Source organism: Excalfactoria chinensis, chromosome 5 (genome assembly GCF_039878825.1).
Source record: "Excalfactoria chinensis isolate bCotChi1 chromosome 5, bCotChi1.hap2, whole genome shotgun sequence".
NCBI classification, from domain to species: Eukaryota; Metazoa; Chordata; class Aves; order Galliformes; family Phasianidae; genus Excalfactoria; species Excalfactoria chinensis.
This window is the reverse complement of record NC_092829.1, coordinates 7,253,436-7,397,614: the sequence shown is the minus strand read 5'-3', so window position 1 is coordinate 7,397,614 and position 144,179 is coordinate 7,253,436. Positions and strand designations below refer to the sequence as shown.

At 44.3% G+C, this 144,179-nt stretch overlaps 1 protein-coding gene across 1 annotated transcript; it reads right to left on the bottom strand.

Moving 5' to 3' along the window:
• Positions 1-51,702: 51,702 nt before the first annotated feature.
• JAG2 (jagged canonical Notch ligand 2) lies at positions 51,703-111,875 on the bottom strand. The gene is made up of 26 exons (XM_072338902.1): positions 111,472-111,875; positions 111,033-111,356; positions 88,891-88,945; positions 83,037-83,291; positions 81,890-81,950; positions 73,165-73,295; positions 72,664-72,783; positions 71,300-71,413; positions 70,350-70,463; positions 69,708-69,821; positions 69,174-69,220; positions 68,720-68,893; positions 67,603-67,753; positions 67,201-67,365; positions 66,524-66,637; positions 65,308-65,421; positions 64,854-64,967; positions 64,063-64,179; positions 63,222-63,249; positions 62,166-62,251; positions 59,979-60,092; positions 59,692-59,807; positions 58,185-58,430; positions 57,619-57,750; positions 56,471-56,627; positions 51,703-54,098 (listed from the first exon to the last, which is right to left on the bottom strand). Exons 1-26 carry the CDS (start codon positions 111,748-111,750, stop codon positions 53,626-53,628), a joined length of 3,915 nt encoding a protein of 1,304 aa, XP_072195003.1. The 5' UTR covers positions 111,751-111,875; the 3' UTR covers positions 51,703-53,625.
• Between the last annotated feature and the right edge of the window lie 32,304 nt (positions 111,876-144,179).

Below are 144,179 nucleotides of genomic sequence, written 5' to 3'. Positions count from 1 at the left end.
TGTTCCAAAATTTCCTCTTATGATAGTTTGAAAATTTGGGTTTTCAATCCCACTGAGAACAAAGGAAAACCCTGGAATACTTTCTGAGACATAACATCAGCATAACATCAGCATTAGGTAGGACCTTCTAAGATTTCTTTTGCTGACTCGGCTTCATTACCTGGAGGCACAGTGTTACTGTAACAGATATGGAGTACCCATTATTAGTGCATACAAATCTATACTGGGGAGCTCTGCCAACGCAGCCATTCCAGCAGAGCCTCTGCAGGAGTAGCTTGCCCTATGCCTGTGCAGCCAGGTCCTGGTTAGCTTCATATCTCTATGCTGTCACAAAAACATGCATCAATCTAAAATTAAACTTGTGCTTTGGAGTTTACTTGGCTCGTGAAATTTGGTACTGTCCATTTTCATTCTGTTCAGGTTTTACACACATGTCTATATATGAGCATTTGCTATATACATACACATACAACACCACATACTGAACACAGGCCTTTTCTAATGTTTTCCAGGTGGTTTTCAGGCCCAACAGCTGAGGTTTATTCTGTCTAAAGTTCTAAGCAGATAAATACTGCTGTTTCAAAAATAAACTTCCTCAAAATTGTCCTTTCTGCTCTGAAAGATCGTCTTGTTCTTTGGGTGATTTATGAAATCAAACTGTAACTACCTGCGCATTGTTCAGAGTGTTCAGTAAACAAGACGTGAGTGTTTGAAATATTTCAAGGCAGGAAGACGTACAAAACATTTAAAAAAGTCTCTTCTAGCACAGACACTTGAAACTCAATGTCTTCTTTCCCATTAATGCATCTTATGGTGTCATTACCTCTGCATCTCAGCATAAACGAGCATTGACAGACACAAAGCATTTGAGGTGCAGATACCGAAAGCAATTTGAGTACTTCCTTCACTATTGTAAGTGATGGGCCAAGCTTGTTACATGTTTACTTGATGCCCAGCCAAAATATCTGCCAGATCTTTCTTGATTTCCCTCACTAAGGCTGACAATGTGGGGACTCCATCCAGTTAAAACGTGTGATTATTATTCAGAAACGGATGCCCCACAACTGTGGAAAACCACCATTTGGTGACAGGGTTGGGCCAACTCCAGTTAAACCTTGGGGGATCCCATGGATCTGTGCCCAAGGAAAGCACCCAGACAGCATTTCTGTTTCAAGGAGCTGGGGCTGGAAACTCTCCAAAGAGAAGAGCAGAAGAAATCAGCAGTAAGAATCATGAGGCTTGAGAGTATCGTGGGAGTCCTGAAGGCACAGTCTGAGTGGGGATAGGCAAGAGTGTAAACGTATTCTCCTGCAAGACCTGCCAAGCAGGGAGATAGTGAGCCAGATCAGGAGAAGGAAGAGAGTGAGAAGAAAAAGGAAGAGCTGGTAACCAGGAGAGGAAATCTCACACAAGATCTGAACACGGATCATGGAGCTGAGCACTGAGGCCAAGCTGTGGGTTGAGGCCAGGATGGAAAAGGGACATGCAGGAAGGTGGTGGTAGACTCAACGAGATGAGAATGCAGCGGTCCAGGGAGCTGTGATTGATGGGTGACATGGGGATGTTGTATTTCAACAAGGGATCCCCTTGGTCACCTTGAAAACAGAGGATGGAGAAGGAATTATTCAAGGGTCTTGTGTAAAAGGTCTTACACGAAACAGGCATTAAGCAGTGAAAAGAAATAAAACACATTTGCTCACAAGGACAGTACACAACTAGCAGCCCTCTGCTGAGGACAAAGAGGCTTTGGGACCATGCTCCCCACACTTGCTGTGCACAATACTGCTGTGCCCATGGCATGGGATTCCCGTAAGCAGCAGGAAGCACCTCAGGAGCAAGTTGCAGCAGAAGCAAAGTATTTGCTGTGAGCCAGTGCCAGCATCCTGCCGTGTATGTCCTGTGCACGCCCTGTGCATGCCTGCCATTCCCCTGCCACTCCTGATTGAAGCAGTTCTCACTGCTGTGTTGTCCTGCTGGGCATCACAAAAGGTCTTGGGGAGACAAAGGGTGGGCGCCTGACTGGGAACCTGGAAAATCCTCCTGGCTAAATTAGTGCCATCTACTCCATGGACTGACTTGAAGAGGTTCTACACAACCAAGTAATGGTGCTCCTGCTGCTCTGTGTTTTTCCATGCAGTCTGACTACTTTCTGCAGCCTGATTTCTTTATGGTCCTATGGTCTATAGAATTAAGGGAAAATTTTGGGCTGGGAGGCACCTCTGGAGACCACTCAGTCCAACACAATGTAGGTCTATTCAGATCAGCTTGCTCAGAGATTTTTCCAGCCCAATCTTGAGTACCTCCAAGGACTGGAAATCCCACAGGCTCTTTGGGCAACATGTTCTGTATTTTCACCCTCATACTAAACATATTTTGTTTTATATCTAACTGGAATTTCCCATGTTCCAGCTTGAGACATCAGAGGTCACATACCTGCTTGCTCCATTTGTTTATGAGTTTGTCTAATCCTCATTGGCCCTGCTGACACTCTCTGCCTCCACAGCCTTCTGAAACAGCAACCTCCTCCCTCTGCCAGCTGTGCAGGCAAGGTCCTGCCTCACAGGTTAATGCTGGTGGTCTAGGACAAGGACAGCCTTGGGGAGTGGTGGCAGAGAAATGGGCAAAACATATTCTCTCTGTACACACTTTCATGCTCCATTAAAACCCATTTTTCCATAATAACCTATTTTCCAGCTCGGGGCCCCAGGACTAACTGTTCTACAAGCATTTGATTTGCCTGAAGAATACTGTAAAGCTTATTAATTTCACTAGTGACTGATTTCCATAAATTTGTTCAGCCAGCACTACAATAGCTCTTTCTGGCCAAGACTTAATAAGCTGCACACCTAGTATTATATATCTCACATGTATATATATTATATATCTACCTGCACACGTACATGCACATGCATTCATCATTGTGATACATCCTTTCATGTCAGGTATATGAATTATTTTGTTTATAAGAAACAGAGTTCCCTCCCTGTGCCAGGATTGAGAAGATCTGTGTTCCTGGCTCTCTCTGGGATCCCATGTGATTCGACCAAGTCGTTTCATGTCTCTGTGCCTGTACCTCCTGTCCAGGAGGCAGGAGCAGCAGCAGAAGCAGCATGGCTTGCTTTCGTTGGAGCCCAGAGATGCCAAGTGGGAAGCAGGAGGATGTGTCACTGTTAGCAGAACAATGGCAGTTCTGACATTTGTAACGCCATGGTGATGTCAATATCCAACACAGTAGGGCTTTGTTAGAGATCCTGATTAATTGGTGATTAATATCACTGTCATTTCCTGCAAGCTTAGAATAACCTGTTCTCTGTTCTTATCTTAAGAGAAGGGAAAAACTAAGGGGAAAAAAGTCATACTTGAATGTGCTGGTGGATGTACTTCAATCGTATCTGTAAACAAAGACAGGAGGCTCGTTTATGAAAAAACAGGGGTTCCCAAACTGCTCTTATTCCTGTGACATTTACGCTGCTCAGGTTCGTGTACTTCACACTCCTCTCCGGTGACCCTCCCTGGTTCTCAAGTGGTGCTTGTGTAAAGTGTCAAAGCAGCCAGGCTCACGGATGACAGTGACACACCGCAGCTATTTTCATCTTCCTCTTGTGAACATACTGTGCCCCTCAGCCTGGCGAAACCCTCCCCTGGACCACAGAGCGCGTGGGAGATCTATACTGTGTCACGATATCTGTCACTGACTACTTCAACAAGAACACCTTTTTGAAGGACATGTGGCTTATAGTAGAAAAACAAATTATTAAACATGATGGTTGCATTGCTTCTGTTTCTCTGGAACATCTGAAGCTAGCTTTATCATCAAAGCTAACACATCTCATAATTACACCCAAGCCGCTGGCCATGGTACATCTCCAGCACCTCTTCTGCCCTCATTGTGTGGCCCAGACAGAGGAATTTTGCCCTCAAATTCTTGTTGTGCACACATATAACACATATTTTCTTATTTAACAAAGCCTCGTTGTGTACCATTGCTCTGCAATGAATTTGATCTCTAGGATTTAACTACAAAGGCCCATTTAGACACAACATATAGACCCCAAAGGACAAATTCTACACTTTCATCAAGGCAAAACACTGAAACTATTTAATTACAACAAAATATGGGCAAGGACGCTAGCAACATTTCTTCAGAAGAGGTCCAGACAGATAGACACATTCATCTCAATCAAAGAGCTAAGAAAAAAATCCAGACCAGTATCCACAATAATCAAATGGAAGAAAGAGCTGGGGGGCAAATTTCCTTCATACCTAAGGTCTGTATGTTAAGTTGCATGTGAAGATGTATGTTTCTAAGAGGACACTTAAGCAAAGATAAGCAGTTAAGTATTCACAGCTTTGCTTGTGTCAATGTTATCAGTAGACATTCTTTTTCCATAACACTTGGAGTGATTTTTTAATGTACAGATAATACATCCCCTAAATGGAGCCTGTCTACATGCACTGTGAGTGACTATACCGCTAATAATGAAATTTTGTGCGCTTAAATAAAATGGTCGTCCTTTGCAGGACTCTTCTCTCTGCTTTTGTTTTAGGAAGCCTCTTTAAACACGTTAAACAGAGCAGCTCAGCAATAGCTGCCTCCACCACATTTACACTCGACTGCTGAGAAGGGGACAGCTCTCTTTTGGTAGCAGGGAAGCAAGTTTTCTGCCAGAACACTTGCAGTTCTTAAAAAGGGCAGGGATGGGTTCTATAAAGGGGAAACATATATATATATATACACACACACACATATATATGTATATGTATACATATATATATAAATTTTAAACAAATTTTGTGTCCCTATTAAAATAACTAGATCTCTCTGGGTTCTCCAGGCCAGCAAGGTCCTCAGGGAGGGAAATTCTCATGTCCTCGTTGCTCATGGTTTTCTTCATGAGGACTCGCTGTCAGATATGGCCAAAGTTAAACACTGTTTTCACTCCTACTCCATTTTTTTTCCATCTTCCTCCTTGGCAAAGTCTCCATCTCTCCAGCCTTAGAGCTCCACTTACGTTTCCTTTCCCATTTTACTTAAGATCCTAACTGCGCTGCTTTTGGGGGGCGGGGGGGGAAATTCATCCTTCAAGCCCATCCCTGCCTCAGGAAAGCACAGCAAATTCCCCAAATCAATTTAAAAAGTATTGCCAACTCCTCCCTGATGCCCTTTTGGCTTCCTCCATTCAAAGGTGATATAGGACTGGTTGGGGGCAGAGCGAGAAGGCAAGGAGAGGACAGAAACAGCACTCATGGGGTTTGATAGCAGTGGAACTGGGGTTTATTGAGACATAAGGGGTTGACTGCACCATGGCCAGGAAGTGGGGAACTCCATGTTTCTGGGCTCTGGATGCAGCTCTGCGCACTTGTTAGTGCATGGCTGCATCAGGGTGTGCAGCTTGTAACAGGCATGGTCCGACAGTCTTCCTCTTTAGCATGCACCTCCTGTTCCAAGTATGAAATCTCATTTACAGGGGATTTGAGCTACTCTTCACCCATCTCAGTAGTGTCTCCTATGTGCATCCAAGCATTGGTTCAAATTCTGCTTTTTTTCTCTGATGCTATCTGAACACTTCTTGCAAAATGGAGCCAAGCAAATACATATCAAATAATGTCAGATATTCTTCTGAGTAAACCTACAACAGATTACTTTTTTTTTTAATTTAATCATATCTCTTCTAGCATCTCAAGACTCAAGCATGATCTTCAGCAAGCCTTTGATGCATACTGAGAGGGATGTTCGGCAGTCCAAAGAGTAGAAGAAAGGAAATACATTCTGCAATGATAGGAAATTGAGAAGTGAGAGAAATGATGGCACTTATCACTGTCCCTCGGAGAGATTATGGAGTAAGGTGCAGGCTGCAGAATGCATAGGCACCAAGCAATCATCCAGCTTTCTAAAATAAGCATGGAGTAGACAGGCTTGTGCAAAATCCACAAATAAGGCAGAGCAAATGGGAAGTCGTTACCCTGGGGTAGCATGTCAGGCTGCAGAACCTGAGTTTGAGGGGTTCTTCCCTAGGGGTAGAAATTTGTAGATATTGCCAAATACTAATTTTAAAATAGTCTGTTTTACAGTGCTTGGGAAAAGTAAGAAATCCTATTCTCAGCCTTAAGCATTGCAGCAAATTCAGTCCAATGGAGTTAAACTGGCAATGCTTGCAATCCAGGATTTATATGTCAGTGCTTTATCAGATTTCCAGAGACATATAATGTCTCTTTCTGCTGCCAGCAAAACCAGATGCTGAAGTATCTTTGTGTGTTTGTTTAGCACAAGGCTGTTAATGCCTGGGAGTAGCATACACTGGGGTGTGGCCTCCATGTCTTGCACACAGAAATCAGCGCTCAGAGACCAGAATTAAAACAGAGCAAAGCAGGAGCACAGCAGGCTGACCTTGGAGCCATCAGGGTGGAAATAGAGCTAATGAAAACCTAGATGTGACAGCAAGGGCAGGGATCATTTCTGCCCCTGGAAATTGAAAAGTGCTTGATATTAGGTGCAGCTCCAGCCTTGCTGAGAGCTGAAGCTGGGGCTAAGGCCATGCTATATCACTGTAAGGTGAGAACAAGAGGGTCTCTGCTCCACAGAAGGCCCAAGTGCAGCTGTCTCATTAAAGGCAATTCTGGAAAAAACTGGAAAAACCAAAGCTTCATTGTGAAGAAAATGCCCATGTCCAATAAGTCAACATTCATAACCAACCTGAAGTCAAGCTGAAATCAAAAATTCCCACTCTGCCTCTGAAGAAGCAGCAGCAACCCTTGATAAGTGGGAAAGGAGGGAGGGTACGTTCCATCCACATGGCTCCTTGGCAAGCCCCAGCAGTGTTTGATTAACCAGGAGCAAGATTTATGTGCTATAAAGTGCTCTGGGGGAGTTGCTGATGCCAAAGCTCTGCACCTGGGTTTTGAAAGCATCTCTAAAGGGATGAGAATACACAGGAAAAGAAATCCCCCCTAAAACCAAAAAATGACTACTGCTTTTTGGCAGGAGGATGGGAGAGTGCAGTTTCACCTAGGAGGGAGATATGCAAAAATACCAAATGCCCCACAGAAAATGGTTGTGAGTTAGCATTTCAGGACTCCGCACCGCTGGGGAGATGTGACCCTTCACTCCTGATTAGTTTGGATTCTTCCAAACAAGGAAGATTAAAGAAATATCCCATTAAATCATTTCAAGATTGTTATTGTGTTTTCTTTTCTTTTTCTTTTTTTTTCTCTTTTTTCTTTTTTTGAATCTTAAATTATTCTGCTCAGTATAATCCCATGGAAACTTGCTTCAGGAGACAAAGGAACTCAGTGTCTCTTAATAGTTCTCGGAGTCACATTCTTGTGCGACATCTGCCTCTAATATGATTACTTGAAAATGAGCACACCAGCGGGACTAACAACGTAACCAGGAATGTTATCAGCCTCTCAGCAGACTTGGAAATTAATTTTCACCACGTATTGTTTGAAATTGTATTGTGCTGAGCGTTGAAATTGGCCTGTGTTACAAATAATTATGCTGCACTGATGAGGTTTTCAGTCCCTTCTAGAAGCCATCAGCAGCCTTCAGAATCTGGGCGTTGCGCATCCTTTGTCTGGAAGGCGTACAGTCTGCACAACTTCTGCTCTAACCAAAAGGAAGCTATTCACGGGGATGTGTTAGGACCATCTCAAGGGTGGTAAGGCCCTGGCACTGCTGCCCTGAGAGCTGTGGGTGCCCCATCCCTGGAGGTGCCCAAGGTCAGGTTGGATGGGGCCCTGGGCAGCCTGAGCTGGTGGGGGGTAACAAGCCCATGACAGGGATTGGGGCTGGATGGGCTTTAAGGTCCCTTCTAGCCTAAGTCTTTCTATGACTCCAGGCATTCCTACCCAGAGACTTTTCCTTCAGAAATGTGCTGCTATCAGCCACCAATTAATGCCACATTTGGTCAGAATCCCCATTCAATATGATTTATGTTTCATGAGTTGCACTGCCCACACTCAGCTGTGCTCTGGAAGAGCTGTGGTGACATCAGACCATAGATGAGTGGGATGGAAAAGGATAAGAAATGTCTATACTTCAGTGAATGGCAGAGAACCGCAGGATGAAAAGAGTTTTGATGAGAAAAGCTGAGACAACCTGGATACCCTGGCTCACCTCATCTTCCATCACTAAGACCAAGACTTGAACAGCTCCTGGAGGCCAGTGGCCTTGCATGGGAAAATGGAGGGGATGATGATCATAATTTTGATAGAAAAGATACAGAACATGTGGCTCACAGAATCAGGACAGGGCTCACAGCACAGTCCTCACTCTGGTAGTGAGGTTGGTGACCACTGTGTGGCAGAGTACTGGGAGAGGAAGAGAGACTGTGGTGTGAAAAGATGTCTTGGAAGGAGCTAAGAGCGTTTGTGATGGAAAACAAAACTTATTTTTCAAAATTATTTGTGGCAAGGTACTGCCATTGTGGGCTTTTGACCTCCTGGACAGAGACAGACTTTCCCTATGAACACTTAACTCTTCCAATTATTCAGTGTGGTTAAAATCAAGAGAATATTTAAGGAAAAGAGAAGCTATGATTATGTCTGCAAGCTGAAGAGATCCTCAATTCAAGTGATATTCAACTCTGACAAAGTCAGCATGAGAATATGACTGGTCTGAAACCCCTGCAGCGCTTCCCTTGTTTCTGGGTGTCCAGGCTCCTGGGGACTCAATGTTCGTGTGAACAATGAATACACGAATTCTTCAAATGCCAGGCACTTCCTGGCACCTGCATGTACTGGATGACTTGTACTCATTGCTCCCTGTGCAGACCTCCCTGCTTGATGATGCTTATGCCTTTGGCAATGTTGGCAGCCATTTCCAGCCTATTATCTGAAGGCTTCACGGTCATCTCACCTGCCATCTGCAAGATTAACCCAGAAAAGTGGGTCACCAGTGAATCTATTGAGGTGCTGTAGGTAAACCTCAGGACCATTCTGACAGATAATTCCGTCTCGTTTTGAATGCAAAATAGGTAAATGTACATGCAGAAAGACTATTTATATTGATATCTAATCAGCTGCTAAGTCAGAGTGATCTAGTCCCCCAGCACCGTCCCAAGAGACAGCGAGGGGTTAAATATGCTATGCTAAGATATGGCAGATCTGGAGAAGAGATGTTTCTGGTGGTGAGTTGGTGAAGCCCAAAAGTTTGCCAGTCTGATACTCCTGTCAATGTTGGCCTTTTATAGATCTGTATCTACACCCATACACTTCCTTACAAATACATATATAAATTAATCTCCTAATTGGTCTGTAAATTAGATGTTGGATCTATCTAAAAATAAGGCAGTGGAGTACAGGGATTTTATCTAGAAACTTATTTCTAGAATGCTAACATTTAATCTAAGTTCCTTTCTTGTTTTTCTTAAGGTGTATCTTCCGCTCGAGGCACATTGTAGCGGTTCTGCTGATTGCACTGGAGCTCCAACAGCACAGATCAGCTGAGGATCCAAGCCGTGAAAAACAATATGAACAACAACCCCTCTTTTTTTTCTTGTATCTGTGTGAATGCTGGTGTGATTCCTCCCTCTGAGAAGTGGCAAAGCCATCTTCCTGGGCACCAGCTGGTGTGGTGTAAGTAAGGCTGCACTATGTGCTCCCTTGACGGTACTGCATGAAACTTTCATAAGACCATGTTTAAATTGTGCTGGAGTATTTGATTTCTTGAAACTCAACTCAGACCTCTGTGCACGCAGAATATGGAGGCTATAAATGCCTGTAGCGTTTTACAAACTATTCTTAGTAGCAAATATCATGTGCTAACTTTATTGGAATTGGTACACGCACCTAAAGAAAACAAATGAACTGCTGCTGAATTAATTTGCAGCTCATCCAGAAACTTTTTTGCACTTTGTCTGGAAAGCTTCCAGGCAATGGAGCAGCTGGCATGCAAAAAGTGGGTGGCTTCCTAGAAAAGGGGGTTGGTGGTTTTTTTCTTCTTCATAATTTGTTTACAAAAATATCTACCTATGGTCAGATTTAGCTCTGCCAACCCGCCTGGAGTAACCCATTTTAGAGGGAACATGTTGAGTCAGACCCATCTTTGTCTGTCGCTGGTGGATGAGCCTCCAAAGAGAAGCAGGACTTCATTCTCAGTACAATCCATTAGGGTCTGATACACTCCTGGAGGAGGCTACTTCTCTCCTCTTTGCCACAGACAGGGCCTAAGCAGCTCCTTTATCTAAGCACTTACAGTGGTCCCTGGGAGAGCAGGAAGGGAGCACTGCCCATGGCTGAAGGCCAAGTTGGACTCAGTGTGTCCCTTTCCAGTGGGTTAGCAAGTTACAAGTATCTACTATGCTTATGGTCATTTCTGACATAAATGGGTAGAATGTGCCTGATGATGGTGAGAAAAACATGCGAAGACATGAGAGAAACAAGAAAAGGGTTTTCTAAAACACTCCTTCCCAAAAACACAGCTGTTCCTGCTATACAAGTTTGTTTCCTTCCTCTAGCCCAGGCCAGGCCCCCCACCATGCATGTTGCCCCTGAGCCCTTCTTCCATGGCCTTGAGCTGCTGCTGCTCCGGTGCTGTAACAACACTGCTAATAAGGATAATGACTGTAAGAGTAAGCACTGTAAGAGTATATCTGTTCCTTTCCCTGGTGATGTAACTTCTCTTGATATGGAGATACCACTCAAAACCCTTTAGCTATACTTTTTATTACACTTCACTTTCTTTCATCTTCCGTTCTTTTTTCTTTAAATACACTTCTGATTCTGGTATAAAACATATAGACAAGTTTGTACAAGCCATTAAAATTTTGGAGGCAGAAACTAGTGTCCTATCAGTGACATTTCTTTTGAGGAAGTTAGGAAACCCAGTGGGAAATAAACTGTTCTTACATTTCAAACAACAGCAACAAAAAGTTTGAAGTCATTTCCTAGGAAAGAAAACAATTAAAAGCCAAATCATGACAGTAAGTACAATGTAAATCCTTCATCAGCAATAAAAATCAATCAAAAATATCTAGAAAACCCCGGGAGGCTAAACAGAGCTGTGCAGGGACGAAGATGACACATGAAGGAAGGTGCACTTGCCGTGCGTCATCTTCTCACAGTACTGAGGTGCACTGAGGCTGCCCAGAAACAAGCTGATCTAAACTGCAGTCTCAGCTGCACTGGCATAGAGCTGGAGCAGCTCTGCTAACTGATGTTCCTCCAAAATTTCTCGTGCGTTGGGGATGGTGAGAGTTTGATGTGTTATTTATGATGGCACAACCAAGTCATCAAGTCCTCAACAACCAAGTGTTTATATGATGTGCAACTCTATATGAAATACAGAAATGGACCACCAATGGAAGTTAATGGGTTGATGGTTGGACTAGATGATCTTGGTGGTCTTTTCCAACCTTAGTGATTCTATGATTCTATGAGGTGTGACACAGAGCACAATTCTTTCCCACTCAGTGCCAAAGTGGTGACTGGTGCTAGCAGTGTGACTCTACGTTGTCCTGGGATGAAGCAGAGTTAGCGCAGCACCACAGCTTGCATTGAGACAGCCACTAAGAAATCCTCTGAAGGAAGGACTGCCCCACATCCCTTTGGAGGGGGGACCGTGAACAGCTTTGAACGATGCTGGGCTGATTCACAAGACTCAGTGCTTCATTTGTTCCTCCACCAGCAGGAGTCAGGCCTTGGGATGTTGGTGTGCGCCTGGTCCCTGCCAGCACCATGGTGCCCCTTCCTGGCACCCAGAAAGCCTTTCCTTGCCAGTGCCAAGAGCAAATACCAGAGGCATGAATCCTGCCCTAACATCTCCATGTTTGCAGAGCTTAATTAAAATGATAAAACAGCTGCAAGGCCAGGCAGGCCCACTGGCATGCGGCTGGAAGCAGCGGCGGGGCCACGGGCTCAGCTGATCAGTGGGCTCGCTGCTGATGGGGATCCTGTGTGAAGCAGAGGGGGCTTCAACTGGCGCTCAGGTCCCCAGAAAGCCCAGATCTTGGGTAAACAACTATGGCACGTTTCTCCTCATGTCTGTGCCTGGTTATTTGCTAAGGCACGGGGACGCCTCCTGAGGAGATCCACTGAGGTCTGCACTGAGGGACTCCGCTGATGATTTCTTTTCACCCAAGGGGTGGCCAGTAGTTGATGTTGCAGGTTCAGGCCTCTGTTGTGGAGGCACTTGAGACAGGAGCTGCCTTCCAGGGAAAACATGAAGTGACAAGGCCCCTCCTTGCCCAGCCTGAGGCACTGAGGAAGTTAATTTGTTCAAGCAGAGGAATTCAGAGGAGTGAGATTAAGCTTTTTTGCTCCTGCACTGCTTTCCCTCCACCTCACAACAGATAGCCACCTCCAGCTGCCTTGGTCTTTGAAGGATTCAATCCATCTCTCCTTGGTTTAGAAAAGACTCAGGATCCACTGCTTGCTTTCAACTGAACCCACCTGCTAACTACACAGAGGTCCTACCTGATACACTGTGCCTCCTATCCCTGGGATAGATCCAATTTCCATCCATGGCCTCCTGAGTCAGGAGCAGCTCCTCTCTGGAGTTTGATGGCTCTCTTAAATTCCCAACTGGCCGCATGCACAAATGCTTATTCATCTTGTGTCTGGACCCTTTGCGGTGACTAAAACTTGTCTATCTTTCTAACATCTAGATAATTATTTTAATGTCAAAAGGACCACTAAAGCCTAAGACACTTTTTTCCCCTCAGTGGCTATTGGAATGCCCTCAGCTATTCTCAGTGCTTTTCCTCCTCAGGGACATAGCTGAACTGTTCAAGGACAAATATTCCAATTATAGCTAAAACAGAGAGCTCTTGAAGGCAGGTGTTAAATTCTAGCTTATAGCTCCAGTGTTTTCAGTGCCTCTTTCAAGGTTTCTAGGCAGCAGATGTAATCCTCTCCTCTTCACTTTCGGTCCACATTTCTCACAGTGCCCTGTGAGCACGGAGTATGGTTGTCTCCTGGTAAAATGGGAAACACAGAACATGAGAAACCTCTGCAACATGAGAATAGGAATGGAGATATGACACGTTCACAGGACGTCATGAGTGTGCCCCCCGAAATCAGGCACTGGTTGAACTAAGAATAGTTTTGCAAAGCTGGGGGCTAGGGAGAGCAGCTGGGGTTTGTTCTTCACCCCTTCTGCTGTTAGAGGCTGTGGTCTCGTGCCCATGGGACAGCTCTGGCCTATGAGTGACAGATCAGGGGTATCCATGGCCTCAGCATCCCAACATACACTGCAGAGTGAGAAACACACTCTCATCACCTGGAGATCAGTGACATGTATGTAATGTTACACCCAGCATGCTAAAACTGATCTCTTTTACTGAGCTGTTTAGTACCCAGCTTAGATAATTTTGACACTAAACACAGAAAACTTGCCTGGAAAATAGGATACTGAAGTGCAAAGGGTGGGGTATTTTCTTGAATGATGATCCCCTACCCAAGAGAATGCACAACAATATTAACATGGTAGTACCTCCAGAAACAGCAGCTGTTCAAGTTATCTTTTTTCATGTTTCAGTCTATGCTGACTTCTGATGCCCAGTCATCATCTCGCTTTAAATCCATCATGCCAACACAGTAGGATCTACCTTGAGAACTGTCACAATGAATCTCTTCTCTTATGCAGGTAAACTGTCATTTCTTGATAGAAGAAGAAATGAAGATGGGATCAAAGACTACTAACCTGTTTTCTTGGAGTAGAGAACTGTGAGAATTGTTGACTCTAAAATAACTATTCCTGTAAATAGATACCAAGTACAAGCCTCCAACATTTGTTTTTTAGTGTGACCTTTTCCATGGCTAGGGATAAGAGAGAATCTGAACTGAGTAGCCAGAGATAGGGAATGGGACATCAGGAGGGCCAGCCTCAGTTTTAATGCTATGACCCTGGGCAAATTACCTCTCTGCCCTTGTTGATCACACCACACACTTTGTCTTGTCTGTCCAGACTCCAATGGCTTTGGGACAGACACCATCTCTCAAAATGTGTTAGTAATTCTCCTTGGAGGGCACTGGAGAACAAAATGAGTGCTTAGTATAACATCAAAATATTTAGTAAATAATAGACAATTGTGAGTCACTGCCCTGTAACTCCGTGTCTGGCTCTTGGTAAGTATTTTTATACACAGCTATGAGACGTGAGTACTTACACCTCATCTTCAAAAGTAGGAACCCCTTGACTCATATGGAGTTAAAAACACAATGCCTGAGACAGGCAGATGTCCTGTTCAGCTTCCTCTGCAACGGTGCCTCACAAGGATGGGGAGCATGAAGAGGACAGCTGGCAGCCATCATTGACTTCAGCTGTCCCATTATGTAGTGACAGTCATAAGTCATTTATGTCCCAATATCTCAAGTCTTTGAATGCGTTCTGAAAACACAGCTTCAGTTCTTGGCACTGAAGAATTTCGTGGTCTCTTGATATTAAAAAGTATTCATCTTGTTGTGTTTGTTTTGCCTGTGTTATTCACTGGTCTCTGAGCTGGACTTTGTCTTCTTTACAATCTTTTAAAAAGGTTTGTTGAAGAACAGCTATGAATCAGCTTTGGTCTGCAGGGCACTTGGAAAGTACCCAGCATGCAGACAGCTTCGTCTGTGAATGCCTCATAAGAGATGTGCCCAATTGCTCTTTTCTTTCTTCATGTGTTTCTCAACTTGTCTTCATTCATTCAACTTCGTTCTCTTTAGTTTTTTACAGGATAATCTGGTTCTGCGATACCACAGAGGAGTTTTGGCTGATACGATGACACCAGGCTCAGCGCTCCTGCGCCACACAAAGAAGAGTTCATTTTGCTGAGGGTGGCCCCTCTCTTCTTCCCGGTCCTTCCACCCCTGCACCTTTGGCTGATGGATGATGCTGTTGGCAACCCAGTGAAAATTCTTGTGCAATCCTGACAAATGAACACCACAAGAAGCTGGATCTGGAAAGACCATGTATGTACAACTCAGCTATGAGTTTGATGTGGCCAAGTGTTTTTTTCCATACTCGATGATGTTGGCCGGTCTCTTTTCTATTGGCTGGCTTGGGATTGCAACTCAAATTGCTGTCAGGTGAGATGGCAGGAGGTGATGTAGAGAAGTGAGGTTGGTGCCCTTTGGTGAACACAACTATCTGGTGAGATAACAGCAGTGGCCAGATCAGCCAGATTGCTAATGAGGTTCAGGGGATCCTTTGTAGAGATGAGATGAGGAATCAGCGTGTTTATTCTCTCTTCAAAGAACCCTTCATGTACCCCACCAATAAGAAGGCAATTTTAACCTGCAACCCTTTTGCCTGAGCAGTTAAATCAGCCCTCAGCTTTCTGTGCCCTCCACTAGGGGCTGCACTGAAACGAGGATGTTCATGCAGCCAGTGTGGGGGAGAAGTCAGCCCTGCTTCTTAGAATTGCATAGAAACATACAATGCGCAGAAATCATCCGATGCAGGCAATATTCAGAAGGGAGCTGGATCCAGCAGAAAGCAAGCTCTTCCCAGATCAGACCCATTCTTTGCCCTCCAGATGTCAGTGCTACTGGGACTTTGAACCAGACCGGCTTCTAAAGGCAAATTTAAAAGAGAGAAGATTCCCTTGTTGGCATTATCACAGCCTTTGCAGACAAAACCATAGCTGCAGAACTGCCAGGTACATTTTGTTATGTTAGAAATGATAGAGCTGCTCATCCTCATTCCCCATGCATTCCTGCTCCCACTTCTCCTTAAAAGGCATCACCCACCTGGCCCAGCCATGAGCATGAACTGAGCAGCCTCTCACTCACCCTTGCATAGCAACTGTGGGCTAGCGACAGATTTTAAGGGAATTGAAGGTTATCTGATACACAGTCGAGCATATTCAAGGCTATGATTGAGCCTTGCTCTTTCTTTTCTTTGCCACAAGCCCACCTGCTGACTGCAGCTCTTTCCATCAGGTTGTCCACTAAAAGAAAAAAAAGAGAGAAGAAAAAAAAAAAGAAAAGAGGATTAATCTGGCAGTGAAGTTCAAATTACACAGGAGTTATTTGAGAGAATAATATCTGTGCACTGAGCTAAAGAGCCAGCCTGGGAGTTAAAAACACGCAGGGCTGCTTTCCTCACATTTAAACACTAGAGGCTGGACTCAGCTGGTGACATGGTGTAACAGATGACACAGAGGGCAGATCTGTGGGTTTTATTCTCATTTTCAAGGGGCTCTGTCATGCTGTGATGTGTGCTGCAGGCTGATGTCAGTTTATCTTAAACTGCTCCTTTTGGGTGGATTTAAGAGCTAAAATATTGCTTGTTATTCCAGCTGTAGGCAAATTGTATTGCACTGGGTCTGAAATTGAAAAATAAAATCACACTAGTGCAAGTAAATGGTGCATCAATGATGTTGTAGATTATTTTTGTCTTGAGAAGTACATAAGGATGAAAGCATACATCATTTATGAGCGGTTCAATATGGTGGCGAAGACCTGAAAGGGTGTCATTGGCCATGTCCTAAAGCTATGTTTGGAAATGTTGCTTAAGTTGTTCTTTCTACAGAGATAAATCATTGCTTTCTTTCCTCCATTTGCTGTTTTTCTGACCTTGGTGTATGATCATATTCTGCACTTTTGCAGCAGTCCTCGTGGGTTTAGGAACATCTGTGAATTTAGCACAGAGGCACTTTGAGACAGAAATCAGCTCAGAGGTGAGGAAACCTGCTTGATTTACCAGCCTACAGGCTACAGGTGAGGAAAAGGACCTGAGGTTGATAGGAGGGAGGGAAAAGGTGATTGGATGCAGCTGAGAATCCCAACAAAGTCAAGGAGGATCTGATCCAGCACACTTTGCCTAATTGCCACCTGGTCTGCTGGCCACCTGCATGCAATCCTCAGCTTTGTCATCAGCACGAAGGGAGTCCCACTGCAGGAGAAAGGATCACGAAGTGTGGTTTGTGAGTGATAATTACTGTTTTACTGTTAGTTCTGGCAAACTCTGATGTCAGAGCAGCACAACCAAGGGAAAATCCCCGCTGGCAGACTTTGACTTGGGTCACAGTCTGAGTTTCGTCATCGTGCTGCCACTTTGTGACTCAGTTCCCATCTGCAGAACCCCAGTAACAGAGTTCCTTCTCTCAGGCTAAATCTGAGCATCTCTATTAATGCTCACAGGGGGAAATGAGCCTGCAATAATCGTGCCAAACGTGCTTCCCAGGCTAGTGCTTTTAGAAGAAAGAAATGCTTCCTTTCCACGACCTTACCAACAAATCACTGACAAAAAGATGATGCTGGAGAAAAAGAGAATTAAAGTTTCAGGAGGAAAAACAATGGGAAGACCATGTTTGATCTCTTAATTGAGGCAAAGAGGTAGAAATGAAGAGATACTAAATGATGGTGTGGGACTGATGAGGAGGTGAAAATAGGGGCACTTTAATCACATGGTGAATTATACAGATTTGCTTTTCTTTGAAAAAGGAACTCACTGGGATATCCTCCAAGTGTGTGTAATTCAAGTTTAATACCTTAACTGGTTTGGTTTTTCTTACAGCCAGTGCACTGGGCTTCTAGATAAAATATGTTTTGATCCGTGTATCACATTCCCCTGCTGTCATTGCAGCCATTGCAGCTTATGGCAGTTTCTTCCTTGCTATAGTACATGACTGCTTTGTGGCCTGTGACAAATTCACTCTTAATTGAATTTTATTGAGAGGTTTTTGCACTCATTGGCAGGTTGATCTTACTTCAAACTTCTCATAAAGCATCCAGCTGCATCTTGAGGAGTCTTAGAAAAATATTATCTAGAATTGTACCTAATCTATCTTTTTTTTTGCTTAAAATGCTCTTTGTCCCCTAAACTCAGAACTTCAGGTAAAATGTTGAGTATTTCCAAGTACAGCATCTCTCGAAAAAACCCTCCTTTATTTTGGCAGAAATTTGGTTTCATTTTTGTTTCTTTGGAATCACGGCATGATTTTGTTTTTTTCTTCCATTTCCCTTTTCAAGTCCGGTAAGAGGCTGTTATTGAAAGTCACAGATGACAGCACTCGTCACCCTCTTTCTATGCTGCCTTAGCATTGATGTCTAGTGAAAGCTAAGCTCAGTTTCTTGCCTCTTCCTAGAGAGCATGGGATAAATCGCCAGCTGGGTCTCTCTCTGCCCACTGTAAAATGAGCACAGAAGACCAGCGAGAGTAAGTAGATAACTCTCAGATGGCTGAAATTGCGTCAGAGATTTGCACCCATAGCGACCAGAAGAAAAAAAAACAAGTCAGGTGAACAGAGGATTGTAAGAAAGGAAAAAAGAAAGCACAGCCTTGGCTATCATAAAATCAATGTGACATTGAGTGACAGGTGAGGAAGAAAGTGACTTGAAGTGATGAGTAAAAGGGAAAAAATAAGGAAGAAAACAATGTTTCAAACATTTTAATTTCAATATTAATATTTGACAAAGTTGGTTTTTTTTTTACAATACAAATTCAGTATTTCTCATGCACTTATCTTCATCATATTGAGGTTCATTTTTACTTCTATCACTCTATAAATGTTCTATCATCCTACAAATGTCTGACATTTGTTGCCAAAGAAATACAACACCTGTATCCAGCAGAACAGTTTCTGCTAGCACAAGTGTCTTCCTCTGCCTTTTTCTGCTTCTGTTTTCCAGCATCAGCTGTTATCGCCTGCTTTCACACACTCTGAGGCCAGATGGCTGGAGAGAAGGCATTCAGCCACCAGTCGGTGGGCACCACAGGACCCATCAATCCAGAGAAAGTCAGTTTTTCCCTTTCTGGTATCATTCAGACTGCTGTGTGATGGGAGGCTCAAGGGTAACCAACAGCTAATCCTTGGAGTGGGCAGTATTCATAGCTGGAGGGAGGACACCAAAGACATTATGATGAAAACTCCCTCTGATTGCAAAGGGCCAAAGTAGGTAGGGAGAGGTTACTTCTTATTTTTGGGTAGTTTCTTGAGATAGTCCAGGTGTGCTCCATCATGTCTGATATGGCCCATCAAGCGAACAAATAGCCTTTCAAGAGGAACCTTTGTCCTCCAAGGTAGCAAATAGATTTTCACTCTTCCATTATTTCCCATTGGTGGGTTTATGTATGGTTGCTGTAGATCTTCAGGGAGTTACACTATTTGAAAGGGTATTGTATCAAAGGTTTGACATGTAGACCCATATTCAAGCCTGTAAGACTAAGAAAGCAGACTCATTGGTACATGTGGCAAATATAAGTGAGGTGGACATGATTTAACACCATGCCAATAAAAAGGAAAGCTCCCCATCAGCATTGTGACTTGCCATCTTTCATAATGCAATGAATCTGGAAACTGGAAGATAAATAGGGAAGCTGGAAACCTCTAATAGCTTTTAAAGGAAGTGGTATAGCTGCAGTCAAACAAACGTGCCCTGGTTTTGATGTTCTAATGTATTTTGTCATTTTTTTTTCTGGAAGAGAAAAGAGAAAGCAATGAAAATTAGGGTTTGTCTTCTATTGTTTGTCCCAGCTCCAGCAGTATCTGCAGAAGATTGGGTACATTGGGGTAGCCCTTGAATGAAAGTATGTTGAAAAGCTATTTCTGTGCCACGGTCAGCACCCAAGGGGGGTAAAAGGTGGGCAGAGATTAAGAAGAAAAGCATCTAGTTTGGAGTCAGGAAATATAAAGAAATGAAAATAAAATCCAGGACTAAATGCAGTTGATCAGTTTGCCTCTTCTCTCACATTCATGCTGTAAGCCTGTCTGCCAGAAGGATCCTTATTTACCTCTCTTTGAAATGGATAGAAAACCAAATACCAATTTACCCCTGCAAAGGATCTTATGCTGTCTTTACTGGCTTGGTAGCTTCTTCTGACATACCAACAAAAGCATCTCACGGCTTATCTGACTTGGTGCTAGCAGTCAGTGTTGCCATGACTCTTCATTTTGCAACCCCTTTTCTTCTTTTCCCAAAGTCAAATATGGAAAAGATGTGACAGCAGCATGAGCTAAAGGATATTGGAAATAATCCTCTTCATTCAGCCCGCATGCAAGATTTAGTGGTGCAGGAGCATTGCAAGGATGATTTCCATGCATCTGATAACACTGTGACACCCTATAATAAAACGTATACCTTCTGTTTCATTTTATCCATTTAAGCCCTTTGAGCAACCAGCAGTTGTTGAGTTCCCCACTGCTGCTATTAATAGCCGGGGCAGACCATGTCTGCCTACTTAGATTTATTACATTTTAACTAATCTTGATTGAAGTCTTCCTATGTATAGGCTCCAGAGTTGTCAGTCACCAGGGTTACACACAACACACACCCATACATGCGCATGCACACATGCATACAATTTTTCATGAGGTTAGCTCAGTAGATCTGAAGTAAAAAATATTTAATGTGAATATATATGTATATATATTGATTTCTTATGAAACCTGGAGAACTAAATACAAGAACGACGGCTTTCACCTGACAAAACTTGGAATTTCACACACACAAAAGTCCCTTTGAAATCCATGGGGAGATTCCCTTGAATACAGAAACTTGTTCAAACCCACACATCTTGTCTTCACTGAGCAGCCATTCTGCAAAAGAGTTCACATGCAGGAAGGCATAGAATTTCTCCCTCAGACGGGTAGGTTTTAGCTGAATGTTTTCAGTAACAGACTTTGTGTTGAGGGACTTGTCAGTGGTGTAAAAATCCACCTGGGGAAAAATCACGATGCAGTTGCTCAGTATGGGCTCTCCCATGTCCCATATACTCATCGTGCAGGGATGATGTAAGGGGCAGTGCTGTCTTTGTGGCTGAGAGAAGAGGGTTCAGAGGTGGCCGTGTGCCTGTGTCTCTGCTGCTTCCCCTAAGAATGCATGAGAACTGGGTGAGCAGCTGAAGCAGGACTTCTGAAAAGCCACAGAATGCTTTGCTTCAAATGCAAAGAATAGACTCATCATTCCAAGAAGAAGTGATGCCATTCTTGAATTCAACCCACCATGAGTGATTCTAGGGAGTAAGTTTGATAGTGGATGATCTATCAGTAGTACACTCAAACTGCTGACATCACTCCAGAGAAGCTGTGCAACCTCAGGAGACTTGCCCTGGGAGAAAAGGCTGTCACCCACTAATAATCCTGAAACTATGGTTTCTAGAAGCTGATTTGCCTTGTATGCCTACTACAGCTGTTGCTGGGAATAGGTTAGATGCCACAGAGAGCAGGGAGGCAGTGCCCACGCCCATAGAGATACCCTGAAGACACTTTCTATCTCCCAGACCATGAAAAACTCAATCCAGCACTGCTTCTGGCTGCAGATCTTCAAGGTTTCCCAAGGAAACATTCTCATTTAGGAGTGTCATGAAGTACTAAAGCACAGATGGGCCTCAGCTGCCATTTGAGATACCCTTGCATGAGAGTACACATGAGATACAGATCCATTATTTCTGGAAACCCTGGGAAGAAACCTGGCTATGTCCATTACCCTGCATTTGAGGAGGGGCAGAGAAAGACTGATAAGAACTATTTTCTTACCTGTTCAGCAAATATCCCAGGCAGAACAATAAGCAAGGAGGGGCAGTTTGGTAAGGGGATATGGCTCAGCAAGGACACTTCCACTTCTTAATACCCCTCCTACTGTCTGGGCTCGGGACAGAGGAGACAACTAGTTTCCTCTTCCTTCCTTCCTCCCTCTTGAGAACAAAGTGAAAAGGAGGTGATGGAGATGGCACCAGGTTTGGAAAGGTGATGCAGATACTGCTCAGACACTTGCAAGGGTCTTTTACAGAGAGCAACCGGCTGATTCAGCGATTTAGATCAGGAGTAGCACAGTGATTGGCATGTGACAATGGCCACATGCAGCTAAAGGACATCTGCAAACCCACTTGAATCGTAAACACATCAGCTGCAAGGGATTTGCATCTAAAGTCTTTCTTGGCACAAGCAAGACAACTAAGCTGACTGCCCCCTGTCTGCTTCTGCTATAAGGCATAATGCTGGAGATCAACAAATCATCACCATTGAGGAACTCTAAAAAATTCTGTGAGTAATTACATAGAAAGATGTTCTCTGAGCCCACACGGGGCAGAAGCTGAAACTGGAGATACAACACAGGGGAGTGCTAACCATCACCAGCACCGTAGCTGGGAAATTTTAGGTCTTTTTCTGCCTCAAACACCAATTGAAAAACTGTATCTTATCAGTTCCTCAAAACAGAGTCCAGATTTCCTCTGTAAATCATTTTTTTTAATTTGCTGCCATAGCTTTGTAAGTGTTAACGACATTATTCACAAGATATCGTTACAGTCACCAGGGCTTCCATAAATATGTATATATCACTGTGAAAAAAATAACTGAGCAGCAGCAAACAGAAGCGTGGAGATTAAAATGCCATTTCAAGAATACTGAGGCCCAAGTCTGGCTGAAAGAAAGAGAGAAATCCTCAGCAATTGCTTTGGATTGTCCTGTGGCCAGGGAGGTGGTAGAGTCACTGTCCCTGGAGGCGTTCAAGAACTGTGGAGATGTGGTAGTGAGGGATATGGACAGTGGGCAATATTGGTGGGAGGTGGATGGTTGGACTAGATGATCTTAGCGATCTTTTCCAACCTTACTGATACTATATTTCTCTAGTTTTGGATATCCAGGAAACCCTCCCCATTTCTTCAAGCATGGAACTTCCTGAAGCAGCTCTCTCATGCCAACAGCCTGTCCCCAGGAGGCTGCATGGGGGGTGAGAGCCTGGATACAGTGTAGCAAAGACACTGCAGCCCTCCCATCCCCCAGATGGGCTGCCCAAGATTGAGACCCCTTGGGACTTGTCATCGGCACTGAGTCTAGCAGTGAGGGCAAGAAGCTTCCATGCAGGTGCATTCCCAGGCTGACCTTGCTGCAAACACAGGAGAGGAGAAGTGATGTAATCTGGAAGAAAGTGAATCCAGAGCTGGCAGGAGGGTTTGCTCAAGCCATGCTTCTACCACAGCCAAAATAACTAACTGAAAAAAATATGTCATTTAAAAGAATCATAGAATCACAGAATCATTAAGGTTGGAAAAGACAACTAAGATCATCTAGTCAAACTCCAACCCACCCCCACCATACCCACTGACCACGTCCCTCAGTGCCACATCGCCACAGTTCTTGAACACCTCCAGGGATGGTGACACCCCCATCTCCCTGGGCATCTCCACTCTTTCCAAGAAGCAATTCTTCCTAATATCCAACCTGAACCTCCCCTGGTGCAACTTAGGGCCATTCCTTCTCATCCTATTGCTCTCACCTGGGTGAAGAGTCTGACCCCTACCCCTCCACAACCTCCTTTCACGGAGCTGTAGACAGAGATGCCGTCTCTCCTGAGGCTCCTCTTCTCCAGACTGAATAATCTCAGTTCTCTCAACTGCCCCCCATAAACACATGCTCCAGATCCTTCATAGCTTCGTTGTCCTTCTCTGGACATGCTCCAGGGCATCGATGTCTTTCTTGTAGTGACGGGCCCCAAACTGAACACAGTACTTGAGGTGTGACCAAATAATGGTTTTAGCAGCACATATCTATTTGTTAATAACAGACTGAAACTCTCCACTCTCTGCTGGCTACCGGTGCTTCACAAAATTGTAAGCAATTATTTAGTGCATTGTGCTTTCCCCAGCAGGAAGACAACTGGGAGCTGCAGCCTGGAAGAAGCCAGTCTAAATGGAAGCAATGACCCTCTTGCTAAAACCGAGGAAGGGGAGAGCTTCCCTCCTGGGAACCATTCTGGGAGAAGCCTTCATCACAAAGCTGCAGCCTGGGCTCGTTCCTTTCAAACGTCACCCCTCTCCCCAGGCTTTGCAGAAGGATCGGGTGGGCTCAGTCGAGCCTGGAATTTCTTTAAAATATGCTCTGCATTCCTGCCTTGAGCCTTCTCACTCTGTTCCCAGAGAGGAGAGGGCTCTGTGAGGCTGCCGTGGTCAAGGCAGCCATGAAGCAGCTCCACAGGCGTGATTGATGGGTGCTCCGGTGGTGGGAGCGCCGAAAATAATCCCAACAAATGTTTCCCAGTAGCACCTGGCAGCCAACCAGAGGAGAGCACAAGCATTTCCTAAATACTGAAAAAATGACTGTCACCGCAGATGCCTCACTAAATATAACCCCAGTGAGGTGGCAGCCTCTGAGAGGCTGCAGAGGGGCAGCTACACCACAGCATACGTACCGCACCGCTCCCATGGAGCCCTGGTGATCATCCCCAGGCTGTGCTCTCCAAGACTTTGCTGCACAGGCTTCCAAATGTCTCTCAAGGAGTAAGTGCCAGTAAAATAATGCAAATTGAAAACTATCCAAACAGAACAGATTCTTTCCATCTATATGGGTATGACTTGGGATGTCCCTCCATCTCTGGAGCATCCTGGGATGAAGTTTGCCTTGTTTGGGACCATGAGGCGTGTGGTTCTCCAAGGTGCAACCCTATGTCAGTGCAGAGGAACACAGAGTTTAATTTTTAAAGGAGATAGGGCTGTTCTTTGCAGAGAGCCCCTCTCCCCTTTGCATGAGGTCTCACCCTCTGGATTAGTTTTCCAGCAGAGCCTGGTGGTTCCTCTGGTGACGGCACTGCAAAGCATCCATCCTAAGAGTAGCGCTGTATTGAGTTACGGGGCGAGTCAAGGGGTATCGCTGCCACTGTTTGCTTTAGCAGCTTGCTGGGCCACCATATGCATGCAGATGTGTGATTTTGATGCTGATACACAAGTATCATTTTCCCAAGGTGGTTCTTATAGGGGAGTAGGGCTTGTGTCACTACTGAAATAAGGACTCTGGTACAAGCACCTATCAAAATGCCTTATGTTTTTGAGATGCAGCTGTATGCAGCCAAAATATTAAGTGAGGTGCATAAATTTGTTCTTCTAAGGCAGATTATTCTGTTTACAGAGGTGGCATTTGCTCTTCAGCCTGCTAGCAGCTGCCTGCATAAAGTGTGCAAGGTCAGTCCTGTACATGGCTGCTCATTTGCAAGCAAGATTAAAGGCGATGCATCATGAATCCTACCAGGGATGAGCCAAAAAAACCAGAAAGTGGAATTTTAGACAATTGGTGTATTTCTTTGACACTTACACCTGCCATGGGACTCACAAGTAATGGAATGGCAAGCAAGAAGATGGAGGGGAGCTTCAGATCCCCACTGGAAATCTGGTTTCCTGTATTTGATAAAGCTGGTGTCATGGCACCCTTGCTGGGGATGCAGTAGCAGTGTGCTAACATGCAGCAGCCATACTTCATTCTGCTGCATGGAAAGACTCACAGCTAAGGCAGAACACTTTAACACATTAAAATAACTTTTTCTGATTTGGAACAGGAGGAGGTTATGGGAATGTCTCTTCAGGAAGGAATAGGAACAACCTTGCTGAATATGAAGACAATTTCTAGCAAATTTCTCTGCCAGCTGGAGATGGGTGAAGCAGTACTTTCCAGTCACAGTGCTGCTATCCAAGCGGTGACCATGGTGTAGCCCCCTGGTATTTGTGTGTTAGCCAAAGTTACACTAGCATCAGGTCCCACTGCTGGTGCAGCAATCTTTCACAATGTCTGCCAAAATTTGAACTTCATATTGGACCCCAGCTTCATTTCACCAATGCAGAAAAAGCATCCAAGTCAGAGATTTATTTTTGTGGATTTGAACCTGCCCCTTGATTCTGAGTTGTGAGAAGCTGAAAGCAACATTTTCCTGACTCTTACTCGTGAACAGTCAAGAAAATCATAGAATGGTTTGGGTTGGAAGGGACCTCTAAGATCATCCAGTTCCAACCTCCTGTTATAGGCAGGGACACCTCCCTCTAGACCAGGTTGCTCACATCCAGCCTGGTCTTGAATGCTTCCAGGGAGGGGGTATCCACAGCCTCACTGTGCAACCTGTTCCAGTGTCTCACCACCCTCACAGTAAAGAATTTCTTCCTAATATCTAGCCTAAATCTACCCTCTTCCAGTTTAAAGCCATTTCCCCTCATCCTGTTTCTACATGCCCTTATAAAATGTAGAATGAAAACAGCCTGTGATGATACTGGTCTGCCTCCTGTCTTTTTTGTACAGTACCTGATGCATCAAGCCCAGGGGTCCTACCAACTTCCCATCAGACTGGCAAGTAACAAAGTCTGCAGCTGCAGACTTTCATTTCAAATCCGTTGCACTGCAGACTTGCAGACAGGGGAAATTTGGAAGTTGCTATCCCAAGCTGCCATCTTCTAGATGCAGCTCCCCATGGGCTGCACTAACTGCTCTCTGGAGGCTTTTGCTTGTCCTTTTTATAAATGAGTAAGATCTCGGCCCATCAAGATGAGCAATTGAGCTCTGAACCCAGGAGCGCAGGGTTTCAGGCGTGCAGGTGTGCTCTCCAACAGGAGCTGTCATAGGAACGGTTCCTACAGCAGAGTAGGTAAACAAACGGATATAGAACACAGTCCTCCGTGGGACAGCTGGCAAGAAAAGCTGTAAGGGCAAAAGTGTCATTTAAACAAAAATATCTGATTTGGGATCTCCTGTATGGGACAGAAGTCCTTATGAGTTACCAGTGTTTATCCACACCAGAATCAGTGGTTAGAACTGATCCATTTTTGCCCACAGAGTTTCTTTCACAATACATGGAGCATGTACATTTTTTAATGCAAGACTTTGGAAGAGAAGAGTTGTACAGCTCCATCAGTGCTGCATGCATTTCTTGGTTTCCTTTTTTGCTGTGTGCTTCCCTCCAGCCTGGCTGTCTGTGTCCACCTGTCACCCCTGCTCTTATGTTTCAATTGTAAGTGCTGTGGGATAGGAAGGGATATCTTCACAGGGGGCACTTGTGCAGGGCCCGAGCTGTTGGCCTTAGTGCTGTGATGTGATGTGCAGGGGGCTTTTATGGTGCTGGTTATCTGGGGCTTAGCTAGGCATCCCTCCCTGGGGCACAGCGTGGTGTCCCCGCATAGGATCTCAAAGTGCTGGCAGCATATGGCAACAGAGGGATGTGGTGTCTGGGGTCAGCAAATCCCTGTCCAGAGGGCAGTGGAGGAGTCTGGGGAGCTGAGCACCCAACTGAGGCATGAATGATGAAAATCAGTCCCGTTCCCAGAGCATTGTAGGGTAAATTACCCACTCAGGAGCTCATTCCCACCCTTCCATTTGTGTCTTCTCATCTTTCATCTCACCTTTTTTCAGTGTCTAACCTGCAAAGTTTGGATTTGTTTCACTTTTATGGCATGAAGTGGAGCAATGAGGAGAAGGAAGAGTCCTTCAGCCCACCTTCCTGGTCCCTCGTGTGTCAGCACTGTGAAGATACACTCAAGTGGTTTTGGAAGCCCATAAGCTCTGTACCTACCCCTCCTGCAGCTCCACAGCAGGATGATGGCTTTTGAGAGGCTTTAGAGGCAAGTAAAATCAGCTTATCAGAGACTCCCTAAATCCTTATGTTTATCTCCTTTTGGAAAACCCATTGCATATTTTCCAGTCCATTCAGGTATTAGCAGAGTGAACAGGCACCTTAGGAGCCATTAGGATTTTAATATTCATACAGTTTCCTAATTGTTCACTTCCCAGAGACTTTTCTTACTGCCAGGAGACGATAATGTTTCTTGCCTAGAGCTAGATTCCTCCAGCTCCCTGACTAATTTTCCTACAAGCTTTGCAGCAAAAGCAGTTGGCTGGTAAACCTACTCAACACCTGAATGGCACCTAGGGTGAAATTCATCTCCCTAGCTCCAGACACCCCCATCTACCCGGTTGCCGTTTAGCATGCTGCTGTCTATTTTGTGTCAGTGGCTTCAAACAGAATTAATCTCACGGGAAAAAAAAATAGATGCCTAAAGCCAATTAGATGCATCCTTCTATAAAATGTGCCACACGTCTATGAAGCTGTTACACAGCAGCCATGTGGAAGTCTAAAGCACGGTGAGATGAATCCTATTCTTGCGCTCAGAGCATTGTTCTCCAGTCTTTAGAAGTGGTTAAAAAGAAGAATGGAACTATGAAAAATCTGCACCAGAAAGTCATCTACAAACCTTAACTTCTTTCTAACTGTTCCAAATGAATAGTTGCTATTAGCAGGACTTTGGCACGCACCAAAAGGCAGCCACCTGGTGAACTTCCCAGCTGGGCGAGGAGATGCAGAATGCTGGGGACATTTGAAAGGAGCATTGCAATTCTTTCTAGGTCTAGAATAAGGTTGTACATGTGGTTGTTCAATGAACTGGAGACTGTGAGTCTGGAGATACACACACGCATGCACACAACTGGTTTGCAAACTATCAATTACTGCAATTAAGAAAAGCTCGATATCTGCTGATACACCCAGCTGAAGAGGAAAAAAAAAAAGAGTAATAACAGCAGAGAGTTGGCAAAGGAACTATCCAGAGGTAATAAGTGAAGCTTTTAAGCTCAGTTTGAAGACTAGCTGCAACTTGCTGCACAGGAAAAAACAGTAGACAAAAGCACTATTATGCTTTCTTAAAGATGTGAGAGTACAGCACACACATTCCCTGACAAGGTCGTTAAACATCAGTTCAGAGACCCGTGGCAACAGATGCCCAGGACCTGGTACAATGGATGTTTACTCTTTGATTCAGCGAGATGCTGGTATGCACTGGGGCTGCTGTCACCTGAGAGCTCCGATTTGGGCCCAGTGCAGATCGTTACCGCTTGGTTTTGTCGGTGCACAGAAATGCGGCTAAACTCACCCCTTTGGATACCTAATTTGTTTGGAATGACAGGCATGTCCTGACTAAAAATTAAATCTGCCAGGTGATCCAACTTGTTTGAATTTGCAGGAATTTGCCATTTGGAAAAAGAAAAAGAAAAAGAAAAAAAAAAAAAAGAAAGAAAGAAAAAAGAAAAAACATTTAATTAGAGATGGAGCTAAAGCAGATAATTTGATCTTCCAATGGAAAAAAAGAATTACAGATTAAAAATTATGCGCTCTGGGTGAAGAATGCTCCCTCCTTTCAGGTATGCTTTGATGAGGCTTCTTCCTTTGTCTAGCAATGCAGTGCACATTTCTCTTGAAGTAACAGCAGCACTAGCTTGATCTCATTGTTGTCCTCCCACCTCTGTCCACAGTGACCCAGTCATGGTGGGGACTCACTGGAGGAGATCAGTTGTGCTGTTAGGCTCTTTGTACCTTATCCATCAGGTGGGAGATCCAAAGCTGGCTGCTGTGGACAAGCTTTGGAGAGCAGCCCTGTATCTCCAAGGCTTTCTATCCCAGGAAGTGGAGCACAGACACCCTGTCCTCTTTTCTGGAGCACAGCAATCTCTTTCACCCTCATTGTCTTATTCCCCCAAGATTCCTTGGTACTGCCCTGGCAGCAGGGAGCTGGGGTCTGGGTGGGCATGGTGTCGCTGTGCTCCTGACTGGCCAAAACATGGACACAAGAGTGCTGCCCAGGGCTCTGCTGTGCCCCAGGGCAGTCCTGCAGGAACAACCAACTTTAGCGTGTCCCCAGAGCCGCCACGGCTGCCTTGCAGATAAAATCATAACATTGTAGAATCATGGGATCATTAAAATTGATTGAAAAGACCACTAACATCATCTAGTCCAACAGCCAACCCATCCCCATCATACCGACTAATGTCCCTAAAGGTTTGACCTCACATCTGTGAGAAACCTGGGCAAACTTCCCACCACCTCCAGCAGCTCAGGTTCTTCACAGCACCAGGGATGTGTCCCAGACATGATGGCTTCTGGGCTTCCTCTTCCTGAGGGATGTGCACCAGGGCCGGGTGGGACACGCTTTGGGATTGCCGCAGGGCTCACATCAGAGCAACCTGAAGGTAGACAGATTCGGAGTCACCCTGCAGCTACAAGCAGATGATCTAGACCACTGAAACCACACTTTCTGGAAGTAGGCTTCCCAGAGGGAGTCACTTCCTGACAGAGATCTTTGTTTTTTATCAGGAGGAGAGTAATCTGAAAAGGCTAATTATTTACTGGAGGGTTGGACTGTTATTGAGAAAAAAAAGAAAAGCAAAACAACAATCTTTTCCCTTTTCTTATTAGTGTCCTTCCAGTTTATTATTCACCTATGGCTTTTTTACAAGCTGTCTTTCAGGGGAGGCGCAGTGAAGTGGTGTTACATTCCATGCATGTAGGGACTTAGCTGCAGTTTCATTGTGTATTCAACCCTATAATTAAGACTTAGGTGGAAGACTTTATGCCTTTAAAGCAAAGAAATTCTAGGTTTCTTGGCAAAACATTTGGCTGAGTACATAGAGAGCACCTTAAGTACTTAAATGGTCTCTACGTGAGGAAACCTGATGCCAGAAATGATGTACCTTAAAGGCAGGCTGTTGGGAAAAAGCAAATAAAGCCAAGCTAAAACGCTTGATGTCTCAAGGTGCGCTCTTCCTGTGCATTATTTTTTTCTTGGATGATGCTCTGTGAGAGGGACTGTATTCTCAAAAATGTTTCGTTGCTGGCACTCGATGGTTATTAATGTGAGCCGCATAAGGAGTGGGAGTCAGCAGAAACCACACGGCTGGCTTTCAATAAATGATGAGCGACTCAGCCATTCATTTAAGCAAATCAATACCGCTCTGCTGCAGAGGGGAAAATGCAACGGGAGGAAGGTGGAGTCATTCTTAGGGCTGGACGAACGTCTTCAGAGAGTGGGTCAGCAGAACCTCCCCATGGCCCATGGGGAGCAAAGATTGGCCGTGCTTTGTTTTTCATCTTCTGCTGGAGCTGGGAGTGGCAAATACAACGTGTTCAAATACCAGCATGGCACAACACGAGTCAACAATGTTAATGGCCACCACAGTGGGAATAAAAAGCAAAAAGAGTATTAATGCTAGCAATAATGATATACTGTTCAGGCAGCTCTTTTCCCACCTGTCAATCTCAAAACACTCCAAAAAGGATCAATAACACTTTATATAGATGAAGAACTGTGGCACGGAGCCGTGACCTTGTCACTGCCATCCAGCTGGCTGGTGGTGGAGCCAGCAGCAGAATTAAATTCACGACACGTGTTTTAATCAGCCTAAAATAAACTCAGCTTTGCCGTTTTGGCTTTTCACAACGCCATTCTAAAACCTGGCAAAGGAAGGCACATCTATCCTCCACTCACCTCCCCAGGGTTTGGGGCCTATCGCATGTAAATGCAACAGCAGAACGAGAGCAATAAAGATTTCTATCAACGGGGGACCTCCCACTGCACAAGGAACGTATTTAGTTTGACCTTCAGAAGCAAGCAATTTGCCAAATGGCAGCCCAAGATTTTTAGGGGGTATCTGTGTTTCTTTTGAGGCGATGGTCTGTGTATCAGATGAGCCAGGATCCTTTGGGATGTGAAAATTACAACAGCATCTTTTTTCTTTCTTTTTTCTTGTTATTAGACATGAGAGTAAATAAGCACAAGCTCTACATGGAGCATCTTGTTGGGGCATACACTGTATGTGCTCCAGGGCGCAAATATTTTACACACCCTCCCCTTTGATTTTTTTTTTTTTAATGGAATATGCAAATCATGCGTGTTTCAGCTGGGATCGTCTGCCTTTGATCTGACTGCACTCCAACCTGGAATTTCTTGCAGTGGGGAGACTGAACTCAGGCGTTCAGCGAAAGGGAATTTCACCCTGCACTTTCCCTAAACCCACTGGGGGCCCAGCAACCTCCCTGCAAGGGCTTTGGCTGATGGCAGAAGCTTTGGAATAAAGTCTCTAGAAAGGAAGAGTTGGTGATTGCCTGCCTGGGGCATGCAGAGTATAGGCAGGCAAGGATTCACCTATGATGGCATTGATTAGCAAAAGAAAGCAAATAATTCCCCGAACCGTGGTTCTCATTCTCAATGTTGGAGGACTGGTAGCCACAATGGATGTACCCTTGCATGCAGCAGGATCCCCAGCCTTGCCCAACACCCCTTGGCCATACAGGATTTTCACAAAACCTGAGTACAAACTGGACATGGGGAGCATCTTTGGAGCCCCTTGGCCATCCTGCTAAGGACAGGAGATGCTCCATCTCCAATTGGAAAATAGCTTTAAAGAAATCAATGCCCTGCGGGGAAGGTGGCAATAAGAACAGCAGCCAGCGGGGCTGGGGCAGGGTAGAGGAAGAGGTCAGCTGGAACAACAAGCAGTGCCTAGGCTACGCTGCCAAAACAGCTCACGCCAGGACTTGAATTACTGCCTTTGTGCAAGCAGCAAGTGTGGCTGCCACGCTCAGCTCCCTGTTTTTGATGAAGCAGATAGGGACAAGAGGAGGACGGGGAGAGAAGGCAGCATAGGGTGATATGCTTGGGTTTGCAGCATGGAACAGGCTCCTGCTCCCACTGCAGCCCTGGGCTTTAGTGACAGCAAAAGCTGAGCACAGAGGACCTGAGGAGCTTTTTGGCACACAGGGAAATGAGCTGTCTGTCAAGCATGTATCGATGGGCAGGGAACACAGCACGTGTGCCAAGCGGTGCTGCAGCAAACCAGGCACGGCCGGGAGTTGGCATATTCAGGGAACTATTTGAGCTTCCTGGAGAAACTCATACTAATGCCGGGGAAAAGATCGTGCCCTTGCTGAGTTTGAAAAGTATTCCCGTTTGTTTCTGCTTATGTCTAGGGCAGAGGGCAGCAAAATGTATCATCCCAGCCTCACAAAGGGCTCATAAATGCCTGTCGGTTTGTCCTTTTCTGTCTGTGTGCTTCTGCATCTCCAGAAGCACAAGTAGAAGGAAAGGAAGAGCAAGGACTGACCCTTGGCCCTTTGATCAGTGATGAAGTTGCTTGCCTGCAGCGATGAATGTGGTCCATCCACCACTGATGAAATCATATGTACGTGGAGCCCTGGCCTGAAGCAGAGCACGCTGTGCTCCCGGGTTCCTCTCCCTGCACATTCACCTCTGGGGCAAGCCCAGGACACTGCCAGGGGTCAGCTGGGGGGGAGCCAAGTGTTTGGCCGGCAGATTCACGGAGCTTATCAATGGGCTCTTGTTCGGATCGAGATTCCTGAGCTCCTGAGTCACATCTTTGCAGGTAACTATAAATCACCCTGCAAAGCCTTCTGCAGAGCCCGGGGTTTTGCAATGCTTGGCCCTTTGCAATTTTGCCTCTTCTGCAAATAACAGGAGAGCCCATTTCTGCTCTTCCTGGGCCAGGCTTTCAGGTTACAGGCTCTCAGTTCACGTGGGGTTTGTTAGTCGCACCAGACTGCTGCTTTTTTTTGCCAAAATTATGCTACTCTATTAAAATCAGCTGGAAATACATTAAGTTCCTCCATACTCTTGCTTTTACATGTGAAGGAGAGTTGTTGCCTTGCTGGAATATTAGCAGAAAGCATCCCTGGATGTGGGGCACAGGGTGGTCTGAGCTGATTGATGGCTTAGGAGTGTTATGCCTGTGGTGGCTGGTCCCACTTGGGAAGGGGTTTGGCTGTGGGGAGGGTCACACAACGGCAAAGTATTCCTACTCCCTTAGCCCTGAGCTAATCAACAGTATGACAGGATGGTTAAGGTTAGACGGGTCCTCTGGGTCCATCTGGTCCAATCCCTGCTCACCAAGAGCAGGGTGCCCTGGACTGCCAGATGACTTTGGAAGGTCCCCAAGGAGGGAACCTCTCTGGGCAATTTGTGCCACTGCTCAGCCGCTCACACAGCACAGCAGTGCTTCCTGATGTTAAAGAGGAACCTCCTGTGCTCCAGTTTGTGCCCATTGTCTCCAGTTCTGGCACTGGGCATCACTGGAAAAGAGCGTGGTGGGGTTTTTTTGCATCCTTCCTTCAGGTACTTATCAATATCATTAAGATTTCCCTTGAGTCTTTGCACTGCAAACTTTAACGTTTACCACCTCATTTTTGGCACAGGATCATTCCCTTTTTAGGAAATTGCTAGAATTATGGAAGCTCCCCTCATGCAGACATTGCTGCGCTAAGCCATCAGCATTGCTGTGAAGTCTCCTGTCCGATCTGCTCTGCCCACAAAACCTGAAGCTGCTCAGGGTTGGATTTTTGCCTTTTCCATTTTTCAGTCTCACTCTCCTCTCTCTGGTTCCTTTCCCTCTGAGCTCACTTAATAATACATGACAAGGAGCACGGCTGCTGGCTCTGCCACCCCGGCTGTAAGGCAGCTCCTCCATGGGCTGAGCTCAGGTTACTGCCACCCGGGAATTCGACAGATGGGAGCGCTGGGATTCTTTCCATGGCCCCCTGCCTCCTCGGGCTCTCAGGATAGCAGAAGATTATCAGGGGCACATCCCAGTGCAGCCACCAGCATGGGAGAGCAGGACCTGCGGTGAGGGTGGGGGGATGGTGGTAGATGTCACTATTTTGATAAAGCTATTGGTGATGAGAAGATGGAAACAGCATTTGTAATAGGTTTGGTTTTGCTTTTTAAACTGATTTCATTTTTACCCATGTAATTACAGAGAAAGAGAGCAGTTTCTCATGAAGTATTCTCCAGTGCTATTAAGGGAAATGCAGCAAGAGTTGTCAGAATTGTGGTCCCCTCACCCCATGTGATGCTGGTGTTTCCTTTTTTGTGCACTGAGACAGAAATATTCTGCTTTTAGGGTGTCAGGAGATGCCCAGACACTGGGGCTGTCCAGACCCCCGCAATCCAATGGGGACAGAGGAGGTTTAGATTAGATGTGAGGAGGAAGTTTTTCACCCAGAAGGTGGTGACACACTGGAACAGGTTGCCCAGGGAGGTTGTGGATGCCCCATCCCTGGAGGCATTCAAGGCCAGGCTGGATGTGGCTCTGGGCAGCCTGGGCTGGTGGTTGGCGGTTGGCTACCCTGCAAATAGCAGGGGGTTGAAAGTAAATGATCGTTGTGGTCCTTTTCAACCCAGACCATTCTATGATTCTATGACAGAGATGTGGGGACAGAGCACCCTCCTCATGTGCAGCTGGGTCCGCATGCAAACACACAAGCACTCTTACAAAGAGAATTTTGCAAGCCAGTCTTGAAGATAAAGGAGAAGTAAGCCAGATGTGTTAGGTGTATGTCTGAGTTCTCTATGCAACTGTCTGTGAGGGCTGACTTCTTCAGATGACAGAAGATGCACTGAAATCCACACCCAGCCCCCAGCCCTGGGGCTACCATATCTCTCATTCAGCAGTGTTGTGATGCGAGGACAGGAACCCACAGGGGACAGAGGAGCACAGGGCCCTGGGACAGACCAGCCATGTGGTCTTCTTGTAGGGTGCACTAAGCCTCACAGTTTCAGAACCAGAGCTGTCGGTGGGAGTGGGTGGTGGGTGATGATCTCTGAGTTTGGCCCCAGTGAAGCCTGGGCTTCTTAACTCCCAGGATTTATCTATTCTTCTGAAAAACAGACCACGTGTCTTCCAGATTTCACTCCAGATCAAACAGGTGCTTGTTTCAGCAGAAGCCATCTGGAGCAAAAGCACTCATTTTTCATAATTTTACAGGATGAAGCCTTGCAGAAGCCAAAGCTGGCGACGCTTTGCAGTTACAGTGGAGCAGGTTGGATGAGCCTTGCAAAAAAAATGCCATTGTTGTCAGAAGTGATTGCCTAGAACGTGAAAATGTAGGTCTGGTGGATATTGTGGAGTTCTGGGGACCACTCACATGTCTCTAAAGTTGCTTCCTATGGAGAAAACACGAAATAGGAATCCATTAGTTAATAACACATCATATCATCAGGGCCATCGCCACAGCACCAAGCTCTGTGAAGGAGTGATGAGGTGCAGCTGAGCATTGGGCAGGTGCTGTATGTGACTTCACCCCTCGGTGAGGCTGCTCTGCCAGCTGTGTCAGTGCCAGATGACAAGGTGCAGAGATGGAAGCTAGCATTTGCTCCCTGTCTCGGTTTGCCTGCTCCACGAGAATAGTGAAGGAGACATACTTTGTCCCTGCTTGGCTAATGCAGTCCAGGAAAGAGACAAGGGGACTTAGCTCACACAACAAAATGTCATTAGGCTTGTCTTTAAACCTTGCCTTCAGGCTTCCCAGCTTAAAAATAACATCCACGGGTTGGATTGGCAGCAGTGGTGCAACAGCAGATGCATGAATGGGATTCCAGTGTGCTGTGTCCCATCCGGGTGGGAAGGAGGGCACTGTTCTGCAGGGCGAGCTTCTCGGGAGCGAAGTAAGACCTTTGAGCCAAGCGAGGACTCCAACAAAACATGGGTGGCATCCAGCTCTGCTTCACAGGCAGCAAAACACGCTGACTGCAGCACTGTGATTTCTGAAGGTCAGATCCAGCTGCCAGGCTGGAAGGTTTCAGTGGAGTAAAGTGGCATGAAGTGGCCAGCAAGTTGCTGAACGAGGTCTTAAATCACCTTGTTAAGTACCTTGGCCATTGTAAGCAACTTCTGGTCTCTGTGATGTGCAACTCAGGGTCTGGGGAGGTGTCACTGCCTAGGATATTTCAAAGCATTTCCTGAGCTCATTGGTACAACTACTTCTTGTTTTAGAATTGAGCAGCTTTTTGGCCAAGTAAAAATTCAAGGATGGAGGGGAAGACAGAAATAAATCATAGAATCATTAAAGTTGGAAAAGACCCCTCAGATCATCTAGTCCAACCATCAAACTGGAAGTCTGACTGAAAGAGGCCTGGAATTAGCATCCACAAACAGCTGATAGGTCTGAGAGCTTATCTTAACTGCTGAGAGCAAACCCGAGCTGTAATATTTGCATCACAGTGTAATTTTGGACAGGCAGAAAGCCTCAAATCTTCATATCTCAGGGAATGAATGATTGATGGAGCAGGGCCTCAGAGCAAGCCTGCTACACCTGGAGGCTACCTAACAGATACAGGGGGACAAGTCTTGTTCAGTAGGAATTTCCTTATCAGGGTCAGTGATGTTGAATGGAGTGTTGGCTGCTGGCTGGGTGCTGCTGAGTATTTGCCCCCTGCCCTGCTGCAGGAGAATCCAGACAGACAGACAGAGGGATTCAGATGCAAGCACTGCCAGCCTCTGGTCTGGGCACTTCAGGATGTGATTCAGAGTTGCTGGGCTTCCCCAGAGCTGAGGAAGTGGTTCCAGACCAGATAATGCAACGCCTCCCATCCGTCACAACACCTCGGGATGTCTGAGTGCTGCCTGACAGAGGCTGCAGGAATGACCATGACTTTCCTTCTCAGAGACCCTCCATCTTTCCCATTGCCTCTGGGTCTCATTGAGACAGGTGTTTTTTTCCAAAGCTGCTTCAGCCTTCTATGATCTTTAGAGCAATTTGTTAAGCACAGAGCATAGCACAGCGCATCAGGAGCAGTGGTCCTTAAAATGTGCTTGTCAGAGTAGGAACGCTGGCAAAGGTGAACATGAGGTGAGAAGAACTTTCAGCTCAGATGTGAAATACCTGACGGATAAAGTGCTTGGTGGTGAAACAGAAGTTGGCAAATGCTCTTGTGATGGCTGGTTTGAGAGGCTGAACACTGCCTTTGGTCTAGCTGTAAAACTGCAGAGGCACCTAGAGATACATTGGGCTGCTGGAAGAGCAAAGCGGGCGATCATTCATACCAACCTAGTAGAAACCTGAACCAAAGTAGCAGAGGAAAAGAGAGTCCAAAACAGAAATGTAGGGACCAACCTGTAGATACTCATTGTCTTGTGTGGGCAAAAATATTTCTTTGTGAAATCTGTAGCCAAGTGGAAGTGCGTAATGGAGAAGAAATTGTTGGCTGTCATCATTAGTGATAATATATTAGCACTGGGAGTCCTGATGAGGGACCTCTGCGGTCAGGTAAACATGTCTGCAAGGCTTCGTTTCAGAGAGCACGTGATTACATTTAGACCTATTGCATCTTCAGTCATGGCATGTCATCATTGCTATTCATCTGGCACTAGAGCTGTCCATCTGCTGGGCAGTGGGGAGGATCAGGAGACATGGGAGAAGATTCCCTTGTGAAACAGAAATCAGTAGCAGTTCTGGAGTGTATCAGTAGTGGGTTCACAGGATCACAGAACTGTAGGGGTTGGAAGGGACCTCTGAGCTGGCCAAATGACACACAGTAATTTCCTTCCTTCTGAGCTCCCAGCCCACAGCCACACTGCAGCTCCCATTGTGCAAAATGCCAGGTGATGATCTACCACAGCCACTAACTGAAAGGAGGGGACTCACCCAGCAGGCCTTCAGAGGACCGTGAAAGAGGCTTTATCCATCCATTGCACCTCAGGACCACAGCAGAGGGAATGACCAGGGCAATTCCTCTACTGCTGGTGGGGAGGGCATGGATTGCCCTTTGTGTCAGAATCCAGCCTTATAGCATGACCTCCTGGTGATCCCGTTTGGTTTATGCAAATTATTTCTTAATTGGATGAAAAAAGAACCATTGTTTTCTGGTGTCCTCTCTGAGTAGCAGCTACATTCCCAGCCAGCAGTGCCTATTACACCTTTGGGAGCTGTTGGGCTAGCACTGTTCAGGCAGGCTGAGAAGTGTTTGGAGAAGTGAGCTGGTTCTCTCAATGCAAATGAGCCCTCTGAGATAGCTGGAAAGCTCTTTCTTGTGGGCTTTGCTAAATACCGTGGTTGAACAGGCCGTTATGTGCTCCTTGGTGCTGACTGTACATGCTGCATGCACACCCTGGCATGACGTTACGCTGTTTGTCCAGACTGTAGGGTTAAGCACTAAAATTAAATGAGCACAGGCACACACAAGAGGTTCAAAAGCCACTGTCAGCTTCACACCAAAGCACGCAGGCACGAGCCTTGCTTTGGTTCATTTGCACCCTTTTTTCCACTGGTGTAGCCAATATAAACAGAGGAAGGAATCATACAGTGTCCATGTTGTTGGACTTGGATCAGTACAATGCATAAATGGGCTGGTTTGAAACTGAGCAGGCTTCCTAAAGAGATGATTGGTGCCCCGCGCCTGCCACTATCCAAGGGACATTTGGAAGATACCCTCAATAACATTTACCTTTTGGTTAGCCCCAAAGTGGTCAGGCAGTTGGACTCAATGATTGACCCCTTCCAACCGAACTATAAAGAGTTTCCTATGGAAATGACCCTGCTTGAGTCCCTGAGCCAGGCCCTTGCAGGGGATGAGGGCACACGGCGATGTTTGTTTCCCCAGGGCAGCAGCGCTTGCGGTGTGGTTTGCTCCTGCTTGTCCGTGCATTCCTGCCAGGGATAAGAGTATTGTCTCAAGGAGCGGCGGGCAGGATCAGGAAACTTGTTTGGTCATGTTGTGATCACAGCCAGAGTTCTTATCTGCCCTTATCATACAGTGCTGCAGCACAGCTTCCCCACCACAGCTGTACCCCCAGACCAAACAGCAGCAGCTTCCTCAGTGCTCCCACGTGGCTGGGGTTGGACACAACCCTCCTCCAAAGGGTTTTCTTCAATATGGGGGAGCTTTGAAATGCTGTGCCCCATTCCTCTCTGCTGCCCAAGTCTGTTAATCTGGTGACCCCAAAATATAGTGGTGAGAAAGCGATGGCAAACCTTGAAAGGAAAAGACAACTAACACCATCTAATCCAACCCCAGCCCACTCTTTTTTGCCAGTGCAAGGAGCATTAGCAGCTAAGCAACATCTCACTGGCTTGACCCATTTGTGGAGCAGTGCCAGCAGCTACAGGCCCTTCTTGTATGTGGTTTTGCACCTCAGAGTGCATCTCACACCTATGGAAACACTCTGTTTGTTCTTGGATTCAGGGGGAGGCAAGCCAGTGGCTGGGGGGGCTGCAACTGAATATATTTGCACATTCCCTGCCCATGTGGGATTGAACCCATGTCAGCCCAGTGATGGATGCACTGCTGAGCTAGTGTATCTGATCACTGCAATCATTAACCAAATTGCTTGAGGGTCAGGGGTCAGGGAGGCAAACACCATTTCTGCTCCCAGTTTTACAAAGTTCCTTTGTCACACTGTGTGCAAGCATCAGTCAGTTGTGCAGAGATGGTGACCACAGAGCCCTGCCAGCACAAGCAAGCTGGGAGATGCAGTGAGCGAATGGCAAACATGGGGATGCGGAGAAAAAGAAGTGTATGAATGTGAGCCCTTTTTCCATGCAGATATCTCAGAGTTAAAAAATAATCAGCTGCAAGCTGGGAAGCTCCTGTTCATTGTAGAGGGCAAACTGCAGTGGAAAGAAAGGGATGTGTTCCATGCTCTGGCTGTCCCAGAGGTTCTGCTACAAGGCTGCTGAACCAGGTTTGGTGCACCACACTTTGTGAACGCAACTTGGAAATGGCTTTAAAGTCAAAGTGAGAAAAAATGGGTTAGATATCATGAAGGAATGATTTACTCAGAGGGTGGTGAGGCCCTGGCACTGCTACACAGAGAGCTGTGGGTGCCCCATTCCTGAAGGTGCCCAAGGCCAGGCTGGATGGGGCCCTGGGCAGCCTGAGCTGGTGGGGGGCAGCCAGCCCACAGCAGGGATTGGAAGCAAGATGATCTTTAAGGTCCATTCCAACCCAAACCATTCTGTCATTCTGCTGCAACTGCAGCAGATAGGTCTGAGATGGGGAGTAAAAGCTCCAGTGTGAAAGTCACAAGCACTGATGTGCACTGCCCAGCACCTTCTGAAAGATGCTGGAGGACGTGTAGAGGGAAAATGTGCGACAGAAGTACAGTCATTTCAATGACCAAAAATACTTCTGCTCATTCTTCAGTGTCCCTAGGAGACATTTTTAACATAGCTTATTTAGACAGCTGCTTGCAAATATTCAGGTTGAGCCCTTTCCTGTTGGAAAATGGACATGAAAAAGAAAGTGCTAATTCTTAAAAAAAAAACCTCTCTATGGGAACACAGCGCTTTCAGCCAAATATCACTTTGCAGAGGTTACACTGGCATTTTCCTGCCAAGGGCAAGATATTCTCTTGGCCCTTTCCAAGAGCCTCTATACCTTGTTTGTTGGTTTGGTTTTTATTCTGCAAAATAACTTTTCATGAATTTTTAATGCATATCTATTACAAAGGGCAGCGCAGTTTAGAAGAGGCCGGAATGAGGAGCATTGATTTTACTGATGAAGAAGATTCTTCTGCCTTCTAACCTTCCAATTGTTCCTTTGGAAGGAAGATGTCAAACTTCTAAACTTTGCTTTGAAAACGGTATTTCAAAATCAGAGAAGTTTCAGAATCCCGTAAGCCTGGTTATGTCTCGTGCCAGGGGCTGGTCCCACAGCAGATGAGCTCATGGTTGGACATGATCATGGGGCCCTGGGCAACCTGATCTAGTAAATGTGTATGTTTGGTGGCCCTGCTAGGCAGGGGGGTTGGAACTACGTGATCCTTGAGGTCCCTTCCAACCCGGGTCATTCTGTATTCTGTGTGATTCTGTGATCTGCAGTCAAAGGTAGGTTGGGCATCCCTCCTTGTGGCTGGTTCCAGCCAAAAACACAACTCAGACCTAAGGAGTAAGGTTGGGAACAACCCAACAGGTGCTCTCAGAAATCTTGTCGACTCTCCATCTCATCTGGGTGCAACCCAGAGAAAGAAGCTATGCTAAAGAATGGCCCCATACTGTTGATATTTTGTGCATTTTCCTTCCTTTCAGGTGAGATCCTGCACAAAGGACCCTTTGGGTTGGTTTACTTGATAGATTTACAGCTGGATAATGTCCCAGTCTCATTGCAGATGCGTGGGCTCCAGACACTCTGCAGTGAACTCCCCATTAAGGAAACTACCTTGAGGTCACTTGGGCAATTTGGCATCTCAAAAAGGGAGCTGACTCAGAGTCGTGCAGAGGCTCCTGCGATGAACTTGGTTTGTGAGACAACCACATACATCATCTCCGACACAGAAGCTGATTAATGCCATCTAGGCCATTAGTGGAGCCTTTGCTGAATCACTGCACTTTCTGCCTGGGATGGCTCTTTTTTTATTAATTATTGATCCTAAGGAAGACAAGTTTCTCCCATTTGTGAGCCGCGGACTGCTCTGTTATTCCTTTAGCCTTGAAGGAGAAGGCTGCATCGCTTGGCGTCCTGTCCAGATCCAGAGCAACAAATACCAAATATTCCTTCTTCTGAGGACTGAATGATTTACAGAAGGGCAGTAGAAAGATGTGGATAGGTGAATGAGATGGTAAACCGCTCATCTCTGCGGTCAGCCAGCTGTGGGCAAATGATTCTTAAATTATCAGAGTTGCAAAACTGTTCACAGGGCAAGAAAACACTCACTTCCAGCTGAGCTAATGATTCCCAACAAGGAATTCGCTTGGTGAAAGTGAGCAAGGTCTTCATGAGTGGCTTGTGAATTCCTTGGGATTACTGACTATGGCCTTTGGTTTTTTGGTCTTTGGTTTCTCTTAGCAGGTTGTTAATGAGGAGTTTTTTAAGGGTGAGGAGGTTCATCTTGAGACTAGAATTTCAGGTGAATTTTGATGGGAAATGCATGATGTGGCACTTGTTTCTGTCCCCTGCCAAACAGAATAAACCTCTTCGTTTAGAGAGGACTTTCTGGAACAGAATGAATAATTCAGGAAAGATCAGTAATTGTGCCCAGGGGATAGAAATGGGTTAGAAACTGAGCTTCTTGGAGCCCATGCAGAAGAATAAAATGAGTGAAAAATAAGGATATAAATAAAACAGTGGGCATAACTTCTCAGATAGCTCTGCATATTTGTGTGGAGTCACTGCCAAGTGCCAAAGCTGACAAGCAGTGAGTTTCATCTAATTCACAGTTTTCTGCCAAATACAACCATTGCTCAAGTGGGGATTTGGTTTTTCCTTCTGGCTCCAGGATATTGGCACATCGTTACTCCAGGACACTGACTGACATGTTATTCCACAGGCAGATGAGCATGGCATTGCTGTAGGACATTGGCATGTCCCCACTACTGCTGACAGTCACTCTCAAGTCCAAGGAAACATGGAGATGTGCCATTGGATTCCTTGGAGATAAAGGAAAAAGCAAACCTAATGAGCACAATAGGCTCTTGAACACCACAAAGAGCACAGAGCCCACCAGGCTAATTTCAAGTAAAGATGGGTCTGAGCACTCCTCCACATGCTTTGGGATCAAAAAAGCATTGTCAATACGCAGCATGAATACTCCGTATTTCAGATGCTGTTCCATTTTTCCACTAATATTTGGGTACTGTGGGTGTTTTTCTCCTTTTCAAAGGGCATTTGAAAAGTCCCTGTGCTAATGAACTGAGACACAACCTGATTATGCCGTATACATTGTACCAATAGGATCATGAACGTTAACAAAGGCATAAGCAGTCTGAGAGTTTGGGTTGGGTCTACATGAACCAGAGGAAAGCATAAATCTGAACAACGGTGGCATCTGATTATCTGGGCAAAGAGAAGCAGCTACTCATCTCCCTGCCTGCAGTGCAATTTGAGCCCTAGTGAAAAGTCACTGAGCTCGAGTAATTGAGATGAGTGATCCAATATCTGGGCTAATCCAGATTTAGTAATTCCTTCTGGCCACAACAGCTATGACACTCCTGGTTCTCACAGTCTGTCAGTGGGAAAGGGCTGAATTTGGTAAACTCAGACAAGAATGTGGCATGCTATATTTATACGAATCAGCAGTGTTTGCCTTGTAGGGAGCAGCCCTGTCCTGTGGGGCATCATTCACTCACTGAGGGGCAGCAGCAGGCCTGAGACAGGCTGGAAGCCATCACACAGCCATCTCAGGCCAGAACCACGTCATTGTGACCTGCTCTGATGATGGTCTGCTTCATCACACCTTCGTGCAAATACAGCTTTCTGAATGCCCAGAGACCTGTGAGCTTTACCAGTCAGTCTCACTGAGCTTGGGCACTCGCTTCGCTATGAAAAGATCCTGCCATAACACAGGGAGAGCAGCACTATTGCTGTGGCAGTGGGGATAAGGAGCAGACCCCCACACTGCAGCTGATGAGTGAAATGTTTTCTGGTCCTTTCAATGCCTTGAAGTGTTTTTTTCTTCTCTTCTTAACTCAGATTAGAAGTAATGTGACTTAAAAACAATTAATGTCCCCCTTTGGAACAACAATAAAAACCACAGCGATTTTTCCTTCTATTTTTAAGCCTCGCTTCACCACAATAGCTCCAGTATTTCACTCCCGACTCAAAGGAGAAGGCAGAGTGAGCAGGATATGCTGAAGGGTATCTCTCTTGCCACACCATTTGTGTTATTCCTCAGTTCCTCTCGGCCGGGTTGATCTTGGCAGCAGATCACAGCGTCGGCGCAGCGCAGTGTAAACTGCAGCCATTGTTGCTCCATCTCGCGCTCCTCGTCTCTGCAACAACATTTCCCCAAACGCCTCCCAGTGAATTGTTGCTGTGAACCGTCCCGTTTCCCACCCGTCCCCCCTCCCTTCCCCCAGATCCATTAGGCTGCTGCAGTGAAGCTATTCATCGAGCCTCCTCGGAGGCACCGAAATACAGCAGTTTCCCCGCTGTCGGCTGACATTGCACAGAGAGCTCTGACAAATGGTCTTGGTGACAGCGGTGAGTGACCGTGCTGTGGGGCAGCTGAGTGCTGTGTGTCACATGAACCAAAAAGAGGCAGAAAGGGATGGTGTGGAAACGGGGCGATCAGGGGGCTTCAAGCTGCCTTGTCCCCCCTCCTGTCACCCAGAGGGCACCAGGGAGGTGAGGCCATTACTTGTGCTGTCTGATGAGTGCACCACAGGTTTGGAAAAGTCCAGGGGGGCTTTTGCTGTCAGCGCTGTTTTAGGGATGGGGCTGGGTACCACCAGATACCATTCACTGGCATCAGATGCTTTCTGCTGCGGCTTTTGCTTAGAGATTGGTGGTAGACAAAGCCCCGGTATCCATAAATGCAATGCATACATATGTAGATGGGCTGACTCCTTCGACAGCACAGAGCACCTCAGTCAGCTCCCTTCCCATGTGCAGCTTCTACCCGGTCCAGCAGAACAACGCTTTGCCATGTGCTGGCACAGACTTATTTGGGCCAGGCCAGGGGCAGAGCCAGCCCCATGCCCATAGAGGTCTCCTTAAGCATGTTCTACCCATGCTCATAGAGTCACAGAATATCCCAGCTTGGGAGGAATTTGTAAGGATCATAGAATCCTTAGAGCTGGAAGCGACCTTTAAAGGTCCCCTGCTCCAACTCCCCTCAATTAACAAGGACATGCACAGCTAGATCAGGTTGCCCAGGGACTGATCTTGTCTCACCTTGATGAAAGTCTCCAGAGATGGGGCACCCACCACCTCTCTGTGCAACCTGTGTCAGTGCCTCACCACCCTCACTGTAAAACTTCCCTTATATCCAACCCCTACCTACTCTCTTTAAGCTTTGAAGCCATTTCCCCTTGTTCTATCACAACAGACCCCACTAAAGAGTCTCCCCTTCTTTCCTGTAGCTCCTCTTTAGATATTAAAGGGCCACTACCAGGTCACCTTGCAGCCTTCTATTCTCCAGACTGAACAGTCCCAGTTCTCTCAGTCTGTCCTTATAGGAGAGGTGTTCCATCCCCTGGATCATTTTTGTGGCCCTCTGGAGGCCTTACTGAAGCCCAGACAGATGACATCAGTTGCTCTTCCCTTGTCCACTGATGCAGTGACACAATGCCTGTGAGGAGCCGCAGGTCACCATGAGGCATCCCCTCAGCATCCTCTGCTCTGAGCCCAACAAACCCAGGGGCCTCAGCTGCTCCTCACACGTCTTGTCCTCCAGACCCTTCCCCATCTTTGTTGCCTCCCTCTGGACACTTCCTAATAGTTTTATGTCCTTCTGATACCGTGCTGCTCAGCCAGCCCAGGCCCTGGTGGCAGCAGTGGACACTGCCCAAGATGGGCTGGGAGCGGCGATAAAAGAGATGTCTGTAAGAGTTCTCCGCTGACTTCACTGAAATGGGATCAAGCCTTCTGTCACTTGGCAACCTGCTTTATCGACGTGAACTTGTATCTCTCTCTGGTGCTGTTTTTCCAAGGGCTATTCATGGTTCAAAGCTGTAGACAATGCCATTCCTTTCTTCACTCACCGCCACCTAGTTATCTCTGGCAGAGTGTGACTCTGGAGAGAGGCAATTTGAGAGGAAATACACTGGTGATGGAAATAGTATGGAAGATACAACAAGGACTCGACTTTCTTGCTTCTATCTCACTCAAGATTACATTTCCTGACTGCATCCCAAATTCATTCAGGTTGTTCTAAAAATTACGAAAGAAACAAAAAAAAACAACCCCAAACCTTTTACATGCATTGCAGAAAATCCTGAATGATTCCGGTGACTTCCAGAGTGTGGAAGCAGGAAATAAGCTCAGCGTTCGGCTCTTGGCTAAAGCATGAAATATAGGGAAAGTTATAGAATGGCTTAGGTTGGAATGGACCTTAAAGATCATCTTGCTTCCAATCCCTGCTGTGGGCTGGCTGCCCCCCACCAGCTCAGGCTGCCCAGGGCCCCATCCAGCCTGGCCTTGGGCAACCCCAGGGATGGGGCACCCACAGCTCTCTGGGCAGCAGTGCCAGGGCCTCACTGCCCTCTGCATAAAGAATTTCTTCCTAACATCGAACGTAAATCTCACCTCTTCATTTTAGAGTCATCCCCCCTTTCCTGTTTACGAAGTCCAGCAGCATGGAAGAAAGGATTGCCACATCTCAAATAGACACACACGTGCGAACACCTCTGTCAGCATTCCAGCTCATAGCCACAAACACCTTAATCTCTGCAAACATTCAATGTCAATAAGATTCAGCATATGGACAGACAAACGTTAAAGTGGGAAACACTACAAGATAACGGCAGGATGCTCTAGTGGCAAGAGCACGACATTTTTAAAGGGAAGGGCTTCCAGCAAAGCTTCTGAAAGGCTGAATTTTGCCTCCCGTGGGTAAATCTGATCATCCAACCAACCTGATTTTCTGGAGAATGTAAACGTGGACATCAAGGTCTACGCCTGTATTTAATAAGCAAAGGAGAGTAGGGAAGAAAAAGCAGAACAGAAAGAAAACATCGGGAAAGTGGTGAAAAAAAAATATGCTTAAGAAACAGAAATACACCAAAAAATAAACAGCTTTCCCACTCAACTGAGCATCAGTTCAGGCTGGAAGGTGCCTAACTCTGGTGGGTGGATTCCCTGGGGCAGGGACTGAAACTTTCTATCTATTTCAATCAACCCCAACTCCATCGCAATGCATTTTTCCTGTGTTACCTACCAGGAATAAACAGCTACAGTTTAAATAAACACTTGAGGGCCTCTGACAGGAGAAAATAGAAACCTGACAGCAAACATTAGCAACAGATTTTTAACAGGTGGAGAAATTATCTTACGTATCTAGGAAAGAAACAAAGCAGGCCCTCCTTAGTCACCAGCGCTGACTTAAACACAAGGCTTTAGATACAGCGTATGAGCAGCAAATGGGTTCCAATTGATGAAAGCTTGTAAACAAGGAGCAGCTTTCATCTTCAGCATCATGTGCAGTTTGCACGCTGTGCTGGGACCTGCTGCTGAACTTGGGGATGGAGATGGGTGGGAGCTCTTATCTCCTTAGTGAACCACACAGCAGAAGCATCCTAGAGCAAGGAGGGAAAGCAAACATGGATCCTTGCTTTGGAGGGAGACAAAGTGCAAAAGGACCCCAGGTGTGCTCCGTCTCACCCAGAGAACCAGGCCAACACAGTCTAGAGGCAGCTTTGTAGCAGTCAGCCTGCTATGAGAGAGCAGCTTTGTCAGACCACCTCCAAGAGATGTCACCTGCCCTGAAGCAAGAAAGCTGAGGGCCTTTCCAGCTCCTGTGTTTGTGTGGGCAACAAGCCTAGAGCTTGGCAGCTACAGTGCATCCACTGACCCTGAGCCTGGAGGGGCTGGGTCACAGTGAGCATCCTGCTGGCTGCAGTGGCCCAGCTGTAAGTGCATCGAACACCTACAGCTGGGAAGAAGCAGCCTCTCCTCGTTTGGTTTTCATTTCCAGAAGTTGGCATTGCTCTCTCCCCCAGTAAATAATTAATCGCTCAGATGAGCTGAACCAGAAGCTGGCAAATCAAAGCAGCCCAACTTCTGAAAACATTTTGCTCACAAACCCCTGTTCATCACCATAGCCCCGAGCAGAAGAAATGCAAGCCCAAGCAGAATATAGCTCCTAGGCTGAGTACCCAAATTTAGGCATGTGGATGGAACAGCTTAGCTCCAAGGATTGCTGGGACCCATATAGACCACCAGAGTCAATGGAAGCAGCAGGTGCTTGGAAACACTGCAAATCAAAGCTCTCATTTAGGACACTAAATATAGAGCAAAATTTAAACACCCAGGCTGGAAAATGTTGGCCAAGTCGTCCCTCTGCTGCATTTCACCGTGGGACCCGTTCATACAGGCTGCTCCCACCAGATGCCCCTAGAATGCTTTGGGTCTCTGCTCCCACCGTGGCTGCTCATTAGCAGGCGACACAGTGCAAAGTAGGTTCTCCTCATGGCTTCTCTAGAGGATATTGCTGCACTTGAGATAACCTCCTGGTTTATCAGCACTGAAAGCGATGGCAGCGGCTGTCAAAGCACCTCCCCGAGTCCCTGGTGCCTCAGGGCTGCTATGTCTCTCATTTGAAAAGCAGGGGTTAGGTAGTGCCACACCACTGAACTCCTGCAGCGGGGTCAGCCCTACACCCATGGCAGTCTGGGACTGTGAACATAAAGGTACTAAAGGATGGACAACCCCCTCCCTCTCCAACCCTGCCCATAAGTGATATCTGATACTATTTAATAACTATATAACATACATAACGACATGAAATGCTAGCTGCTAAATAGACAGAACTGAGATTTTAACCAGCATCTGAATGAAGCAGAACATGGATACCAGTGGAAGCCAAAAGGTAAATAACCCACTGGTGGCTGTGATTAAGATCTGGATGGAGAACAGTGCTGTCTGGGGGACACGCACACTTCTGGTCCTGTTCAGTGTGGATGAGATCACAGGATAGAGAAGAGGTTCCTTGCAAAAACTTCTGGCCTAGGAAGCCCATAAAGCACTGACTTTGAGAAGCTGGATGAGAAAGGTCTCATGTTCTTCTTTGCTGCTCTCTTGTGCTTCCCTGATGCATCTTCTGCTGGCTACAGCAGGAAACAGGTTGCTAAACTGGATGAACCTTTGATCTGAGCCTCTACAGCTGTTCACTGAATAAACTTCCACTCACAGGTAGGGCTGTGTTAACTAGCAGGTAGGGTTACACCCATAGATACACTTCCAGCCAGGTGGCCTGGCCTTCAAAGGGCCTCGCGTGTGCCGCTACCATAGCAGTTTCCAAACCTACTCCACCATTCCTTGGCTCAATCTTCCTTAACACGCAGCCTATCAGCGTGCCAAATCTGTTGCAGGGAAGTCCCTTCCAACCCCAGACTCCTTCAGATGGATGGGAGAAAAGATAGCACAGCAGTGAGACAGACACGCAAGTTCAGAAGCCCTTCCCCACCCAGCAGCGCAAAAGGATTTGGGTCGGTTTTGTGCATTTGATTTCTTTGGGCAAAACATTTGAAAGCAATTCTCTTCTAGGAGCCCAGAAAACAGAGCGACTCCCCAGTTGTGGCCTTGTATCTCTACAGGATCGTACCGAAATGCTCTGTGCATAAGGACTGGGTGCTATAGAAGATAGAAACACGGAAAATATTCAGTGTTGCTTCGTTCTGAAGGGAACCTTTTGTTCCTTTTGAGTTTTACAAACCCATTCTCTTTATTCCAAGACTTGCCAAATACTAAATACAGGAGGCTATCTAGGAAGGGGCTGCTTTCCAAGCACTGAACAGAACAAGTCTGAGATTCAGATTTTTTCCAAAGCAAGATTCTACCAGGAATGACCCCAACAGCTTCTTCACTGGTGAGAAACAGCAAAGCCAGTCACGAACCTCCTCCCTCCCAATAAAAACCTCATGTCACAGCCAGCACCGAGCTACTACCAAATCACCATCTCTGAGAAGTCTTGTTTGGGCTCATCTGATCCCCATTGCATCGCAAGGACTACAACAGCCCATCAGCACTGAAAAACAAGAACGAGCATCCAACTGCACTGAATCGATGTGCAGATGACCTCCATGCTGCCCCTAATCCCTTATCATCTAAGCTATCTCACAACCAGCATCACAACTAATATTGCTCCGCAGCTATGTTTCAGGAGTACTAATTGGATTGCCTGCTGGAGAACAACACAGAAAATAGCCAAAAGGATCAAGCTTACCAAGTGTTTCCCATTCACATCAGATCTGTATAAGAGTTTTGGAGAAGTTGGCCTGGAAATACTAAGCTGTTTAAAAAGAAACACTCGGCCCATGGACTTGTTTTACTCATTCCTTAGCGCAGGTAACAGTTCCTTTAGAAGCGAAGTGGTGCTTAACACACCTGCCAGTACCTGCACCATCAGCCAGTTGTGATGCACAAGTTTAACGTTTCCTATAAGAAGTCAAAAGGAAACAAATCCAGAGTGAAGTCGTGTGAGACCAGCGGAGAAAACACGCAGTTATTGTGAGAGCAGCACAGAAGTAAAACCATATCCAAAGTTCTGGTGAACTTGAAGTCATGATTTGCTTTTTTCCCCCCCATCTTTTAAAATACTTTAAGTTCTCCAGGCTCAATAGCTTGCAGGTGAACAGCACTACCATTCCACACCTGTTAAGCTGCTTTCACAAAGCCACGTGGGAGCAGCTTTTTGACAAGGCTCCTTCCTGAGGGCTGGTGCCAGTCATGATACAACACCCAGAGCCGTGGGTTTGAGCAGCTAGCGATGATCCGACTGCAGGTTTTCACCCACTTAACTCCACATACTATTCTGGTAATATGAAGAAGCAGATCTGCAGTCTTCAAGGCCAGTGAGCCAGCTCACTCCTGCACAACAGCAACACCCTTAGCACACATATAAACCTATTATTTCTCCTTTATAACAGCAAGAGCCACTACATTTAGCTGCACTCACATAAAACCTCCCAAACAAGCAGCACTCTCTCCCTCCACTACGTTATCAGAAACTCCTCCCTGCAGCAGGAACTTGCTGAAGACTCAAAATAGCCAACCTTACAGAAGACAACAGCTTCCCAATCTGGCACTGTCTTGAATTGCTAGTGTTGTTCCCACTATCGCCAAGGAGCTATGGCAGCCACCTAGGTTGGTCCTTAGTCCAAGGAAACCATTTTAGAAGGTCACCAAAAAGAAGTGTCAGTTCCTTGCCTCATGACTTGCATTTCCACTCCTCTGTCAGCCCTTCAAGGAAAAGAGGCAGATATCTGAAAGTTGGAAACCAAAAGGTAACAACAGAATTTGAGTTTGAGAATTGACTTAAACAGCTCTCATTCATCATGACAGAGACAAGCCAATCCCGATACCCCAAGGAAAACAATGATGGAATAACCATATGATGACAAGAATAAACACCTTGACTACTAGGAGCTAAGATCCGCTTCAGATACTGACAGCTACTGGAAAAAGCAAGCATTTATATCCTGTATTTCTTTATACAAGAGTTCACGTTTCACTGAAGAAATTCCATGCATAAGCCATTTAAGTCATTGAAAGAAACAAGCATAAACCTACCTACTCAAAAGAAACTGGAGCATGACAAGAATATCCTGCAACTCTTCAAGCCTTTTAAGTTTTACTTAGGGAAAAAAATAATCATTTTTGGTAAGAGCACTTCAAGCCCTTTCATGTTTGACTGCTCTCTCATTCCCCAAATAAGTACAACGATGTTGCTAGACAAGCCTCTGCTCAGCAGCTGGGAGCAGAGCCATTTCAAAAGGCACACAGTCAGTAACCATCAGCAGAAAAAGACTTTTGTGCTGCAAGGTAACGCAAGAGGCAGCACAAAGTGTCATAATTCAGGCACTCAAAGTGTCTGTGCCTCTAGACTACACGTGGGACACCACCTCCTACGCTGATGGTGCAGTCGTGGGCACGGTACAACACTGCCAAGCAGGCTCAGGAAGTATCGACACAAAGGCTGTGAGCTGAGGTTACAGGAAGCACCACGCGTTGGATCAGGGCTTCCTCTCCCTGTTCACTCCGCCTTCATCACATCAGAGCTTCAGTCACTCAGAAAGCAAACACAAGGTGAAGTATCTTACACACAATGAGGGAATCATTTTATTAGATTATGGAAGACAGCAGCATTACAGTACAAAAAGTTACAAGAGTAGCAGGAAAAAAAAAAAAAAGAAGTGTTTTTGGTTTAAATACTTAGGATTATACTGGGGAACATGAGAAGGATAAGTACCCTTTTCTAAACTCCTAACCAGGTTATCAAAATAAGTTCTGAATATTCAGCACAAGTAAAAAAGTTACAACAAACATCATTATAAAATGCTTTAATAAATAGTTTCTTTTCTGAAAGGCTTTTTTTTTGTTTGTTTTTTTGTTTGTTTTTTTTTTCTCTAAGAACATATCAAACAAAAATGTACTAAAACAGAAGATCCTGCAAAGCAAATCCTGCGTTCCTGTATAAAACAACTGGTTTCAAAACATCGGTGTTTATATTGTTCGTGGGCCAGAGCTGATACTCTCAAGCATCCGCTCCTCTCGCTGGCAGGGTAATGAGGGTATGTAGTGTTCTGCTTCTTCAGTGATTAAAATAAACGTGGTTTTGCCCAGTTAATAGCACTAATAAAGCCTTAAAAAAAACAAAACCCTAAGCCTTCCCTTACAAATAACCATTCCCAATGAGGTACTCCCACCTTCCGAGCTTGCCAGCCATTTTCTATTAGAGCGAAAGATGAATAAAGCACAACAGAAACAAGATTGAGGAAAATATTGTTCCCTTCATTAGGCCTGTATTTAAACGCAAAAATAAAAAGGTAATACCACATGTAATTAATTAACATATTCACAAAAGAAAAAAAAAACAATGCCTCGCTATGTTGGAACTGTACAGTAGATGCACCTGTTAGTGTTCTTGAGATGGGCTGAACGTGGGGGATAAACAAACATTTCTGGATCTATTTACACATAAGTGGTTATGCTCCTATGTAAATACAAATGACCAACAGATTCCTAACATTGATTGTATTAACATCATTTTCTAATCTGGACATAATACCAAAAAAAAGAGTCTTATAAACTGCCATAAAACCTCCTTTTCTGCAACATAAATTAAAAGGAATGACATGTAAAAAAAAAGAAGACCAAAATATTTTAAGTTATTAAATCAAATATACAGAGTGATTCATTTAATATGTACATATTTACACAAAAAAAGCACTTTCACTATTAGAAAATAAGCTGTGTCAGTTGGGGAACCCAGAGTTCTCGCAATTTCACTACGTCCATATGGCAGTCTTTGACAGTTGCTATAGAAAAAGTTTCATCTCAAGGCACTTGTCACATGCTTCAATACTGCAATTCTAAAAGGAATCCAACAAGAAATTAAAAAGGCCACTTTGAAACCACAGTTGAAAGATCTCTATAATTCCTTTTTGTTCCTATTACAAAGCGTGTAAGGCAAATTTGGAAAGAAACGAAATCTTACAGAAGCTACTAACGTAACAAGTGCAGTGAGCTGCCATTCATAGAGATTCAGAGTCAAGAAAGCAGTTTAAAGTTCACACAATTTCCTCAACCAGGAGGTTTTAAAGCCACCATTAAATTAGAGCAAGTAATAAAAAGAAATACATTCTGTAAACAGTGTACAGTCTTTTGTAATAAACTTTACACATATTGAAAATACAACCTCTCCTCTGCCACACAGCGAGTGGATTATAAGTAAACTTTACAAAAATAGCAACTATCAAAGATTACTCGTTTTTCTTTTTTTTTCTTTTTTTTTTTTTTCATCTGACAGTCATTGAATAATTTATACAAGGCTAAAGAAACAAAATAAATTTTATTTATTATTATTTTTATTTATTTTTCTTTTTTACGCAAAATAAAGAAACTATGAACATTTGACTCCGGATACTTTTTTTTTAGTCCTTGATGCAAAGCAGAGATGTCAATTTCTCCCCTCCCTGGTAAGGGTAGGCGCAGTCTGCCTACATTCCAAATACAGATTAGTCTCTACTGCTTTCAAAGTTGGATGCGTTCACATTTTTTACAGACCTGTTGTCCATTTTGCCTATTTGAAGGGACTTCTTTACTGGACTGCTCTCTGATGCGTCAGATGCCTTTGAGGGCAAAGGCTTTGTGAGTTTGTGAGAGAGGAACTTGTCCATTTCCTCATCTCTTTCCTCCTCTTCATCTTCCTCTTCCTCATACTCTACATACTCCTCTACCGCATCACAAGTTCTCTTTTGAGGAGATATGAAGTTTTTGCATTCGTAACGAATGTCTTTGTTACTATAAGATCTGTCTATAGGATTTCTGATGGGATTTAAAGGCGCCCACTGGTTATTGGCCCCCTCTTCTCTGGGAGGATGACTTCTTTCTCTCTCTTTTCTTCTCTTCCGAGTCCACCACACACAGATGATGATACAAGTCAGCCATACAACGCTAAATACCGCACAAAGAATTGGAACCAAATAATCTAGAGGGCAAATGAGAAAAAGTCCTGAGTTAATGTAGCTAAATAGACAGCACTCGGCAGCTGCAAGAGAAGGTTAGTCCATGTCTACTAGAGAAGCTCTATTCTAGGTCGGTCCAAGGAAGACTTTCACAATGAAGGAAGATGTCATTACTGCACAGCAGTACATGTTCAAAGGCAACAGCTCATCTGGAAGTGCTCTTTACTGTTCTTAAAAAAACTGGACTCCATCCTGCTTAAGAACAGGGGAAAAAGACTACATTCGAAATGATGCTTATTCCCCCCTTCTTAATGGGAAAACTGGTTTTATAAGCAGCATCTTCAAGTACCTACATCAAGTTAGCCCAGAATCTCAATAATAAGGAAAACAAACCTATCTTCATAGGAGGCAGACTGTGCAGAGTATTATCCCTCTAATTTGTTTCAGAAGTAGAACCAGCATTTATATCAGAAATCCACATCAAGTTTCTACTACCAGACAAGAGTTCCATTGGGTCCACAGACAGTTTCCTCCAAGTTTCCTAACACAAATCCCATTAATGTTATCCAAAACACAAAGACCCAGTTTATTTCTCTGGGAAACAATTTCTGAAGATATATGTTGGGCATTTTTTTCTTACCCAAAGGCTTTGCTACCAGGACAATATATATATTTTTTTAATAAGGAAGGATCCCCATATTGTAAGTAGTATGAAGACATCACGTGGTTTGCCTTTGGTAGGCAGAATTGACCAAACTACCACTCCAACCTCAACTCCAACTGTAACTTGTCATCATTTTCAAAACAACTGCTTACAGATTAGTCTGCAAACAACTGTACAAAACCAACTCTTCAACACCACAGTCATTCATGCCAACATTAAAATGCCTTCTGAACATGTTCTTGTGTGAAGGTTATGGTATGCATGATCTGATATTCCTAAACTGAGCTGATCAAGAAGAAAATGGTTGGCCTCAGGTGACCTAAACTCATATTTGATCATACTGGGGCAAGATTGCACTCTTAGCAGTAACTGCTAATCTCTGCTCATTTTTCCTACACAGTTTAATATTAAACTGTAAATGTGGCAGAGTGGGAAGAATTTAAAGAAAGGAACTCTTCCTATCAGCCTCTTAGAAATAAGGTTAAAAAAGATTCTCATGCAGTGGATCACCTCCCTAGAGATTTCATGTAAATATATATTTCCATTAAATTGTTTAAGTGTCTAAATAATCATCTCCATCTAGACATTTCAGCATACCACAGAAAACAGACACATGGACAGAGGGCTTTGCATCAGTGCTTTTAGGTAGGTAAACCTCCAGCATGTTGTACTTTTCTTTTTTTAAACCTAAAAGGTAGAAACACCAAATCAAAAGACCACGAAGGATCAGGTTTGTAACCACTCCAGTTAAAGAATTAGGGACAGTTGGTCAATACTGAGCATACACAGTGAAATTAGGATTCTTAAACTCTCAGAGCTAGTGCTCAAGAATCAAGTTGACATCTTTCCACTTTCATCAAGGATCTCTGAATTTCATTTATGCTGGTGGCAAAGTAAACCTCTCTCTCTTTTCCCAGGATATAATGCATAATAAGAACAGAGATGCTAAAGTATGTCAGAATCACAGCTCCATTCTTTATCTTCTATACAATTTTTGTTCAAGACAAGATCAAAACTTGTTCACTCATTTAGTGGAGTTGAGGAAACAGTACATTTGCCAAGGCTTTAACAGATTAAAGGAACTCCCCTAAAGGGGTAACACAAGGAAAACTGAACCACCAGGCAATTTACTCGTTGTTTTGACTATGGATGAAAGATCTTCTAAAAGATTATGCTGAGGAGATCTAGGAAAGAGTTGGGAAGGTCTCTTACTGTCGTAAGACTTCCAATTTGGGGACCCCTTAACTGAACTGCTGCCTACCAGGGGTCCTCTGCAAAACTTGCTTCTGTTTCCTCTAGGCACAGCAAGTACAGCAAGGCATTAGGTGGTACATTTCAGCAGTGCCATCTCCATCATCATCTTAAGACCTCGCAGCCCCAGTTTCTATAGTGCAGCAGCACTAACATCTAAGGTCTGGCTAACGTTGGAAAACCAGAAAGGATATAACAAGAGAACTTTTGATCTTGTGAAAGATATGCTTAGATTACAGAAAGAAGTTTGAAGTCAGAGCCAAAACAGTGGCAACAGTAGGTAAGGACATTATGGCAGAGATCAGATTAAGTTTAGCCTAACACACAAGCACAGAAACTTGCTTAAAGCCACCTCCCCGTTGCTAGTAATAGCAATTAAAGAAACAACTCAGTATACCATTTCTTCACACAGACAAGATGCTGACAGCAGGAAATAGAAAACAGTTTAAAAACACAGGATGAATGCATTGGGAACCTTACCTGATGATGAATTCCCAACAACTATTGTCTCCACTTTGACTTCAGTTACTGCCAACATAACAGTGCTGTTTTGCCGCTTGGTGATTGCATTTACTATTATATTAGCAGCATTCTGTATGAGACTATTATCTTGTTCATCTCGATGTGGGACAAAAGACTAAAAGGAAGTAGAGGGAAGATGAAAAATAGAATTATTGCAATTATTTAGGCAGAGAATTCTAATTTTTAAATTCAGCTGCCTCTGAATTGATATCTTAGGTTGAATTTACCTGACAGAAGAAGAATAACCTTAAAGCATTCCGTAGCAACAGCATGGACAGTTTGATACAAACTGCAGATGCAGTTTCAGGCCTGACAGGTAACACATCCTGTTGCTAATATCCAGCATATCTGAAAAGGCAGCTGACTTCCATGTTCCTTACTCTGCTCTGCTAAATTTAGTCAACTCAAAGCACTTCAAGACATGTGGATTATCTAGATAGAAGCCTGGACTAACAGCAGTCTGCTCTATTTATACCATACAGTTTACTTCTTGCATCATCACTCAGCATGTTCTATGCAGCACTGGTAGAGACACACTCCAGCTTCTGCCTGGATAAATACTACCATGAAAACTAATTATTTACTTGTAAGATAGGGAATAAGAAAGCACTAAGACTGGGCTAGAAATGCCTTTAAAGCAGGTATTCAGCTCAGTAAGGCAAAAGCACTTTCACATATCTAACTTGCACCCATTTATTTAACTTGAAACATTTAATGAATATCCTGAAGCATCCATACTTGATGCATAACACCAACCTCTTCACACTGACAAAATCCAATCCAGCTACCTGCAACTGTATCTCCACTGAGGTCAGTAGCCCAAGACTTGCTAGAACAGGTAGGAACCTGTTCACTAATACACATTGAATTAGTCTAAGGCAGTAGCACAGATAGCACAGTAGGCTTCTGTCATTTAAAGAAGCTTGCAATTCATCTATCTAGCAATGCAGGAGATCCCATGAGATCACAGAATCACTGTACAGCCAGCCTAAGCCAACAATTGCAGTGCCTGCATCAAAGTGAAAGCAACAACCTCCTCCCTGGCTCAAACTAATACAAAAACATTTGTATGCATGCACACATGCATACACACACCTCATACTTACAATAGCAACTTCTACTGCATTCTCTGTGGAGTATGACAGATCACATAATATTATCAGAACTCTGTCCCTGGAAACAGATCTAGTAGCTGGTAAATACCGAATTTCTGAACAGATATTTTCAGTTGTAGTCCCCTGTTAAAAGAAACAGACTGTATGAGTTCAGTTCCAGCAGAGGCAGTACATAAAAGTAAGCATCTTCAGAGTTTTTGCAGTTACTGAGATCTGATGAAAGAAGAAAAGAAGGCAGCAAAGTAAGAAACAGTTCTGGAATGGCGGGTAAAAAGTTGACCATGTAATGACTACCCTATTACAGCCCAAGACAGGCTCAGACTGTAAGAAACAATTAACTTCTTTGATACTTAAAAGGCAAACAAAATATTCAGTATAAATCCTAACTTTTCCTTGCCCTTTAGACAAACAGTTTATATCAACAGAAGAGTCTAAAAATAAGTAGCTAAAAACAAGTAACTGCAAGGAGTTGTGTTAGAAACATTAATCTTCCATGTCTTGACATGGAATATCTCTCTACATATATTGCCATTCTTCATTAATAATTCTGTTCTCACCTGAGGGACTTTGTTGCCATTAAAAATTAAAGTAATCCTAGCACAGTCATTGTCCAAGTACCCAGAATTAGGCAGACACTTGATATTAGCAGGCAGAGGTTCAGAGGCACTGCATTCTCCCCATTCAGTGCATGGTGGCTGAAAACATTTCATATACTTCTCCTGGCATTCTTGACCCATGGGACACTGGTAATTTGAATTCTCCCAATGTTTGTGTAACAGACAAGGTTTTTTCCCACACCACACCTGAAAATAAAGAGCAAAAGAAGTACTGTTACAGTTAATTGCTCTTATGCATCAAATCAAAATAAGCAATTTGCATGAAAAGGACATGACCTACTACTGATTGTTAAAAAAATATATCTTTCTACAACATTACAGTCTTAGTAGCAGACAGAATTGCTCTTCCAGAGAATATGAGCATTTTGTATTGACTGCAGTATAAACTGAGCAAAGGTTACCAATGACACTGATGACACTGAAGGATTTGCAGATTAATCTCAGATCACTTTGAACTTCCAATATAGTTTTTTTTTAACCAAAGTAGTTGCACTCACTACACCACTTCTACTTATTCCTCAAAGCTGCATGCTGCATTCTGCTGCACATCCACAAGACTCCCTTCACAACAGGAAGTATTTCTGCAGTTGTAGTTATAGCCATGCACTGTTCTCTTTAGAAGAAAGCTTCAAACACACAGTATCATAGAGTCTAAAATTGCACACTGAAATAATTAAGAGCAAGTTATTTCTTTGCCTACAGGGCATACCTACTACTAATACAAAGGCAGAACAGATCTGTGAGAGCCAGAAGTTTTCAAACTATTGCTTCCAGTGAAACGTGGGAGACATCCAGTTGAGGCAATGTCATTAAGTACTATTAGTTCTTATCTTGAGCCACCCACCTAGCCTTACAACTTGTAAAGCAGCACAAGTCTTGTCTCTCCCCAGCTGTGATGTAAAGCTGCACAGCAACCACAAATCCACTAAGATATGCTATCACAGCACGGCTGAAAGTCCTTAAGTACATATATGCTAACACGTTCCATCTGCATCTAGGCCAACCATATTTCTTCCAACATACAGTCCATAATATACAAGCATTGCAATTTGTCAATTCATAAAGGCAAGTACCATCCACTAAGGAAACTGTTCTTTACTTTGGCATTAACATCTCTCAATTAAAAGCTCTAATGTTTTCAAAGATTTGGCAGGGAAGTTTATCATCTCAATGATCATTATTCCCTTACAGTTCCTAATTATTTTTCTGCAAGGTGCCTGTCTGTTTCTAGAGCTCGTTACGGCAGGCAGAGAACAGAACAGAAGCCATTATAAAGGCAAGCCTATAAGTGTTTCTACAAGAAGGCACTGGACATTCAAAGAAAAGGCTGTTTGGGGGTGACCTATGCAAGAATCTAGACTGAAAAAAAAAAAAGAGACCAACCTATGTATGACAATTAAGTATGTTTCAGCCAGAATGTCTTAAGAAAATAGGTCAAAATACCTACCTTGGTGCAGTCAATACGGCCATCCAAACAGTGGCAGCTGTTGCATTCTTGATCCCACCTGCTGCCATGAGGGAAGGTCATTCCTTTAAGCCAGCAAGGCTTCCCAATTCCAATCACTAAATAAGAAGTACACAGACACTTCAGAGTTACTGAAGCTGTACACATTTTAAGAAAACCTACTTTTGCTGCTGTTCCTAATACAACAGACTACTGCACATAAATTCTATACTAACTACACCGCATACAATTGTTTTTTGGGTAAAGGTTGATCGTAGATATAGGAATACCTTCTTGGCACCTAGGACCAACTCTTCCAGGGGGACAAGTGCATCGGTATCCATTGATTTCATCTATACAAGTGGCACCATATCCACAAGGGGAAGACTGGCATTCATCAATATCTAGATAGAAAATAAGTAAAAATCAATAGCAAGAACATAGAATATTGTAATTAAACAATTGTAATTAAATGTTTGCTGAGATGTAATCTGACAACATTGGGTCTTTTAGCATGCAAACACAGCTTGGCTTCAGAATTAATCTCCTAATTGGGAAGTACTAACATCTCAGCTGTAACCTTTTAACAGCCTCAAACAGATTTCTTTTATTTCTGTCCTAACTGAAGCCAACAAAACAACAGTCATCTGCTGACTTAACTCACAGAGCAGAAGTACTGGACAACTGGAGGTGCAAACGTCTTCTCTATAATCAGCTTTTGTCAGAACAGAACATGGGACTTAAGCCCTAGAGTCTGCTATTTAGACTTCACAGAAAAGCGCTTGCTTTCAGCAAGTTACAGTGTGCAAGAACTGAACAATGAGTTGGCTCAAAAGTGCCCTCCTAACCTTAATCCACTGTAAGAAGGGAGAATAACATAGGAAGAATAACTTAGTTTGTGATGGATGTTTCATGCAAAGTCTTAACTACAAAACAGTGAATAGACATTTATTTATTTAGATAGACTTTATCACTCAAAGATTCAGAGGCTTAGACTTGTAAATGCACTGAAAAAGGTGAGGAATTACTGTTCTTTCAGATGAAAATCAGGGAACTGACCAAAACTAATTTATGCACATATCTACCAATAGAGGTAACAAACCAACCTCCAAGCTGTGCTCCATAGGCCCCAGCTGTTTCATTTCTGATCATTACCAATTCCTCCCAAAGCATCTTTCAAAGGTTCCACAGAATTATTTAGGTTGGAAAAGAACCTTAGGATCATCAAGTCCAACCATCAACCCAAATAATAAAACAAGATTCCTTAGGTGCCCACATCCACAACATCTCACATACTACCAAGGATGAAGACTCACTTTCTTAATGAGACTCTCCTAATGCCAAACCACACTTTCCAAGAAGAAATTCTTCCTCATATCTGATCTACGGAATCTTCTCTTCAAGCTATATTGGTTTGGGACCATCTAAACAGCTGTTAATTTTGTTAGTCTTACCAGCACTCCATAACAGGCATTTTTGTCAGATCTACTCCTTTCATCTATTTATCAAAGAAGGGGAATAGTCAGTAATCCCACTACAAGTACACGGTATCTGTCTTCAACTAGTCTTCTCCATTTCACATCAATGAAATGAAACAGTTCGATACCCCTCAATAGGCATCTGGATGTGGATACACGTGTGATTATCTGGCACATCTGATTCTGTATCCAGAGATCAGTAACTCAAATATACTGATATAAGTGCTATAATTATCTATGGACTAGAGGTATCAGCTCATGTACTATTTGGCAGAATGAGGATGTAATCTCTATCTAAAAACACATCACTGTACTCAAGAGGCAGGATCGAGCAAACAGCGAAGTTTGATCTTCCAAAGGGTAAGCCTGTACATATACGTGTATGAGAATTAGGTCAAGATGGTAGTATTCAATTAAAAAGCATCTGTCCACAATAATTAAATGCAGTATTTCATTTTTCCCTGTTCAAGTTTGTCCTTCAGGTTAATATCTAGTTCTGTTTTATAGCTTCAGAAGACCCTTTATCATATTTCTTACAAAACGTTGCACTCTAGTCACTACACGTTATTCACATGCCACCACTACACCCCTCATATCTTCATTTGCTTGTGATGTCCCAGTGGGTTTTAGTTTCGAACATCAAATAGTACACTTAACGTGGCATCTTTAAAGTACTTTTGACAAGCAACTTATTAAACTTTCTATGAAGCTATAATGTTAGACCCTTCAGAAATGCATGACAAAAAGCAGCAACTGAGTCTTTGAGTAAACTGAAGTCAAGTCACTTCTACTCCATTTAATGGAATAAAGGAAGGAACAGAAACTGCCATCACTTGCAAGGTGAGTAACAGTGCCTGACTGACTCAGCTTGTGCTTCTGTTATTTGGAATTCAGCTGACCAAATGCAAGAAAGAAGAGTGAAAAGAGTCTTTTTTTCTGATTTTTGAAAGCTTGTACCATTCTGGCACACATTTTTACCCACATAGGTCCTTTACTTACTAATTCTGCAGTCAGGACCAGCAAATCCAGGTGCACATTCACATCGAAACCAATTGACACCATCAACACAGATGCCTCCGTTGTAACTGTAAAAAATAATAAATCATTGCAGAAGTGTTCTCAGAGTTCACTCACAAGTATAAAGATGAACAAAAACCATAGGTTCCTTACACAGCCTGTTCAAATAGATTCTTCCCACTGTCCCAATTTATGGTACTGTTTCACTATTCAACAAAATTAAGTCCTTGCTAATGCATATTACTAAGCAATCTGCATCATTTCATTGGTCTGCAATTAAAGCTTTGTTAATTAAGCCTTCTGCTACTGTTCTAAGGGACAAAGCTATCAGTAGATGGAGCTTACTTTATGATAAATAATATTGTTCAGTAACATCAACACCCACAAAAGCATTGTGTGGAAGCTCATCAATACAGCTCAACAAGATAAAGCAGTATTACAAAACTAAAACAAAGAAAGCCTGAGCTTTTATAGATTACAATAAAGAGCAGCATATTGGAGAAGCAGAAAACAGATCGATAATGCAAACAGCTTGCTTAATCCACATTAGTATTTTTCCCTTTCAAAAATATATGTAAGCTTCTGTATTTAAGATACCCCCACACTATACCTCCCCCCCAAAAAAGACTTTATTATAGAACATTCAATCTAACTGGCTGTTTTTACATTCCCCTAGAACTATTTCTTGTAAACTAACAGGTTTTGACTATTTCTCATTCTGAACTCAATCATATATACTTGCAATGTTATCAAGTCTGATTCATTTCATATTATAGTAAGTCAATCACCAGTCAGTTCTGGCATTGAAACTACAACAAAATCTTTTCTGTTCATATGACTCAACACAGCATCATTCTGTGTGCTTTGCTATTGTCAAGGAATGGATGAAAATATGACCAAAAAAATCTTTCTGGATTTGTACAAAGGCTGGTTTCAGTTTTTTAGATTAGAAATAGTTCTGATCTGGAGTTGAAATCTGTGTTCCCATGTTTAGACTTATTTTCACAATAGGCACAGAAGCAGAATCCTGCTGCTTACCATGGATGAGGGTTGCAGTCATTAGTATCTATAAAAAAAAAAAACAAAACAGTGTAACTTTTCTGGCATATTTATTTGTAGGGTACAACATTATAGTTTAAGAAAAAGAAAGCTAAGAAAAAATTCCTCCCTCATACACTTGTAAAGAATATTTAGTTAGACCTAGCAGTCCAAGGAAATACTTCTCAGAATACTTAAAACGGTGACAAATAGAACATCTTACAACTTCAGTAATCCTGATATATCAGCAGTACAGACTGATATGCAGCATGATGGCAACATAAAAATAAAACAGCGTATTGGTTCTATTGGTAGTGCCCAAAAATCCTGTAAAATGCCTTCTGAAGGATGACTGCAACTTTGATACATCATATGTATACATGCAAAATGTCAGATCTCTTAAGCATATCTTTTAAATCATCAACAATTTGCAGGCCTTACTCCACCTAACCAACTCAGTGTGTTGGTACACTGAAATAGTTTACTGCTAGCCAATGAGAAATAGCTGTAAATTCTGGAATATGCAACTACCATCTTATTTCCCACATACTTTTCATTATTAAAATTAACATGCAGAGCAAAACAATCCCCATAGGTACATATTCCTGAAGATTATTTTTCTGTAAGAGGTTGAAAGACTGACTTTGGCAGCAAGTTGAGACAAAAAGAAACATGACAAGTTCTTCATTCATTAGTCAAGGCATCATCTTCCCATCTACTTCCCACCCTGAATGATTCAGATATTTTGGCACTTGAATACTATAAGCTTGCTTTGTTTCAATTAACAGCTCTGTGCTAGACACTCCTAGTAGCTCAGGGGAAAAAAGGAGAGAAGCCTTACTCTGTGTGCACGTACGTCCTTCCCATCCTTCTTTGCAGATACAAGAAAAGGAATCTCCACTGCCAACACATGTTCCACCATTCATGCAAGGGTTTGGTATACAGCTGCTGTTTTTAGCTTTAAAAACAGAAAAGGTATCTATTTAGCACAACAAATATAAGATACTGATCATCGGGATACGTCAAGATACCTGAACAGCATTTGAGTCAGCACCAGCAGATTCCAGTGTCATGCATCACTCACTATCTTCACAATCAATTGCTTGATTGAATTATCAAGGTTTATGAAATAAATTATTAAAAATGTACCATGCAGTCTGAATTTTATTCCCTTTGAAAATATTGACAGTAATGCCCTACAGTTTACAACAACCCAGCCAATCATGTAGGAAGAACTCCTTCCATTTTATTATTCCTGTACACAAGCTCATATATAGTTCTCTCTGCAGGAGATCTGCATTATGAACTTCAGGCAAAGCTGAGGATTAAGTGTCCCTAAGGACATGAGTCCGGGTGTTCCAAGTTGCTGAGAAGCTACACAAAAGACAACATAAAGCTATCAAAAGTGATAAGTTTCCAAAATTCAGTATCTCATGTCAAGTGAGATGAACAGCCTGCCTAACAGGTGAATGCTGACTGCTGCTTATGACTGGACATTTTTCTACACGAAGTAAGAAACCACCCTGAAGTCATACATTAACTAAAACACGGGTTTGCCCATTTACTAAACAGTTTAGTGTTATCTCCTCTGTACTACTACTTGTAGTGTCAGTACACAGTTAAAGAGCATACCAATGTTGCAAGTACTTCCAATCCATTCCGGAGGACAGGAGCAGCGGAATGTATCTCCATCATCATAACATGTTCCACCATTGCTACAGGTGTTTGCATCACACTGGTATTCACCTACACATTGAATAAAAAGTTAAAATTTAGCAAGTTAAGGCCAACAAATTAAAAGACTGGGTAGTTTTTAAATCACAGTATTTTTTTTTTTTCTTAGAATCTGTATTAAAATTTAATAGCACAAGAAACGCATGGGTCCAGTTGATGCTTTATAATAAGCCAAAAACAGTGGAATCCAAAAGCATCTCTTAAGGCACAATTCCACTACGAGTTGTGAAAAATTAACTAAAAGTTGCTGCAAAACCAGCAGAGGTTTCAAAGTGACTTTATTGTGATTATTTTAAATTTCAGGAATCTCAGACTCATGCAAATAAAGAAAACAAAACCAAAAAACACTCACGTGAATGGCAAGTTTTTCCTTTCCAGTCATTCTTACATTCACAATAGAAGTCATTTACCAAGTCAATGCATCGGCCACCATTATGGCACGGGTTAGGAGAACAATCATTGAAGTCTGGAAAGAGATTCAAATAAGCCGACCCAGTCTAGCCAAGACCATGTGAAAGAACACAGTACTTCTCTATACAATAAGTTCCTCAGTAAAACAGTGCTTCTGATTGTTAAGAAGTTATCTTTATATAAAGAAAAAGTTTTCAATTGTCTAATACTGAGCAACACACATTATGAAAGTCTTCAGTAACTTAATAGAAAAGATTTGATAGCAATACTGCTGATTTTCAAGTCAGAGAGACAAAGCCATTTTCTTTATTTCATCAAATGTCTATTTTCAACCTTGTCAATTTTCTACCATGCAACTTAAAGGGAGGGAACACAATGTCCCAGAAAACGAGATCGAACTCAGGTCTTCCACATGAGATGAAGCTCTCTCTCCTGCTTAAGCAATTATTTTAGACCAACTTAATTTAGACTACACAAAAAACTTTTGACAGTGGTATGTACCAAGGGCTTCTCAGCCTTTCTTTCACATCTAAGTTGATGTACATCCTGTAATAAGCTTCAGCAACCTCTTCCCCTCATGTTTTAAAGTGGACTTAATTGAGTAGATAGCCATTTAGCACAGAATCAACCGCACTTCACTCTGAAGTAACTTAACCATGAATTTGATCCAGTATGCTTCCTTGTTATCCAAGGACCAATGAGCCTCAGCCAAGGTATCAAGAATAAAGGCTTGCTCTCATTAAGCCCAGAATACTAACTTGCAATATTCATTCAATAATCATTCAAACTGCAGCAGTTGTCCCAACAAAGGGCTAGAATGTTACATTTCTAATTCATGCAGTGAAGTAGGAGCACACTATAACTTGTACAAAGTTAAAAAGCTTTTCAAATTTGGAAATAAATAAGGATTAGTAAATTTGGACAAAGTCACTAAGCACTAAGTATGAAAAGTTAGATGTGCTTATAGCAATAAATGAGCCTTTTGAGCAGTCTTTTGCCTTTCCTAAGAGAAGGAAGTCATATTAAAAATACTTCAGTAACAGTCTACTCAGTTTGTTTGCCAAAGAACTGAGAAACTACTGCACTATTAACCATACACCATCATGACTGTTATAATGAAGTTGTAATACTAACACGCAATGCATAGTAGTACTTACTTGTGTCACACAATTCTCCCTCCCAGCCACTTGAGCAGAAACATTTAAATGAATCAACTTCATCAATGCATGTCCCACCATTCTTACAAGGTTTTCCAAGACAATCATTGATATCTACGACAAAAAATCAGCAATTATTGCTCAAGGCTGCCTTCACCTACTACAGTCAAGAATCTAGGTAAGGAAGTTCTAGGTCTCTAAAAAAAAGCAAAGCTATCCTATTTTCAAATGCACAAGAACAACTCAAAACATCTGTTTTCAAGCTTGGAAAGGATTCCAAAAGTGCTCTCTCACATATCTAGAGAAACTAGAGCACTGAGTTCACCTGGTATATAAAAAGCCAGATGTTCAAGAAACATCTGAAGCTACACTTGTCAGTCTCTCTCCACCAAACCCACATCAGAGAAAGCCACAACTTCTTTTATAAGACTGTAAAGAAAGGTAGTGGGTACAGACATTTGCATTAAAGTCGGACTAATTCCAGTTTTCTTCCAGAGTGAAGCACTACAGCAAGACAACAGTTACCAGAAAAAACTGGACTTCGAGCAGTATACTTGGAATCCACTATGCTCTATGCAGCTCTTAAAATCTCAGTGCATCACGTTGTAGAGCTTAACAATAAAGACTTTAAGGGGGTTTAAGATTACAGAAGTCATTTAGAATAAACTCCCACTTACTTTCATGACAGTATATTCCAGTAAAGCCTCTGTCACAAGCACAGGTGAAATTCCCTCCTGGCTGACTAATACACCGTCCATGAGGCCCGCAAACATTAGATGAAATGAAACGAATTCCTTCTTGGGTAGTATTGCTGAAGACTTCTATTGTGCAGCTGTCTATTACTAAAAATAGAAAGTAAACCATCAGACCACAGTCTGTATTGCCTCTTTTTAGTCATCAAAAGATTTCTCCAAAAATTAAGACATTCAACCTCTAAAAGAAAAACAGGCCTGCCACAAGCACTTTCTTATCCCTGTTTTGTAGGGCTTTAAGACAACAACACAACTTTGCACTATACTGCTCTACTTTTCTATACACCATCAATACAGCAAGACAAGTATCTGGACAACACCAGGTACCTTTACAGGAATTGTTCTTGCAGTGGTCCTTGAGATGAGAACAGTTCTTCCCATCATAGTCATCGGGGCAGGCACAATAGTAATCTCCTCCCAGATCATAGCATTTAGCCCCATTCTGGCAAGGGTTAGGTTCACAGAAATCAATATCCACCTGTAAGAGATAGATCACAGTTAACAGCAGCTGCAGCTTCATTTCTGAGGAGAAAACAGCTTTGTGTTGTCAGAAACAGATGAAAACAATTGATAAGAAACCTCAAGTTTTCACACTTATGGCTTTTCTACACTGCATTTCGTCATGCAACACAGAGGGAAACTTCAGGTTACTTTAGTCAATCCTGATACAGGGGACTTCTGATACTGTGATAAAAGATTCCTCTTCCTTGCAGAAGGCTGAATAAACACAATGACTTAGCAAAGAATGAGACATCATTACTATGGAACACTATCAGTCCCTTTTCTATTCTTCATAACCACAGACTAGAATGCCATAACAAGCTAAATACCAGTGCACTTAAATTGCCTCTGCAAGGCCCTTAAAAAGCACAGAACATTACAAAACTCTGTTCTCAGGAGTATTAGCCTCCAGTCCAACAATGGATTTTACTACTTTATTTTTTTTAATAATTATGCAGCCAAAAAGGAGAAAAAATAAAATCAAAGCTTATCAGAACAGAAGGAACCCCAGTACTCTAAGCATTTAATTCACCAGAATATGTACAATTCCAGCTGCAAGAGATATTCTCAGCAAGCTATTTTGTGCTCTCACATGAAACATACAAAGTAGACTACAGAAAACAGTTAAGGTCTGAGAAAGACTCCTCAGATCTCTTCTATCAGATGCTTCCGTTTGTTTCCTTCCATTAGTTTAAGTTTCCCCTTCCCGATGTAAGTTCAGTAGCTGGGACTTTAGCATCAGGAATGAATGGTAGATATTTCCTGCAACACACATGGCAAGCAGCCAATTTTCCCTCTATTATTCAAACAGACTTGTTGAAACTTTAATTACATATTACAGCACAAAGCATCCAGAAGCAGAGCACTCAAGATACAATTCTCGAGAATTCTTAAGAACTTAATCCATGAAAACTATTGTAGTTAATGTAGCCACTGCACTCACCTCACAGAAGACCCCTGAGAAGCCCTGTGCACACAGGCAAGCAAAGCCATTCACCAGGTCTTTGCAGCGGCCTCCATTTTGGCATGGATTGCTTTCACACTCATTTGTCTCTATCTCACAATTTTTGCCCGTGAAACCACGAGGACATATGCAACGGTAATCATTCACTTCATCCTTCAGGGAAGGGAAAAGAACAGAACTGTAGGAAGGTTTGCTTATTTGATAAAACTTGTACAAAATATTTCAAGCCATTTTTATTCTCTGATATAGTGAACAGCAGTAGCACCACAAAATAATTCTGTTAAGACTTTGTGAACAGAATCTGCATGGGTAAAAACTGAAATTTTAACATAGCTTACAGTCTCGTTTAGCCCATCAGCTGCTAAAGCTACAGAATCTGTAAGTAGTTAAAACAGATTATATCACGTTGAAAATAAAAACTGACAAGGGTTACCTTGCAAGTACCTCCATGTTGACATTGTCCATGACAGTCATTAATATCTATGGATAAAATACACGTTATTAGAATTTATGGAAGATAAAGCTCTAAAATACATGTCTAGAATAAAACAGCAGAACAAAGGACTTTCATTTCCTAGATGTCTGAATGGGAAGCAAAGCTGCTTGAAATCTTCAGATATTCTTATTTTAAACAAACTGGATCTCAACAATAGAAATTAAATAGCATTACCTAATTTCACATTTAAACTTTCAGGTAAAAAGTATTCAAAACTGAACCAATGTGACAGCCAGAACCAGAGACACACAGTCTTCTCTAAGGAGATGTATTAGGAGTTAAGTTGATTTTAACACCAATTACATTTCTAGATCTAGATGCTACTTTCAACTTTGCTAGAAGTTAGGAAAATCCTGACAGCAAGCAATTTTCTTATACAAGTATCTACACTATTATTCATTATTAAGCCTTTAGGAAAAGGGTAAAGCATCCTATGGTCAATATATATATATACACTAAAGAAATACTAACTGATATGACAATTTACTCCTTTCCATCCTGGAATGCAGTCACAGTAATATCCACCAATGAGATTTTTGCAAGAGTAAGCATTAACACAAGGCTTCCCCTCACACTCATTAGCATCTGTGAAAGAAGATAAAAGAAAGAAGAGAATAAAGAACAAACCCAGAAACAGATTACCGCAGCACCAAGCAAAGTCCCCATGCAATCCAAGCATCAGAAGCTTGTCTTATACAAATTGGTAGGGCAATAAAACCATTTACATACAACAGGTTTTCAAAGCACGCTCATCTACAATAGCACATGCATGTTATCTTACTTCTCCCATTTGCTAAAATTCCAGTAAGGGCAACATGTTAGTTAGGGCAAACCGCTTTCTTGCCTTCATAGGATAAGTCACTTTCTGCCACCATGAATTAGGAGCTACCATCACCAGTGCTGTATTCTGAGACAGAGCAGTTACTGGGCATTCTAGAAGAACTATTTAAATAAGCTTAAGCTGGCACACTCGTGGTCACAAGTTCACTTGAAACATCTATTTAAAACCTGAGCTAAGATATACAGCAATACACAACTTCAGCTCTTATTCAATACTCACTACTTGAGAATTCTTTTCAGTGGCTTTCCAAGCTAGAGAATACAATTACTTACCAAGCTGACATGTTGCTCCAATCCACTGCTGTGGACATATACACTCAAATGAGTTAATATGATCAATACAGGTCCCTCCTTGAGCACAAGGGTTAGATGCGCATTCGTCAATATCTGCGAAGTCAGAGTGTACTTTTCATTACAAGGTTTAAAAACCTGTGTTTCTTTTAAAGTGACTTTGCAAGGAGAAAGCTGTGTTGTTATACAACAGCTCACAAAGAAACTAACCATTCTGACCTAGTTGTTTTTTACTTTGACTTCTCACATTTTTGAGATTGGGGAGAGAGGAAACCTGCAGTCTTATACCCACAAACTACAGGAACTGATCTGTCAATTTACACATCACATTCCTAGATCATAACACAGGATGAAACAATATTTTTCAAGTACAGCTGCTGGTGAAAAGCAATGTAAGAATCTGTCAAAACCAGAAAATGTGCAAATCAAACCCAGATACTCACTAGCAAATCAATTGTTACATATCCCTACCGAAGATGTCAATTGCTTCCCCTGTCCACCAAGGCAAAGATTGATTCTTAACAGAGACACCTATTCTTCCAACTACTTCAAGGGAGAATCTTTCACGTTTATGTTTCTTAAAATGATTTCAGTTTATTTTACTTTAGTTCAGCTAAATAGCTTAAAAATCTCCCAGAAACTTTGACAGCAGAGCATTTCTTCATAGATACCTTTAAGAGCACTGTAGGTAATGTGACCTATGCTTTTGAACAACTTGTAAATCTAAACTGCATCGCATACATATTGATTTTAACACACCACAGGCCACACAGTACCATTCATCTCTTGAGTTTCCCAACACGTAGCTGTTAAAATCCAGGTAAAGCTTCTTCCAAATCCCACACCTGCACAGTATGATTATTAGCGTGTGTTTTTTTTGTTGTTTAAATCTTCTAGCCCAAGAGGTCAGCCATCAGTAAAGGCATACCCACCAATAGCACATGTTGGTCCACTCCACCCTGATGGGCAGTGACACTTGAAGCTCGATGAAATCTCATGACAAGTTCCACCATTAGCACAGGGATTAGATACACAAGCGTGCTCCGCTGGAAGAAAGAGGGAAACACCCTTGCTGAGCACTACTCCAATATCAAATAAAGAGAACTCACATACTTAGCAAACGTGTTTTGATTAAAAGTGACAATGAAATCCGCATCACATTTTCTAACTACTAACATTAAAAGCATCACGATAGACAGGCCACCATATCTCTACAAACAGCAGCTAAAGTTTCCCATTAATATACAGCTTCAGCCTCACACTTTCACCTCCAGACTGCTCCAGCACTTTTTTTTTTCCTTTGAAAAAACAACACTTCAGTGACACAAAGCAGGTGAGACATAGGCAGACATCTGAAAACCACTAACAGCTTAAGTATCAAAGGTCTGTTTAGCTTCATTCTAATACTGTTTCTTGGAAACAGCAATGAACAGAGCTACTTGCAATTATAGGCAGCACTGCCTGGTGTCACTCCATGTAGGGTTGTAACATTTGCAGGAGCTGCAAAGTAACAATCACTTGAGATACTTCCTCTCTCAGAAGCCAACGTAGCTTTGGGAAAGAGAAAAGCAATCCCTTTATTAGTCAAAGGGAATGCTGCTAGCATTTATATTTTGGGACTTCTCCTTCAGGTAAGTTATCTAGCTTGTAGAATGAATTCACTTTGTCTTGGAAGCTTTGTTTATGAGCTGTTTTAGGCACTAATACATATCTTCCACTAATAATCATTCTAGAACTTGACAAATATATTTCCTATGGTTTGGGTTGGAAGGAACCTTTAAAAGACCATCCAGTTCCAACCCCTGGCTATAGGCAGGGCCACCTCCCTCTAAACCAGGTTGCTCAGAGCTCAGCCTGGCCTTGAACACCTCCAGGGAGGGTGCATTCACAGCCTCACTGCACAACCTGTTCCAGTGTCTCACCACCCTCACAGTATAGAGTTTCTTCCTAATATTTAGTTTAAATCTACTCTCTTCCAGTTTAAAGCCATCTCTCTCCCTACTGTTTTACTACCACTAACTTTCAATGCAAGCTATGAATATTCAATCTATTTTATCCAAAACTTCACAGTATATTCTGATATTATCTACACACTGCAGTTTATAGAAGTTCAAATAAAACATACATTTGATAAACATGAAAACTGATGAAAATACAATTTAATGAACTCAAAACCCAAAACACATTAAGAGAAAGAAAAAGCGAGTTCTCCCTGTCAACACCTGCAAATAAGGCTAACTAGAGCACAGCTCTGCTTAAAACTGTTTCAGGTTACACATGCAATATCCAGAAGTACCAATTTCACAGTTCTTTCCAGAGTAGCCATCTGGGCAGGCACAGCGATATTCGTCTGGTTCAGTATTCATACAGGTTCCACCATTCAGGCAGGGATGGTGATTTCCACAGTAATTCAAATCTGGACAAAGAGAAATGCCAGTCAGTGGGAAATAATTCCAATACTACTATTTTAATCCCTAGTCAGACATAGAGACACATTTCTGGCTGGAATATCATTCACCCATATCATCCCCATATTCCACTAGCTAGGCTGTCAGATCACTAACACCCACAGTACAAGAAAGGATGAACAAAAGAACTGGATGAGTTAGAGGAGGCAGGTTCATTCCAAGACTTTCGTCTTAAGCTTCCTACACCTTACAATGTTTAGTCACCACCTGCCATGAAAGGATTAGAGACAGAAATACTCTGGTTGTTGTACACTACCAGGAAAAAGAAGTGGTTAATGAATTATCAGTTAATCATGCAGCTTGACTTATTTTTTTTTAAGGTTAAGTACCTTTGTTACAGAGCAGGCCACCCCAGTTGGTTTCACAATTGCACTGCCATGGTTCATTACAGCTCCCATGAGCACAGCCTGGGTAGCGGACACACTCATCACAGTATTGTCCTTGCCAACCATAATGACACCTAAGATGTAAGTTGACATGTTAAAAGTTAGCAACGTGTTGCTTAATTATCAGTATTATGGGTATTTTGAATGCTACACTTACCATTCTCAAGCACACGGTCAGCTGTTGAATATGCAATAGATAAGTTTTATTTCTGCCACTCAGAAGGCACACTGTAGTCTTGCTGAAGATCTTTCCTGAACTCACCTTGCTCAACCCCATTACACACAATAGCAACAAACTAAGCACCGTGTTATATGAAATCAGGTGTCCCTTCATAAGGAATCCCATCATCGCATAATCATCTCACACTAGGATAAAAGTGATTGACGTATGAAGTGTTAATGATACTTTACTAAAAGGAGAATGCTTTCAGGAGATGAGCTGCTTTGTTTTCACCTTTCTCAAGAGTTATTTAAGGAATTTTTCTATTGTATCTTTAGCAGCATTCACAAAAGCAGTACTCCTTGGGAAAGGAGAACAGAAACAAAAGCCACTGGTAATCCATGTAAGAAGTTTATATTTTTATCATGAGATTTCTTCAGCAACAACTGTCTTTACATAACATCTGTGGTGGTGCCCAAAAACATGCTAACAAGGTAATATTTATGCTACGGAACAAGCATTAAAGGCATGAGCCTCTGCGTTTTGTGTTTTTTAAGTGCATTTAACATACATTCTGATCAAACAGAATTAGTAAGCTTCCTCTGTTAGGCTGAAAACATTTGACTGTTCTTTGGAATATTTCTTATAGAGTATTTAAGAGCCATATCAGCAACAAAGGTGCATAAAACCACATTGAATGGGAACTGGACACAGGCAAGCCAGTGAAGATCGGAGCTCCCAAGCCTGGGGGAAGGCAGGTACATAGGAAAACTGTACTTCTGTTTTTAAATCCATTACTTGTCTATTAGCAGAATGTTGTGAATACCATTAAATAGAAACCTTAACTCTTCTGGGTACCAGAAAAGATGAGGAAAAAAACCTGGTTCCTTGGGAATCAATTCATTTCCACCACCTAAACAAGCATTATTGATCCCCAGAGGACTAGATCAGGTTTATGACAGCAGTAAGCATTTTAAATTTCTATTTACATGCAGAAAGAATTCTGACATAGATCTTCACAAGGAAGCTGTTCTCTCATATAAAGCTCCAGAACTACTTTGAATTCTCAGTCTCAGCTTCCCCTCTCAGTTCAAAGCCTCAGAGCTGCAGGATCTGTACAGGACAGCCTCAGTTGTTTGAGCAATCCAAAGGCCTTCAACTACCTTTTCTTTAGTAACGTGAGGCTGTCAGAAGAACATGCATGCTTCAGGAGAAGTTTGCTTTTGCTGTATTAGCAGTAAGAGGAAACAAATACTGTTCCTGCTAAATTTCATCTTTTCCTTCCTTCTCAGGGACAGAAAAAACTTTTCCGAAGCTGATAATAAACAATAAAAAAAGCACTAACTCACTTTACTGGCCCTGGCCCAAGTTAGCATCCATGCCAAACCTGGCACTGCCACCAGTGATTCACCATGACTATCTCAGTCTGAGCCAGCTCTCCACCCACATACAGCAAGTATTTTCAAGGGCTGAAAGTCTGCATCACAACACAGACATCACAGTACATCTATTTGTTTTCTATACCTAAATAGAGACCAAGTTCCTTTAACACTGCATTGATAATTAAGAGAGAAAAGAAAAAAATTCTGCCACCTTCCTAGAAATTGAAAGCACTTTAAGCACCTACCTGAATTTGTAGGTATGCTCAACTCTGCATTAAGATGAGCTTAACAGAAAAGGGTTGCTGCTTCATTATATTCAACACAAACTTTACTGTTAAATGTACAGCCGAGCTGGAGGGAAATCATTTCTACAGGCCAGAGGCAGCCCAATCAAAGGAACACAGTGTTTACAAGTCAAAAGGTTACTATGTGGTAAGCTGATCAGCCTGCAGTTTACAAGGAAGAATAAATTAGGATTTCCGCTTAAACAGGAAGTCTGGTCGCATCCTACATTAGCAGGTGCTAGGACAGCTTTAATCCCACTTCCTTCTAAAATGATAATGTTTAATAAATCTCAGCTCACTAAGAGCAAGATGTGATCGATCAAGTGAAACCAAGTTAGAAATGGGCAGATTGCAATTAGAAGATTAAAGAAAATCAAGTCAAAATGAGGGAAAAAAAGCTCAAAAGATGCAAGGAGAAGCAGAATTCCTTTTCAAATAATGACCACTTTTTAAAGCGAAGGAAAACTATCAGTGCTGCTAGTGGTGGGCTGAAATTTCCTCCTTCCCATCTCCTTACTGAGGACAGCTAGGAAGTTTCTGCAAACCTAAGTTTTTCACATCTGAATAAATACGAAAGCCAAATTTAGAGAATTAATAAAGATTCCCATTGTTCAATGGACAAAGAAAATTCTTACTGGAATCAAGATTCTACTTCCTTTGTCCTTCCCCTCTGCTGACTTCATCGGCTCTAACTCCTCTTTACAACCAACCGCAAAACAAAATCAGAGATGGCTTAATCTCAGCCTTTGCTGGGTTATTAGCAGTACAAAAGAAGCTACCATAAATAGATTGTTACAGTTTAGTAACTTCCTGATGGAAGCCTGAAGCTCAGGCATCTGCTCCCAGGCCAAAGCCTCCCTGCAGGTCAGGATTAAAACAAAGAGCGCAACAGGAATAGAAGAACAATTGTTAGTCCTTCTGGAACTGAGAATTTGCAGGAAAGATCCCGATAACTCTACAGATATGCTTCACAGATTTCATTTTCCTTAGGCAAGAGTCTGGGGGCAACAGAAAATGAGAATTTAAGTACAAGGCCAAAGCAGAGGAGGTGGTAGGAGTTAACATTAGCAAAACTTTGATATAACTTCTCAGTTTTGTGACTAAAGAAACTGCAACCATGCAAGAAAAGAAATGGTTCTCAGAGACAAGCAGGTAAAACCACAGTAGGTCAACTCAGTGTATACGTAGAATAAACAAGTGAGGCTTCAAGCAACTAAATTCCAGGATAAGGAAGATCTTCTACAGTGTATTCAAAACCACAGAATCATTAAGAAACTCCACAGAAGCACTCATCATCATGCAGAATTTAATGATACACAAGGACTCAGAGGAGGGGAAAGAAATAGATTTTTTCAATAGTTTCAGCTCCGTGAAGTAAAAATTGTACTTAGAGAACCACGTTTTTCCTATATTCCTCTGGAATAGCTCTACATAAAGGAAAAGCTGACAGCAGTCAATGTTTTCCCTGAGCACGTTTGCAGTAAGTATACAGTTAAATCTAGATTAAAATGGAACATTCTTGAATCAGACAGCACAAGGTGTTCAAAAGATTCTGTATTCTTGCAAAGCAAACGAACATGACCTTTATCTGAGAGCAGGCTGGTCTAATTTGACCTAGTTTGGGTGGATAGCAGGACTAGATTACTATGGCAATCTTTCCATTCCCTGTGATTTTATAACAATATTCCTAAAGCAGCAAAAGTGATGTGGAAAGGCGAGGAGACTTACTCAGACCCTAACAGTCTGAAAAGCACAGTCCCTCAGCAGTTGGTATGATTGATCAACAACAAAGAAGTCTGTCATGCACCAAGAAGTTACAGTGCTATCTACGGTCAACTTCATCCATTCACCTGTTTTATGCCACCTTTTCACATGGCTTGAAACAGGAGAAATAAACACTTCTAGTTGTTTGCAGATCCTAAACCATCAGTGCAGAATTAGTTGAGAAATGACATATTGCAGGCTTAGGACAGAATACCTAAGTCAACTCTGTTCTGCATTGAAGTCTGAGCAACTAATGTGTACGTACACCTAAACCACCAACAGCACAAAGAAAATAAAAACCATGTATGAAGTCTCGGCCAAAGTATGGAGCCCAAAAACAAAGAAACAAGGAGGACGTTCCCCAGAGCAATACTTGCTTCTAATTATCATCTTCCTGCTATCTTGTACATTCTATGAACACGTAGGAGGAAATATCAGTGTGATGAGAGATACACACTTTTTTTTTGAAGCAGGATTTTTGGAGAGACCTTCTCCCACTCAGATTTCAATTAGAAAGTGTGGCCAAAATACTGAGCACAGGAAAACAAAGCAAAACAGTGACATTAAGAACAGAAGCAAAATGCATCATTCAGAGGTTGGGGGAAAAACAACCTTCTTAAATAGAAAACCACTGAGTTTTCTGATGACGCGAACAGGATGGTGTTACACAGACCAGAACAATGGCTTTATATTAGCTATTTACTTAAAATAACTATAAGAAACTCTGTTTAATCTTCCACAAGATTGTTGCATAGCAGGGAGCAATACGGTCTTAATTGCTCTTACAACTCTGGGCATTCAAACTCAATACTACAGGCAGTATGGGATCCACTAAGAACTGGTGAGGTCACAGAAATGCATTCTCTGCCTTCCTGCCTTAGAAACTGGCATGAATCAGTTTTGTCAGCAAGAAAAGATGCTCATTAGTGTACGCAAACCCTTCAATTACTCCTCTACTTCTCTCAATCCTACTGCTCTTATTAGACCAAACAACACAAAGCTTTCCTACAAACCTGTTCCTCCTATAATAAAGTTACTGAAAGTTAACATTCATGCCCCAGTGCCTTATTTAGTTTGGTGAAGATGATAGAGGGGATGGTTCAACATGGTTTACCCAGAACATAAGGGTTGCTTGCAGTAAGTGGCTCTTAGGGTGCAACTACTTCACATCAGGAACATGCTTTCTCAGTGAACTGCCTGATCTTTCCTGTTCGTGTGCTGGTTCACATCAGAGCTGTTTTGGAACAAAGGAACTGGATTAGTTTAACCTAAAAAGATGGTAACATAAGACAAAGTATATCAGGAGCACACCTAATGCCTTCCAGCTGCAAACAGACATTCAGGCCACAGGAACAAACCAGAGTTAAAAGCAACACTGAGAACCTGATATCCATGGTAAAAACACTTCAATACTACATCTTTTGATCTGCTGTTCTAATTTGTCTGTGCTACCTACTAAGGTAGACGGGTTAAGATGCTACATTTTTTATTCCCTATGCTTGCTCACTTCTCCTGGGAATTACTACTCACTAAGATATATTCCATGCTTCCTCTGCGTGACATAAGACCTGCCTTTCCCCTGGACTTGGCCTACGTTCCAACACAGTTCCACAGAGATGCAGTCAACTACAGGCTGAGCAGCAGTAAGAGATTCTGATCCCTTTTTGCTTTGGAAGAAAAATTCAAGCAAAGGCAAAAGGACATCCAAAAATACTATCAGCCTAGTAGAACTATGTGACAAGGCATAAACTGAACTTCTGCCAGACCCAACCACTCTGGATCACAAGGCAGTGAAAGATTAAGCTATTAAGCAGTCTACTGGCAGCTTAAGAATGGTACCAAACAGTCAGCAGTATCAATCAAGGAAGGGGATGTCATCTGTGGTTTCTTCTTGTTCACCTTGGTAATATCCTAAGGTGACTGAGCCTAGCACACTTATAAGCAATTAGATAAAACTTCATTCTTCTCTAGACAGTTTAGTGGGATTTAATGAAGCAACTCAAATGATGCAAACAAAAAGCATCAATTGTTCTGGCTTGACAGTGTTGCTTCTTTGACAGTCCTTCCTAATACTGTGGCCTGGTGAAGTCAATCCATTAACAAGATCACTTGGTCTGCCACAGCAGGCTACAGAGTTCAGCAAATACCAAACTCTGGATATGGATAAAAAGAAAAGACACTGATTGAAAAAACAAAAACACTAACATTCTCCCCATCTTAGCACAATTCAATTAATTTGTTTTCCTCAAGGGTGTCATTTTGCGATAAATATTGAACATTACTTCTGAACCACCTTCTGAATAAGAAAAACCTACCACCCAGACTCAGGGATACCACAAAAATAACTTCCTACATCAAGATGTCTTAAAGTCTGCTATTTATTTTCATTTATTTGAATAAAAATGCAAGAAAATAGCAAACTTAACATCGCCCTATTAGCTCCTCTAAAGAAAAGGTATCTATTTGCTCAGCTGATGAGATTCAGCTTCAGCTAGCAGCCTGTAAGTTATGAGCAGTCAGCAGTCATTCATCTACAGCAAAGACTTGGTCTTGCTTGAACATTTAATCCAAGAGCAGCCCTAAATTACTCTAGAAAATATCAAAGCACAGGAGGTAAATTCAGAGCCACTGCTTAAGTTACCTGCAGGCTCATGCAAGTTGAAGATGGAAACTCCTTTCCACCTCTGTTTATAAATACCACTGCACACTTGGCAATGAAGTAGCAACTGGCACCAGTAGATTTCCATGCATCTCACACCCATGTTTTTCTCACATTTTCATTTTCCTTTTGAATTAAAAAGACATTGTTTTCACCTGTTAAATGACAGCAGCAACTGTCCAGAGACCAGGAAGAAGGAATCTAGATTATAATTCAATAGCACCAAACAGGTTTTTTTTAAGTAACAGCTTCCTTTGTACTGTTGAAGATAAAGGTCACATCTCCAAGGCTTATTTTTAGTTCAGCATCGTTTTTCTATAGAAAGGATTATCCATTTGGATTAGAAGGTCCCCCTCTAACATAGCCTAGTAACCATTATGGAATACAAACTAGAGGTATCTGCATGACTGAGCTCAAGCAAACAAGTCACTTTCGGAGAGCTGAGAGCCTTTTGCAATAGTAGAAATAGTGGCCATGCACAGAAAAGATTATTTTTCTTCAACCTGCTGACTAACTATCACTTGAGTAGACAGGAATGAAGAATTAAGACAAACTGTATACAACCCATCTGGAACATTAAGCCCCTTATTCCTTCCTCCTATTCATTTTTAGGTGACTGAATCTATCCACAGTAGTGAGATTTATGGTCAGAGTCCTTCAGTAGCCTCAGTGTTACTTTGGCAAGGTTCATTAAGGTAGGCAGAATGGAAGGGGCACCTAGATGCTTCTTCACGCCCCTGACATGGTATGTAGGAAGGAATTTGTTCACAACACAAATTTCTTACAGACACCTTTAAAAAAAAGGGTATCCTAAGAATCCATACCTCATCTTCAGTGGCTCTGTATTCCCTCCTCAGTGTTCCTCCCACTCTCCAATTTCTGTTCCTCCCAATACAGCAAGTGTCACAGAGAAATGAAAGTTCACAATGAAACTAACTCTTTACTCCCAGGGTTTCACATTTGCCATAAACTAATTGCTTTCATCATTATTCAAAGGCTCTTGCATTCCAAAAGCAAACATTCACAGGCTCCTAGGGCACTCTTTGGATAGATAAAGAACTCAAGAAGCCTTGAGATGAAGCAGAAGCCAGCAGAATAGGTTCTCAAGGTTCTTGGAAGGCTCAAGAAAAGGAGTATTTCTTGCTCAGTAAAGATCATCAGAAGCAACAAAAATACACAAAAGACTTAAGATCACAAGGAGAACTTTCAACAGTAAAAGCCCAAAAACCATTAAAACTACTTTTTCACAAAGGAAATGAGGGATTAGATAAACATCTGCCCTGAAGAATCTTCTCAGGGAAATTTTTAGTTCATCAGAAGTGAAACTGCCTATGCACAGCACCACACTACGCCTCATATACAAAACTAGCGCAGAATTTTCAGTCAGATCTGAGAACTACAACACAATCTTCTACAAGGCAGGAGCATCTGAGAAAGTTTCAAGGCAGCGTGAAACTAAGATAATATTATTTAAGATTTTCCATTACACACCATACTCCAGTGTCAGAAGCCTCCAGCTCTCCAGCAGAATAGGACTAGTTCACACATCTGCTTCCAGAGCTCACTTACAGCACCTCGAAGCCAGCAGAGCTAGGCTAACTGCATCTTTCTTTTGCCATCTCTGTGATAGTCATACTATTTGCTAGTAGGAGCTGCTGGTAGGAGAATGAAGCAGAATTGCCTTCAACTATCAGAGGTTGACTCAAACAGTATTTGCCAGCCCTCAGGTATACAGAAAGCCAGTTATTTCACCCACCCCAAGCAAAAAGATTTTATATATCTTAAAACCAAAGAACATAAAGGATCACATTTGCAAGTAGACCAGTCCCATTTCTTTGACAGCACATAAGCAAGACCTGTTTCCCCTCAACACACCACATGAAATGCATGAACCTGAATAAGAATAATCTACTCTCAGTCTGCTTAATCACAAAGTAATACAAACATTTCAGACTTGTTTCATATCTAGGGACCAAGAATATTCACATGGGATAGAATCTTCAGGTTGAGGTTTCTACTGTTATCATTACTATCAAAAAAGCTTCTCCAAGGAAAAGTTTTACGTTTTCATGATATATATACATTCTGTGTTCTAGTACAGTGAGCATTTCTTATTCATAACAGTTGTACCAGTTTCCCTTTTTATTTAAGGAGAGAAAACAGTACATAGAGATGAAAGCTCCTCAGGACTTCTTTAAAAAAACAAGGATATTTCTCATTTGATAAATGCATAGTTTACAGTTACATGAGGCAAAACAATTCCATCCTTTACACAAGAGCACAAAAGGATCACAAAAGTCTGATCCATGCATTTGTACAGCTCTTCCTTTTTCAAGTAAGCCCTTACAGAGCAGTAACATAGACAAGAATCACTAGAAATATTAGTACTCAAAAAAAACACTCAAGCATGCAGACTTACTTGCATTCCCCAGGTACACTGCAGCCCCCATGGAGCAAATTACATCCTTGTTTACATACAGCTGCAAACAAAAAAAGTGAGGGTTTAGGCTTCTGTTAGCTTGAGCAGCCAGACATCCACCAGTACAGCAGCAATCTCAAGTGTTCAGCTATGGCTTTTGTGATGCAACTTGTTTGTGGCTTGTGCAAAGCTGACCATCTCTGGGCATATTTGTTCTAATGGTCCTTGCTTCTGGTGAGAGAATTTACAAGACAACACTACTGTTTGTGAAAAATAATTCAGGGTAACTCATTAAGAAAGCTGATAGCAAACTGAACAGGTATGCAGTGGCAGTAATGGAATATTTATCAAATAAGTGTTTTTGTTGGTTGTTTTTGTTTTAAACCAATTAGACTGACATTACACCATAGAATACACAAGCCCTTTACTAAGCCCTGAAGATGGTCTTCCCTCTTATTAACGGCTTTTACTGAAGAGGAAAAGGAACAAAACAAAAACAAAAGGACTTCAACAGAAAGGGAGTATGTCAAGTTATTTTAGCACTAATTATTCACTGTGAGACTAGAGGCAAAACACAAAGAGATTTAATAGCAGATCAGCAGTGCATTAAAAAAAGATGACTACACTTGAATTTCTGTTCACATTAAGAGCTATCAAAAAGCTTTCAGCTTTGCATACATTAAAATTTAAAGTTCTTAAATCCTGAAAGTGTTACAAGGGATTTCTAAAGGATTAGAAGCCTAAAGTATTACTGTGACCACTATTGTTCATTAAAATCTTACATTTATAGACAGTGCATCCCTTCCCTTTGAAGAAACATTCCCTCTGAGTAAGGCCAGCGAGAGACAAGATACCTCATTTCTTCAAATTCTGAATTCCTTGTGCATCCCCTAGAGCACACCATGAAAAGCATACCCTGCCCTAGGCCTCACTCTAGAGGGTTTTTTGTTTGGCTTGAAAACCATTTTTCAAACTCATTTCAAGATGAAACAACAGGCAGAAGTTGCTATGCTTTGACAAAGACACATATGCAAAGGATAAAGCCATACCAGCTAAAATTAACAGGCTATAACACTGAGACTATAGAAATCCTTACAGTAGTTTTGTTCTGTTGTCAATATAGCTGAAAATGAAGTAAACATATTACCTTGTTTACATTCTTCTCCCATCCAACCTTCCATGCAGGCTTTGTTGCCATTTTGATCACATGTGTAGTGACCAACAAAATCATCTCGAGGGCCACAAAACTTATTGCACAGAGCACTGTAGTAATTTTCATCACACTTCACCCTTATTTGTACTTCAAAATTGGCAACGGGACCATTGAACTGCAGTGTCTTCCATCGATCTTCTGGGTTGATCATGCCTGCGTGTGCCACTCGTTCTATTAACAAGTCTTCACCTATTTTATATTAAAAAAAAAAAGCAGTAAATTCAACAGGTGATATTCTGATAGTACACAAACACATAAACTCAAATCAAATGTATTTTGTGAGTTAAGAGAAAGCCTAGTAAAGAAATTGTTAAGCGATAAAAATCTACTGTGAATTTTCCTCTGCCTTGCAAGCTTCATTACAGGAAGGCCAATTTAAAAAAGTGTCCTAAAGGAAACATTAAAAAAAACCCTGGAACATAATCCTTAGGAAATAGCTTATTTTTCAAGGCAGCCAAACACACCACACCCACATGCTGACAGCCAGCAGTTATCTTGATCTGAGGCTCTTTTTGCTTCCTTTTTTGCTTATAACATCACAAAATATGCCTAATCTAGTAGCTGAGATACTCATATAGCAGTTCTCTGAAATAAAGTTTATTTTAAAAATAAAACAAGACAATACACCCTTACAGTACTCAGTACGCCCTTAATACGCTGTCCAGTTGGTATTTAGCTCTTTGAGAAGACACAGACATGAAGCAAGTACCGTCAAGAGACTGTTCTCTACATCCTGCTTATCCTCTGTGGTACTACAGATAATTATGACCACCGCTGCAATACACACTTGTTGCCACACACTCACAAACATCCTGCGCTGCCCTCACAGAAAGCAGCACCACTGCTACTTCCAGCCTCAGTTCACTGAAATAAAACGTGCATGAAATACTTAGCAGCCTCACAGGAGATTATATATTATGTACTGTATTATAGTACAAGATTATGGAACTGCCAATTCAAAATATTTTTAAAAAAAATTAGATGGATAAAAATGCAAGATAGGTGATTTTGATACAGGGGCTTCATTACTAGGAGCTGAGGGGCAGTTGTACTGGGCACAAAGCAAGCACAGTGAGGGTCAGCACAGGCAGTGAGTGACCTCAGTGATAACAGCTTTTGAATGAGAGCTCTCAAGCCTCTATCCCAACCTGATAACATCCACTGCAAGTTTCTCTAGGTGACCCTGCAGGCTGCAGCTGGTACCTCCAAGCACTAGCTAGGACAAGGGAAGGGTGCAGAAGGCCCACTTGTGTACATCAATTCCATACCCACTTACAAAGCAGCTGTAATATTGCTAGTTCAGAACCTGTTTTTTAAATAAATTTCTTTGTAACACATAAAAAGAAATGCAGAACCAAGAGCCTGCACGCAGCAAGAGACAGCAATGTTACTGAGAAAGCCTAAGCATCATAATACAAGACAGGCCAAGCCAATAGCAAGCAACATTGAACCATCACAATCAGCAAGTGCACTCTACATACATAATACTCATTAATCTAAAAGGAATAATTTAGGAAATAAACCAAGTGCCCAGAAAGTTACTGACAGCACAGGACTGGCCTATGCATCTGCTACTAAAGCTGCACTTCCCCCCATCAAAAGAGAATTCAAGTGACAACTTCTCAGATACTAAAGAAAAGCTACACAAGTAATGGGCACTGCATGTACTATTCCTTGATATTTTTTTTTTCAAGCTTGTTTTGATAATACAAATCTTTCCTCTTAGAAAGTATATTGAGATAAAAAAGTAAAAGCTATGTTTGATTAAGCAATGAATGGTTCTCCAATTAAGTCAAAGGTACTTACAGACTACAATTCATGCTTGTCCAGACTAGTCTGTCTAAAGCATTTCATGGCTATACAGACACACTGAAATCAGTTGCAATTCTTTTAACTCTCTAATTCCTTACAAGTGAAGTCCTCTGCCATCCTACAGCATTTATCAGTAGCAGAGCAGACAAGAAACCCAGAAGCTAAAGGAAGCTGCCCGCCTTCTGTCTGTGCCTGAATCATCCCACGAGCCACTTTTAAAAGCTTCGTGATTAGATTCTAGATTGAACATCCTCCCATAATCTCATTCTCTAATGACTATTGATCTGAAAACCTTGACAAAAATAAAAATGCAAAGTCACTTGAAGGCCAAAGAACAGAAACAACAAGTATGTATTACAGACCTATTCTCCAGTTAGCAGCAACACAGGCTCATTAAAATGGCTGCAACAGCCCCGGCTATACACTCCACAATCACCCTGAACCACAAAGGCACACAAAAATCAGCTCCAAGACATCTAGTTTCTAATGTTAGATTCATAATTCCCACAGAAAGCATGAGAATAAAAGATTCTGCTTTTCTTCAGATTTAATACTCATCCCAAATAAGTGCTATTCCCAAAGCTATCATATAGCCACAGGGAAACAACGTTTGTCAAGGTTTCTCCCTCCTCCTCAGCAATGCTTAAGCGATTCTGAAGGTATTTTGCCACAGTAGTGAAATGTAAGGAGACAGGTTTATGAGACAGCTTTGCTCCCTGCATTTGGTTTACCATAAAATTCAGCTTAAGCTCCACCCCCCACCCCCCCCCCCCCCCAGCATGTTTAGCCCTTGGTAAAGACAACAAGCCATATAACTGAATTGGATTACCGGTTAAAGAGCAGCACACAGTACTCTAACCTCTTGCTTATATGCCTCAGAGGAAATAGGCTTCTTTTCCTTCACTGAAAAACATTTCCTAGAAGCATCACTAGAACAGCAGACAGCAACACCAAAACTTACACAAAAGGCGATGATGGCTCAAAATTCCCTCTAATTATCATTCCCAAAGCACTCAATTTAAGAGGAATCCTTATCTTAAACTATATTTAAGAGCCTCACTCTAACACAGTAACTGTTAGCAGCAGCCACACACTTCTAACAAGGCACTTCCAAGGCAACACAAATGCTGCTGGCAGCTGTTTGCAAAGAGACAAACACAGCTACACACAATCTCCATGCCCAAGCAAACAGGCAGTGTCCATCTCAAGAGCCTTCAGCCTCTTTCAAGCAAACACTTTAAAGGTGCAAGGGCAGACCAGTCTTTTATAGACTAAGATGAAAGAGGAAGGCAATCACTGCATTCCCACAGTAGACAAGTACTCAAATGGAAAGTTACTTCTCAGTGAAGATGCCAGTCTGCTTTGTAATGGCAGCAGTGGGTGAGGCACTGCCAAGACCTCTGCTATACAACTACAAGTCTGCCAAGTCAAATGACTTACCTGGAAAGTAGCAAGCACCACTGTGACAGATGACAGAGAGCAGGCCCTTCACATTGACTCTGTATCTAGGCCAGTTTCCTCTCCCCCTCCTCCATGCTCCCAAAGCAAACAAGCAGTAACACTACACTGCCACAAGCTCCCTGTAGCCCACGGCTCCATGCAGTTCTGCCAATGCTGCTGCACAGAGGAGGAAAGCACAGGAGCAGTTTGCAGATCCATGTTTTTAAGCCCCTTTTGTGATTTACACTTTATGATTAATACCAGGGAATAAATTTACCCTGACAGACTTCTTTCTTGAGAAGGGTATTTCATAGATCTGCTATGAGCACTCAGCTTGCTTTTGATGAGCACAAAAAAGAATGAAATACCAGCACATACATAGAGGAAAGCATAACTGTCCTAAAACCTTCAAAGCTGTCCTCCGGAACACGTTTCTTTGTTAAATACCTACTCAAAAGTCCAAATGCCATCACCTTAACTGTCAGTCTTATACTAATCCTCCTTACAGGAATATACAACCTGACTTCGGAGCCATCACCGGTCCATAAAGAGACTGACAAACATTTTAAGCCTCCTTACGCTCACAACAGAAGACGCATAACATGAGCCACAGATCAGCTCAGCATTCAGTATACAATAGGGAGTTCAGCTTTCCACAGATGGTCTCTTCACAACTCCAGGATGCAGAAAGACATCATCTCTTCTCTGGATAAGATGCTACATTGATTTCTGCTCCCTTACACATGTATTCCAATTCATCTGTCCTACTGAAGTGTTCCAGTAGGTTTTCCCTTGTAAATCTGCTCTTGGAGAGAGAAAATTCCTCACAGAATTGGTGAGCAGACTACTGAAATGCTGAACCTCACAACATAACTTCACAGAACCTTTCTGGCAACCTACACAAAAGACTTCACCTTTCATTAGCAGAGGCCTAAACCGTAATTTAAGATTGACTTCTATTATTCACAGAAGTCTTACTTTGAAGGAGAATGTTCACTGAAACTGCAAAGACATCATCATTATTATTCTGAAGGTGAGGTAAAAACTGACATCAGTGGAAGGATAGAAGTTATCCTAGAGCACATTAAAAAACTCTGAACATATCAGAAGAAGCACAACCCTGAAGTGCCTTTATCAGCAGCGATTAAAAAGAAGCCTGGGTTTGCAAGCTACAGATTTGCAAGAGGATTTTGTCCTTGGATGTACATGCTTCAATACTCTTAACTTGCTAAGTTCTTTAATAAAATAAAATCAACACTGAAATACATATGCATCTCCCTTTTTTTTCAAGATAGCCTTTTCATCTTCACTCTCCCTTAGCCCCCCCATACCATCTGAGCTCATAAACCATCCAGAACTTGAGAAACAAGTGCTCCCATATGCACTGTACTGGCTGCCTTAGGCAAATTACTCCCAAGCTGGAAGATTTTGAAACAAATGAACTTTATGTAGCACTTTTTGAAAAAGCACTCAACTGAATGTCCCTGAACTGCTGCTATGTAGGATATGCCTATACTTATTCAGGATTTTGGTTTACTCTGCTTAGAACGCAAGATCTCATTCTCAATACCAATCCCAGCTTTGGGAACTGCCACTGAAGTAGGCTATGGATCAATACAGGGTTGCAATATGAATGACCAGAGATCTAAAGAAAATATATTTATTACAAAAGAATGAAGCTGTAGAATAAGACAAGTTAGTTAATTCTAGCAGAGGGAGGCCTGAGGAAGAAACTCACCACCACTTTACTCACCAGACACAGTAAATCAGGAATATCTTTAAGTTTGAGAAGCCTGTCAGGGAAATTCAAGCAGGACTGGTCCCAGTCATCAAGGAAAGGGACATTAAAATGCTAACATAGTCTTAAAATGGGGCAAAACTAAAATGTTGTTGTGCTTGATGCATCTTGACAGGGATGGTCAGTAAAGCAGCCAAGAACAGAATATAGAAAATAACACATGGATACACATCTTTGCTATCTCCATGTCCAAACACTTCGCTTTTTCTGTAATAGTCCCAGCCAAGATTAAATAGTCATTAACAGAAAGTGTGAAGCTCACTTGCAGCAACACATTGATTATTTTGAGATAAGTTTCTAAGCCACTACCAACAAGCAGGCTCAATCTGGAGTTCTACTTAAGCAACAATACAGCAACCAACACCTTCAAATTATTTTGAAGCACTTTGGCAGTAATCCTGTTTTTCCTTCAAAACGATACTCCTGCTCTGACAATGAGGATTAGTATTTACAGACCAGAAAGAAGGTTAACTTTCAGTACTAGAGAAGAAACAATACCATAAAATATAACACTTTCAAAAGCATCCAGAATATTTTCTTTATTGGGAACAAGAATGCTTATGTTCATCTGTTCACCAATCACCACAGAAGGCAGTGATGGATGAAGAGAATTTGAAGAGAGGTTCTACAGCATAGATTGCCACCCTTAAGGAAAAATGATGTCTGGTGGCAACATTCTCCCCCACTAATCTGTCTACACAAAACAAGTGAAAACTCCAAGCTTATATAGATACTCACCAGATTTTGTATCATTATCCCAGTCCCATGCTTCTAGTATTAGTGTGAACGATCTCTGAAAAGAAACAAGATACCAATTAGACAATAAAAAAAAACAACAGTATTATATGCCATAAACAGTGCTTTGGAATAAGCAGGTATTACTATACAAAAGCCAACTGAAAGTAGTTTGAAATTTTACTACTTGGATGTCATGTGAAAGCCCTTGAAGGCATCTTCCCAAAAAGTTGAAATACAAAGCATTAAAAATTACGGAGCAAAGCAAGCTAGCAGCAAAACAAAAACATCTTCCCCCACACACCAACAGGCGAGTTATTATTTTTCTCCTCCCACTACATTTAATTCTTAATTCTCAGCTTTGTTTAGGCACAGAAATCCTTTCAGATGAATCCCTAAAGGGTTTGAACAAAGAGAAGGGTTCTGAACTTTGGGAAATAGCTAGGAAATTTAAGACTAACAAGACCAAAAGCAAAGAAATAAAAAGAAATAAGAAAGACACACAGTAGTAGACCTCCCCCAAGAAGAAGATGGGAAGAATCACTTGAGACAGTTTTAAACCTAAATAGCGTTACCTCACTAAAGAAAGGCTTCAGTAGTTCTTCCTCAGTTTTATGACCAACTATGCAGCGTACGTGTTGACATTTAGATACTAAGATTATTTAGGAAAATATTACCTTACACACAGATGCAATGTTTATGTGTCTTATGTTTAACAAGAGCAGCTGTGAGGCACTTCAGCTCTGAGGGATTCCAACTCATCCAAGTTAAAATGCAGTTTCTCACATACACTTAAAATCAGTATCAGTAACAGTTACTATACACACTGCCCTAAAACCCCCACGTAAACCCCTTGATGCCTGGAGGCTAGAGGCAAGCCACACACAAAAAAGCCCTGAAACTTATTAAAACTAGCAGAGCCAAGCGTTGGTGTGTACAGAACTCACAGGCTAAAAGCAGTTTACGAACTCATACGGACCTGGGTACATCCAGCTGTGAAATGAAGGACACTTGCTTAAGATGAGCATAAGGTAAGAATCCAGCTGTTTTTATAGGTGTTTAGGATTTCTACTGATGTAGCAAGAGATGCACATGCAGCACCTTCAGTAAGGCTCTTTGCTAGGGGTCCTCTGCAACCACAGAGGATCAGCCTACTCACAGTATCCTGAAATGAACACCTTTTATCACTTTAACACATAAACCACAAACTATGCCCTTTAGAAAAAGGTATCTTCTGGATTTTAACTTCAAGCGTTAGGGAAAGGAATCACTGGAATGCAGAAAGTTGTACTGGTGAACAGTCACAGTGTGCTCAAGGAAGCTCAGCAGCAACTACATTGGACAGAGCCATACTGGAGCTACAGCCACATTGGAAGACAGCTGAAAGAGCAGTTGATTATTACACACTATGCCCCCACCTCAGCATTTAGTGAAGGACAGGATCCTACTGTAGTCTGAAAATTACTACTAATTACCTTCTGAGAAATAAACGTAAAGTGAATAATATCAGAAAGTAAGAACTACATAGTAGTTACCCTGCTGTTGTCATCTGGCAGTTTCAAGTCTGCTTACTTTGGATATGAAAGCTGAAGTGTATTCTAAGTACAATCCTACAGAGATTAATGCATGACTCTAAATCCTATATCCACCTCTCCTGTGTTTAACAACTGATCTCATGACACACCCCTCAGCCTTCCTATGCTCCACTGATTTTTATTAGAAGTACGAAAGAGTGCTCAAGTGCTTCCAGATGTCCATTTATTCCTCTTACGTAAGGGCTGGTCCTTCCTGCTGCAAATTGGCCATTGCATCCAACTGCCCACACAGCCTAAGGCGGTAAAAGTCTATGCTGGACTTGTTGCTTTGATCAACTATTCCTTCCCAGCATCCCACCTGAAAGCAGACCTCTTTCTTTATCTAAAGTGGTAGAGCTTGTGGGAAACTGAGTAACAACATGCACAGGAAGGTGTGAATATAGACAGTCCACAGATCCTAAGATGCTCTGCAAGTCATTGGTCCTGTGGCCTGATTTCAAGCACTCCTCTTCCAGTTGGTGATGATCAGAAGTTATGTGGCTACTTATACAAAGCCTAAAAGGAACATACACAATAAAGACACAGCAATATATCCTTGAACATCATGGCATCCTGTATCCTTCATTTCCCCCATCTCCTTCTGAGTCACTTACACACACTCCAATGTTGAGAAAAGTTGAGCATACAGAACTCAATGCAGTAGGAGGGTTTTTAATCACATTTCAGAGTGTAGATGTTAGTGAAGTCACAGCAAAGAGTGTTTAGAGACTAATACACATTTATTTGTAAATCAGTTTCAGCCAAGACAGTTCAGCCACCATCCAAATGTCCCCAACAGACATAAGGACATATCCAGAAAAACAGCTGATTACAGGTCTATCCTCCCTGCAGAAGAGACAGTAAGGCTACCAACATGACCTATGCTCTGCAGTAGGGCAACAGGTTGTTGTGTTGCAGTTATGGCTCCTCAAAGCAAGAAACTGAACCCTGCTCCTCCAGCTCACAAAACACTTTCCCCCTCCCCCCTATAATGCATTGAGTATCACACAAGACCTGATTTAATTCTTTCAAACTTTCAGTTTAAAGCAACAGCTGAAAGTATGAAAAGAAGCACTGAACATGCTCATGATACGCTGCACTGAGAGCTTTCCAGTTACAGCTCAGCCATCACAAACATTTACTAAGGGAATCTGATATCCACACACTCACCCATGTTGTAACTCTACTTGATAACCAGAGTTAAGAGCTATAGGTTTAGTAAAGCTACTAAATATAACTATTTAATAGCACTTTTAGCTTGAACAGACATTCATTTCGTAAGAGCTCTACCACTGGCTTGCATGACCATATCTGCACCCTGCAATGGAAAGCCCAGCAAAGGGTCAGTCAGCATGAGAGGCAAACTACTCTTCTGTAGCACAAGGCACTGCCAAAAGCCTGTGCTTTTCTTAAATTGTGCCTATAGAAAACCACTGAAGAACAAAAGGCTGACTTAAAAGTGAAGTTCTCCCCAGAATCTATTGATCTAATTATAAAAGTGCAAAGTTCCTACATAAATTCAGCAAAAAAAGTTCTAGTTTTCCAACAAGTACCCTAAGAACACTCCAAACTCACATGTACTTCACACACGATACACACACTGCATTGGTTTCATTTCTAATTTGTGCACTAATGCTTTGGACTGATTTGACCAGCACCTCCCCAGTAGGGCTGGAATATTCCAGTCTGTTCCTACACAAAGCTTTATGAAGCAGTATTTGTTGTCCATTTCAACCAGTACTATTAAGATACTTTACAAGTGATCACAACACAGATTGGAAATGGATGGCATGGAGGGATTATTACTGCACTGAGAGGTTCACCTCCCCGAAAGAATTCAACACAATGCAGCATTGGTGCTCTCTAAATTGAAACATGGTATGCTGAGGGCTACCAGAGAAGAACATCAGCACATATCTGCAGAACAGCATGGCTTTACAAAAGAACTGCTTCCCAGCAGTTAATTCAACAGAAGCTAACCTCATTGGAAAGATACAACTTCAGCCTGTTCTACTAACTTGACAGCACTGCTTCAGTTGTGCTTTTCCTAGGAAAACAACTTCAAAGCATTATTCCACTGCTTACACTAAACAAAACACTCCCCACACTATCCCAATGACCTCTTCCCCATGGAAAGGAGGAAAACAAAACCTGTAATATTGGTTCTGCACTGTCTTTTCAAAAACTATCACCTTGGCGAATCAAGATTCAAAGACGTTCTTTGGATGGACAGAAGTGCCAGATTTTTCATATGAAAAATCTTCTGACAGTACTTCCAATCAGGAAGAGAATTTCTATTGTTAAACACAAAATCTCTCCAAAACCACAAGATATCAAGCTGAAAACAATAGGAAAGTGATACAAAAGTCAAACAAGCTGTTCTGTATTAACATATTTACTCTGATATTCTCAATTTCAACTAAAATTCTCTAATCAAATAATTTTGCCTGGGAGTTTCTACAGATAAGCAACACCCCAAGAGATCCAAAACCAGCTACAGATTAGAAAATAAGTACTGCTCCCACACAAGTCTGGAGCCCACATTACCTTCCTGTCCAACAGACTGCTATGCTGTAAGCACAGGCTCTCACCAGCAATCAGTTCCATTTCCTTTCAAACCTCAGTCACGAATAAGCAACTTAAGGATTTGAATACTTTGATGGTAAAAATAGGTCAAAACAGCCTCAACGCTTAACTCCCAAGGTTAAAGACGTTAGGCTAAGCCATCACTAGCAGTTCTTCAGATAGAGTTTCTAAATTCTTGATCAGCATGGCCAATTCCTAGATTTTCTTTATTTAAAAAGATAAAGCTCCTACAAGAGTGAAGTAAACATAGTAAAAACAAAGGGGAAAAAAAATTGGTGGCTCTTTTTTTCCCCCCTCTTTAAATTACCCGCCCCCCCATCCCCCAAGCAGCCTGACTGCCATGGAAAAAGCTGACTTAAAAGGCAAGCATATTCCATTTCCTTCCCCAGCAGCTCTGTAAGCCCTTACAACTTCCTCATAAATAAACCAGATTGCAAGCACAGGGAGAAGAGAAGGATTCAGAGAAGGTCCATCTTCAGCACAGTTTTAAGGGCAGACATACAGCACAGGCTGTTCTTTTCAAAGCAGTTGTGACAACGACATAAAAGAGACCTCTGCAGAAGGAGTAAATGTTCCCCACTCCCCAGGTCCTGTTATACAGGCAAATCATACAGGGGAAAGTGAGAATGAAGCTCGATTTTGAAGCTTCATGGGAATTTCAGACATACAAACATGCAAGAACTTGTCTGCTGAAAGCCAACATCATTCCAACACTAAATTATAATAGGACCTCCCCTATAAATCCTCATTTTTCATTTGAGAAGTACCATGGTGAGGCCTAAACAAAAAGCCTTCCCTTAGGAAACCAGGACCAAACAATCGTGTTCTGTCAGGAGCGTTGCGGAAGGCTGGTTTGGAGTACTGCAAACACGGGCAGCAGAGAACAGAAAGATGTTGAGCAACTTTAAGTCGTCCATTTGAGAGCAATTACTGAAGTTATACTTCTCTTGGCCAAGTCACAAAAGCAGGGCAATGTTTACAAGCTTTGGAGCCTCACTGCCCTTAGAGGGGAGCTGTTTACAGATGAGCCCCACCTGACCCTCTTTAGGATGCCTACAACACCTGGGAGGTGGGAAAGGGAGAAAAGGGAAGGTACTTTTAACACTGTTAGCAGCCAGCAGGCTCAAATCTCCACCTACATGAGCTTGAACACCTCGTTCCTCTCCTTCCCTAAACAAAGCAAGCTCAAAAAATAGAGGGGTGTGTACATGTGTGTGCAGATGGGGGTGGCAAGGGGAAATCAAGATGTCTAGACTATTAAGAGTCATCATCTCACTGGAAAAGAAGCACAAATAAAAACAACAGGTGAATAAGTCAGAATCAGAGTTAAGTATTAACACCCAGGTAGGGACTAACATTCAGCTAACAAAAATAACCCAGCAACTGGGTGGAGGAATCCCACCAACAATTGGTTGCAGGTATCTAAATGAAAACTGTTTTTCACGAAGGAACTCCAAGAGGTATTATAACATCTAGCTGGCAGCACACAGATGTTTGTGAAAAGGGAGCATAGTGGGCTTCTCATCAAGGTAATCAAACTATTGGATGTAACTATGTGTTACTCAATAGTGCAGCTGGAGGAAGACCTTCAAGAGAAGGCCTGAAGATGTTTGCATCCTACTGATATACTAGAAGGCAACCTGACCTGACAGGCCTTCAGATTCCACAGGAAAACTTTCAGCTGGGCAGTTCTGAAGTCATCTGATAACATGTACTGGCCTTACCTAATATCTGTAGAAACAGGGTCCCATTTTCAAGTAGCTCAGAAGAGGATAAAATACAGTTGGTGTCTATAACTAAAGATCTCCAAAGGAAGACATTAACAGTCACTTCAGATCACTTACAAAGCCAACAAAGCTCTCACCAATATGTAAGAATAACCCACAAGCTTGTCATTTAGCACCCAAAACAAACCCAAAGTAAATCTAACTTAACATTATAACAAATGACAACTCAGAAGTACTATTTGCTCCCAAAAACCTCACCAGTGGCCCTGAACTTTGACAGCAGTCCCTTCATCCAGTAAGTAGGGAGCACATACCTCACCAGGTTTTCACAGCACCAAGAGCAAGTAATTAGCTTCTCATTTAGCAAAGCTGCAGGAAATCTGCACAGGCAGTAAGTAGTCTTGCCAAGGCTTATCTGAAGAAAAGCTGCTAGCTACTATTCCACTCACTGGAAACAGTAAAGGTTCTAGAAGAGCCCATCCCTACTTTAACAGTTCCTTTCAACACTACATGCATAGCGTCTTGCTGAATGCAAGCAACTCCTGCTTTTTATAGCAGTCTGCTACTCATCCCCAGCCCAGACCACCTTCCCTTCTCCAAATCCAGCATACACACATCTCTGCTGTATTCAGACAGATTAAGTTCCACCTCCAAAGCCTAAACTGTCATTTGCAGCCACTTGAACAAACCACCCAGAATTCATTTCCAAACCTCTTGCTTACCTCTCCAGAATTAAGAAAAAGAGCAGAGTTCTTTGTTACCTCAAGTGCAGAGAGTCCTGCAATACCATTCCATTGCTGAGATTAAAAAAGCCATGTTTAATATCAACCCAAACTACCAGCTATTCCATTGATCAGTCTTGTTGAAACACTCCTATTTTGCAGCAAGAGCCTTGTGTCTGTGCTACCTCTACTGTGTACACATCTCAATAGAACAAGTAGTTCATAAAACTAAGTACGTCAATAGCAACACTGAAGAAACAACATCCCAAATCTTGTCATTTAAGCTTCCAACATTGCTGAATGTGAACCAATTCTCAGATCATGTCATAAAATCCTCAGGTAATAACACCTGTGACTGATCTTCCTTCTGCAAAGATTTGTTCTGATAAGCAAGTTTTCACAAAACACATCTTCTAACCTGATTCCATGACCAACTACTCATTCAATCCATTAGAGCCAGTTCATTCTATCCAAGCAAGCCATGTTCACAAGCTCAGCACAAGTCTTTTTGATCACATTACAGCAGGAGATCAGGTCCCCAGCTCTCACCCATGTCTTGTCTACTTAAGACTCTGAGGGCAGCTGGATGCTTTGGCTCTAGCCAAAGAAAGAGGGGGAACACAAAAAAACACAGACTGTCTTGTCAGTGGGCAATTCTGTAACAGAAGGTGCTGGGGAGCAGCATGGCTTCAGTGAGCCCTGACCAGGTCATGACTTTCCCACAAGGAATGAAAACAATGGTCAAAACTCTTCAGCCTGGAAAGAGCTGAAGTATGCAGCTTTAGAGATTCCTATTACAAAAGGCCTGGGAGATGCTTAAGGAAAACAGTTGATCTATTCCTGTCCTTGACAAGAACTTCAGGTCATCACATTAAGCCAACAGGAGCCACGCTCAGGGACAAAAAAAACCCATGCAAAAAAACAAACAAGACAAGGAAGCACTTCATGAGAAGCCTGGCAATCTGTGAGGAGACTAACACAAGCACATTACACCAACCACAAGTAGATGAAGGTTCTTGTTTGAAGAAATAACTATAAGAATCCTTATCCATAAGGATTTGTTTATGCTCCCTAAACTTCATCTTCACCAGACAAGTGATGAAGTATTCTGCATTTTCTGGCAGCTAGCATTAAAACAAGAGACTGCTAAGAAGCATAGGCTCTTGCAGGCCTGCTCAAGCCATCAGTACCTATCTCGAGGTAACCCAAATTGTGACCAAACATTTGAGAGACCGAGATAAAACAGAATTAAACTATGTAATTACACCTCAGAACTCCTCTTTGAAAGCTGTAACATCTGAGAAATTCTAACTGTAAATAAAAATCAAATAAAGATCGTCCTTTCTGCAGTACTGCAATGTCACCTGAAGTTAGTCAATTCCAAAAGCCACCAAATCATGCATGTAACACATCCACACCAAGCTTTCCAATTGTCGCAGCACAAAATAAATGCTATTTGAAGAAAAAAAAGCTGAGCTGGAGCTATTAATCAGAACATATTACTAACTAGAATAAAGATTTAGAGGTCAAAATGCTTCTGAAACTTCTCCTGGGAAAACGGTAGCCTAGGTGGTCTTTTAAGAGTGATTAACTCCAGGCTGGGTGGTACAAAGCAGAACATGCCGTCATCCAAGGAAAGGTAAGAGAAATGCACAAAACAAGCACTTACTAAATAGTAACTTGCTGAAAATTGACAAGTATCCAGTAAAATATTCAGCTTACTGATTTCATAGCAGCCTTTCCACACTAAATTGTCAGCACACAGTATTAAAATCCCTGTTTTAACTACAAAAAACCTATTATGTTTCTTGGGGAAGGCCAAACTGAGAAAAAACTTGAATTATTCAGCAACTCTTCTTCAAGCTTCAACTACTGTATTATCTGTCATGCTCAAAAGCAATCCCTGCTGGCTTCTGTGCAACACATAGGAAGGCCGGTGGCAGCTCTGGCTACTTACTCCAAAGGAAAGTGATTTGGCACATATGTATATGTTGCTGAGCTAAGCACCACAGTTCTGCACAAACAGGAGCAGCACGAGGTACCATTTACCCCACTAAAAACTGGGCCTCCAGCATTCCATGATTCTTAAGAATCAATCTAGAGAGGTAGCACTGCCTTCAAAACACTGCCTGTATTTGAGGGGAGTTAGGGGCACAACATAAAGGGTGAAGATTAAATTAACACGACTGGTAAGATAGTTGTGAAAGCAAAAGCACCTGTGGCAGACTGGAAATATCAGCTAACTGGAGAAATGCTAAAACTTGACAGCTGGGAAAGAAAAGTCACAGACTGCTGAAATTTGCCTAACTTGAGGGAACCACCTCAAATATTCCACTGCTATCCATAATGCCTGCATTCTAATAATTGAAGGAATTTGCTGTTATTATTCTGGAATACAAACTACAGGACTATCAGTCTCTCCAAAGCAAGCCACATTAGGAACCTACATTTCTAAAGGATTTTCCTCCATACTCTGCATGGTTACTCTGAGCAGCCCCAAGAAAGCTCACCACAAGATACACCCTGACAGCCCTTCAGACCTGCCCCAGTAGCACCCAAGTTGGCATTAAGCTCAGTTTAGAACTTGGACATCACAGCTTTACAACCTGAGCCTGAAGCTGATCCCTCAGGAAACAAACAGTCCGAAAGGAACAGGGATGGGGAAGCACAAGATTTCACCAACCTCTCAAAGTTTTGCCTATAGAGATAAGCCTATGTGGAAAAAAAGCTAGCAAACTTCTGCATGCTGTCCAGTAGGAAAAAAATGCCTCGAAAGACAGGACTTAGTAAGTACTTCCTGCTAAGAAAAGATAGAAAATGCTACCAAAAAATTAGTACCATTCAGCAGTTCACTAAAGCTGCTTTTCTTCCACATCAAGGAAACCTGCCCCACACTTTGCAGTCTGCAACAAAAAACATGGCAGGTTTTTGCTCGTACTCATCTATAACCTTCAATAAGGAAGATGCTTAGATCCACTGATAGAGGACTAGTGGCCCACAAAACATTAAGGAATGGGGAAAACAGGCCTCATTAAAAACACCTTCTACCAGCTGTCACATCTCTTCCATGCACACTACAATGCATGGCTACAAATAGGCACCAGCACACTTTCCCTCTCTGTCTGAGAAGAAAACAGACATAAGAAAGCCAACTATTTGAAATTTAAAGCTATTTAGAAAAACGTAACAGCTACCAAAACAATACAAATTTAGAATGCCGTACAGCCGTGGGAAGAGAAGCAACAACACCCTAACCAGTTAACCTGGGGGCAGTGAGAAGTGCACAATGTGCACTGCACCTGCCTCTCGCAGAGAGATCCCAATACAAACTCCCCAGACTTTTTGCTCTCTGACAGCTCTAGAGCAGGAAAAAAAGCAAGGGAAGTTAAAGCAATTTCAGTTGGAATCAACCTTGCAAACCCGCTGGAACCACATTCAAGTCATAGCCTTCCCTTCTATCCTACTTAGTGAAAACGTGGCGCTTTTAAATTGAGATTAGAAACAGAGATTAAATCAGAAATTACATACAGAAGAATAACAACTCCAGCAGATGTTTCTCCACCGGTGCCTGATTTCAGTGGACAGCCTTTGGCCTGGCAAAAAAACACTTTCAGAAACAGTCATGGGATTAAGTTTCAATATATATTTGCCTTTTACATGAAAGCTATTTACACCTTAAATAGTCTCACAACTTCAAGGCTATTAAGATATTGTCTTCTCTACCACATCTGAAGCCAGCACTGGGAATTTCCAGAAATCCACCGAGTTAATCCAATAGCAAATAACAGAAGGAAGTATCAATGAAATAAGAGAAGAAGAAAAAAAAGCCTTTTAGAAAGGCACATACAAATGTAATACACTGCAGTCAGATAGGCATCATCATAATATCATTTTATTAGACCCAGAATGAAGCTTTTAGCCTTGCTACCACCTTTGAAGGTAGCAAACTTGATGCTAACCAAGTATCCATGCCCTATTCCTTTCGTCAAGTTTTGGAAGAAGTCCAAGATAAATTAAGTCCATTACAGGTACGCTTTCTTGTTACATTAATGAAAATGTACCTAGATCGCCTCTTTTGATGTGTATGGAACAACCACGAAGACCAATTAGAGGTTGATGCAAGGCTTGTTTTATGCTAACACTTCGAATTCAAAAGATGTACTAGTAATTAATCCTGCTCTTCCCTCCCCTCTGCTCTCTGCAGCGTGGATATTAGTGTCCTCTGGGCTCTTCAAGCCATACATCATTATAATTTCAACTTGAAGTCAAGAGGGAATTAAAGCAACTATGTAATAACATACTTTAATTATTGTTCTAAACACAGAACACCTGCATGCACCCTTTTGTATTGCAAATACACATACCAAGAAGGTAGGTGAATATAGAAAGGTATAGAAAGGATAGATATGCCCTTAAGTTCCATACATGTAAAGTTCCTAAGAATAAAGAGTAATTTAATCATAACCCTTTGAAATAACATTAGCTGTTGGTAGCACCACCATCTTTTCTTTTGTTTTTGAAAAGGCAGGTGCCCACAAAACTGGTTCACCCTAATGAGCATGGATGTCTTGCCCCAGGAAGCAGAGAGGCCCATACTCAACCTCTGTTCCTACAGAAGCACTGAGCTAAAAGCAGTGTTTCTAAGCCCTTCTCAACTTTCTCACCATTGTACCCAACTGAGTCTTATTAAAGCTAAAGCTAAGTGAGTAATACCAGATATGCATGAAAGACAAGCATAGATAAGCAAAGATTTTGTTAGCCACAACTGAATTGAAAGACCTTAACTTCCATTTCATAGGTAGTTGCTCACCTTACCTTACAACCACCTCAGCACCAGGACACTGCAGACATAACCAGTGCTCTACCTGCATTTCACTGCTCTCCATAAACATATGGAAAATAGGCTGACCAGACAAGCTACCACTACAAGAGGAACAAATCTCTTCAGAGACTAATGCACACAATGGATTTGAACAAAGGATTTAACAGGTATACTGTACATAGACATGCATGGCAGCACCAGTGTCCAAAAAAGTGTATATAAACATGCTCCCAAAACAAATGCTTGTTTATTTTAGTAGCAATGTGGAATCATCTAAACAGTACTTTGTAGCTACAGTAAATCTTAATCACATTTTCCACACCAATCACTATGCTGTATTTTATTACTATTAAAAATTAACTGCTTACAACAGCAAATTGATACAGCACACACCAGTATAGGAAGTCTACAATTCCAAGATACTACATGAATATATGCTAACCTCAAAGTCTATGAGCTCCAGTGTAACAAAGCAGCATCAGAACTCTGACGTAAAATCGTATCATTCAGGTTAATTAATGTAAAGTGGAGGGAGCCCAATGTAGCTTTATGTTAGCATAGATCAGACAAAACCCACACTGGCACACCTTTAGAAGGAAAGCTTTCTAACAGGTATAGCTGAGCACACGGACCAAAAAGTGAAAGCAAGCACTTGGGAATTAAGAGCGCTTCTCTATTTTTCTTCCCTACACTGGCAGATCTGGAAGGTACAACAGGGAGGTCTCACATCCAGTTCTCAGTTCACTGTTAGCTACTAGTTACTGTTCTGAAGCATCACTGTCACAGGTTTATTCCTAAGGAAGAATAGACAAAAAAAAAGAAGCCATGTAAAGCCAAATAACACTAAAAACTGTTCAAAGAATAGTTTTGGCAGCCCGAACCCAGACTGACAACTCAGGAAGACCTATAAGTGAATACTTCTCAATCTCTTTAGCATTTCTGCTCCTCTCCCTTCCCCAGATTCCTTGGCAAACTGAAGTCTTGCAGACCATCACAACTTGAGAGTCCATCCTAAGAACTTAGGGGCATACAAATTAACACTGGTATAAGGCTGTCATAAGTCAGACAAAATCCTGCCAGTTCATTTTACTTACCCTACATTTCCCCTACATCAGAAAATACTGCAGGACTTTGAGTATCTGAAGTATTCAGTACACAAGCCTAAGTTAGCTTCTCTACTTCTATCTCTTTCCCACTCTTTAATAGAGGAAAGCATTGGTCTGAATGGATCAACCAGGGAACAATATTCAGTTATACAGAGGTCTCCAACAGATGAATACAATACTACAACACATTGTGCCTGTATATAAATATATGGTTTAAAGAGCAGTTTATATACAATACAGGAGATGCTATCACTTCATTGTTGTACAGACAAACAACCATAAACAAGGGCTATACTTGGTCTTCAACATTTGTCATCAAGCAAACATGGTCTGACTTCTAGAATTCAATAGCATGCAGCCAGTTACAGTGAGGACTCAAAACATACAGAAAGTCAAACTGGTTTTAACACCATAGAGAAGTAGAACTATCAAAAACACACACAAAAAGAAAGTCTTTATGCACAGCACAAGAGCAAGGAACCACCTCCCAAAAAACTATGAGGCAGCAGCACAAGTTACTTGACCAATACTGTTAGAACTGTCTTTGGCCAACAGAAAGAACAGCAAATGGTACCCAGAACTGCACACCCTGCTTCACTCCTAGTGAAGTCTTTATTGGACTAGATCAATAACTAATCTGCTCATGTATTCCTCAGTTCCCTGCCTAAAGCACATGTCAGTCAAGCCTTCCAAGATCAACCAGCTCCCTGAAGTTCTCCAGCTAGAATCCAGGACCTCAAGCTTTAAAAACATAGAGTGTTTTACATTAACAACTTCAAACTGGTTAAGGTGAAACATCAGTGAACAGAACTACACACCCAGAAAAGACCAAGATATCACACTTAGTGTTTTAAGTTAACAGCCAGCTCATGCAGGATTTCACTACCATTTACATGTACTGTTCCGTGAGTACTGAAAGTTGCTCAACCTGATACAGCATTTTCTACTAATAAGATACTGCACCAGTATCAAGACTGTCACCTTATTAAAAGCCTGGAAGTGTAAAGTCCATCCAATTCAAGTATCAGATGCTCAGTTGGTTAAGCTGCTACGTCCAGAGAACTAGAAAGCACAACAGATTAGAAAACTAGTGCACTATTTGGAAATCAAAGATGCATTGCAAGAAACATTTAAGTGTAATCATAATAAATAATAATGTACTGAATAAAAGCCACCAGAACACATCCTGCAGGGAACAAGATACATACAATCAGGACTTTCAAGCCTGAAGCAGGATGTAAACAGATTGCAGTTTATGTACTAATACTCCAGTCTTATCTCAGATTTAAAAAAAAACTTTAGAGAATGAGCACCTGTGCATCTGTCCAAGGGGCACATAATTGGTTACTCAAGGACTATTAGGCTGTTTCTTAGCAACCTCTGCAAGCTCTAATCAAGTAAGACCAAGATTGCCATTCAGCCTTGAAGTGCCATGCCCCTTCCATCTAATGCAGCATTCTAACTGCTGAGGAGCACGCTAATTTCAACCACAGATAAAATCCACACTTACTTTGTTTTTAGCCAAGTTCCTCTTAGCACTTAACTACCAAGATTTTCAGCAAGATACACTTAACTTTTAGTCAGTATCCAAAACATGAGTCTGTAGAAGTCAGTTCTCCTCCTCTTCCTACACAGTAACAGCTAATTACCATGCTTAAAAATCACCTTGGAGATGGAGTTTAGTAAATAAGCACAAGCGATACTCAGCTATTAAACAGTGTTTTATAGTAGCAAACCATTCTCTGGAGGTAGTTATAAGCAATAAGTTCAACACCTAAAGCAATAGTAGACCAGGTTAACAGCAAGCATTCATCTCAGTGTGAGTCTGTATCTAAGTTCCTGGAGATGATGAGATGCATCTATTGCTTTGCACATCACTGAACAGAACCCAGACCAGAGCCAAAGGCATCTGAGTGATTTAAAAAAAAAACAGTGACTTAATTGTTCTGTCCTAGACTAGCTTCATTGCTCCTCCATATCAGTGCACACATGACAGTCACCAACTGCTTGCTAAGTTTTATATACAGGTTGTTGTTTTGTTTCCCTTACATAGCAAGCAAAAGCACCTAAAGCCCTTGACTTGGTCACTCCTCTGGCTTGAGATGACCTAGAAAAGACACCCACACAGCCCTATGTGCTCCTGCAGCTCTGTCCCTGGGCATCCAGCAGAGGAAGGCAGTAACTGCAGAACAGTCCCGCCACCCCACACAGGTGGAGCTCTGCATGATGCAGCACAGGTGACACACTCACCTGCTACCCAGTCTCAGTGACAGCAGCCAGGGCACATGGCAGGTGGCCATATTGTCACCTCTCACTCACGGGATGGCTAAACACAGCATCCCGAAGCCACCAAGTTGATAACAGCAGCCAGCACTGGCAAGAAGCCGACCAAATTCAAGTATGTACTAACCAGGAGCCAAAGCAGCTTTCTGGCCACAAGCCTGACAAAGACTATCTGAGTGCTGAAGAGGAAGAGAATAGTAGCATTACTGCCAAGGAGCAGCAGCAACCATCTTTAGTATCTCACTTAGCACTAATGGGCCAGAAGCACTACCAAAACACCTTCATTCATTCTTCCAGCAAGTTGCTCTGCTTTCAAGCCACTGCTCACAGCTCCTTCCAGCTCAGTGGATACCAGCATATGGAACTGGAGTAATCCAAGGGAAAGTCAACCGGTGTGCCAGCAGTAACGTGACCCTCCCCCCTTCAGTAGGTTGAGCAGCTCTAACTACAGCAAGCAATGCAAATAGGACCCACACAGAGTTGACAAAACATTGGTCTTGTTTTCAGAAAAGGGAGGGAAGCTTTCAAGCATGGAGCAATTTAAAGCTTCTGCAGATGACTAAGTGTATGATGTGATCACAGCTGGTTTATGAACTTAGTTTCTAAAGTATGTTCACAGCATGTATTCCATGCTTACACAAACCAACGCATACAGGAAAAACAAGTGAAGGAGTGAGATTACACAGAACAGGTAAATTCCACCCGTCTCAACTGCACCGTGCCTCTCACCTACATGGTGTTGCTCAGCCAGACACCAACAAATGAAAGTCATTTTGAAAGGCAAAAAATAAATCACTCTATTTAAGGCAGGTGGCGTGCAAGGTAAACTACCTCTCTCACACAAGAGAAAAAGAAATGTGTGGCAACTCATTTCATGACAAGCAGATTAATACTGAACTAAACCATTTTTGGCACTTCCTACATCCATGAAAAGTAATTGTTTCGCATCATTTATGGCTTGACAGAAGCCCAATTTTTCATAGCTTCTGTGCTGGCAGCCAGTGAACTCTAAATAGCAATTTAAACTCACGATGAGCTGCATTTATGCATTGCATACAACAGGAGCAGCATCAACCTCAGAAGTTAAACGTAACAATACAAGGCTTCTCAACATCTAGACCAACAGATTTCCTTGAACTTCACAGGATCTCAGCCTACAACACAATGGGACCACGGCTCAAAAAGGCCAAATATCACAAGCCTGATATAAACACATCCAATTATGGTTTTACCCCAACCGCTGTGTTCAAGATGAACCACATCATTTCAGATGAAAGCTACATGCTCTCATGACTATCCCAGATCTTTCATACACAGGCTGGTGGGTTGTTTCTTGGGCTTGGTTTATTTTTTTATTTTATTTTTTTTTGAGAAAACAGTAGTTGGAACACCTTCAAACAGCTCAAACCAGTGCTCCAAAGCTTCCATCATGCTGCAGTGGATGGAACATGCTCAGTTTCTACCTTGCCTCCTTCTGCACCTCACATGCTCTGACTAAAGGTAATCCCAACTGCTTAACACCTTTGTCACTTTCAGAGATGCGATGCCCACCCCAGCCTAAGAGCACAGTGTATCACTAAGAAACTGGCTGGAATAAAGATTAGAAAGTTGGCAAGAAGTGTGAGCATACCATTCAATGTCCTGAAGGGAAAGTTACCTGCCTGCAAGTTTAAAGATTAGCCTCAGTTTTTCTAATAAATAAGCAAGTGTTTACCCATTGAAGATTTCAAGGAGTATAAAAAGAAAAGTTCTTTCCTTTTTGGTTGTCTCCGTGATGTTCAAAACTTCCACCACGACTTTAAGGTACAAAGGCTTAAGCAGTTAATAAAACACTGTCCTCTAAGGCACGTTTATTCCAAACATCTAAGAAATTCAAGATTCAATAACAGCAGTGTATGAAGGATTAAGAGCGCAAAGAACATTTCTGCTTGAAATTAGAAGATAAGATTTTCTACGGTTACATGAAACTTAAGTCTTTAGGCTTTCTATTTCAGGCAAGCTGCAAATAGTTGCTGGCACAGACAGCAGGCCAATAATAAATCCCTTTTTCAAAGAGTGGTTCTGAAGTGCCCACCATTAAGGCCTTGATTCTTTTTTAGAGGTGACACCTGCAGCTGCTATTGAAATTAAGTGGACTTGCTACTACTCAGCACTGCTAAAGCTAGTCTCGAAAATATAACCAGATCATCCTCAGTTAAAATGGAACATGGCAAAACCTGCAAGCTACTCTGCATTTGCATAACCCAAAACTGAAAGGATATTTTTAATGTAATAAATCATCTCCTCAACATACTCTTTTTCTGATCAAAAAGGTTTTAAGGCAAATAGAGTACTAGGCAGGAGAAAACTTATGATTCCCTGCCCTGTTTCTCCAAGACTGAGGGCATAGAGATTGAGAAAGTCCAAGTCCTCCAATGCAGTGTGTTGTTTGTCCCTGAACCACACAACGGGCTGGGAATGGCTTTACGCATGCAAGGGCTGCAGGTGCTTTTGTAAACACAAGAAACAGTTTGCTGTGCCAGTTACCAGGGCAGTTCCACATCTACCAACAAGCCAATCTGGCAGTCAATAACCAGCAAGCTCAGGGATGGAAAAAGAGTTGAATATTAAAAAGAAAGACCAGTGTTTTCAGCTCAGACTTCCACTGGGGAAAAGAGGTAGGCTGTTGGCAGATAAGACATCAAACATTTATGCAGTCCATCAATATATACAGCTTCCTTCTGCATTATTTTCTCCTGCAGAAGCTGACTTCCTCTGCTAATGCGTGGCTATACAGCACATCAATCACACACTATTCCAGATAGATTTTCACGTTTGGTATAAGGTGATGCTCTTGCTTATTTCCTGCCCTCAGGTATTCCTTAAGGCTGAGTTTACAGGTGCTGTGTATATAAATACATATTTAAGTTTCAATAGAGCACAGAACAATTATTTAGAGGCAAAGCACACTGAGCATCACTTGATGCTTCACTTGTGAACTTCTGATCTTCATGATAAAAGCATCCATTATGTTTCATTGGTACAACTGCATACAAGAACCCTTTTGAATGCTCAACGGTCTAGCTTTAACCTGCCTAATTTGAGCACGTCTGACATGACTGATCACCATCCGAGGTGACAGAATGTACGTTTACCCTACCAGGGAGCACACAGTAACCTAATCCAGGATGTTTTCATTACGAAGCCTCAAGATCCTGATCTTGAAAAGTGATGTCTGTGTTAAGACAGAAGGTAGACCAGTTGCAGCTCTACCAGCCAAACAAAAACAGCCTGACTGTAGGAAGCATGCTTGTCTATCTAGTTCCCTGTGGGCACCAAGGATCAAGATAATGTAATTCAAGGCTAAATGCCTTCGAGGGCCTCGCTGCCTTCACAACGTACACAAGTCTGCAAATTAAAATGATGAAGAGAAGCTTGATGCAGAGGACTATGCACAAGTTTACACCATCTGAAAATGCCAGAGCACTGCACCCATTAGGTAATAAAAGCTCTAAGGTCAAGTATTCCTGCTTGGGTCTTGGCAGGAGAGGGGGGTACGGTTGCTTTCTAAGAAATCCAGCATTTACTGCTGCAGCCAAGTTATCCTTTCAACAGCTTTATGTTCTCCATGGTTCATATGCCGGGTTTATGTTTTAGCTCAAGGCTGAACACTTCCAGGCATCTGGATGAGACTCACACGTGGACTGCACACAGATAAAATTCACACAGTCTGGATATTAAATGTACTTCTTATTTTCAACTACCTGAAAGTTAATAACTGTAATAATAGTACTTCAGAACGTTAGATGCTATAATCACACTTCCAATAGGAAAAGCTTGAGTTCCAAGAATATAAATAGAACAAATGAGCTGCCCACACTTTAATGGGGAAGGGACACTTACAGAGCAAGCAGCGAGGACCCCCTAAACACAGAGGAGTCCTTACTCAGACACATACAAAGCTCAAAAGCTGGGCACCCGATAAGTAATAAGGCGAAAGAAGTGAAATGGATTGCTTTCCTCCTGGTTCTGATTTCCAAGTCCCCAAACTCTGTAGTTCACCTGCAGAGTTCAGAGCACAGAGTACTCATATATATACTGCACCATCAGTCACACCAGAGCATCAACAGAGGGGCTGAGAGGAGATAATTATGCATGCTGTTATATATGATTTCAACAGCCTCGACTAGTCAGAACAATTCCTCTATATGACTAATTAACTGAAGTAATGAATGCCATACCAACACTTACAGTGCAGGAAAAGCTGCAGATTCCCTGAGGGAAGGAACAGGGTGGAGAGAAAAACCACACACAAACTCTGCTTCACGCCATCTTGCAAAGATTATGAAGAATTGTTCTGCATGATACATCCAAAAGAACTTCTTTACCTTTCAAACAGCTTCAAAAACAGCAGTCCAAGTAACCCCTCCCTTACCAAACCCAAAAGCTAAAACCCTGCTGCTATCCTGTTAATGGTAACTACTGCTCTGTAGGCTTTCTCTGCATGGATAGGACAAAGCACTTGAAGCTTCAGTGTCTGAACAAACAGCTTTGTGCCATAAAAATGCTTGACAAACCTAAGCCGTTCAAGTGGCCAGAATTTATTCCTCAAAGCTATTTAGAACCTTCTTTTTTCTTTTCAAAAATCACACGAACTGTAATTGCATCATCTGTTTGTTAACGACCTCAAAAGAGCATTAAGCTGCACGTTTTACAGCAGGAGGCAAAAGAAATGTGAGGTAGGTGGGTGAAGAAGACAGCTGTATTGTTCTAGCTGTTCCTCAGCCTCTCCCACTGCCAGATTGCTGGGGATGATGTATCCCAAGGTAGCAATTTTAAGAACTTTTTGGCAATATCCCAAGCTCTTCTTGCAAATCAGAGATCAGACTAATGATACTAAAGACGACAGGAAATCAGAATAAGCAGGATAACCTTCTCTGTACTGAAGAGTAGAAGTCACTGAAGTCTGGTGCTGCAGCTTTACAGAAGAGAACGGTGCTCTTTAAGAGCAAAATCCTCCCTTTCACAGTAAAACTTCCACTATGTCGAATTAAAAATAACAAAAACAGCAAAAAGGCAAAAAGAAATACTTCACGTGACTCTCCCTCAAGTGATTTATACATTCCTATCTATCAGTATCCTTGGAGCTATCATCCAGATGGGTATCAGTAACAAATCCACACAGACTAAATGCTGCCTTCCATCAGGACTGGATTTCCCAGCCTCACAAATCCAGTCTATACTGAGTCCTTCCATGCACTAAAGCTAACTCGTTTCACAAGTGAAAAGACCGTGTTTACACCAGCTTGGCTTTTTTTTCCCTTGTTTGGGTACAGAAATGAGAATCATATTGAAACTGCCTCAAAAGTTGAAACTTCACCCAGGAAAAGCCACTTAAAAAGTTGTTAAAAAGCATTGCCATTAAGCATCTATTTGCACAGTCTATACAGCCTACGTGCAGCTGTGACAGATGCTGCTCTCCCCATCCAAGTGAGCACCCATAATTCAAGATGAAACTACAACATAAAGGGACTTCTTTCCTTAAGTGCATCTGCAGACAGCGATACACGGACTGCTGCAAGACGTACAAAACTACTCCACGGCTTATTTTTAGCATCAATGGTGGGCAGGGAGAGGGCTCAGTAAACCTTCCAGAAATCAGGCAGCCACCCACCAGACTGCAGTGGCACTGTTTAAATAAATGACAGGCTGCTCTGCAACAGCTGCAAAGAAACAGTGGAGCTACAGACATCAAAGTCATCAACTCCTATACAACGCCGGGGGGATGATGATACAAGAAGCAACAGCAGACATGCTATCATATGCTTACAGACACACAAGTGATCTATCTATCTACCTGTAAGACACGGGGCAAGAAGAGATAGGCTTGTGCTCTCAGGACTGAATGAGCACAGAGAAACCAGATCCCACAGCTGCAAGGTAGGGATGTGTTTATTCCAACAAGGAGTCAAACAAAGGCAGCTGGGCTTGGGGACCACAGGGATTATCCAGCCCTCCTCCTGCTTTCACACAGCAGGACTAGACACTGGCAAACTGCAAGTGCGACTTCAGCCACCTTTACTTCCTTGTGCAGATAAAGTTAGAGGTACTAATGTTACCGAGATCTCCTAAAGTCTATGATTTCACCAAGCCTGTGTTACATGGCCAACAAAGAGGAGGAACGATACTCATTTTTCTCTCAGTCTTCACTTCAGAGAACAGTTCCAAACATCCTATTTGTACAGTACCGACCACATCCATTAACAGCAACCCGATTTCAACGGGCACTGAAACAAAGGTGATCAAGAGAGCCCAGCAATCAGAACACGAGTGACCATGCGGAGACGTTCATCGTTCACCCACATATATTCAGCCTAACTCGAGCAAGAAAGGAGCTCCCGAGGTGTGTGAGCAGCGGGACAGCGATAGCATAGGAACTTCGGAGGGCCGATGGGGAGCGTTTCCTGCAGCACAACCGAGCAGCTCTGCCCCTCCACGTTCCCAGCGTCGGAGGTACGGACGGCGCAAGCTGCGGACATCTCCGCAGGTGATGGCCGCAGGTGCCGCTCCGGCCTCATCGCCCTCAGCTGCGCCACCGCACCACCCCGCAACCGGGGGGGAGGGAAGGGTGGGTAGAGGAGGCACACGAGCGGCACAGGCGCCTCACACGCGGCCCCGGTAGCGCGCAGCCGAGCCGCGGGTCATGTTTCAACGCCGGCCTTCGGATATCCTGCCCTGCTCATCAGCGGGGCGGCAGCTCGGCCTCCCTCCGCGGCCGCCTCCGTCCGCACACAGGTGCGGGGCCGGCTGAGGGGCGCCGCCCTCCTCCCTCCGCGCACCCAACGGCGGCGCCGCGCGGCGCCCCTCCCACCCCCGCTCCAACGGTCGCCGCGGGGGCGCGCGCGCGCCGCCGCCGCCCCCAACCCCCCCCCTCCCTTTCCCCCCTCCCTCAGGCGGCCCCGCCCGCGCCCCAGGAGGGGCGGCAGCTCGCGCCCTTCGCGAGCCGCGGCACGCGCCCCGCGCCGCGCCCCCACCTGCGCCTTATGGCGCCCCCTGCTGGGCTCGGCGCGCTCCGCCACCGCTCCGCATAATTAAACGCGGAGAAATTAAAGCGAGGCGCTTAATTACCTTCTTTTTTTTAACCCCTCTCTTTGCAACGTTGAAGCGGCTCTGAGCTCCACCCGCGGCGCGCTGTGGGCTCCGGCAAACGCGCAGCCCCGCGGTCGCTCTCCGGGCACCGCGACCTGTTGCACGGCCCCCCGCCCGCCTCGCGATTACAGAATGCCATTAAAACGGCATGAAAACAACGCCCGGACACAACGAAGCGCGGCCGGACGGGCACCTACCGGCCAGGCGTACTGGAACGGGATGACGATCCGACCCGTCTCGGGGCTCCTGCCGCGGGGATGGTATTTATCGCCGTTCAGATACAAAATATTCCCTCCGAGCACCGGGGTGGAGCCGGAGCCGTAGCTGCAGGGTCCCCCCGGGGAGATCTTGGCCTGGTACTCCTTGAGGCACACCTTCACGTACGTATCGCATTCGTCCCGACCGCAGTCCCGCTCCGGGGGGTTCCGTGAGCCGTCGCAGCATTCCCCGTTGAACAGCTCCCCGTTGACATTCCGCACCGAGTTAAGCTGCAGCTCGAAATAGCCCGTGCCGCGGGACACCTAAAAATAAAAGAGCCGAAGGGAGAACGGGGCTCGGCAGCGCAGCGGCTAAAGGCGGGGGGGGGTTAGAAGGGGTGGGGGGGGTGCGAGAAAAAACGGGGCAGAGCCCCCATACCTGCACGCTGGCGGCTAAGAGCAGCAGCAGCAGCGCGGGGCCGAGGGGGGCCGGGGGCCGCATGGCTGCAGCTCCGCGCGGCCGCCTCAGAGCAGCCCGCCGAGCCCGCAGCTGGCGGCATGGGCGGCGGGGGGGCCGCAGGGCATGGGCTGCCGGCGGGGCCGCCCGGAGCGCTCCTCCGCCGCCGCTCCCCTCCCGCGGGCTCCGCTCGCCCTCTATGCGCCTCAGCTCCGCGGACGGCCAACAAGTAGGTGCCGGAGTGACAGCTTCATTACCCATTCGCCGCTGCGGCCGCCGCCTTCATATTAATGAGGGGGACGGCCCGGCCCCGCGGCCCAGCGGGTGGGGCCAGCGCCGGGCCCGCGGCGGCTCTTAAAGGGAGGGAGGCGGGGGTGGGGAACTCCTCCCGCTGTGTGCCGTGCTCTGCCGCTGCCCCGCAGGCTGCGTGTCTGAGTGCGGGGTCGTGGGGGAGTTCTCGGGGTGCGTGCGCTCACGCTCGTGTGCAAACAGATGGGGCGTGTGCGTGGGTGAACGCGCAAGGTCCGTGCAGCCGCGGCTGTGTGCAGTAGGGCGAACGCGTGGCTGTGGAGGAGCACGGACAGCACGAGCAGCAATGCTTACACGCACCCCACCTGCCTGCATTTGTAGCCATGGAGAACCCTATGGGGGAGCCCCGTCGCATCCCGCATGCACACTTGTGAGGTCCGTGCACTGCTTGTGTGCAAACAGCTATTTCACCCTGCGTGGCTGTGAGGGAGCACGCAGGGTGGGTGCGCCTTTGGCCATAGGAGAACACACGGGAAATGTGCGCCCACGCTCATGTAGGAGCACACAGGGTGCACACACGCTGATGGAGAAGCGCTTGGGGTGGGTGCACCCACACAACTGCAGGAGTACGCATAGCTTGTGCTTAACTGCAGAAGACTGCGCAGGGTGGGATCACCCACAGCTGTGGAGGTGTGCAGATGCTGCGTGCACATGGAATTAGATTGGTGACAGCAGCGGAGCAGTGCGTGGGGTGGGAGCACCCTGGTTGTGCTGTAGCACTCACACTAGTGTCAAGCCCCAGGGCTGCTGGGAGCCCCAGGCTCACTGGGAACATTGCAGCACACGGTGTGGGAGCAGATGGCCGATGCTGGGCTCCTGCCCTCCTCCAGCGGTGGCTCAGGCGCTCCGTGAGCATGCAGAGATTTCCCCCCTGCTTTAAGCACCCTGTGACTCTGATCCCTGCTGACAACTATGAAAGCCGTACATCCAGACAACTGCATGCTGCAGATACACTCTCAAAGCCCGGCTCTGCGCTGAAGACCTCACTTTCCCTTCTGCTTCTCTCCCTCCTCCTTTCCCCATTTTAACTCTGGAGCTCATCCACCAGAGTGGACAACTGCAGAACAAACAGCTCCAAAATCAAAGGGCTGTCGTGTTCCCTTGCTCCCAAACCTTTCCCAGACCCCCCTGCCCATTGAGCTCCTGTCCCTCCAGCAGCCAGCCGGCATGCTGCTGCTACGCTATTCAAGGCCAGCTTGCAGCTGCAGCCCTCGGCCGGGCTGACACAGCAGCAGCTGCTCGCTGTGTGCCAGCTGGCGAGCCACGAGCCCCAGTCCTCTTGTTTGCCTTCTCCCCTCGCCTTCCTGCTCCCCACCTACGGACCTGATTCTCCTTTCCCACCCATGGTTCAGTGCACTGCTGCTGGTTGCTCTCACCCCCGTCCTGAGCCCACCCCACTGCCTCCCACGTTCACCTCGCCTGCTCCCCGGCAGTGGCCCCGACTTTCCCTCTTATCCCTCCTGAACTCAAACAGGAGCTCTCTGAAGTGGAGCAGCAAATATTGCTTTTATGTCGTGCGTCCTCTCTTTGAAACGGTGCCTCCCAACACAACTGCGTTCTGCTGAAGATCCCCTCTGGGATAACTGCCTGTAGGAGGTGGGGGTTGGGGACACACACAAGTAGGTTTGATGGGATGTTTCCAAGTTGCCACCTTTTGCTGATCAGCTCTGCTGGGCCCACAGCCCTGCCCATAGCACCGCTGCCAAGTGGACAGGCGGATGCCATGTGGCTTTTAATTACTTTGTTCTGGTGGCTGAAAGGAAGGAGCTCCTTAGGCTCGCTTTCTGCCTAATGGTTATTTTGCCGTGGATGGCAGCCAAACTATTTTGCAAGACAGGTATTTTGTTTGTGTGTATCATCATAAACAAACGCAAAACCTCATCATCTGCGCTCAGCATTACGCGGTCAATCTGCCTCTGGAGGAAGACATATTTTTATCACCACGCTGAGCAAATGCAATACAGAAGAAAGATGATCCAGGAGTTACAGCAGATGCTCGGGCTCCACAGACCCAGCTCGGTTACCTGCTGCATCTCACGATTGCTTTGTTACCTCGAGCACACTGAGTGGTCTTTTTGTGCTTTGCTTTTGCCTTTGTAAATATTCTACAGGATTCAAAAACTCTGGTGCCATTTAAAATGCCTTTTCTTGCTGTAACCTGCTTTCACAGGAGCAGGGAGCAGCTATTTCCATGCTTTCTCTCTTTCTGCTTATAGGGAAATGTTCATTCTTTTTGGTGCTACAGCCCCATTTTCAGCCTGTTCTTTCACTAAGCTTAATGACATTGACAGAGAATCATAGAAAACCCAAGTTGGAAGGGACCCATAAGGACCATCAAGTCCAACTCCATTGTTCAAGTGCTGTGGACTTTCACTCTTCTGTAGGCACACAAAGCTGCTTCATTGTAGTTATGCACAGAGATGATCTGAAGGAAAAACAGCAAGAATATTTCTCATTATATGAACTTTGAGCTTTCAGACAAGTCCAGGTGCTGGACCACAAGGTGAATTGGAAGGGAGCTGGGTGATCCATCCCTTGCACCACACCTGGGACAGCATCCCACCTGTGTGCTGCTCTGTGCAGATCAACACAGTTTCCCCATGTGCAGCACAAGTTCAAGGCACTCTTCTCCCTTCCCACCAAAACAAGGGTTACCGAGCTCAAAAACCTATACATCCCCTCCCATTGCTCTCTTCCTCCTTTAGATTGCAGGTGGGAACTAATGGGTGGCAACCAGCCCACAGCAGGCAGTTGGAACTCAGTGATCTTTAAGGTCCCTTTCAACGTAAGCCATTCTGTGAGTAGGGGCTGTACGCAGGGAAAAAGCTGAAGAAGGGCTGAGGAAGCTCATGTCTGACTTTAAGCTCGAGCCTGCAGCTCCACACCCTGCACTGGGGACATGGCTGGAGAACATGGGTCCCTATGGCCGGGGAGGACCCGCTCACCATGGCTCCGTGCAGGGTGGGATTCCTGCACCCCGTACCTCCTTGCTCTCAGCTCTCTGGGTCAGGATTTTGGCTTTCGCGCTCTGTTAAGTTGATGCTTGTATTCAAATCCTTTCCAAGCATGCTCATTAAATCATTTGCATAAAATCTCCCCTGAGGATCGTAGGAGTTAGAAAGGGGCAGGGTTTCTCCACTCGCCTTTGAGACTTCAGAGGTACAGGGACGTAGTTTATCTTCATGTGTGTGGATGTGGACGTGGATGTGGACATATACCTCATTTACCCAGGCCAGAATGCATCCGCTTGGGAAACTTAAAGGCAAGAAGATGATTTTGGATGTTCTCCATCTGAAACTTGGCAGGAGTCAACCCTCCCTTTCTGGCCAGAGAGGCTACAGCTGCCTGTCCTGAGAGCAAGGCACTGCAGGACAGAACCAGCTGTGAAGAATTAATTTCTCTCTTTCCTCCTTTGTGTGGAGGGCTGGGGCTAATGGTACAAATGGAGGGAGCTCCTGAGGAAGGTAGAGAGTAACCAGAGGAGGATTTCTCTCTCCTTTTGCGGAACTTGGCCGGAGCGAGGTGTTTTGAGCTTTGCTGTGGACTTGGCAGGGCAAGGATGTGTCTTCTACTTTGACTGAAGAGAGTCCTGCTGGATTTGGATGGTTCATGTACTGTGTTTAACGGGTGTGTACACCCCTATGCATGCTCTTCATGGAAGCAAGCAGGCTTGAACTGCAAGGACGTTGTCATAAGTTACCTTCCAACGGAGACCTGCAAGTATCCTTAGATTGAGCTGATTGCACAGTCCAGGAGAAGACGAGCTGAAGAAGGCACGAGGTGCTGCTTGCATCTGTCTGCCTTCCAGGCTCCAGCTCCACAAGCAAAGCTATGCCTGATGGAAGCTGTGCCAGAAAGGAGCTGAGGTCTTGGCAGCACCCTTTCCTTTCTCCCCTACTTTCTGGGGCTGGCACTGGTTTTTGTGGGCTCTGGAGCAGAAGGAAGGTGGCTTCCCAACATCTCAGCCTTGCTGCGTAGCCAGCTTTCTGCTCTGGGTCCTGGTCTTCTGCCAGCAGAAGCATATGTGATATCTGGTCCCTGAAGCTGGATGGTTTCAGCCTGTGGAGCTTGGTTCTAAAGGCCAACAATATTAATGAAATGGGAGAAATGTAGCAAAAGCACCGACTTGCTGAGTTACTCCCAGCTGATCACCTCCCACATTTCAGAGCCCTGCTCAAAGTTTTTCAGACGTGGGTGGGCATGAGCTGTTAACAGGTCGCTGGGGAAAAAGTGCAGAAAGGCAGCTCAGCTGATCTGACTTCTGAGGCTCAGTGTGCTCCTGCTCTTCTTGTGCCTTCTCTTTGTGGGTACTCAGGAGAACACTTAAGTTTGACACTTCTCTGACGGACTGAGCTGCACTGTACCCACGGATGGCCCTTCACTCTCAAAGTTCATTGCAGTCATCCTCAAAAAAAAAAGCCAGAAATCTCTACCTATGGCTTTCCTGGTGTGTGAATCACAGAAAATAAGGTCAGAAGGGATATCCAGAGATTATCTAGTTTATCCCATTCTACAGAGCAGAACAAACAGTGCCTGCCTCTCGCATAACAGATGGGTATCCGACCTTTTCTTAAAAGCATCCCCAGACAGAAATTCTCAGCTGAGATCACTTGTTCTAGCAGTTAACCATCAGGAAATGCATGGTGCTGTATGTACTGCTGCTCTTTGATCCCACTTCTTAACCTGTTTGCAGAGGATGCAGAGCACAGCATATTCCCTTCCTATCTACCACTGCCCTCTCTGTACTTGAAGACACCTACTGTTCCTCCTCCTGATGTCTCATGTTTGCACTGAAACAAATTATTGTTTCGGTCTTATGATGGCAGATGATATTTTCTACACCCTTATTTGTTCCTATGGCCCTGCTTTGGTCTCTTCACAATTGTTCCTTAATTTCCTTAAATCCAACGTGCAAAGTTCCAGTAAGACCTCAGCAGTGCTAAGTGAGGTGAAAGAAATCTATCACAGAGCAGGCAGGAATCACTCCTGGCCATGTGTGCAAGCACAATGCTTGCTTTAATGTAGTTTTTTAGAGGAAGGGAGAGCTTGGGTTTGGAGGTGGGGTTTTGTTTGTTTGTTTTGCCATGGTATTACTTTAGGATCATAGAGTCATTTGAGTTGGAAGAGACCTTTAAAGGTCGGGTAGTCCAAATATTGCTGAAGTCTGGTTTTGTCTATTGAAGTCCAGTACTGTCGATTTCAGTTTGATTTGCCATCCACTAAAGAGGTTTGTACCCTTGGATCTTCAGATTATGTCTTCTAGTTATGAGAATAAAATGTGAGTGTCAAAGTCATAGAATGATCCAGTAAGGGATGGGTTTATTGCATCTGCAAGTTCTTGCATACCCAGCTGCCCCAATGGAAGGAAAAATGTGCTGTTAAGTCCACAGATCTGTGGTGCTACACACAACCTTGTTATTTTCCAGTTGTATATAGAATATTTCTTTGTTCCAGTTCTCTCTGGGAATTCAAACCCAAGCTGTCCTGTGCATCATTCTTCAGCTCCTTCCTTTTTAAAAGGCTTTGCATCTCCCTTTTCTGGTACTCTGGTACTCTGGTGGTTCTCTGAGGGCTCAGAAAGCTGCTAACCATCATGGGATTCCTTCAATGGGCAGGACAAGAGTACAATATCTAATCCAACTCCTTCCCTTTCAGGTAGTTTTTCCCCCACCCATCATGTCATTGCTAATGTATTTGAAGTTTTCTTGATGTCCCATTGATCCTGCTGGTTGATTCTCTGTTTTCTCTCTTTGGTCACCACACCTTCAGGCTGTGCATTTACATTCACTGGCGTGTGAACTTAGTTTCTATGTTCCAAAGACACTGTTTTAAGTGTTAGAGATCAGTGAAGTGGTGATGATTTAAGCACATCACCTTGTGACAGTTGCTTTCCCTCCTCCGCTGGAACTGTTTGAATTGATGTCCTTACCACCATTGTTTCTTTAAGCTGCTGCCGACTTTCCTGAATTCCCTTTTCTCTGAGACTTGTTTCTCATGATTATCAGTTCTATGAGGGTTTTGAAATATGCTTTCTGGAAGTCCATTGTGTTTATTTTGCTGTTCTCTTTCCTTCCTTTCTGACAACTCGTGAACTCTGTTGTTTCATGGCCATTCTCACCCAAGCTGCATTCCTCTTGCATGTTATAAGTGGTTCATTCTCTTTGGTTACATTCAAATTCAATTCGCATTTTGATTATGTATCAAGATTTTAATCTCTTCTACTGAATTCCTTATCCAGTGTGTGTTATTTCATCAGGTGATCCACCGTCCACTTCAGCATCCCTCCAATGATTATCCTATGAGTAATGGTATTTCCCCTAGTTTATATGCCTCTACCCAAGCATTCGATGCTTGTATTTACCTGTTTGCATTTGAAACCAGTACTCACAGACCCTAACTGCATAACTAAGGCTAACTAAGGTTAGCTCTGATCAGCAGTCCTTTTTCTTGGAATACTCACCCAAGTTCAAGCAAGTCAAAACCTTCCTGATGATACCATCTGCCCAGCCGTGCATTCATTCCCAGGAAAAGAAGTATGAAGTAACTGATGCTACTCGTGGCCGGTGTCTGATTCAGGGAAATAATTTTCCCTTCCTGCTTTCTGTCCAGAACTGGTCTGACTGATGCTAATAAAACCCACTCTGGGTGTCTTGGTTCTACCAACAGCCAATCCAATGCTAATTCCCAAGGGAAATTCTTAGGGAAAGTATCCAAGATGCAGTTAGAAGTTTGCATTCTTGAAACTCAGACTGGGTTCAGACTAAGACGCTGACACTGATGTTATCTTGGATAATGTGCTGTCAGAGGAACAAGACCTGGCATCCATCTCCTGACCCAAAACACTTATAACCCTTCCATAATGTGTCTCTACTAATACCTGGATCTTGATCAGCTTTGGGCCTTTCTTTCAGCTGGTGCTTCCCATTGCTGTCTGTAAGGAGGTGCTCAGGAGCTCAGCAGATGCTCTTGCTTGCAGAAGACAGCTCAATTCATTTGAAAGAAGTGACTCAGGGCCAGGGCTACGCCATCCATTGTGCTGGACCAGAGTCCACAGTCACAATTCATCTGTTTATGCTGTGATTAGCCATTAAATAAAAGTTTTATCGCTCCTAGTTAAAAGCAGGCATAAATGAGAGCTTCCTTTTCTGAACAAGGGACGGTGCTCCAAACTAGAATCTTCCTTCCTGGAGCCAGGCAAAACAACTAAGAGGAGTGACAGATGATTCATCCGCCAGTGCTCTCCCATCGCAAACTGTAGCTAAAACAAGATTATCAAGAAGAAGAGTGCTATTAAAGGAGGAAACTGCTCCTGTAATTTTGTTAAGGAACATGAGATTATTTAAAAGCCTTTTAAAAAGTGTGTTTGTTCCAGGAGAGGAGGAGTGAAGGAGGATTTTAGAGGGATGGAGGTGATCAGTCTTTCTTGCCTATCAAGATTCATGCTGCTTTCTTTGCTCTAGCCAGCAAGGGTGGCTATTTTAGGGACCATTTTAAGCCATCACTCCAGTCCTAATGAATGGGGCACAACCTGCAGCTTAGCTTTGCAGGGGCTGATAGCAGGGAACAACTGCTGCGGGGTGTGAGGGATTTGGTGCACCAAACTACACATAATTGCAGGTTAAGGCTTTTCCAGCCTGTCTTTTTGTTCCTAGACATGGTGATCCCCCATTCATACCCACAGCAGCACTCTCACATTGTATGGTATTGCTTTATATACTCTCAAAGCCACGAATGAGCAAGCCTCAAAGCATGAACCTTGCTTCACTTGCAGACAGGTTGCCAGCACCTTTGGCAGGCCCGGATATATCTTAATCATGGTGAACTACACTACAAAAAGGTGTTAGTCCAGTGACCCCATAGGGTGCAGTGCAGGGACCTCATAGGAGCAATGCAGAGACCTGCAGTGCTGAGTGCTTCTACAAAGCAAAGCATGGGGAACAGAAGGGATCCATTAAACCAGGTGCTCTGATTGTGCAAAAAGCATTTTGTGTACAGTGTCAACTCGCAGCCAGAGCTGTGCATTTTGATCAGATTTTCAAGGTCAGATGGAAACACAACGGTAATGTAGTGTGACCCTGGCTGCTTGTTATGGAGCAGGGATCCCCAGGTTAGTGCTGGAGCTGCATTAGGAATGGGTACAGGTTTCTCTGTGCCTTTCCCATTGACAAAGAGTGCTCTGGTGTTGGGCAGATACCCATTAGCAAGGAGCTGAAGCTGTGCTGCCATCACAGATAAGGGCTGTGTTTAAAATGCAGAGCTCTGTGGAGCAGAATGTTATTAAAGTTTGGCTTTGTAATGGGGTAGAATGGGGATTTATTTGAACTGCGTGAAGGAGGTTGGAAGTTGAGAGAGGTTCCGATAATGAGTGAATGAATAGAAAGACTGAATTCAAGTTGGAAAAACAGCTCAGGATGTGGGTTGTTTTCTGTAGTTAATCCCTTCTAAATATTTAAGAGGAAAAAACAGAGGGAATGGAAATAGTGCTTTGTTTAAAAATAGGATCCAGGCTCTACTAAACACATAAAGAAATCCCCCAGATTCCTGTGCACACAAGTCCCTCCCTTCAAACGAGCTTGTTCCACTTGATGCAGTCCATAAGGAGCCAAAAATGAGCACACCAAGGATCTGATAGCCTCCAAACAAGCTTCACATTCAGTCCTTGAAGTGCAGGTTGTGCACAAGCCATTGCCTACATATGTGTGCATGGAGGTAGGGATGGGACCTGCTCTTGCCTTGGGTGCAGACTGTATTTTCTGGTCCCACACAGCCCCCTCACTGCTCCCCATGTGCAGTCTCTCCCTGCAGGCCAGCAGCATTCCTCAGAGCCCCAAATCCTGCAGCCTTCCTACATGGACTCACACCTGTCTACTGCAGGGGGTTGGGACTTGATGATCTTTAAGGTTATTTCCAACCTATACCATTCTATGATTCTATGATTCCTTGACAACCTGGGAGCTGGCTGCACTCTCGCCCCTGGGGTGTATTGTGTCCTTGCATGTGTTTCCAGACAAAGCATATTATACCTAACTCCTGGTGCCAAAGTTTTCCAGTTGTGAAAGAGCAGTAATTCGCAATAGAGCAACTATTCCTTCAATTTCCTTTGCTTCAAAACGGTACCGAGAATCTGTTCTGAATGGAGGCAGATGAAAAATGCTCCATGTTACTGCACGCTCTGGGTTAGCTGTCTTTGTTAAATTAGAATGAGTGCTGCTCATTTCCCATCTGGTCCTCTGTGACACTACTTCCAGAATACATTCACAGCTCCTATTTGCGCGGTGCAAGTAGCTGGCTGTAGTACCAACTTTACCTTTTATAGGCTGCTAAAACACGGGTGCCAGATCGCAAAATAACGCTCCGCTTCTAGGAAGCATCTGTGGATTTCTCCTGCTTCGACAGCTTTCTTTTTTCCCTCCTCTTATTTTCTTTAAATGTAACCATCTATGTGAAATGAGTTTGTTGTCAAACCGAGCTGACGGTTTGACAGCCCCGGAGCCTTTGTTGGGTGGTGAGGATGCGGCAGGCAAAGGAAGCAATGCACTATCAGTCTGCCCTGAGGGCTGCAGGACCAGATAGGTCCCATCTGTAGCTCTGCTCAGTGCCTTCGCTGCCTGCTGTGCTATGCTGTGCATCCTCCACCCCTGCCTTGCAATGTGTTTCACTCCTACCTGGGTACATGCGAGCTGGTGAGCTGAGTTGCCCACGTGCATTGACCTTACTGTAAATTCTCACCATAGCAACTGCCCGCCCCAATAGAACGTGGGGCTTATTAAAGAGGCTATTTGTGTACCTCTCAGGCTGTGAGAGCAGCACAGAACCTGCGAGCTGAACAATGCCGCAGGTGTCTTCCCCTGTAAAACATGTAATTATTGCCTTCTGTAAGTGAAATGGATATGGGAAGCCTGCGTGGGGTGGCAGTGAAGATGTGGGGTGGCACGCTGCTATTAGTGCTGTTACGAATGGGAGATCAGCAGGCACGCTCCTCAGTAGATGGTAGGCAGTGTTGGTTCACATAGCATCATGTAGAATCATAGGAAGGCTGGAAAAGACCACAGAGATCACCATGACCTTCAGTGCCACGTGTCCACAGTTCTTGCACACCTCCAGGGACAGTGACCCTACCACCTCCCTGGGCAGCCTGTGCCAATGCTTCACCAAACAAGGCCCCCAGAAAAGGGGAACATGGAGACACAGCCAGAGCACACCCCAGACCAGGAGTACTGAGCATCCCAAACACACAGTTGCTCTTTCTGTCTGGCACCCAAACGTGCTGCATGCTCTTACACATCCCAGCAGGGATTTCAGCTTGCTGTCATGCTGCTGGCTTCTCTGCCTGCCTACTGCTGGAGGCTTAGGGTCATCATCAAGGGTGGCCCTATCCAGATCACAGCATGCTAGAGGAGCAAGGAGCTGCACTGCAACACGCACTGGCATCCTCATAAAGAGGAGCCGGGGTTGTGTGTCCAGCACTGATGGGAAGCTTGGGATTTCATGCAGGCAGGTGCTTGCAGGAAGGCATGGTAAAGGACAGAAATGCCTCGGTGATGAGTATGAGCCTGGGAACTGGAGTTCATCACACTGCTGGCTGCAAAAAGCCAAGGTCTCAACCAGCTTTTATTAACCTTTTACCTTGAACTACCCTGAGAGCATCATTTCTCTGTACTAACTTAACCTTGCATTATGACAAGGAGAGGCAGGGCCTCTGCTCCTGTCCCTGCTCCCCCAGCTCTTTCTGTATTGGTTTAATTCTAAATGCAGAGCGCTCTCCTTGGAGGTGCCCTAAGCAGGAGGCTGTGGAGGTGTTTCTACTCCTCCTCTCCCATCTAATGTTATTTTTGGTTCATTGTGAACAGGAGGAGGGATGGGGAACACCTCTGGAGCCCAGCCGAGTGTGAGTGCACTTGCTGCCTTTGGCTCCTTGCCTAAAGGCACCCACGGTGACAGCCAAGGAGGTCTGGTCTCAGTGGCTAAACTCACAGAACAAGGAGATACCCCGCATAGCAGCAGGGGATAAATTGCTGCAGAACAATGTTTTCAACTACCAGGACCTTGAGAGGGCCACCACGGCTTTGCTGACACAAGCCAGAGCATGGGGCACAGCTGGACACCCAGCCCCACGTGTCAATGTGTGGGGAAGCATTCTGGTCCAATTGGACACCGCTGTGACATCAGTGCTCTCCATTTCTGGGCGCCTGACTTGAGGTGGCAAGGATTTCATTTTCTGAGCTGCCAGGCTCACCTTATTCTTGCTGAAATCAGGACAAAGCACAGCAGAAGCCTGCAGTCTGGTCAGAGTGGGGTATCTGCATACCTGGAGGGCAGAGGTGATTGCTCTCCCTTTGAAAGAACAAGGATGGAGGGTCGTGAAGGAATGAAGATTAAGCAAATGCCAGCGGTGAGCATGCAGAGGGTGATCAGATTAGAGGGAGAGCTGCAGGCTGTGACATGTGGGGACAAGCAGAGTTATCCGGGGCAGCTATGGGCTGTGGGGCTCTTGCTTTGTGCTGCTCATGTTTGTCAGAGATGTGCAGCTGGGCTTTGTTCCAGTTTGGTTGTGGCAGGTCCGTTCCTCTCGTTCCAGCCCACCCAGTCCTTGTGACCTGGCATATTTCACAGTTTGAGGTATTTTTCTGCTTGCCATCATATGAGCAGGAGTACGGCCCAAAACGTGGCCTTGAGCACTTCAGGGTGGCCACAGGAAAGATCTTCACAGCTACAAGCTTTTCAGTGTCAGGTATATGGTGGTGTGTGAAGACACGGAGATGCTGAAAGATGCTTTCCTGCCATTCAGCTACATAAGAAGAATGGCAATGTGCGTTGGCCTCCAGCCTCCTCCTTGGGTCATTCAGTGCTCCTCTGAAGGACTTTGGGTCAGTCTTGTGTGGGACTGGCTACATCTGGGAGAAAATCACAGTCCCTTGGAAAGTCACGATCTCTTAGGGATGAAAGGATGGAGGTGGCAGCTATGGGGCTGCCTACACACTCTACACGTGATTCTGCCTGCCGGGAAGGTGTGCAGCCACCATTTGGGACCCCAGCTGGACCCAAGGCCCTGAATTCACCCTGGTTTAATCACCTGGGCAGTGATTGCTGCGGGACAGACAATGATCCCTTTGTTTCTCATTTCTGAGTCGTCCCCTCTCACCGCCTCACATTTCCAGCCATGAACGAGACCAACTGCCAGTTCAGAGAATTATTTGTGTGGCAGAGCGTGCCTGATGGGAGAGACACCCATCGCTATCCGTTTCCATTAGCAGCCTGTCAATAGAAATTAAATTACATGAATAAGGCACTATCGGTGCCAACATCACTGCAGGAAAACATTAATTAATCCTCATTTACATTAGTCGGTGCTAGCAGCAAATAGGCTCTTCTGTTGCTACAAAAGACGTTTCCACAAATGATTGTTGCAATCTGATAAACAGATTCACAGCACCGCACTGATTCACTTGTTGGTCGCTCGCCATCGCGTTGGGGTCTGAGCAAAGCAAATGCTTTGTGGGATGCTATTCAAAGCCCAGGTTGAGTGTTGGGCCCCTGCATGCTATTCATCCAACCTGAAAATTGGGGCTCTGGGATGCAAAGAATATAAATCAGCTCCCCAATCGGGTTACAACAATCAAAGCAAATTTAGTTTTCTAAGCACTTTTTGATGCTCCTGTCACCACCGTATCTAAGCTTAGTGAAAGGTGCAGTAATCTTCAGGGGGTGCTGTACAGTGGGAGGGAAACAGATGGGGAGGATCATTCCCTTCTTGCTCAAGAAGGAAAGACATTAATGGCAGGACAAGGGAAAACAGTTTTAAGTTGAAGGAGGGAAGATTTAGGTTGGATATCAAGGGGAAGTTCTTTACCAAGAGAGTGCTGAGGTGCTGGAACAGCTGTCCAGAGAGGTTGTGGATGCTTCTACCCTGGAGGTGCTCGTGGCCAGCTTGGATGTGGCCCTGGGCAGCCTGGTCTAGTGTTAGATATGGAGGTCGGTGATCCTGCCTGCAGTGCTGGGGTTGGAGCTTGGTGATCCTTGAGGTCCCTTCCAACCCAAGCCATTCTATGATTCTGTGATTCCTTCTGTCTAAGTGATTCATGCTGCTGTGGGAGCTGTGCAGGTATCAGGCTGGGCAAAGACAGCCCAAGAATGTCTAAATCCTAGCAATGTCCTTCTAATCCCCTTTCAACCCCTGCTAAGTTGCATTGCACATATTTACCAGTGCTGCAAATGTTTTATTCTTCTCCTTTGCTGCAGACTGAACTAATGGGAGGTGAGGATGGGTGGAACTGGAGATGGAGATCCCCAGCGGCTTCTGCCAGGAGATAAGGAAGGCCATTAGCAGCTCTCCGGGGCAGCAGAGTGCTGTGTCACTGGTGCTACTCTTGCTCCTGGAGCAGACAGGAGGGCTTTATGTCTGGTCCTTTCTGCTGGTGCAAGAGAGCCACTCGGATGTGCAGGTGTTGGTAGTTTTGGATTACTATCTGATGTCTTGGCTGTATAGAGTCTGGCAGGAATCACTGGTTACTGGAATAAGTCTCTGGGTCTATGGGAACTGCCCTTCTACTTTGTTTTTCTCCTATCACAGGCCACGTGTGCAGCCACCAGATGACTACACGGGGATCTATAAGGCAATAAACAGCAGAGTCCAGATAACAAGGCTTAGCAGGAATAAAGATAAGGCAGCATCCACACCATCAGTGCATGCGTGGGCAAAGACAAGAGCAGGATGAGCAGGAGCACCTCACAACCATTGTGCATGAGAGCAAGACAGACCCCAAGATAGAGTAAAAAAGAAGTGATGCAGACTCCTCCTGCATCTCTCTCTGCACCCATGGATCTACAGGGAGAGGCATTCTGGTGCACACTTCCCTGAAGCTGATGCGTGAAACAGTCTCTGCTGGAGATAATAGTGAGCAGCCCTCAATGAAAGCAGGAGCCAAATCTGATTCATGGTAATTGCTCGAAATGTGTTACCCAGTCACCTGCTGCCTTGTGCATCATGCCAGTGCTGGTATAATGAACCACTGATCGTTCACTTAATAGCTACACAGTGGCTGAAAAGCTGGAGATTCCTACGTCGTGCAAATTAGCCCAGATTTCATACGCCTACTGGTGACCTCCAGTCCTTTTACAGTGGTTTAGTTCCTCAGAATAAAACAGATTTTTGTTTGTTTGTTTTTTTTTTCCCTCTTCATTGAGGTAAATGAAACGAGTCAGGTCCCTGATGTTACATTAAATTGCCTTGAATTACCCATGGCAAAAAGTTTCAACAAAGGTAAAAACAGCAGGTGGGTTTATTTCCAGATGCTCATCACCAGATTTCTTTGCATGAGCTGCTTTTTTTTTTCCCTTTTCTTCACTTATTTTTCCAAATCTTGAATCTTTCTGCCTCAGAGCCAATGGTGAGGATGTGAGCTACTTCAGGGCAGTCTCACCGTGTGGAATTAGCAGTAATCAGGTACCATTATGTGGCACTATGAAGGACCGATAGTGCTGAAAGGGACCAAGAAACTGTAGATAGTCTTACCTTGGGGGTTTTAAAAAGCAATGATTTCAAGAAGCCAACTGCAATACGTACGAGAAGTCAAAAATAACCTTCAAATTGCTCATCACCTTAGAAATTCCCATTTAGCTGAAAAGAAAATCTCCTCAACTAACTGGGGAAAACATTATTCCCCTTCACATGCCCTCGTGTGAATTGCACAAGCTGTGTGGCAAATTACTTCCACACATTTGTTTATATATTCCTCATTTTCTAGACTGCCACACATTTACTGGGATACTTTTCCACCAGGGCAAGAAAATGGAGGTGATGATGTAGTGAAGGACACCCGTACTCCTGCTTTCTTACCTATGCAGTGCTTGGCTTTGGCTTTTTTGTTCTGCTTCATTTTATTTTGCAGATCTTCTACCCTCACTAAAACATCAAGAGGTCCTACTTTCAGTTTCAAAGATATGAACAACCCATAGAAGTCCATGAGAAATAAGACCTCCAAAAAAGGGTTCATCATCAGAAACTTCAGTTTTATGGCTTGATCCAGGTATATTTGTTCATTGACTCGGGTAAGGTAGACAGCGAGATCTGATACCTTTAATGTGGGTTACATCTCAATTTAGACCCAGCAACACGGTGGGGTGAATTTATAGAAAGAAGATGGAGGATTGCCAGAATGGTGGGATATCAAACAAGCTGCACATACTTTGTATTGCTGTAGTCCTTGGAGGCCTAGTTGTTGTTCAGCACCCCATTTTACAGAGTTCTTGTTTTCCTCCCTTGTTTTACATTTGCTTTGAGATAACAGGTGATTGCATGGGAAATAGAAGCTGGGCAGGAGACCAGCCCCTAGGCTTTGCTCTCAAAGGCTACCCAGAAGAAGTAAGGCATTTCCATGGATAAGTACATGCCAGGCATCCCATCAGAGTCGTGTTTAATCAGTCAACAGTGATGACCCTCCTAAAAATTGCCCTTTGCCTTAGATAAGACATATCTGCCCCGATAACCTCAGTATTTGCCTTATACAAGATATTTCCTACAACAAGTACAATGAACTAGATTCTATTTGTTTAAGCAAAATTATTTTTGTAGGGACTGGCTGGCCCTGATTCAGACACTTGCAGGTGCTCTTGGGTAGTGGATGACCACAGCAGTGTCCTTTTGCAGATGGGCTGTTCCTTGAAGGACTGTGCTGGGCATCCCCCATCCCCTGACTGTGGGCAGTGTGCATGATGGCTTGTAACTCTTCCCCACCCATGAACCCCAAAATCCTATGCACATGTTGGTTCCAGTCCAATATGAAGAAGCTGAGTAAAGCTTCGGTGTTCTTAGTGTCTTCTTTTGGCTTTCAAGCGATGTTTTCCCTGGTTTTCAGGTTCATCAGTGTTATGTCCTGGGAGAAGGTGGTAGTAAGGAAAAGGCAGTGGATGAGAATGCAGCTGGGTCCTTGGTTTGGGAACATGGAGGTGGACTCTGGGTGACTGAGAAGGATGAAATCGCATCTCCAGACAGGAAGCAGACACTGCTCTTGGTCTTTCTTACCCAGTAAAGCAAGAGGTCATTGAAGGGGAATCAGAGCAGAGAACTCTAAAGAGGTTTCTTCCAACTCAAACGATTCTATGATTCCATGATGCTGTGATTTCTATGCAAGCCAAGAGATGGAGAAAATGTCATGGAAGGGAAATGGAGAAGGAAGTCTACTAGAAGCAAGACGTGCCTTCAACTTCAAGAAAACTTCTGCCAAAGAGCCAGCAGAGATTTTAACTTTTTCACTGTCGTTTATACATATCTACATGGGTGTGTGTCTGCCTATGTCAAATCCCCCAGCCCAGGCACGGTATGCTGACCACTCAATTGAATCTGTGAAGAACATTATACAGACCTACAGACCCAGGAATGACAAGGATTTTACAAGGGGCATATACACACAGAGGACCCTGAAGCCTAATAAGGAAACTCTTTACCATTTGTTTAAAGACCACATAATTTATGTTTTTCATCATCTCACAGAGGAGAGAAGGCTGTTTACTTTGATTTGTTGATGCAGCAATTTTAAACACACTATGTGGTATGTGGAGCTGATCTGGAAAAAAAGAGAAACACCCCACACCTTTTAGACTGTGGTGCAACCAGCCCAAACGCCACAGTGTGTAAGGAAGAAAGCTGCCTGCATGTGATGCAGAGTGCACCATTCCTGCTCGTGTTACGCACCAGTGCCGTTTACACAATAGTTGTGATCAGTGCCACCTTGGTGGAAGAATGATGGGAAAAGCAAGAAGAAAGGCTCAAAACACCGAGTTTGGTGGAGGCAGGAGGAAGGAGATGTTCCTGCTGGGGCGATGGGGCTGCAGGGCTCCCAAAGCAGCGGGTGCAGGCAGGTAGCTGCGAGGCCAGAGGAATGACAGAGAGGCGACTCCACGGAAAATCCACAGTGATAAATTGTTTGCTCTTAGTATAAGCAGGTTCATAAACCAATCTGATCCCTGAGGCTTGAGAGAGACCAGATACCAATGAGCACATTTCCAGCTGTGGGGCTGGCAGGAATCATACCTGGGATCGATCCTGACCCAGGTATGGCCTCTCATTGTGGCTCTGTACCAGGTTGAATTCCACGCAGTGTCCTCGCTGGGTTACCCAGCACTGTCACACACAGTGAGGCTCTCAGGGCTAAAATAAGCTTTGGGTTTGTGATCAGGGGCAGTGCTGTGCCTTGAGTGCTCACCACATCCATCCACCTCTTATCCTGCTGAAACCCCTCCTTTAGCTCCAGTGTCCTCGCATCTCCTCCTGTTTTCTTTTGCAATACACAAGTGTGCTGACGATTGTAAGTGTGGACAGCAGGCCTTCAATTCTTCAAACTTTTTACAAGAAAAGAGTGCACTTTGCCTAATATGGGCTGCTCCCTGGGCTCTTTGCTTACATCTATAATTTTAAACAGAAGGAGTGGGTTTTGCTGGTGGCTTTTATTCCCTCCTCGCTCTCATTTGTTTTACTATAAGGAAAGACGTGGCCACGGTCCTACTTCTTTGTGCAGAGGATTTGCCTCCAGGCAGCAGACAAGAAGTAACAATTTAAATGTGATAATGTATTTTCATAGACCTGATAAGCAAATGGCAGACACACACGGGAGAAAAACATTCTGCCTTCAGTTGCTGAGTCAGATTGAAGTAGGTGGGCTACACAAAAGAAAGGTCTGAGACAAACCTCCTTCTTTGTTTATAGCAATTGATTTTCTTTTTCTTAACATAAATTGTTCCCTTTTTGGGTTTGGGGGTTATTTTACTTCTTCTTTTTTTTTGTCTTTTGTGTTTATATTCTAATGCAGCTGGGAATTTGTCGGCAATATCTCTTATCACAACTTCTTGCATTGTGCCAAAATGTTTATAGATACATTCAGTAGAGACAGAGAATAACTCCTTAGTGCAGGGACTGTTCCCTGTCTTGTAGCTTAGCATTTTATTAGAGGTCATGAAATCAAGATATCACTTTAGCTAATGGCTAAAGCCGACCAAGAAAATCCTCTCCTTATCTCTTCCGCTCCTTTTCCTGCTGAGATATTTTTGTCAAGGTGAAGTTTTAGTGGCATTGAAGCATTTTGGCGTTCCTCAGGAAAGCCTGAATTTCTTTTGCGGAGTACAGAAAGGCTTTTTATATGTGAAAGTCACTGTTTCTGCCAGCAAAAATGTCTAAGCAGAAAGGTTTCAACCACATTTACTCATAGCAGCGTGCTCTTTATTCCTATCTATTAATAGCATATATTCTAGTCTGTACCTGAAATGAAATAGACATCTATTGCTACAGGTTTCAGCCTCTGGATTTTTGTGTTCAGATCACTCCATTTGAATTCTCTTTGCTCGTGGATTTTTTCATTTCAGAGAGGCCCTCGGTTTACCCTCAGTGTCCTTTTTGCACTGAGGACCCTATCAGTCACCAGCTGTGAGCAGCATCAACGTGCCACCATCTCTCAGCATCTCATCCCTCTGCTCCCTTGGATTGGGTTGCAGCAATACCCAGGTCATCGCTGTAGATATCTACCTGACAGTGTGCTGGGGTGAGCAGCAGCAGCTAATGGAGCAGCGAGGAGAGGCCAACAACATGTTGTCTATTGGTGGCCCTGGCACTGGCAAGGGATGAGGTGAGGACAGGGCTTGCAGTGCTCCTGGGCAAAACACCTCACCCCTGTGCCTAGCACAGAGCAGCTTCTGGTACAGCAGAACCCAATGGCCTCCAGCATGCTCTCAATTAAGCCATTACGCTTGTGACTAATTACTTAAATATCTGCTTTCCTTCTTATGTTCTCTCGAGAGGCTCCTGCCCTTGAGCTGACTCATTGCAAGCAGGTGCTGCTGGCACACACAGCATGGGCCTGGTCCTGCTCCTGCCAGGCCCACAGTCTTGGTGCATCTCCTTATCTGCAGTGTGGGAGCTCACAGACACAGCATTCCCATCCAGAAGCTGCCTCATCCCACTCTAAAGACATCGCCACGTTCAGTGTGGAGCTCTGTGTGTTACCAGGGCCTGTGAGGAAGCTGTCAGCTGCGGGACCTGCAGAGAACCGAACTGCACTGCAGCTGTTACAGCTCTGACAAATGAATCAACCCTCTTCACCAAGGCAGCCTTCCTGCAGGAAGCCAAGCAAGGGGCCAAAGCTGACACGGTGGGTGTGCAGTGCAATAGCCACCAGAACAGCTTGTCACAGAACTGCAGGTCTTGCTTGACCTGAGGGCAGAGAAATCTGGCAGGCTCAGCCCTGTGTGTGCAGCTGGGTCCATGTACCGAGATGAGGCAATGGGCTCCAGAGCAGAACCTTGCTTTGTACTGAAGGAGAGGTTAAGGAGAATACCAAGGGAAGGAGTTACATTTCCTCAGGTATGGAATGGTTAAGGGGTACTTGGCTGCAGTGCTGTCTGTGGGTGGATACTCTCCATTCTGGTGAAGCCCTGACATGATGGAGATATAGTCTGGGGAGCTGTGAGCCATGGCAGGTGACCATCCTCTTTTCCACCTCCTTCCCTTGGTGGCCCACATGTCACATCCCAGTGTGGCAGTTCTGCCCATCTCTGGAGAAGACAAGGACAGGCTGTGGAAGCGACAAGGATCACCTAAACAGATTCCTACTGGCTATGCCCAAATGCTGGGCTTGAGCTGCTGGGGTTGAGATGTGCCAACCCTGCTGCTTCCCAAGGGATGCTGCTGCTCAGAAGCTACAGTTGCTTTGCAGCCCATGCCAGCTCTTTGCCAGCACTGCTGTGCTCTCCCAACCGTCCTTCCAGCAGCACAAAACATCAATGCAAAGAGCTCTGCAGCTGGAAGAGCAATCACCTGTCTGCACAGACCTCACACCACGTTATTAACATTTTGTGGCAAGAAAAACATCACTGGGAAAGCCTTTCCTCCCCAGAGCAGGGGCATGGCTACGTTTGCATCAGGGCTGTGCTGAGCCAGCCGACAGATCTATACAATTTCCAGACCCGTTCCTTGCTTGTCCTTAGCCTTGGAGAGCAGATGCAGCACCACTGAGCTCATTCCTGCTTTTCCTTCCATATTAGGCAGACCCCTAAGTGTCGTGCCCTTCGCAGAGCTAACATGATCTCCAGATAGCAGCAGATGGCACTCGACGGCTTGTGTTGTGTCCGTGACACCTCACGCATGTATCCCCCTTCTCCAGGCTTCAATTCCTTCACCTAACATCGCGCCGCACCACCTCATCCCTTCTGGGTGCCACTGCTGGAACATGCCTTGCCTTGTGTTTGGAGATAGCTGGTTGCTACCTGCCCAATGTGGGCACCAAAGGAGCAGGTACAGTTTGGAGTGAGCTACTCGTACTGGAAAGAAATGGTCCCCAACCATCCCCTTACCTAGCAGCCTCCCTGTGACCAAGCTCTAGAGAAGGCAGCAGAATGACCAGCAGATGACATCTATACTTCATTCACTTTGGCCTCCGCAGAAGCCTCCTCCTCCCTCCCATGCCATTGGGCTGTGCTGGAGTGAGATCATCCTCACCTGGTGCTTGTGGTGCTAAATATATGAAGGTGAGTGGTGCTGGCAAGCACAGCTCATTGTCATGTGGTGGCCTTCTGCAGGACAAGTCTTGTGCAGATTTACCACATTGGAAAGACAGAGCGTGCACAGGAGAGCATCTCGCCTCACAGGCACTCATTTGTAACAAGTGAAATCCATACAGAAACTCATCCTGGGAGCTGCAGGATTTTGAGCCATTGCGAGAGCTTGAAATATCTATGCAACGTATTTATCTTAGCCTGCGGCTTCAGCACTTAGCGTGCTCTGCAGTCTGTAAGCACAGAGAGGGGTTTTCGCCTCTTCCTGGCAGAAGGAACAGCCCAGCGATCGCCTTTGTGTGATTAATGCAACCAAGTGTTAAGTGCGGGCAAAAAATGGGACAATTCCTTGCTCGTGCAAACCCATCAACCCAGCGGTCGGTTTGGGTCAGGAGAGATGGTTTATTTTCGGGTGGGCAGATAGATAAAATGTGCTTTAGTGCACAGAGACGTGACTTAACCCCAGGTATGCAAAAACAAGGGGTTGATTTCACGTGGCTGATCCCTCCAGATGAATCCATCATTTTGGCACTTGGTATAAACCAGAAGATTGGGAACAATGGGTGTGCTTGATAACAAAGAGTAGATTACATGGGTCACCTTCTCAGGCTGAAATACACCCTCTGCCTTTGTGAAGTGCCTTTATTCCCCAGCTGCTCAGGGACCCATTCCTCCACCAGGACCATGCAAAGACTGTCAGCATAACTCCCTGTGCCTCCTTGCAGCCCCTTCCAGCCCTCACCACCCCCTGAATTTGCACTCAGGGCTTCTGCCCTCTATACCCATTTATTCAGAAACCAGGCAGAGTTTCACTGAAACTCTCTGTCTTCTCCAAATGTTGGGGAATGGTGGTGGCTCCCTGAGATCTGCCAGCCTGGTGGGAATCCTGGAATCACAAAATTATTAATGTTGGGAAACCCAGTAAGATCACCTCGTCCAACCATCAGCCCCTGTCCTTTCGCATCTCTGACCACATCACCCTTAATGCCTGCAAGGCCAACTTCAAGGAGGAATGAACTCGAATCTGGGACATTTACGCCTTCCCCTCTGGTGGCAGAGCAGCCCTTCCAGCTAAGGGGAGAAGGTGTGCACTTAGCTCATAAAAATAAATAGTGTTCTCTGCTGCATTCCTGGACGTAATGTTTGCAGATCTGATATTCACTTGTGCCGCTCCAGCAAGCATTAGTTGGCTCAAATACTAAATATTTACATAGCGCGTGTCACGTGCGGGCTGTGAGGAGGGAAAGCATCATTGCTCCCACTTACAGGAGAGTTAAGTGACTTGTCCGTGGCTGCTCTGCAAAGACCCCAAGCAGGACCTACAAGTGAGCAGAGCCCTGGGCACAGAGTGATCTCTTCCTCGGGGATTTGGGAGCTGTCGTTTTAGGGAGAGGTGCCCCTTGGCAATGGGAAAGGAGCAATAGAGTGCTCAGTATGGGCAGTGTGTGCGCTGTGGGGGCATCACAGAGTAGCCTGGCGTAATTTCATGTGGGACACGCCATCAGAGCATTTGAAGAAGCAGTAGGTGCCCCTAACTCAAGAAATGACCCAGACTTCTGAGAAATACTCATCTCTTCCCACCGGCGCGGCAAACAAATCATTGCTCTTTCTGTTGACAACAAGCCATAAATTACCCTGTTATATAAAAGGAACCGGCAGCTCCGAGAGCTGCAGCCAGACCAGCAAGCAGGGGGCTGGCTTCATCCAGGAGGGGCAAAATCCTGCATTGAAGGGAGGTGCCCCCAGTTTACCCAGCACCACGCTGGCTTCCTATAGGCAGTAAAGGTCGCGTAGATGGCTTGAGAACAGCTCACCCCGCTCACTGCATGTCATGCGAATGCAGCCGAAAGTCTCCCAGGACTGGTTGTCTCCTGCATGTTTATTTTATTCAGTGGTATCATGTCAGTGTGTCTGCCTAAATATAGCTTCTGTGAAGAGCATTTCTAAGTTTCCTGTTACAGTTTCGCTCCCAGTTACCTTACAGTAAATGGAAGAAAAATCAATGTAAGCTCCATTACGCGTCGCGTCTAAATGTGCCTTGCTGGAAATTCTGCCCAGATTGATTCTCTTCCAGTGGAAGTTCTGTTCCCTGCTTGCCTCCCTTCCTCTGCCTCCCCCTTTATCTTTTCTTTGTTGCAATAAACCACAACTCTATCATTTCAAACCCCTCGCTCTCCTTGATCCGACGTGCCCTGCAGATAAGCCGCTTGGAGGAACTGACAGTGCAGAAACCATAGAGGTGGTAGAGTAGCCACCGTAATGCCCAGATTAATTGACTTCGTGTGGCATTTGGATGTGACCATATCGGCAGCTTAGACAGAGTAAATCGAGCAGAAGGGTCAAATTCAAGGTAATCTCTGAATAGCAAACATTAGCCCAGAGATTGCTTTTGTCTTTCACGGCCTCGATGATCCCACAAATAGCGAGAAAATGATTGCTTTAAAAATGTATTCCCTTCTCCGTGGTGTTTAAACACAGCTCCTTTACCCGTCCCTTCCCGTGGCATGGATCTACAGCTACGCAACAAAAATACTATTATCATATCCCTGTGGTGTCGGTGTCAGTCAGTCTCCAGTAAACAATCACAGCTATAAAATGATCCAACAGATGTTCTGCTGGAGAGGAGTGGTCTGAAATAGAAAGTCTAAAAATACATTGGCAGGACCAAATCACACCCTCATTCTGCTGCCAGGCTCTGCCATTTCAGGCCCACAGTTGGCTCACTGGTCCCCAAGTGTAGGCAGTGCTGCGGCCATCAGCACGTGGGGGGATGTGGCCAATAGGGCCAGCGCTGGCCACCCAAAGGTCTGTCCTGGTACTAAACCCGTGCCTATGAGGCTGAAGGCTGTTACTATCTGCCCCTCAAATAGCTGTGTAACCCAATACTGAGGGCTCTGCCAGTGTTAGCAGAGTTTCGGAAATGGTACATATGGGTATATATGTTTAACAACTTGGACTTGTAGAACGTAACGCTCAGAGGGGTGCTGCTGGTACGTGTGAAAGGCAAAGCAAATTGCCTTTTGGGTTACGATGGAGGAAGAGCAAGGCATGGCCTTGTGGAGCAGGGAACAACGCTTGGTGATACTGCTGGAGAGCTGGGGCTGCACCTGGGGCTCCTGCCCTCCTGTTGTGAGCGCCCAGTCTCAGGTACAGCAGAGCTACTTCATCAAGAGAGATCTTTTTGTTTTCATTATTGTCATTTTTTCCACATTTCTACAGCCTGGGGCTGAAACAGAAGGGACAGCACAGAGACACAGGGGTTAAGAAGTAGCTGGACGTAACCAAGAAGTGCAGGGTTGTATTGTGCTTCTTTGGAAGGAGAGACTGAAAATACATACTGGGGACATCCGCTCTGCAGAGAAGGGCTGCAGGCAGGAGGGCCCCAAAGAGGGACCCTACAGACCATCACCATCCAGTCCTGGGGGGCTCGTTGCAGCAAGTGAGGAGCAGGTGACAGTGCTCCTTTTGGCCTCCGGTTGTACTATCTCAGGCTCTGATCCTATCAGACCTCGTTTGCCAAACAAGATGAGGCCGCAGCAGCAGCTGGCTGGGAGATTTCCAGGACAAAAAGCAGCGAGCAGCCAGTGCTCTCCTGCCTTACAAACAGGGCACTGCTCAGCAGCACGGCTCAGGACAAGGGCTGAACCACGGAGGGTCCTGAGGACTCATCCATCCGCACGCTCCATCCAGCACCTTCCTTGAGGAGCTGCCCGGGATGCCATCTTCCTCTGTGAAAGAAAACAATGCAGCCGGAGGATGTTAAAGGATATTAGCTGGTGTGCTTCGTCTTCTGGGATGACACGCGTCTCTCTAATGTATCACTGAATAATTCTCGCCCCCTGTGCTCTTGCTTTATTTTTCTACGTCTCACAGAGGCTTCAGGCTGAACTCACATCCTCCAACAAGAATTGCTTCAGCTTCCCAACACGGCTTAAAATCAGTAACATTAAAGTTTATTTTAAACTCTTTGGTTTATCAAAGTGATTTTCTCAGCATTCCAGAATGCGACCTCCCCCCGCTGTTATTTGCAATGCATTTGGTGCAGTGAAAGTGTTTCACAATCCCATTTGCTTTCAAAACCCCTGCAATGAGGGTGTAATTCATTTGGTGCAAAACAAACATTGCACCCAAGGTGCAGCATGTGCAAAAGAGCCCAGACACCCACAGGTTTACGCTCAAATAAAGCTGTAGCGTGTCACTGTCCTGTAGAAGCTGCTGGCCTTGTGCAGCTCCTATTAAAGCCATGAAGCATATCAGTGCTTTTCAATAAACTCTTTCTTGGCCAATTGCTCTGCCCTGAGCTGGTGTTTGCAAATGCATCCTGTCGTTATCAGCTGAATGAATGCATGAGCAAATTTGCTAAAGCACAGCACCTGAGAGGGAAGAGCAGACATTTCTGCAGGTGGGAAGGGTTTGCAGGGGGTGAGGGCATAGATTTGATGCACCAGCTCTGCAGGTGAGTCCCCTAATGAGAACAGCTGGGTTGTGCACACATGGCACCCTGCTGTGCTGCAGCCCTGCCCAAGCTGTGCAAAGCAGGATTTGGGAAGCTGATCCACAACCGCTGCAGGCTTCACCGCTGCGATGCAGTTTGCAGCCATTCACGCACCAGGTTGTGAGTTTTCACTTCTGAAAATCAGGTCAGCCCTCAGGTGCCAAATGTGGCATTCGAGGTCTAATTTTAGGCTCGTGGCTTCTGAAAGCATCGCTGTACACGCTCAGCTCTGCCCAACTTCTGCAGGCTGGCAGGGAAATTTGCATCGGGGAGGTTTCGCTGTCTGTGCGCAGACAGATGCAGAAAGATGATCTGGACAGAGCAGCCTCTGAGAGGGCAACGCAAGCAAAAGATCCAGAATTGGTGATTTGCTTCTCGACACAACTTCAGTGCTGAACCTGCAGAGGTCGACGTGCAGGGAGCTGCCTGTAGGGACAGCCCAAAGCCCCAGCCTGAAGGCGGAGGGGTCGGGGTGAGGCGCACAAGGTGCTGCTGGTCCCAGTGACTGAACCCACTGCTGTGGGGAGCCGGGGGCTGCAGAACAGAGAGATGGGAGTAGGGATGAAGGGGGGAGGCTGCAGTGAAGGAGGGGTGACCGCTCACCACCCTGCACCCCGATCGTGTCCGTAACTGATCCTCCGATGTGACCCCTGGGTTATCTCAGGCTGCAATTAGCAAAGTTCTTGTTTGCAAAGGACAGTTCTTTTACAGTGGTGTGAGTTATCTGAGATGCCGGCTATATGCATGAAAATACAATACTTGGAGCTCCTCGATGCAAAGGGCTGCGATGTGATAGCGAGATACATATCACAGGGTCTTAAATCATGTCTGCAGCGCTGATTACAAAGTCCCGTAGTCCTGTCTCAGCATGCACCGGGATCAGGGTCAGACCTGGGAAAGATCCTGTGCAGATGGACGATGTGAGTGCTCCAAATTCCTGCATGGACTCTGGCAGAGGATTTTGCTTATGTGCTGCCTTCGTTTTCCCTCTCCCTTTTCCCTTCCAGCCCTGGCAGATGTGTGGGATGCAGCAGTTCTATCCAGCCCTTCACCTCTGTGCTCCTCTCCTGGGCTGACCTTCATAAGATGCGTTTTTAATATCATTCCTATACATAAATGGCAGCATTGCTTTGCCGTAAGCTCTGCTCCTGCACGTCGCATCCAGGCTGAAATCCATGGGATGTTTGAGGCCACTGCTCTGAGAGCATCCAGGGAGGTGCCATAGAAATGGAAAACTTCTGAGCCCTCCCACGTGGACACCAACACCACAGGGCTTGTTTCCAGCAGCTCCGTATCAGTAAAGGGGAGCAAAGTGCTTCTATCTGAACGTAGTGACTTAAAGATAAAAACATTTCATGTCTCCAAGAAAACCCCAAGTGCTTGAGGCTCCGTTCTGCTCTTCTTTAAATGACCCTTTGTTAAAGGAGACCCAATGGATGCGCTGGCGATGACTGCAGATAGGGGTGCTAATTAGTTTGCAACCTGCAGCTGTGAATATGAAACGTGGGGAGAAGCTGGTTGTTTTACCTAATTCTGCAGCTCTAAAGAGGAAATAATGGCCATGCATTGCAACCAGGACAACTTGGGGTAGCCCCAGGGCTGCTGATAAGCAGCAGGGTTAGGGCAGGAAGACAACATGCTGCAGCAGGCAGTCACCGACAGAGCTGGAGATGCACCCCTGGACAGAATAAGGGACCTGAGGGAGAGCAGAGCTGAGTGTGCTCCTGAAGGGAACTGAATCACAGAATGGCCTGGGTTGAAAAGAACTTTAAAGATTAACTGGTTTCAATCCGGGTCACCAACCACCGGACCAGGCTGCCCAGAGCCACATCCAGTCTGGCCTTGAATGCCTCCAGGGATGGGGCATCCACAAGAGAAAAGAGATTGTCCAAAGAAGGGCTATGAAGATGGGGAAGGGTCTGAAGCCTTGCGGCACAGCTGGGTTTAACTGTGCTCATTCAGAGAGCAGCCCTGCCGGTGGCTGTGAGCAAAACGAGAGCTTTCGCCTCCCTCCCGTGCCTGTAATTAGGCTGCACAGAAGGCTAAATATTCCACGATGACAACTTGAGAGCTGAAAGAAATAGGTCTTAGCAGACGCTGATTTGCAGGATAAACAAATCAGTTCGGCTCAGGTTCGTCCCCTCTGCCGCTGATGTTTTTTGTTCTTTGATTTAAAGCGTCAAATACAGCACTTGTGCCGCACACGAGTGACAAAAGCCAGGACAGACCCATAAATCTGCAAGCAGAGCATACATACACCCAGTGCCCCATGAGCTCTGCTGCTTTTGTCTATCATCCTCGGGTCTGGAGGAGCTTGGCGCTTATGCAGGGCTGCCGTTCCATAAAGCAGAACTCCATTTTCAAAGCTCTAACAGCTTGCAAGTGAAACGATTGCCTTTGATGCTGAGCTCTCCCAGGATTACTGGGCTGTATTAGGTTGTACAAGTAAGCAGATTGAGCTTTGTTAATTTAAACTCTTAGTCTCCAAATTTGAGGGGGGGTGGGGTTGGGGGAGCAGGGGGTGATGAGGGGAGGCAGATGCTTGTCCTGCTCCATCCCATCCCTCTGATCTGGCCTTGCCATTCCAGCACAGATCTGCCCCTGGTCGCCATCCCATTTGAAATGATGTCCCTTACAAAGGTTCATCTCTGACGTGGAGATGTGGCATTTGGGGGACGTGGTTTAATGGGCACGGTGGTGATGGGTTGATAGTAGATCTTAAAGGTCTTTTCCAACCTCAATGATGCTACAATTACACGATTCTATTAATTTAGGAGAGAGCAGGACCCACAAACCAGGGTGAGGTGCCAGGCCTGTATTTGCCCCATCGCTCAGCGCTGGGACTTTCCTTGAGGTCTGGAAAGCCCAAGTTCACCAGGTGAGTGAAATGGAAGCCACTTGGAAATGAGTTCAGTCGAAAGCAGACAAGGCAATAAATTAGTAAGTGATGTCTCCTGAAGACACGTGCTCTTTCTGGGAAGCTGAGCTTGGGTTTGAAAGGCCTTTGCCTCCTTTAGAGGTCTGTATCTCCTCTGACTTCCAGGTTTAAACCGAGACATAATTCAGCCCTTTTAATAATTAAAAGGCATTTGAGTCTCCTTAGTCCAGAGGAGCAGATAAGCAGCTTTTTGAGCACTAAAACTCAGGCTGGTTTTATAAGGGCCATTAATGCAATGGTCTTTCAGTGTTCAGTAATAGAACTATTAACATACAGACAGGCTTACAGGAATCATCTAATATTCTATCTTATGGCTTTTATGCTTTTTAAACATCGGTGCCACTCAGTGTGGATGCTGCTGCATGCCCCCAAACCAAGGGAAGGGAAGCCAGGAGTTGGACTCGTTGATCCTTGCGAGTCCCTTCCAGCTCAGGATATCCTATGACTCTATGATAATAAATAGTGCTGAGCGTGATGGAGCTGCGTGATGTGCTCGTATCTCTGCTCGGTGGGGTCGAGCTCTCCAGCAACATCCTTAAGTCCATCCTGGAGCTGCCATCCTGTCCCGATCCTCTGCCACTCATGGGCAGTATCTGGAGCCCTGTGCTGGGCAGCCGCTTGCATCAGCCCCGTTTCTCTGAAAAAGTAGCTAAAAATAGGCAGGGAGCTGTGCCACGGGCTGTGTGCTGCCAGAGCCAGCCTTGTTTCACACTGCCGTAGTGCTGGGACTCCAGCCCACAACACAAGGGCAGCAGGATGGGCACCTTCGTTAAGGCCGGAGCGGTAACAAGGAGGATCGGGGAGGTCTCAGTTTCTTGATCTCCTGTAAGAAGGTTTGTGCCATAAGGCGATACCTTCGTGCAGGGCAGTCTGGTCAAGTGGAAATCAACACTGGCTAAGTAAAGGCTGATCATCCTGCTTAGAGACTTGAATTAAAAAGCTTTGCCAATCAGCTTTGATTGATAGAAAAAGGACAGGGCATTAGGATCAGCCACGGGGCTGCAGGAAGCAGGACTGTCCCCTCCATGTTTTTATTTGGCCTCTTTTTGTGCTTGCTGACCCCTCCCATTAATTTGGCTGGGAGCTGAGCTATATTGGTAAGTGCAGAGTATTTACGCATTGCTTTTGCCAGCAAGGAAAAAAAATCTGCCCATTAGTGTCCATCTAGGAGCTAAATCCTCTGCTGGAGGACCTGTCACTGCTCTGACAAATAGAACCGCTGATGTTGCCCAGTGCCTGGGCTGAAAGCCCCTGGAATCAGCCCTTATTCCTTGGTTATATCAGTATCGTTTTGTCTGTGCTCACTGGGGACACCAGGATCAGAGCAGCAGAAGGCACAAGGCCAAGCAAAGGCAGCAGGGCCTCCCTTAGCCCTTGTTCCCCCAAACTCACCTTCTTACAAGGAGTGGGGGTGCAGTAGCACAGCTGCCCAGGAGTGGTGGGGTCACGGTCCCTGGAGGTGTTCAGGAACCATGGAGGTGTGGCACTGAGGGATGTGGGCACGGTGGGGGAGGGATGGATGATTCTAGTGGTCTTTTCCAGCCTTAATGATTCTAACTGCTCTCACCTGGCTGGGAGCCCATCACAGCCCCTCCCTGCTCCATAAAGGCAGCACGCAGTGGTGTCCCTTGTCTGCATGCTGAATAGGAGGGTTTGAGATACCTTGTTTGGTTTTCCCGATCCCATTGCCAAAGAAACACCCCGAAAGTGCAGGGTGGGACTGGGGAGCCCAAAGGAAGAGAGGTTACGAAAGGAGCTGTGGGTTATCGGAGTGAGTGCATTCCTGTGGGGCAGGGCAGCCAAAGCTGCTTTTGGAAAGCCCGGGAGGTGTTTGCACAGCACCCGCTGCTTGTCCCAAGAACATTTCTTAAATTGTTTTTAGCACTTTGGAGTGCTTGGTTGTGCCTTGTCTGGTTCTTTTACTGATTACTGCGCCAGCAAAAAGCGCTTTGGAGGTGGCCGCCATCGTGATTACAGCAATGTTCCTCTCTTGTAAAATGATCTAATCAAGTTGCTGTTAAATGCTCTACTCCTCGCACCCCCACCCGGCACTCAACCTCAGGCGACACGAGAGCACACACTTTTATTTAAGTAGGGTTGGGGCGTGAGGGAAGCTGTTCCTTGCCGTCCCTGCACCGTCAAATCATTAAGGTTGGAAAAGCCCACGAAGATCATCTAATCCAACCACCAGCCCACCAACCACATCCCTCAGTGCCACATCTTCACAGTTCTTGAGCACCTACAGTGACCCTATCACCCCCCTAGGCAGCTGTGACGCCGCATTACAGCTCTTTCTGAGAAGGAATATCCAACTCAGACCTCCTCTAGAGCAGCTTAATGCTGTTACCTCTTGTGCTATCACCTGGGAGAAGAGGCCGACCTCCCATGGCAGCCCATTTTCTTCATATCACAGCATCCAGAAGGGTTTTCAGAGCAGCGCTGCTTTTGAATGCTTTATTAGAGACCGAAGCCAGCACAGGATATTGCGTTGTCCAGCAGCAAAGCAATGCAGGGCAGGGTTTATAAGTGCATGGCTGTATTTCCAGGTCTGAGGCAGGCCGGAGAGCTCTGAGCACCACAAATCCATTTAGCTATGGACTGACTGACTGCTGCTGCTGCTGCTGCTTCGTAATTTATCTGGAGAGCAGTTAAAGCCCTTGTAAAAACGTGTTCCTGATTACAGAACGAGACAGGCTCTCAAGAATGACACAGTTCCAGGAGTTGCGGAGTAACTTTTGCGGAAGGATTTATATGAACATCGTTTTGGTTTATATCAAGCAAAATCCCACCGTAATCCAGCGTGAGCAAAAACCACTGCTGGAAACCTGCTGCAAACTCTATGGCGATCAGCTGCATCCTTCTTTAAACCAAACATGAGTGCGGGCTGCACATTCCTGCATGCAGCAGAGCGAGCGCAATCCTCTTCGGAGAGGCTGAGCGCAGAGAGAACTCAGCGCCGTAGTGGAGGTGAGCTCATCCTGCCTCACATCCCTTCTTGGGAACCACAAGGGCCTTATCCCGATCCCTCCATTACTGCTGCACGCTCCAGGCCCTGGATCCCAGCAGCTTCAAACAAGCACTAATCTGCGGAGCCTGCGAAGGGGGACCGAAGGAGCGGGCAGCACAGCGGGAGCCGCACACACAGACTTTTATGGCCACAAAGGCCAAGTCGCACCTGCTGACGGTTGTGAATAGACTTGCAGACAGCACCAGGTGTGCCATTTCAACAGATTTCACAACTGGGCGTGCCTTTCATCTATCTATAGAGCTACGGCCAGGGGATGAAGCCTGCTCGGCAATTGTCCTAATTTAGCAAAAATCCTATTCGGCCGGTGGGCCGTCCCGCGCGCTCTGTGCGGGTTTGAGGAGCAATTATATCGGTTGCCCTTGGGCTGGCCCCAGCCCTGCAGGGAGTTGGGGCACGTTGCCTTTGTCCGCGGCGGGGAGGGATGGAAATGAGGCAGCGGGCAAAAAGGCGAGCGGCCGCCGGCGGGGAGCAGCCCTGCAGCCGGGGCACCCAGCCCAGGATTCATCATTCAGGAATCATGCTGGTCGGTGTTATACGAATACAGCGAGGAAGAACAAACATAAACAACATCCGCCTGCTCGCAAAGCACTGGCCACGTCTTTTCTGCCATCTCGCAGCAAATCTGATGCTGACTTCAAATTGTGTAATTTCTAATAAAGCTCTTTTGTTGTTTATCATTTTGGTATCGTTAGGTTACCTCCGTATCCCAAAGCCACGTCAGGAAGGTTAGAGACAATAAGGTTTGTTTTTTAAGCATGGTCTGATCGATGGTGCTCAATAAAAGAAAGACGCTGATCTCATGGGGAAGGCAGGAGTCAGTGTTCATTACCAGCAAATGGGGACTCTGTTGTATTCCAAACGCAGGCTCTCGTGGCCATATGTGTGGTGGCACGTCCGAAGGATGGGTCTGAAATGCAGACGTGATTTCAAGATTCCATTAGAAGCACTTTTCTCCTGCCTGGGCTTGGCCGATGTATATCAGATTTGCTCTAATTATGATCTCTGAAATGAGCCCCGATGAAAAAAAAAACCAGTGGGATCTGAATTGCTCTCGTTGTATTTTTGTATATATGAATCATCTACCGTTTGGAAGAAAAAAAGTTCAAACCCTTTCTCCTGCATTTGCAAACCGTCCTAATTACTCATAAAGATCACCACCAAAATTAACAGGGAAGAAGGAAAAGGATGAACGTACTTTAAACTCTGTCCAATGGACCGCGTCCAGGAGAGGGACGGACTAAGCAGCCTCCTGCTCACAGCAGCAGCAGCAGTGTGGGTGAGATTTGGGAAGTCTGGCACTGCCCTCAGTCCTCTCCCAGCACTGACACTCCTGGGTAGGCAAGGCACTATGAGTAACTCCTATTCAGTTCTGAAGGCCTCAG

What these genes read in the sequence shown, in the direction of transcription:
- JAG2 (XM_072338902.1), bottom strand. Translation starts at nt 111,750, where the DNA reads ATGGGTAATGAAGCTGTCACTCCGGCACCTACTTGTTGGCCGTCCGCG. An exon ending in AACATGGAGGTACTTGCAAG is followed by an intron (nt 68,894 to 69,173) that starts GTAACCCTTGTC and finishes CCTTCCCTGAAG; the next exon opens with GATGAAGTGAATGATTACCG. An exon ending in TGGAATATACTGTCATGAAA is followed by an intron (nt 66,638 to 67,200) that starts GTAAGTGGGAGT and finishes TTTTTGTCGTAG; the next exon opens with ATATCAATGATTGTCTTGGA.